The sequence below is a fragment of the Neopsephotus bourkii genome, unplaced genomic scaffold (assembly GCF_033783945.1).
Source record: "Neopsephotus bourkii isolate Nb327-2 ecotype Australia unplaced genomic scaffold, CSIRO-AGI_Nbou_v1 NB_580, whole genome shotgun sequence".
Classification (NCBI taxonomy): domain Eukaryota; kingdom Metazoa; phylum Chordata; class Aves; order Psittaciformes; family Psittacidae; genus Neopsephotus; species Neopsephotus bourkii.
Genome location: NW_026901081.1, coordinates 2,287,586 through 2,389,898, shown reverse-complemented (window position 1 = coordinate 2,389,898; position 102,313 = coordinate 2,287,586). Strand labels below are relative to the sequence as shown.

At 45.5% G+C, this 102,313-nt stretch overlaps 1 protein-coding gene across 1 annotated transcript; it reads right to left on the bottom strand.

Moving 5' to 3' along the window:
• Positions 1-15,918: 15,918 nt before the first annotated feature.
• On the bottom strand, positions 15,919-76,974 carry ACER3 (alkaline ceramidase 3). Its single transcript, XM_061351426.1, has 11 exons — positions 76,760-76,974; positions 51,643-51,753; positions 42,358-42,410; positions 40,709-40,761; positions 38,191-38,272; positions 36,650-36,685; positions 28,595-28,653; positions 26,024-26,125; positions 22,555-22,659; positions 20,086-20,131; positions 15,919-19,871 (listed from the first exon to the last, which is right to left on the bottom strand). The coding sequence occupies exons 1-11, from the start codon at positions 76,860-76,862 to the stop codon at positions 19,818-19,820; spliced, it is 804 nt and encodes a 267-aa protein (XP_061207410.1). The 5' UTR covers positions 76,863-76,974; the 3' UTR covers positions 15,919-19,817.
• Between the last annotated feature and the right edge of the window lie 25,339 nt (positions 76,975-102,313).

Sequence of the window (102,313 nt, the reverse complement as noted above, 5' to 3'; positions counted from 1 at the left end):
CAGCTCCTATGCCAGTGTTCAGGGTCCATCATGAATCAGGCCAAAAAGAGATGGCAAGTGAAGAACGATTAAAGAATGCAATGATGTAATTGTAAATGATGGGAATAAACTTTCCACGTTCGAAATGATGGGTGAGTGCACTCCATAGGCAGCAAAAAGCAGGGCTAAGGAATAGCTGTTCCCTGGCAGTGACAGAGGGGATGCTTCAGAGCATCTGCCTGCCACATCTGGGGTGATGCAGTGATAAGGTTAGAAAGGAGATTGAGCATTGGCCTGGCACAAGCTCCTGTACCCACCAAGGGGTCACCTGCAGCTGGATGTGGTCAGCAGCACTCATGGGGATGATTCAGCTCCTCTAGGGCCAGACTTTGGCTCTTAAAATCCAAACCCTTCTGTGCTTTTCCTTGCTATATTATGAGGATGCTCAGGGGCTGAAGCAGCTCCTGTATGGAGACAGGATGAGAACATTGGGGCTGTTGAGCCTGGAGAAGAGAAGCTGCGTGGAGACCTCAGAGCAGCTTCCAGTGTCTGAAGGGGGCCTATAGGGATGCTGGGGAGGGACTCTTCATTAGGGACTGCAGTGATAGGACAAGGGGTGATGGGTTAAAACTGAAACAGGGGAAGTTTAGATTGGATATAAGGAGGAAGTTCTTCCCTGTTAGGGTGCTGAGGCACTGGAATGGGTTGCCCAGGGAGGTTGTGAATGCTCCATCCCTGTCAGTGTTCAAGGCCAGGTTGGACAGAGCCTTGGGTGCCATGGTTTAGTGTGAGGTGTCCCTGCCCATGGCAGGGGGCTGGAACTGGATGATCTTAAGGTCCTTGCAAACCCAAACTATCCTATGATTCTGTGATTTTCCTGTTAATTTTATGATGCATTTATGATGCATTACCTCTGCAATATTCATGTTACAATTATTCTAATTACTTTACTAGTCGAAGGAACAGGAAAGCCAAAAATCTCTAGTTCCATGAATGCCTTCTTTGGCAGCAAAAGCCATTTTCTAATGTTTTCCTTCTCTTTGCTTGTTTTCTCTTCTCCCCCATAGATCCTGGGGCTGCTGAGATCAAAACCAGGGCAGTGCAAGGGTTTCATACACCCGTTTCTCTCCCTTCATCAAAAGTCACCTAGGAGAAGAACCCTCGGTTGAGATCTTAGGGCCAGGCCAAGGGGAATGGCTTGAACCTGCCCGAGGGGAGACTGAGCTGAGCTCTTAGGCAGAAGCTCTTCCCTGTGAGGGTGCTGAGGCGCTGGCACAGGGTGCCCAGAGAAGCTGTGGCTGCCCCATCCCTGGCAGTGCTCAAGGCCAGGTTGGACACAGGGGCTTGGAGCAAGCTGCTCCAGTGGAAGGGGTCCCTGCCCGTGGCAGGGGTTGCAGCTGCTTAAGGTCCCTCCCAACCCAACCCAGTCTATGATGATTGTATGACCCTGTATCTAGGACCCCACACCATTACTAATGGCCCCCACATCAGCAACCAGGCAGGGCAGGGATGGATGCTGCTGCTGCCGCTGCTCCCTGGGAGGGCATGGAGAGCACGGAGCATGGTTTGATTTGGGATGTGCTTCAATGAGGAGACACTCCATTAGCGTTAATTACTGAAGATCATCATCCATCATCCCTCCCACCAGTGCAGACACCTCCTGCCCTGCTCACTGCTGTGGGCTTGCTCTAACAGCACCGGAGGTAGATAGGTCCATTCCTGTTGTGCTTTCCACCTATTCGAGCCCAAAGCTGCTAACGGGGAGCATCTTGCTGCTGGGGAGCAGAGGGGATTTGTCACTAATGGGTGATTAAAAAGAGGATGAAGACCTAAAAAGAAGAGAAAACGGCATCACCCTTGAGATGAAATAGCAGGAGCCTGGCTTTTATTCTGTTAACAGGAAGCATTAGGGAAAAGCTGGGAAACATAAGGGAAAAGCATCTGTGATGAATGAAGGCAGCAAGCAGGTCTCCGTATTCCCAAAGGGATGTGGAGCCTGAGCCCGCTCTCATTGCAGGCCCGCATCTCCCTGATTGCCTTTGGTTGCATTTGGGATTCCAGGCTCAGCAGGGGAAGGAGGGTTATGTAAATGTGATTTAGAATGGTGCTGTGTTGCTGCTCCATGTGCAAATGAGGCCGCGGTGATGGGGGTGACACGAGGGCTGCAAGGAGGGGGGCAAGGAAGAAATAGGATTCCTTTAAAACTGGACTCTAAAAATAAGCAGGAATAAGCCAAAAAGCGAAGAGGAGGAAGACTGCAGCGGGTGATCCCTCACAATGGGATTTCCTATTTCCTTCTGGGATTTGAAAGCAGATGTGAGGCTTTTCCTCCCTTATGGGAGTAGTTGCTCATCAGGGGACCCCCAAGGTGAGGTTTGGTGCTGGGTTGGTGCAGGGTAAGGGTCTGCCTGACCAGGGGTGATGGGAGGTGAAGAACTGCCCACCCCTGCTCTATGAGGCCATGCCTCCCCCTCCGAGGGCATGTTTTGGGGGAGAAAAGGGAGAAAATGGGAGAGAAAAGTGAGACAATGACTGCAGATGGGCAACGGGTGCCCATATCCTCATCTTTGTACCATGGAGATGGAGGGAACAACCTCCAATGGCCCCACTGCAGCATCTGAGCACTGTTGATCCCATCAGGTCACAGTCTTCTGCTCCTCTTTGTAGATACCAAGACTCGAGGCAACGACGATCCCTGTGATCATCCATCCACGTTGGGATTAAACCTCATCTTCCTGAGTTCAAGTTGTTCGCCCCGGTTGCAGCCTCTGGAATAGCACTAATGTATTCTCCCCTTTCCCTCTCCACATGACTGCACCATAGTCTCCTCCTCACTTGATTCATTGAAGCAGGCCTTCAGATGCTCCAGTAATGGGAGTCATTTTGGTCCCTCTGCAGATCACTGTTTATCTATTGCCGTGCATTGAAAGTGCAAAGCCAGTTGGCAGGAGAGAGGCGAGGCCGGGGTCACAAGGATGCTGAGTTACTGGCTGTCAGAAATAGCTGGTGGAGACTGAAATAAAGCAATGCCATTGAAGGTCATAGTCACTGGTGGGAGGAGAAAGGCATTAATTGGGTGGATTATTCATGGGGTCATCATGACCAAAGGACCAGCAGTTGGCAATGGAAATGGGAACTATGGAAACTCCTGTCTTGGTGGAAGAGTTCTGGGATAAGGAGCCAAATTGTAGTTTGTGACCATGATGGGGAAGGGCTGAGGGACCTGGGGGGTTCAGTGTGGAGAAGAGAAGGCTCAGGGGGGACCTGATGGCTCCCTACAACTGCCTGAGAGGAGGATGGAGCCAGGAGGGGCTGGGCTCTGCTCCCAAGGAACAAGGGATGGGACAAGAGGAACCGGCCTCAAGCTGCACCAGGGCAGTTTTAGATGGAGCTGAGGAGCAATTCCTGCCCCAGAGGGTGCTCAGGCATTGGAACAGGCTGCCCAGGGCAGGGCTGCAGGCACCGTCCCTGCAAGTGGAGACGAGGCCTCAGTGCCATGGGGCAGTGGTGGGGAACAGTTGGACTGGATGAGCTGAAAGGGCTTTTCCAACCTGGTCGGTTCCATGATTCTATGATGGAGAAGTTGAAGCTATTGAAAGGCAGCGTTTGATGCTCATGGAAACCCCATGGAGCCCCAGGAGGTGCAGCCCAGGGAGCTCCCCGTTGTAAAGCCCATCTTGGGGCTGAACTCAGCAAAGCTCCTTACATGCAATAGCTGGGAGGTTCTTAGCAGGGGTGGAGGTCCCAGAGGGCACCTGAGATCCTCTGGGTGCTCAAGCAGACAGGTCCTTGCCTGAGCTTTTGCACCCCTCTTGGCAGCCAGCTCAGAAGCTGCACATCCCTTCTGTTAATGCTTGTATTTCAGTCCCCATTTGAGCTCCATCAGCATCTTCTCACAGCTATTACACCTTGTAATACCATCTTCCTCACAGCTTAAAGGCTCCCTAAGAGACTTCTCCTCCCTTTTCTTCCTCTGCTACCATGGACCAGCTAAGGGTAGGAAAATCAGTTAGGAAGCTGGGCAGGTATGAACCATAGAATAAATTAGGATGGGAAAGCCCTTTAAGCTCATCCAGTCCAACCATTCCCAGCACTGCCAAGGCCACCACTGCCCCATGGCACTGAGGCCTCATCTCCACTTGCAGGGCCAGTGCCTGCAGCCCTGCCCTGGGCAGCCTGTTCCAATGCCTGAGCACCCTCTGGGGCAGGAATTGGTCCTCAGCTCCATCTAACCCTGCCCTGGTGCAGCTTGAGGCCGGTTCCTCTTGTCCCATCCCTTGTTCCTTGGGAGCAGAGCCCAGCCCCTCCTGGCTCCATCCTCCTCTCAGGCAGTTGGAGGCAGCCATCAGGTCCCCCCTGAGCCTTCTCTCTCCATCTGAACCCCCCAGGTCCCTCAGCCCTTCCCCATAAGACTTACTCAGTCCCTTGGAGCCAACAGATCCACACCTTTTAGCTTATTCTGTGACCTCCCACAGGAGATCAGCATGATGATGGCAGCCAGGTCTTTAATGACGGCAGTGCCTGGCCAGAAGGGAGATCTTTCCATCCAAAGATCCATCTCATCATAGGCAGCCCCATTCCCCCCCTGTTTCTGCATATAATGCAAGGTGGAAACCATAAGCCCTGATTCAAACCTGCTCCACCCAGCATCCGGCTGGCAAACAGCTCCTGCTAGCTGATAACTGCTGGGAAATCCACGGCATTAAATCCTCCACTCTGAATGCCTGTATCAGCACTTCCTGCTGCACAGCCACAGAGCAGGCAGCTCTTTAAGGGGCTATGAAGCAAGATGAAAGTCAAACAGCAAGAAGCTGGCTTGAAGAGCAATGGGAACCTGACATAGGGGGTTATACCGGAGGAGGGAGTTGATGTAGCTGTGATTTGGGAGAGGTGTCCCACACTGATGCTAAGGCATTGGCCTTTTTCTGCAGCCAGCAAGGTAAATGGGCAGAGGGAAGGTTGTCCATCATTATATCTATAGAAGACAACTCAGGTACCACAAACCGAGCTCTGGGCTTACTCTAAGGGCTTTCCTACCCCACATCCATCCATCTCCTGCGTGAGCACTGCTTGTGAATAGGTGACTTCAGAGGAAGATGCTGATGGTGTTGCAAAGCCTGGCCTAGGGATGCGCTGCAAGGTTAAACTCAAAGGTGCCAGCCCAGCCCTGCAGCACTTGGTGTTATCTGCATGTAAGGAGATGAGGCTGGGGCAAGAGTGCTGGGTTTGCAGCCTGGCTGGGCAGAATGGGGAGATAGCAGCTAAAGGGCAGCTGGGAGGATGCAGCTGTGAGCGGTGTTCAGCCTGGAGAAGAGAAGGGGAGACCTGAGAGCAGCTCCAGTGCCTAAAGGGGCTGCAGGAAAGCTGGAGAGGGGCTTGGGACAAGGGCCTGTAGGGCCAGGCCAAGGGGAATGGCTTGAACCTGCCCGAGGGGAGACTGAGCTGAGCTCTTAGGCAGAAGCTCTTCCCTGTGAGGGTGCTGAGGCGCTGGCACAGGGTGCCCAGAGAAGCTGTGGCTGCCCCATCCCTGGCAGTGCTCAAGGCCAGGTTGGATCAAGCTGTTCTAATGGAAGGTGATGACAACTCCTGGGACCATGCTCCTTCAGCCCTTCCTCAGTTGAAACCTTTCCTGACGCCCAGTGCAGGACCAGGTGGGGATGGTTCAGCAATGACCTATGGGTGCTGCCCTCTGCCACAGCCCTGACACAGACCAAGGCACTGGCCATGAGCTCCCACCTTGGCAGTGTTTCTCATGGCACAAGCAGCACGGGAGCTCTTGGAAGTCAACCCCATCCCCTGGGCACAAACCCACCAGGTCTTTGGTCATGGTTTGGCCATCACCAAGCAGCTGGAGGGGACCAGGGCTCAGCTGCTTGGCAGGGATGCAGCTCCGTTTGGGAGCAGGCAGCATTGCAGGGGTTCAGTCAATGACCTTGGGTTTTCCATAGGGTTTTCCAAGGTGGTTTGGAGAACAAGCTGATGGCCAGCTCCCTGGAGCAAAGAGGAAGGGAAGGAGCAAATGGCACTGCTGTCCTCTCAGCTGCTCTGTATTTATGGCAGGTCAGAAGCTGCCCTAACAAATGCTGACTGCAGACAGTGCTGCCAAGACCTTTTAAGGCATATTCCTGCTGATTCTGTTCTTCACCCCAGAGAGACAATAAAGATACACCCTTGGGTTGGTTTTGTTCCCTTTCTGTCACCATCTCTGCCTTCTGCTCCCAGCAGAGAGACATCTGAAGGTCCCATTTCCAGCAGCTCCCAAATGCATAGAGAGAGCTGCACAAAGCAGAGCTGCACATCAAGGCTCTTGCATACAGCTCCTGCTGATAAGCACCTTGTGATGTTAGGGCAAATGCTGATCTGGTGTAGCTGAGACTGAGCCTTGCTTGATAACAGCTTCCTTCTTCTTCAAGTCACGCTCACTGTGGAAACTGGTGGCTTCTTTCTGAAGGACTCGGGCAGGATTTGCTTTTCCTGAGCAGATCTTTGAACCCCAGCCTGGTTTGGGTTGGAAGGGACCTGAAAGCTCATCCAGCTCCAACCCCTGCCACAGGCAGGGACCCCTTCCACTGGAGCAGCTTGCTCCAAGCCCCTGTGTCCAACCTGGCCTTGAACACTGCCAGGGATGGGGCAGCCACAGCTTCTCTGGGCACCCTGTGCCAGCGCCTCAGCACCCTCACAGGGAAGAGCTTCTTCCTAAGAGCTCAGCTCAGTCTCCCCTCGGGCAGGTTCAAGCCATTCCCCTTGGCCTGGCCCTACAGGCCCTTGTCCCAAGTCCGTTTGGATGCAGCGTACCCTGTGATGCTCTGGAATACAGTGCTATGCTTCCTGGGAAGGCTTCTCTACCAACCCCAGTACTATGATACGCCCAAGGCCCACCTAAGCTTAAGCAAACCCTGCTGAGTAAGCTGTGTGTTTGAAAACCTCATTTCCTTGGCTCTCCACACAGCATAACTGCATCCATCAGTGAAGTGAATGAATCACGGTACCACTCTGAGCAGACCCTGCTGCTGCCAAGAAGCTGTAGCCTCATTAAATCCATATCAGCTCTCCCTTTGCTCACCCTGGGGTGCGTGCACAAGCTCAGAGTTCAGGCTTTGTTGTGTGTTTTAGGTTCTTTCTTGTCCTAAAGGAGTCAGCGTTGTGCAGTCCATGGGAAGAGCAATGGGGCAGGACCCAGGAGCCCTTTGATCCTGCAATAAAGGGAAATGTTAATCCATCTTTGGGGGTAAAATATATCCAGCTTAGAGTTAATGCTTTCTGGTTTGGATGCAGGAGGGAGAGCAGTTAACTCCAGTTCTGACTCTTGGGTTGCAATGAGGCCTGATCCCAGTAACAAAGCGCTGCCAGCCTTGGCTGGGATGGGGAGAGGAGATCGAGGGAAAGGAGAGGTATTGCAAGGCATGGCAGGGCTGATTCCCTGCTTGGCTCTGTTCCCTCTGAATCAGCAATTAATACCCCAGGCTGGCAATAGGAGACAGCAGCCAGGTAGGTGATGATATGGACTTCCTTATGATCCAAGGTGCTCTTAGTTCCTTAATAACTCGAGTAATCTCGCTCATTGCCAGTTGTGAAGAAGGGGCTGTGTGAATTAGTGAGCAAGTGCATTGGGGGAAGCGTTTGGTAAGGAAAAGCCAAGACAAAACGATGAGCTTTGCCTTAAATTCTCAGCAGAGCCTCTTCTGTCATAGATGCCCCATAGATGCCAGGTTGGACACAGGGGCTTGGAGCAAACTGCTCTAGTGGAAGGGGTCCCTGCCCGTGGCAGGGGTTGGAGCTGGGTGAGCTTTAAGGTCCCTTCCAACCCAAACCAGTCTGGGATTCAGTGAGTGTTTGCAGCCTAAATCCAGCCTTGGGACTTGCCATGGTGCTCAGGTGGTCTGGGCTGTGGACGGAGGTATTTGCTGCTGTGTGGGGCCAGTGGGATGTGCTTGGGATGCTTGATCTGGGTGCTGCACCCTTTGGGAGACTTCGGTCTTGCTCCATGGGTTCCCAGCAGGATGGCACTGTCTGATACGGGTTTTAAAGGGGGAAAAGGGAGAAAAAACATACTCAGCAGTGGTCATATAGCACAAAAAGACCATGTGTGAGGCTGGGAACTCACACTGCCCAAGGATATAAATCCATGCCCAAACATCCAGATTGTTTCCTCTCTGCACATGGTATTTTAATAAGTCTAATTATATAAACAGGCAATGCAATGCCTTTTTGTTGCTGTATGTCTTTGCCAAACAGAGGGCACTGATGCCAAAAAAAGAGAGGAAAAAAGGATTTCCAAATTGAAAGATGGGGAAGTGTTTATCATCCAGTTCAATGGTGTTAAAATAATGCAGTTCAGTGACATCAATAGTTCAGGGGGAAAGAGAAGGATGCAAATCCCCTTCCCACACAGCTTCTTACAAGGAGAAAACCCAAAGAGGGGACAAGGCTTGTATCTAATCAAGGGAAAACATCTCATCTCAGTCTCCCCTCGGGCAGGTTCAAGCCATTCCCCTTGGCCTGTCCCTACAGGCCCTTGTCCCAAGCCCCTCTCCAGCTTTCCTGCAGCCCCTTTAGGCACTGGAGCTGCTCTAAGGTCTCCCCTTCAGGAGCCTTCTCTTCTCCAGGCTGCCCCAGCCCAGCTCTCAGCCTGGCTCCAGAGCAGAGCTGCTCCAGCCCTCGCAGCAGCTCCATGGCCTCCTCTGGCCTCACTCCAACAGCTCCACGTCCCTCTTGTGCTGCTGCCCCAGAGCTGGATCAGGGCTGCAGGGGGGGTCTCCCCATAGCACAGTAGAGGGGCAGGATCCCCTCCCTGAGCTGCTGCTCTTTAGACATTGAGCTCCCCTAAAGCCTGATCAATGCCGAGATCTCAGCGTGTGCTCAGGCTGGGGCTGTTGCTGTGATGGTTGTGCAACCCTGACATGGGGCTGCTGGTCCAGGAAGGGATCTGCTGGGGTGTAACATGGATCACGGTATGGGGAAAACGTCTTTTACTTCATCCTGAACACAAGCACCATGTGATGGGAGCATACTGACAGACCAACCTAGTATCAAATGTCCTGGGTGTTACTGAAGAGCCACAACTGCTCTGGAGGGGCTTGCATGAGCGCATCGGCTGCAAAGCAGATGGATAGTGAACTGTCAAATTTAGGGGGATGTGGCAGAGAGATCTTCAGCAGAAACAAGCCCATATTGTGTCCAATTGCTGCTAGCAGCAAGGAAACACAGCTGGAGTTTGTTTGCCTTTCAGATAACCCGTATAAAATGTCCCTTCTGCAACAGGTCTGCTCTGATGCTGTTGTTTGCAGGTTCATTGCTGGTTTCCATCTTGTCACTTAATCTTGTTCTTCTTCCAGCTGAGGCGGGATGTTGAAAACAAGAAGATTAAAGGAAAAACACCAAAGAAGTAGAAGGGGAAAAAAGGGAAAAACCAGGAAGTCTTTTGGAAGACTTCAAAGGAGCAAAATCCTGTTAAGCAGTGACTCACTGGCCAGGTTTGCCTGGGTACAGAGTGGATTTGGCTGTCCTCTTCATCACTTCTCTTACCTGAGAAGTTGGACTTGTCCCCAGGCTCCTACAACGCTGCAGTATTTCAACAGCTTTACTCCGTTCTGCTGTTCAGCAGTGAGTCAACACAGCCGCTATGAGGAAAAAAGCAGTGCTAAGGTTAAGCATCCATGTAAATCACTGCAGCTCTATCAATATCAGGGGGTTGACATCAGTTTACATCAGCAGAGTAACTCAATTAATTCAGTCTCTGTGGGGTCATGTTAGCTGCTGTTCATCAGCATCCACCTACCTGAGCTCAGTGATGAGAAACCAGAGTCAGAGGCCTCCATGTCTCAAGGTGTCACTGGGTGCTGTGCTGTGGGTGCAAGGTCCACAGGAGCCACACACATCAAGCTCTGGTTACTCCCTTTCTATGTGCTTATCAGTGCCATTAATTACTGCTAATTTCATTAAGGCAGGGAATGCCTCTTGCATGCTAATGACCAAGTCAGTCTCAGTGAAGGAGACTCATGAGGTTGAATGTTTTTCAGGAGCTATTTGGGTTGCTGGAGCAGCTGGAAAGTGTCATGCACTGAGCCCCTTGGGTTTTGGATGTGAGCAAGGTGAGGTACCAGCCTGGGGCTGTCTCACCTTGGTGAGGACTTTAGGAGCCAGAATGCTGAATTAACCACATTGACTGCAAAATAGGTCTGAAAAGTAAATCCATGCAGTTTCTGCTCATAGGGTGGGATGTTTTATCCATCACACATCGTGCTCCAAATATCATTAGTTCCATGCTGGTATAAGGTGAATGAGGACATCACCCCGGGTCTGTTCATGCTCAGGGCACAGGGTTCCTCCTTGAGGTCCAGGTCTCACCACATTATCCCCTCTTGGCTGAGGCTGAATCCAGACATTTGTCCTTGTCCTGCTTCTGATGATGCTCCCTCAATGCCAGCACAGCCGTGGTGGAGTTGTCTGTCTGTCCTGTCCCCATTGAGGACCCATAAGAGGAACTCTGCTGAACCCCAGTCTGGTGCTGGACCTACACCTCAGTGCAACCCAAGCTTATCTTGTCTAAGGTGTTGGAGAAGGAGCTGTTGGGGAGGCAGATGGCCCTCAAGATGTTCTCTGAGGACACAGAGCTGCTTGAGCACAGATCCCACCTCCAGCCAGTTCGACTCTTGTTTTCCATAAGGCCAAGAGACAACAGCAGCATGTTCAACAGAAGCATGTTGAGTGCTTGGTCCCTCTGGGTACAGAGCTGCTTGAGCACAGATCCCACCTCCAGCCAGTTCGACTCTTGTTTTCCATAAGGCCAAGAGACAACAGCAGCATGTTCAACAGAAGCATGTTGAGTGCTTGGTCCCTCTGGGTAAGAGCCAAGCCAAGATCACTTGGGCTTCTTGAAGTACATCTCCTTACTCAATGCAACCTCCAAAAGCAGCAGTAGTCAGGGCAGTTTCAGAGGTACTGTGAGCCTACCTGAGGCTCTAGGCACCTTCTCTGCTTGCTAACAGGAGATGAAGGCCATTCAAGGCTAGGTTGGATGATGCTTGGAGCAAGCTGCTCTAGTGGAAAGCGGCCCTGCCCATGGGAGGGGATTGGAACTGGATGAGCTTTAATGTTCCTTCCAACCCAAACCATTGCGTGATTCACAGCCATAAAGGAGTCACACACTGACCCACAGAGACAGATCCATCACAGCTCCATTGCCTCCATTATCCCCTCCATATCCATGCATGCAGCACCAGAAGTCCAGGCTGGATCACTAATTCCTCTGCCACAGTGGCAGCAACTGCTTCTATTGTGGGTGCAACACTGAGCACACAGAGGTCCCCGGTTAGAGCCACTGGGATTGAAGCGTTGCAGATGTACAAGCTTCAATGTTGGCCTTTGACCAGGCTGAATAAAGCAAAATGAAGGGGGGGGACACACTATGGAGGGGAATGGGAAATTAGGAGAGCTGTGAGCAAATCTGCAGTCTTGCAAAGGAATTGTCAGGCTCCAAATTGAATTTTCTGGTTGGCAGGAGGTGTTTGACACAGCCACAATGTTTTCATCCCCAGGGAAATTCCCAAGTATTACTCAGATCCAGGTTAGCCGCAGGCTCCAAATGGAAAGCTGGATTTCACCCAGCCCAGCGTTCAGGGAATGCTGCTCTGTGGAGTCTGGACGTGCCTCTGTGTGCAGCATCACCAAGCAAGAACCGAGGGGAGGTTGCACTGGTTCTCCCAGTGCATTTGGGTTGTAACAACCCCATGCAACGCTCCAGGCTTGGGGAAGTGGCTGGAAACTGCTCATGGAAAAGGACCTGGGCAGCCTTGAGCAGCTTGTGCCCAGGCAGCCAGGAGGCCCCCAGCATCCTGGCCTGGATCAGCACCAGTGCGGCAGCAGGGCCAGGACAGGGATTGTGCCCCTGCACTGGGCACTGGTGAGGCCGCACCTCGGATCCTGTGCTCAGCTCTGGGCCCCTCACTGCAAGAGAGACATTGAGGGGCTGGAGCGGGGCCAGAGAAGGGAATGGAGCTGGTGCAGGGCCTGGAGCCCAAGTGTGATGGGGAAGGGCTGAGGGACCTGGGGGGTTCAGATGGAGAAGGCTCAGGGGGGACCTGATGGCTGCCTCCAACTGCCTGACAGGAGGATGGAGCCAGGAGGGGCTGGGCTCTGCTCCCAAGGAACAAGGGATGGGACAAGAGGAACCAGCCTCAAGCTGCACCAGGGCAGGTTTAGATGGAGCTGAGGACCAATTCCTGCCCCAGAGGGTGCTCAGGCATTGGAACAGGCTGCCCAGGGCAGGGCTGCAGGCACCGGCCCTGCAAGGGTTCACACCCCGTGGAGACGAGGCCTCAGTGCCATGGGGCAGTGGTGGCCTTGGCAGTGCTGGGAATGGTTGGACTGGATGAGCTTAAAGGGCTTTTCCAACCTGCTTGATTCCATGATTCTATCCCATTCACACCACTGGCTATAGCAGGTTTATGCCCTGTGGTCACTGAATATTTAGCTCAAGGCTGTCCCTGCAGAGACACAGATGGAGAAAATGGGGTCTCTGAGGAGCTGGGATTGCGGCCAGAAGTGGGGGAAATACCTGGGGGTCACCAGAGGAGCCTGGCTGCTGGGATGTGATGGAGCTTGCTGAGTCAGTGCCTTCTGGTCCATGGTTTCTGCCCGGAGAGGCTCTGCCCTGCAGCGATTATCCTCCTCTCGCTGAAAGAAACAGGAAAAGGATGAGGCAAAGGATGTGCAATCTGCATGCTCCAAGGTGATGGCACGTTCTGATTGCTGCCTTTTCCTCTCACATCCACGTCACGCACCTGAATTCCCTTTAACACTGGGTTTTACGTTTGGAGATGAGAAGATCCTGCACTATTCGCACCCCCAAGCAAGGTCCAGGGCTCAAAGGGCTCCAGCACAAGGCACCAAAGATGAGGGGAGTCCAGAGGCTTCAGAAGGAACATAATCACATCCTTCTCCATTTAAAACCTGTGTTTGCTGGCTGTAGGCAATATGACCAAGTTTTGTGCTGCTACCACACAGGCTCACACTGTTGTAGCTGCATACAAGCAGCTTCCCCATCAATGCAGGTCATACAAATCCTGCTGTTCTATAGACATACAACCACCCATCCACTGAAGAGCATCACACACTGGCCAGCCCTGGGCAACCCCAAAGCCAAGAAACACCTGGGAACAGCTGTATTTAAATCAAAACTCTTTAATAAAGACACAAATGAGTGCTCGACTGCAGCAGGAATAACAAAGGAAAGACTGGAACTATTCCAAAGCTACTGTGCTTTGCAAAACAAGATATGCTGATACACATAAGGCTAATGTTAGTCACCAGCTGGTTTGGTACGAAAAGCCAGTTTAGTATATGAAAATGGTCAATACACATTGCTCAACAGAGCTGTTTTCAGTCAACGGCTGTTCATCTGTCACAGTGTCCTCATCCATCTGCAACGACATACTGAACTTGAGGAAAACCCCACGTTAGCATAGTGTCAATGTTAGGAAGTTTGGTCATGTTAACACGGGGTGTTTCATGTCTGTTACAGGTGGACAGATGCTATTTGCTAAGACAGTAAACATCATCAGTGCACTCAGCTGAGTTCAACAGTCAACATCAAACAATGTCAACTTAGAAGAGAAAACTCAGATCCTGTTCAGTCTAAGGAGAAACTCGCTGCTTATGCTGCCTGAAACTCTCTCTTCCAAAATCCAGGGATATACCACAGTGACTGACCAAGGCTTCAATTTAGACAACATGTTGGTACATGATGTTCTATGAGCCCAAAGAAGTGGTAAATGCCCCATCCCTTGCAGTGTTCAAGGCCAGGTTGGACAGAGCCTTGGGTGCCATGGTTTAGTGTGAGGTGTCCCTGCCTATGGCAGGGGGTTGGAACTGGATGATCTTAAGGTCCTTTCCAACCCTAACCATTCTAGGATTCTATGCGTGAAAGCCCATTTCTATTCCACATTAGTTTTGGGGAAACAGAGCGTTCCATAGCGTTAGGGAAAGAAGGATGTATGAGTCTGTGCTTGCAGCTATTCCTGTGGACAGATGATCAAGAGACCTTTTACCTTTGCATTTTAATGTCTCAACAATCTGCTCTAACCATCAGGCAGATACAACTGGTGTGAAGCATGCACAAAAAACACTTGCAGGCACTGGTTTAGGGTCTCGCATTAGCTGCATTCTGAGCTTGGTTCCTCTTAAATCTGCAGTTCCTTGCCTCATCAAATCTAAACACGTTCAACAAGTAAAAAGGGAGAGTTCTGAAGTAAAGGGAGAGGTTGAGGCATCAACCCTGCCCTCAGAATGGTACATACGAATCCCCATGTGCCCAGTCCTGTTTGGAGTTCCAGTCATGGGGCTCTGCACACAGTGCTTGCTGCGCTCTCACACTGCCCATCATTGAACTGAATAAACAGCTGTGGGGCTAAATCCCTCAGCCAGCTTTCAAACCTGAAAGGAAGCAACAGCATCAGGGATGTGGGGTAGTGAGGCTCAAGGCTGAGCCAAGCAGAGGCAGCCACATATGGCTCTGGAAAGTGACTAACAGGAGTACTGTGACTTCAATGGGAGAACTTTAACCAAACCCAAACTGACCCCCACCTATCTAGGACCTTGTCTTAGGGACCCCAACAGAAAACACAGCCTCATTGCTCAAAAAGAGACCTGTAACAGAGAGATGAGGCACGTGGCAGCTATGAGCGAGCAGCTGAACAAAGAAACCCAAACCCAGTCGTAACAGTTAGGCAGTATATTCTCTGTAGTTATGTTATGGACACTCAAAACTGACAGAGGACATTCCAGATGGATAAGAAATGCATTCATGCATGAAACAATCCAGGTCACCTTCCATCCTCATAAAACAGCAGCTAAGTAACCTGCAATGAACCGAATGTAATAGAGAGCACATCACTTCTAGGGTGAAGAGTGCATGGAAAGTTAAATGTATAAAAACCAAATCATTCAGGCTTGTTACACAAGCATCTAAAGCGCAGGAACCAAGAGGGTGGTTGACTTAATACAAGGGATTCTGTGCTTAATCTCTTTGCTATTCTCTTCCCATGTAAGATTTCTTAATCTCCTGGCTTTTCGCTTGTCCTGGGAAATAAGGACTCCATCACTTATTCCTCTCCCTACTAAATCACACAGTTCGACAGCACTTGGCAGTTAAAGCCTCCCACCACCTGCTTACAAAGTGCAGATGTGGTTTCTTTAAAGCAAACCTTTTACCTCACTATACTAACTTAAATTATGGGGTGCACATTCCATATGCAAACTGGTGTGTTCTGGATTAGGAGGTGTGCTGAAGAACACAGCAGTGCTGCTTCGTTACAGCTCATCTTCCACTAGAGAAGTGGTGGATTGAATTGATGTAGTGCCTGCTATCAAATGCCAAAAACACAGCCACAAACAGGTTTAAAAGAAGCAGTAATACTGGAATACCTGAAGGCAGATGTAACAAGGTAGCTGTGACTGTGAGGAGCACTAGTGGTATGAGAAGGGCTAAGGGAGACCTTCTAACAGTCTTCCAATACCTAAAGGGGCTGCAGGAAAGCTGGAGAGGGGCTTGGGACAAGGGCCTGTAGGGACAGGCCAAGGGGAATGGCTTGAACCTGCCCGAGGGGAGACTGAGCTGAGCTCTTAGGCAGAAGCTCTTCCCTGTGAGGGTGCTGAGGCGCTGGCACAGGGTGCCCAGAGAAGCTGTGGCTGCCCCATCCCTGGCAGTGTTCAAGGCCAGGTTGGACACAGGGGCTTGGAGCAAGCTGCTCCAGTGGAAGGGGTCCCTGCCCGTGGCAGGGGATGGAACTGGATGAGCTTTAAGGTCCCTTCCAACCCAAACCAGGCTGGGATATCTGGGAGGATTTCCTGTTGCTGAGAGTCTCACAGGGAAGAGCTGGCTGAAGAACTCATCCAGTTGTTTAAAACCAGATGTTGAAAGCAAATGTACAACAGCCAAAAGAATCGGCTACATTTTAAATCATACAATTTTGCTTCAGCAAAACAAGACAGGCCCAGGAATAAGCACAGTACAATATCAGATTAAGAGAATTATAACTAATAAACCAGTATTTTCCATCTCATCCCTCCCAAATTCATGTAAACCAAGTGATACTGTTTGCATCTTAACTTTAAATGTAACTGAACTGCCCAGAAGGTTTCACTTCACACATCTGAATTAAAGTCCTCCTACTCATGTGTCTTTCTAAAGCTGCCAGACTTCTCCACATAGATGAACCACAGACTGAGCACAACCTGAGAGTGGCAGACACTGAACAAGCTGATTATGGAGAGTGAACAGTCAGCCACAGATCAGTATAATACTGTTGCATGGTCTAAGTGAGGCTGCTCTAACGTCAGCACATTCGGGCAGATAGAATTAAGGGCACAGGTATAGTACAACACAAGACAGAGGTAGATTGGCAAGTGATCGACTGCATGTCCCAATTCTCACTCTGGGGTGCTCTTCTGGACCCTAGTGGGTAGCACATCTTCCCTGTGCTAGAGGGAAAAGCATTACAGTGAAGTCCAGAGATGAAAATGAAGTCCAGAGATAACTAATACTGCAAGCCAACAACGCTGCATCCAAACACAGATGAGATTCCTCCTGATGGCACATTTCTGTTTACCATGTCTTATCTTCTGTTATGGATAATGCATGTCTTGAGCTGTATCCAGAAAAACCTAGATTCCCAGCATAGGGTATGGTGTTGATCTGTACTGGGAGAGTATTTTTGAGGTTCTCCTCTTATTTCCATGGAAGAATGATTCAACTCATGGTCTGCAGAACTGCTTGCTGCTGACCTGTGCCACACTGATGGTCGTAAAGAGGCAGATGTCCTGCTTCTTCATAGATGTTAAAGAATAAAAGAATTCATTGTTATCAAGTCTGTCCAACACATCCCATAGGACTGATATTAAACAACACACGCTACTTCTCTAATTCCCCTTTAAGTAGCTGTTGTCTGAATCCTACTTGAAAAATGGGATTAAAGATATAAGATGTAGTGCAAGAAAAGTTTGGGATGTGCTGCTCTAAGGTTTGTAGGGAAAGAAATCAACATGTCATACAAGTGATATAAATATAAAGCAATTTAACAGACATTTAACACATTACAGGAATAAGGATGTCTTTCCAGGCACAAGAAAAGGCAGTCTAAATCTCAGGGACACCCAGTTAAAACTAGCTTGGCATCTTCAGTATCACTCCCAAGATCAGTAAGGCAGTCAAACCAAAGCACCCATCACTTTAGGTTATTTATAGGATAAAGGATAACACATAGAAATTACATTCTTCAGGGTCTAACATAACCTGTAACAAAGGCTGCTGGAAGGGTGGTAGAGGTGTGCATGGTTTTGGTTGTTCAGAATGAAGAAAGAAGCCAATCTGCATAATAATTCCTTTTAAAGATAAAAACATCAGTGACAATACTTGAATGAAAAGCTAACAGCAGCATGAAATTCAAACAAGAGCTTTTCCACCTTTGTTTCTTAAACCCTGACAATTCAACTCAACAGGATCTGGGAAAAAATATACTTCCTAGTTGCAAATGTGTACGAAAATCAATAAGCCTTTTTAATATAAACCATTATAGAGATGCTTTATCAATAATAAAGTGGCTTTTCAGCATGATCTGGTTCCTCATTTACAAGGAAACCAACCAGAGCCCCCACATCCTCCAGTAACAAAACTAAGGCCACTAAAATAAAGGGTTTGTTCATATTCTTAAGGATAATCCCATCCTTAGTAGATGTCACAAGTGACTGTTGATGTGTCTTGTTGCAATGTCCCTGTTATGGGACTCTTCCCCTAACTTAGGAAAACATGTAAACTAAATAGAGACTAAATAAGACAATCAGATGCAGTGTGCAGAAGCATGCTTGAGAGCCTGGAGAGGAATAGGCAGGCACTTCTTTTTAAGCTACATTTTTAGAACAGTTCTCAAATCTCTTTACAAAATATATAAATAAAGACACTTGATCCAAGGCAGCATTTTCCGACCTCTTTCTGTCTGAAGATCACACACAGATGCTGACCTTGGCTATGGAACTGGAACCTACAGACAACAAATCTGTTCTAACGTTATCCTTCAGGAGTCTTTGTAGTGTTTTCTAGGTTGAAATGTGCTGCTCTCAGCACGTGCTTGAAGCTCACTGAAGTCACTCAAGGTTATGTTATCTTTTTCTAGACCCGAGTTTGGGTCTGTTTGATCCCAAGAGCCCAGGGTCAGTCATGTAAGAAAAGCAGTGATTTATTTTGAGATCCACATCAGTGGCAGCGCTACTGATGGGCACAGAAGATGCAGCTGAGCTGCAAACAGGAGACAAAGACATTAAAGGAGGAGACTTTAATGGAGGAGACCATTTCAATCAGCACTGATTGTACAACAGCCATGACTTTTGTGACCTGGGAGACGGCTGTAGCTATAATCCCATGCTTTGCTGCTTTGGGCATGTTTAAAATCAATACCAAGTGGGGTTTCTGATGAGTCTGAGGATTTCCCTTTTATTCCTTCATGGCAAGAAGGATAAATCCCTCAGAGCATCAAAAGCAGACAGCAACAGCATAGCATTGCAGCTAACAGGCTCAGAGATAGACTCTGGGATAGTCGTCCCGAGATCTGAAGTCAAACCCACAGCTTCCAATATGAGGTATAATATTTTGAAGAAGTGTGTTAGTTCAATGTTTTCTTATGCTTTCTTACTAATTTTCATCATCTGGGTAGATAAAATGGCACAAACCAGAGAGTTTGTCCCCTCCATTAATTCCCCAAAGCTTGGTCTCCAAAAGGTGGTCAACTTTCCACAGGGAAACCATGTGATGGACAGATGAAGAGGAAGCAAAGTGCTGCCAATTTAAGACATCCACCTTGTTCTTTACTCTTTCTTCAATATGGCTGGGTAAGAAGATGCTTCTGAAAAGTCAGACCAGTATTTAAGACTTGTCAAATAGGGGGAAGAGATGAATTCAAAGCACACATTGAAGGTGTTTGTCAATCTGGGGTATGAATGGGACGTGAGGAGTAAAAAGTAATGGTAGAAAAGGCATGGAAGTAATACTTATAAAACATAACAAAAGTGTTTCTTGTGTTAATACAGTCACCCTGCAGTCTCCTGGTGGATCACTGGTCAAACAAATGAGGAACTTAGTTTCCACACACAAACAAGAACCTTTATAATGCTTCACCATCATAAGCGTCTTCTGCTGGTCACTTTGGAACATCTTCCATGATGTATTCAGTTGGACTAAAGGGAAAATGGAAGCTTGGTACAAAAGGAACTAAATGGCACAGTTATCCCAACCACTTTGCTTCAAATATAAATGGCAAAGGAGGCTGTGGAAAAGCAGGATAGAATAAAGCCCTAAATCAATCATTACATACTTCATTAGTTGTATAAAAGTGCAAGATTAAAGTAGTTCAGGTTAAGCATTCAGTTCACTATAGGCCACACAACTGCTCAGCTTGGCCATCAATGGCCTGCCTTTGTCATTCAGTTACTAGTATTAGTTTCAACCACAGAAAGAACAACTGAATGAAAAACATCTGCAATTCCACTTCAAAAATGGTTAGTTTTCTGTGACCAGCACGAAATATTAGCTCAGTATCATCAGCTATACAATATATACATAAAAATATTTGTGTCTTAATCTTTGTTTTAACAACTCAGAATAAAGCTGTACTAAACATTATTTCCCTAGTGTGCCAACTCTGCTCTGTGCTGGCCTGGGAACACAGAGAAGTCCTTTTGTAGCAATGGTGCTTGAATTGATCCATAAGTTTGACACTTCAGCCACAGGAACTGTTGAATCTCTTTATTCAGCCAGGCTAGGTGATGGCAGGTGACTGCTTGGGTCTCAGTCAAAGCTTCTTGGGTGGTTCCACAAGAAGAATGGGCCAGATTCCGAAGACAAACTGTTAAAGAGAAAAAGAGGAAGAAGGGGAAAGATTTCCTGGAATATTATGTCTCTTGTAACAAAAAACCAAACACTATTAACCATCATTTCAACTGCATTACTTAGGTTGTAAGTAGACATCAAACAATCAGTGAGTCTCAGCAAAAGTTCAAAAGCATAAGGTATCCAAATGGTGGAGTGGCATTAATGGACACAAAACAGTGCTTGCTTACCTTCACCTTTGGCCTGTGTTTCAGGAAAAGTGTCCTTGTGTATAAACTGAGGAAAAGGAGAAAAGTGTGCTTAAAATTTCATGTATAAGACAGTAGATAGAATAATAATAATGTACTAATCCCAGTCTTATTTTCCAGCTAGAAAAGTATTGCTTCTGTGATCGCAAGCCTACCCACTCTGCCTAGATATACACAAAATAGGAGCCACTGACTACAGTAATTCCCTCTGTGCTAGACTATGGTTAGCAAACTAATCTACCCTGTGGCCTATGTGGGGGAGAGAAGCCCAACGAAGTAAATTCTCCCTCCACTAGGGAACACACTAAACAGGGACTAGAGACTGTCATTTTGGAAGGATGAAATTAAATCAGTGTAGCACAAAATATAGCAGATATTAAGGAGGGGGAAGCAGCACAGCTCGATTCTGTGTCTCAGTTCTGTTCTCATACCTCCTGTCCCCTCAGGAGATCATTCCCTACACATGACCTCACTTTTTAAAGTGGTCATTGGTGATGACCAGTTGGTCACTCACCCTGAAGAAGAAAAGGCTCCAGAGAGACCTTAGAGCAGCTCCAGTCCCTAAAGGGGCTGCAGGAAAGCTGGAGAGGGGCTTGGGACAAGGGCCTGTAGGGCCAGGCCAAGGGGAATGGCTTGAACCTGCCCGAGGGGAGACTGAGCTGAGCTCTTAGGCAGAAGCTCTTCCCTGTGAGGGTGCTGAGGCACTGGCACAGGGTGCCCAGAGAAGCTGCGGCTGCCCCATCCCTGGCAGTGCTCAAGGCCAGGTTGGACACAGGGGCTTGCAGTGGAAGGGGCCCCTGCTCATGGCAGGGGTTGGAGCTGGAGGAGCTTTGAGGTCCCTTCCAGCCCAAACCACTGTGATTCTATGATACTTCAGAAAACTTAATTACATATCAGTTTTTCTACCTCTAACATAGTATTCCCCTTTTTTATCAGAGGTTAAAATAGGTACTAAAGAGAAAATGCACGGAAAATAAGCACCACTCCCACAGCTGCTCTGACAGCTTTTTTTGTATATACATATGTATATATGCACACATGTACACATGCATCTATAAATATGTACATGTATATATATTTATACATCTGTTTGTGTGTGTGTATATATAAAATATGTCAAAGTACGTGGAGAACATCTGCTCCATTTGGCTGCCAGGCTGTCTGTTGCCACAAACAGCTTGAGATAAGCTTTTGAAGAAAATTCATTACAGAAAGCAAGCTGATGCAGAGTTTGGATAGCATGGGCGATGTTTTCCCACCATGCTGCACAGAGAAGGTAATATTGTTTGCATCCTCTGGCCCTTGGGGAGCATGCAGGAGCCTGATTTCTCTGTCCTACCCCAATGAAAGACATGCTCTCCCTGCAGTGGTTTCCTAAGTATTTTCTCAGCCACACAGTGGCATCACAGCAGGGACACCTTCCACTAGAGCAGGTGGCTCCAAGCCCCTGTGTCCAACATGGCCAGGAATGGGGCAGCCTCACAGGGAAGAGCTTCTGCCTAAGAGCTCATCTCAGTCTCCCCTCGGGCAGGTTCAAGCCATTCCCCTTGGCCTGTCCCTACAGGCCCTTGTCCCAAGCCCCTCTCCAGCTTTCCTGCAGCCCCTTTAGGCACTGGAGCTGCTCTAAGGTCTCCCCTTCAGGAGCCTTCTCTTCTCCAGGCTGACCCAGCCCAGCTCTCTCAGCCTGGCTCCAGAGCAGAGCTACTCCAGCCCTCATACATAGATAAAATATATCCATTACAATGTGCAGGCATATGAAATGTACCTGTTCTGAAGTACATAGAATATATCTGTTAAACAAATACTCTCTTAGTTATGGGTAAGCGATAGAACTAAGCTATTTCATGATATGATGAGCAAACTACAGAAATCCTTCAGATTCTACCTTAAATTCTACTTTTGCTCCTGGTTCCACTAGATGGTGGTAGAGAGCAAAAAGACAAAGGTCTGGCTGCAGACTTGCTTACACTCTTTTAAAGCCTCCTCCTAAAACTAATACCTTGCTCTTCTGGGAATGGCTCTGCTCCAACCAGTTCAACTGTCACCCTCCTGTTCTATAGCATGATGTCTGGGTAGGTTTCAGAAGCAACAATGCCTATCAAAAAGATTAGTTATGCCTCTATAATTAAACATGTTGAAGTACTTCAGGATTGCAGCTCAAGAACAGACAGGTATTAATAGCTTATGTTTTGAAACGAATATACTGTCAAATAGTTTCCCAGTTTAACTGCTATGGGGTTCCCATTCCTGACTTACATATTCCTGAGGAGCCATGACTATTTAAAGATTACACTGTGAAGAGTTTTTAGAGCAGTTGTAAAGAGGAAAGAGAAACTCCCACCAAGTCTATTAAGTAATTTCCCTGCTCTTCTGGATGATATATTTGGAAGTAAATCTCAATGTGGGAAAACTCCTACTTGATGAACACCCAGCTTAGGAAATACTTCTTACCTTAGCAGGATATGAAGGTAAGAGCCCAGGCCTGTGAGAATATGCCACCATGCATGAAACTGTGTCACAGCTCCCACCACAGGAGGCATCTTCTCTCGTAGTGCTCTGAAAGAAAGAAACACCATGCAACAGAGGGTTATCTCCCAAGATAAGCAACCTCAAATCACAGTGCTTGATTCTTAAATCACATAATACGTGTCTCACAAGTGAGGCTTTCAGGGGGTGAGAAACAGCAGCTATATCTTATTCTTTCAACACAGAAAGATACTAGTAAACTGGTTTCCTTACACATTTAGAGAAAGCACATGCTTCTTCATACAATGAGCGATCAGTTACTTCTGGACCTAAATATGAGGGAACCTATTTATGGCACCCCACAGTCCCAAATGAGTTCTACCATTCTCCTCCCCAAAACCCTATGAACTACTGTCCATAGGATGAAATTCTGTGTTCAAGTCTGAGAGAGGAAATGGGATCCATAAGACATCGCATCTGGCAATCACATCATCTATATTCTCTAGCGCCATGGAAGCTTAGCTTGCCTTTCTGCTGCCTCCATGGAAGCTCAGCTTGCCTTTCTGCTGCTTCCACCAAGACAAAGCCAACAAGGAAGGAGACTTCAGTACAATCAGTAGGTTGCAATGAGTGCCTAGACCCTTCTCCTGGAGGCAAGGCAAGTACCTGCACAAGGTGTGCACAGGTTGAGGATCTCTTACATCAGGTTGCTAAGTTGCAGGAAACAATTAAAAGGCTGCACAGTATAAGAAGAGCTGAGATGGAGATGGTGGTTTCAGATCCATGCTCCTGCAGCAGACACTGCAGACTGAGGCACCTTGGACCCTGGTGACCCACAAAAGCAGGACTCTGAGTCTCCACCCTTCACCATCACAACAAAACCAAGATATGAAGCTTTAATACCTGTAGACACCCATGAGCAAGGTCTGCAAACAGGAACTGTGCCAGGAGCACACAGTGGGTACCACAGGAAGAAACCAGTGCTTGTAGTGGGCAACTCTCTGTTAAGGGACACTGAGATGCCCATCTGCTGGCCTGACTTGGAGTCATGGGTGATATTCTGCCTCTCAGGAGCTATGGTTCAAGATGCTGCAGAGAGGGTGTCACAACTTATCAAGAGCACAGACTACTATCCACTGCTGCTCTTTCATGTGGGCATGAATGACAGTGCAAGCTGGCACATGAGCAGAATCACAGAATCAACTAGGTTGGAAAAGTCCTTTAATGAAGTCCAATCATTACCACCACTAAACCATGTCACTGAGGGCCTCACCTATACAGTTCCTGAACACTTCCAGGGATTCCTTGGGCAGATTCCTTGTTAAACCATGTTACTTTAACCTTGTTAAACCATGTCACTGAAGGCCCCACCTACACAGTTCCTGACCACTTCCAGGGATTCCTTGGGCAGATTCCTTGTTAAACCATGTTACTTTAACCTTGTTAAACCATGTCACTGAGGGCCTCACCTACACAGTTCCTGAAAACTTCCAGGGATTCCTTGGGCAGATACCAAGGAAGAAAACCCTGCACCTTCTGCAATACGTATTTACTGCTTGATGTTGTAGTGTTCAATCCCCCTGCCTAAATGCTAATCCCTGGCTACTGCTTAGTTTGCAGAGCTGCTCAGTCACAAACACAAACATGGAGCTTGGGTTCAGTCAGGCTGGGAATGAAACAATGAACACACAGATTGTGACTCCAGCACAACCTTCAAGCCTTTGGATAGCAGGAGAACTCAAAGCTCAATTCGTAAGTGCATGGACCTAATGAGGGAAGCTGAGTGCTACAGATGTCTTCCTGTTGGTTTGGGTTGTTTTTCTTCAGTAAGCTCTAGAATTGGTGAAATATGGATAAACAAACTGAACATTAACTGATAAGCAGTTTTGAACATTAAAAGCAAAAAGAGCAGGTAGGTGGATGAGTCACAAGTTAGATCTTTAGAGAACAAAGAATCACAAGGAACTGAAGTATATTTTCTCCAAAGGCTTGAGTTATAATAGCACCTGCAGAAATCCAAGGCTCTGCAGACATCTGATTAAAGCCAGTACACAAGCATATGTATTCCTTTCCCAGCACAAAACAAGTATTACAGGAAACATACTAACTTTTGTTCTCCCCTTTAGAAAATGAGGATGGAAACAAGTGCTTTAGCAGCTGCTGTAATCTTTGAGTCTAGGAACAAGTTCAAAAGCCCCATGGACGTGCGGGCTTGGTGAACTGGGGGTTATGAGCTCAGCAGTGATGTGATGCAGCTGCAAAAGTGAACCCTGATGCCAATATCTGCAAAGTCAGTGTGTACTCATCCACTTGCGTTGGCAAGTAACTTTTCTATCCCATTGGGATCAAGCGTTTCTAGGGATGATGGATTCAAACTGAAACAGGGGAAGCTCAGGTTAGATATAAGGAAGAAGTTCTTTACTGTGAGGGTGCAGAGGCACTGGCACAGGGTGCCCAGGGTAGCTGTGGCTGCCCCATCCCTGGCAGTGTTCAAGGCCAGGTTGGACAGAGCCTTGGGTGCCATGGTTTAGTGTGAAGTGTCCCTGCCCATGGCAGGGGGTTGGAACTGGATGATCTTAAGGTCCTTTCCAACCCAAACCATTCTGTGATTCTATGATTCAGGGATTCTACAACAGAGGCTTGGAGCAAGCTGCTCTAGTGGAAGGTGTCCCTTCCCATGGCAGGAGGTTGGAACTGGATGAGCTTTAAGGCTCCTTCCAACCAAACCATTGTATGAGTCTATGAGGCATCATGTTTTATATTCAGCACACCCATAACCTTTAGAAGAAGAGTTTCAAGGAAGCTTTGTTGGAGCTTTCAATTGGCCTAGCTTACTACAGGGACTACAAAGCCAGAATGGACAGATGGAGAACACTAGATCACTTTACCACACACTATGACCTGACCCTGGCAAAGCAACCTACTAGGACAGTTCTGTCCACTGTGGATTCACCAGCATAAAATCGTATCAGATAGTCAAGGATGGATTTTCTGGATGCTGGCATCAACCCTTCCTAGAATCACAGAATGGTGATTCAGCAAGCCACAGATCCTCAAAATTACTTCAGTGACATTACTTTCTCTCTATTTAAAGTGAAGTTAGAGGTAAGGCACTGGAACAGGCTACCAGAGGAAATGGTAATGCTCCATCCCTGGCAGTATTTAAGGTGAGACTAGACACAGCCTTGGGTGAGGCGTCCCTACCCATGGCAGGGGGTTGGAACTGGATGGTCTTCAGGTCCTTTCCAAGCCAAACCATTCCTTAATTCTATGAATTAAGAAGTTGATAAACCCACTGCTGAGTCATAAGCAAACTGGATTAAAACCCTTGTGAATGTTTTGTAGGCAGTGCACAATACCTACCTTGAGATGGACTTAATATACACCACAGAAGAAAGAAAAGTTTATGGTAGAAGACTACTAAGAGTTATGCAGACAAAGTGAAAGGACTCACCTCAATTTATCACAGAAAATGTTGTCCACATTCCAGAGAAAAAATCCCATTAAAAATACAGTTAAAGATGTATAGCCTAGACCTCTAAGCCATGGGTATACCCTAGAGAAAGAGAAATGATATAAAGTTTAGTCCCAGATGCTTTAAAGGCAACATGACATACATAACTCCTATTACATACAAATAAGCTGGTTTGCTTCCCAAAAGGAAAAATATCAGCTTCAAATCTCATCTATTAAAGTATTATATTTAACCACCTCCCCTCTTCTCCTGACTTCCCATTCTCCAAGACTGGTCTTTTATATGTTGTACTTCTGTATTTCTAACTATTCCACTAAATCCTGCCATCTCCTAATGCAGCAAATGGGAAAACTGAAGTTGGAAAAACGCATTAATTCTTCAGTCCCATTTATAATCTTTCAGTTAAAAACCAGCCATGTTACAAATCAGTCCTCTCCCCAGAGAAGAGGCTCTTTTCCAATCCATGATATCCCTCTACAAGGGGACTTGGTTAAATAAGGTCTTTCAAAGTGACTGTAGTCCTTTGTGATTGTAGACCACCACAGAATCATAGAATAGTTAGGGTTGGAAAGGACCTTAAGATCATCCAGGTCCAACTCCAACTAACCAAATGAATGGGTTTAGAAAACAGTAATTTCATGTTGTATTTTATTGCTGAGTGTTATTTGGGATGGAAAAATATCAGTTTCATTGGGGGGGGAATACTCTTTAGGATACACTAAACACACTGAAGAACCATATGGAAGAAAGTACATCATTAATAAATGTACCCTCACTATCTGCATTCAGGTTGGAGCATGGAATTGTAACTTCCTACATGGATGTTGGTAGCATTCCCAATAACAAGTCCAAAATCAAACCCAATTCCCACCCTAAAGTCTGCAATGAACTGTGATACTGTTCAAGTTAACTTTAAGCATAATGAATGCACAGTTTAGATGCTGGATTAAAACACACATTCCCCAGCTCTCTTTTCTCTGCTGTGTTACACACAGCACACATTTCAGAGCTGTGAGCAGAGGCATCCAACATGTGCAAAAGACGACAGGTAGAGCTTCTTTCACAGGGCAAACTATAATCACATACAAGCTGTGCTTGTTCACAACAACTGCACTGCCAATATAAACCAGCAAAACTGTTTAGTCTAATAGATGCATGGAGAGCATGCAGTACATGGCAGAGACCACACTGTAATACTCCCAGCTCAGTGCTCTAGAGACAGAAGCAAGCCCAGGACATAAAAGAGCATCAAATGGTGTGTTGTACATGCTGGTAATTAGGTAATTACAGCTAGAATTGTTCAGGGAATAAATGGTGGTGTTTTGTGAAGGGATGAGAGGGAGACTGGCATCACTTACTAATGGGGAACATGCTTTGTGAACAGAGAACGATGTTTGCCAAGTTGTAATCTTAGGAAGGAAGCAGCCTCAAGAACAAGATGAGAAGCATAAGGGAAACAGGGCAAGAACAGCAATAAATGATGGGGATAGGAGGATGCAACAGCCTGGAAGGAATAATGTACTGCTCCTTGAGATTTCATCAGTGACTGCTGTGATAGGACAAGGAATGGGTTCCAACTTAAAAACGGGAGATTTAGGTTAAATATAACAAACACATTCTTTACTGTGAGGGTGGTGAGGCACTGAACAAGCTGCTCAGAGAAGCCGTGGCTGCCCCATCCCTGGCAGTGTTCAAGGCCAGGTTGGACACAGGGGCTTGGAGCAAGCTGCTCTAGTGGAAGGTGTCCCTGCCCGTGGCAGGGGTTGGAGCTGGATGAGCTTTAAGGTCCCTTCCAACATAAACCATTCGGGGATTCTGATTTTCACTCTAAGCTCAGAGCAACTTCAAGCCCCATACTAAGGCATATGACTGGCAGGAAGCTAATGGATATTAAGGAAATAAGAAACATAATAAGCTGAAATCGTGGTTAATACGTAAGTTGAAACAGGCTGGGACAAGTGCTAGCACTACCAATGGAAAGACACGAGTATGTTTTAGCAATGCAGAGGAACTAAATCCAGAAGTGCATGTGGGGATGACTTTTACAAGAAAGAAAGGTGACCTTCACCTTGGCACAGCTTCTCAAGCGGAAGTAACTTAATATTAACCATAGAATCATATAATACTTCAGGATGGAAGGGACCTTAAAGCTCCTCCAGCTCCAACCCCTGCCATGGGCAGGGACCCCTTCCACTGGAGCAGCTTGCTCCAAGCCCCTGTGTCCAACCTGGCCTTGAGCACTGCCAGGGATGGGGCAGCCACAGCTTCTCTGGGCACCCTGTGCCAGCGCCTCAGCACCCTCACAGGGAAGAGCTTCTGCCTAAGAGCTCAGCTCAGTCTCCCCTCGGGCAGGTTCAAGCCATTCCCCTTGGCCTGTCCCTACAGGCCCCTATAAAAACGCAAGATGATCCACCCCCTTACAACCAAGCAGACCATGGGCATTATGTACCTACTTAAAGAAATTTTGCCACTGCTGATTTCTCAAGCCCACCAAAAGAAAGATGTAAATACTCAGTTATATCTTATACCACTAACGAAACATTTACTTACCATAACACTATATAAACAGATCGTAGAACTATAATGGAAACTAGCGTTCCATACATGATCTGGAAATAAAAACAGAGATAAAACTCAGTGCTTGGATTCAAGAGACTTTATAAAACAACACAGGAATACAACACTTTTGATGCCCCTGTTGATTTTTATGTCTTAGTCTCAGGAAAACAGTATCACCTCTACCTACAGCTCCAGAAAGTCTTCCATGAAAGTGTCACATAAAAGTAGGATTGCAAACCATGTCCTTTATGCAATTATAGGAAAAGTCAGCTGTGTAAAACTGCTGTTTCTTGCATTAGAAAGCAAGCACTAGATGGCACTCGGTTAGCACCTGAAAGCAAACTGGTAGCTCACTCCCATCACCTCTTCTGTATCAGTGTGGTTGCGTAAGCATCAGCTAGACTCGTGTCTGAAAGCTGTACTTCCTTCGCTGGTATTTGATTAATGTATTTTCCTGCAAGCAAACACCTGAACAGACTATGCAGCGTGCCCACACTGAGCTCCAGCACAAAGGAAACTTTCCAGGAAGCCTTTAGAACTATTATGGAATGTTGGGATTCAATCTAAATAGCGGGAAGGCTGCATGCTCTGAAAAGATCCATGAGCAAGATCCGGCTTGCTGCAGGCTTGATGAATATGAATGTAATCACCTCATTTATACAAAAAGTCAAAGTTACCATTTATTTTCTGCCTCGTGATCTTTAGATCACTCTCCCTGTTGTTATTCACAAGCTTAAGATCCCCACAGCACCACCTACAAGACGTACAGACTATAGAAAAGATGTCCATCATGCTCGAAAAGTGATGCAGAAGCCACTGCAGCAGGGAGAGTTTTCAGACACTGGTGACATTAAATTACACTCCAGGCCTTTTACCCTGGACACCGTTTTCCCCCTGCCAAATCCAGCTTGTTCCAAGCAGTTGTGCCCTGCTCTTCGCCTCTCTCCAGTAGCCCACAAGCTGCTCGCTGTTCTTCACTTCCTTGTTCCCTGACTTTCCTGTCTCGCTTTGCTTTTCGTTAACTCCTATCAAATGCTGCCTTGTTTTATATGAAACAGAAAAATACTATTTGCTGCCTGTTTTTAAAAGCAACTAAACCTCAGAGTGGTGTTTGCAAACCAGTGTCCTTACCTTGTTGTATTGACCTCTTGTACTTTCTCTTCCCTTAGACTACACTGTCTTCAGCCCAATGACTACCTTACTCTGCTGTAACCAGGGCATTCAGCTATTGCTATCCTGCAATCACATGCATGTGTCCACTCATCCAATATAAAACAGATAGCTGTAATAACACAAAGTGAAACCTACTTTTCAAAAGCCCATAAAGGCAAATTCTCAACTTCCTTTTAGCTTCAAGGATGAGGTTCATAGCACACACTGTATTATCAGTGCATATATCCAGAACAAGACAGACAACAGAGCCCTCGTATTTGACAACAGGTAAAAATAAGCCCCAATACTGACTATGAAAAAGTCACTCAGCACATCTGCACTGACAGTGAAATCAAATCATTTCTGTAACTAAACTACTGCTGCTGTGTGTTCTGCTCTGTAGAGCTAAACAAAGCTCAACTATTTGAAAGGCAAACTGGTTCTGGCTTATACTTTAAATAAAACTGGTGGCTAATGCCAGTCCCCTTGCTGGGGTGCAGCACATAAATCAGGACAAACCCAAACAAAACCTGCTATGCACAGCCTGAGTACCAAGTGCTCATCAGTCTCAAGTAGACAGGGCACTGCTCAGGTGTGCTAGGGTGTCATTCTTCATCATTACGCCTCAAAAGACCCTACCATATAACAAATACAGACTAAACTTAACAGTTCAATGCCATTTACTTCCTCAGGCTCATTTGAAGCAGCCTGTTTCATTTTCCTAATCAAAACCAGTCATTTATTCTAAGAGAGGGGTCACACAGAGGAAGAAACTCAACAGAAAGGCTTCTCCGGAACTCAAATCACAGTTTGATGCCCTTTCCTTGCTCATCTCCTCCTTCTTCCAGTTTCCATGGCTAAAATGCTCTCCTGCAGCAAAAAGAGAGGAAAAACCTACCCATGAAGAGAAATTTCTCTCCTACTCATCAGGGGTCTGACCACCCTCAGGCTTTTATCCAATTTACTCTCAGTTTCTTTGTAAAAGGAGTGAGTGTCAAACTATGCCTAGAGAAACAGGACTTAAAGGCCTGAAACACAGGCTAAAAATGCTGTATTTCTGCAGTTATCAGAGCAATAGCTAAGAAAAGCTTTCTTTGTGATGCCTGTGGCTTGGTATCTCCTAGTGAGCTGCTTAATGGCCTGCAGAAGAAGACAGTCTTCATGGAGGGAGGAAGGGAACAACGCAAAGAAGAACCTTGGAGTGACTGAATTAAAATATGCCCACAGCTGACACTGCCATTTCTTGCCTTTTCCGCTCCCCCACACAAACAGGTTGTTAACAGTAAAACACAGTCGTGTTTAAAAGCCTGTGGAAGACTGGAACAACAAAGTGTTCCGCTCCGCAGGCTCCAACCCTCCTCTTCATGCTGAAGGCAATGAGCACCGAGGTGCTGTTGCTGCGATAAGCAGAGGCTGCACCTGTAAACCAAGAGCTACACAGCTTAGTTTAGACTTTAGGGAACAGTGCTTCTTTTTTACTCCTTTATCACCCGTGGATTCACTATTTTCATCATGCCAAAAGTCTGTAAGGTATTCTCCATCCACCCCATTTAAGTATAAAATGAGGATTCTACCTTATTCAAGTTGACTCTGATTTTTCAATTGCTTTACCTCCCTTTCTTCTTCTTCTTTAACTAACACATCACTTAAGTGACAGATGAAAACCCAGAGAAGTTTTGTGCTATTTTGTCTCACAGTGCCTTTAACCTGTAAGCCAGAAGAACACCCTTACGCTACAACTGAAACAAAAGGAAACAGCAGAATCTCATCATCTTTTGTTACCACTAGACAGTTCCCTTTTTGCTGTTTAAGATGCAAATACGGCTGCTTGTGTTTCAGCTTTGAAGCCTGTATCTTTGCAATGGGGAAAAAACATTAATACACAGTGGATTTACCTGATAAAAGGGCCAAATATGAAGAGCATCTTGGTAATTCACAAATGGGAAAGAAGCATTTCAGGACTCAGTGTCTGACAGCGTTTTTGATGTGGAGGCAGTTAAACAAATCACATAGATTCCCTTCTTGTACCAGCTGGAGGCAAGGCTGGTACTCCATACTGGAGTGCGCATATAAAACCAGTTCTTCATCTGCCCTTCTGGTACAGAAAGCTGCAATAAGCTGTTATTTCCACTACTTTGCTTCCTCTGTTCCTGGCCTTTTGCCCATCTTTGGTTAATAAAGTCCATTTATCAGCCTCGAATATTAGTGTACACACTGGGAACCGCACTGAGAGGTTTTGGGTTCTTGGCAAGCACTGCTTATCTATTAATATACCAACCAGCTATCAAAATACAGTCAGCCTAAGGACTTGGAGGTGGAAACTCTATTTGCAAGTTACAACAAAGAAAACAGACCTCTACATGTTCTTAGACTTCTGAGGGAAGGAATGACAATTCCCATGATGACACTGAAACACTCAGCATAGCTGCAGCTGTTTAGTACCACACATTGCTTTGACAGCTCCTGAATGAGCTAATTCAGATCCACTTTAGTTGGTCCTGCTTAGATGCACGTAACATGATGGCAAAGCAACACACTGCATCATACAGAGCAGCTCACCAGAGCTTCTGGGACAGCCTGCAGGGATAAACTGAGCTTCCCTTCACTGCCTTGCAGAGCTGATCCTTTGGAGAGTCTGAACATCCTTCCACATTCCCTATGGTATTGTGCAGATAGAAGCACTAGCCACAATGAAAGCTGTACTGGAAGACACCCCCAAACAAGCTGTGTAACAGAGTATCACTCAAACTGGTCTTATACATGGTCTTCAGCAGGACAATGCCTAAGCACAAAAACCTCTGTGGTGAAGACATGCCCTGAAAAGGTCACTTTTAACAGACTGCTTGGCAACCTGCACATGTAGTAAGAATGAACATGCCCCACTAAAAGGCAAAACACATTACACCACAAGCCTACAACTCACTGTTGTGTTAGCAGCAGGAGGGACTCTGGAGAGCTGTAGGACACTGAGTCCACACAGATTCCCCAAAATGGGGAGTCCTGTGAATTTGAACAAGTTGTGCCTTGACACATTCTTCGTGCAGTTTCAGGCTCCTGTACCTATTTTGACATACACATTGTGCTGTGATTTGACTTCCTTCTTTGCATTTGGACGTTTAAAACACCTAAGGAGAACAACTCTATTAATTTTTGTACTGAGGCAAATGAAATACCTTTTGCTCCCCTCAAGTCACATAAAATTGCTAAATCCAATACTTGCATTTTACTTTCTAGCAGAAAATTCACCGGTCATATTATTATGCTGTGATCAGCAAACCCAGAGACTGCCTTCCTCCCTCCTTTGGGGATCTGTGTGCAGTTTAGAACAAGAATAGCTGGTGTTTGCTCATCAGTGCACACTCTTCCATTTCGTCATCCTGGTCCTCAGGGTCTTCCAGTTATTTCTTCATCTCCTCCTCCGTACTCAGTGATGCCTTTGAGCTTGGTATCATCACAAATATCATCAGTACATGATTTGGTTTTTCCTGGTATGGGTTGTTAAATACAAACAGTCCCACTAGTGATCCCAAGACAGTCAGACTGAGCCTGCCTTTCATCATCTCCTTTAGCCATCTTCCACCAGTCACTCCCTTCCCCTATTTGCAGTTCTCATCCTGATCTACTTCTCCAGCTCACTGAAGTTTCTCATGGGACACCAGTTCTAGAATGGCTACACAAAAGACATCTTTTAAATCACATCTAATGTAAAAGAAACGACTATTTAATCTCATGCTCTATTTACCTTTTAATTATCTCTTGGTTCAAAAAACTGCTTCAAACTCTTGCAGCAGATGACTGTGCAAATAAAACAGGCTTTTAGATCTGTTGCACTACTCACATAGCCAAATGAATGAGGTTTTTGATCGCTGCAAGTACAGAACCAGCATATGGCATGCAGCCATTAAACAGATCAGGATGGAAACCGATGCTTTGCAGGTGACAGCTTTCTAGGCCATATCATATTAGAAAGAAGGCTACTTGTAAGACTTGAGTCTAAAAGTTTAACTGCCAGGGTAATTTCTTCTTCTTCCAGGGCAATCTGATATATAAGTGTTCACAAACTGTGTAGATGAGGCCCTCAGTGACATGGTTCAGTGGTGGCCTTGGCAGTGCTGCGGTAAAAGTCGAACTTGATCTTAAAGGTCTTTTCCAACCCAGCTAATTCTATGATCTGTGTGTCTATGGATCACTCCACACCAGCAGCCATTCTTCCCCCACCCCTTTCCTTGTGTCAGCACAAATACACATGCAGTAAACAGGGATGAGCAACTACTCTGATTTACAACTAACTCTGAGGAGAGTTTGAACCTGCTGAGTTCCCAAATCAAATTCCCCTCAGAAAGTAAATCTGTGTGCCAGATGGGAAGGAGGGAAGGGAGAGGCGTAGCTGCTTTCTTTGACAATGATGCTGGCTTAAGTACAGCTAGAGCACTGGGATGTAGGGTTGTTTAGCACCATGGAAATTAGGTAATAGCAGTGCTCTAGCCTAGAGATTTTGACATAAACAAGACAATACATGCTTGTAAAGGCCACTGCTATCTTTCATTTAACTGATGAGGCGGTAAAAAATACCACATCAGTTGTCAGGCAGAGAAATGGTGTTTTTTTCCCCTTCTAATGATGTGTAGCCTCCAAGAGACCAAATTACGCATCTCACCCCTCCTATGGTTAAAGCATTAAGGCCCTTAAAGATCTGCAGTACGTGGATGGAGGCAAAGAAGCTGGTGTGTGTTGCCACTGTGCCATGAATAACAAACCAAACTCCCCTTCATGCCTGCTGGCAGTAAGCAATTTATGAGCCTAAATTGGGAAGGAAAGTAGAAAGTAATTCACTGAGAAATAAGGCTTGGAACCTGGCTGTTAAATATAACAGAATCCTTTTCCATTCTTATTGCTCTCCTTTCTGGGGGAAAAAACCACCCCACACTGAAACAACTAATATAAAGCTGTCCATGTAGTTACTCCCCTTTCTGTGAGGCTGACAAATGGTGATGATCATAGACAAGTACCTAAAGGAATCAACCTCTGCTTTCCAATATAGTTAGGGACCAAGACTGTGATTTAAACTATAACTGCACAAGCGTATTTAACTTTACTTCAAGTCCATGAGATACAACCAGCAGGGAAATACTTAGTGAAATTACATTGATTCTCTTTTTTAATGCACTCTAAAATAAAGGATAAGTATGAAGAAAAGAACCTTGCTTAGCTGTGCAGAGAAATGTTTCCTCTGGATTTATGATGTATTTGGCAAAGAGTGTGAAAAAAACCCATGAGTGCAGTACTTGAACATTTGGAATGGGGCCACAACTGCATGTTCTCCATAAAAATCAATTTGGAAAGAGTTCTTGTAAAAAGTCCAGCACTTTTATGGGTCTAAATCTTTTCTACATTGATTCTTCATGTATAAATTATAACAGGGAATTCATACGTTAAAATGAAGAGAAACCAGATGCAAAAAATTAAAGGTCTGGAGCAGTGGTTTAAAGCTTCCCCTATTCTCCTTCTTTCCCCACAAGTCACAAGGCCAGATTGGACAGCACTTGGAGCAACCTGGTCTAGTGGAAGGCATATCTGGCCCATGGCAGGGGGCTGGAACTGGATGATCTTAAGGTCCCTTCCAACCCTAACTATTCTATGATCATCCCTGAATCTATGATGTGGGACAATAGCCATGGCAAGGCATCAATGCAGTGAAGCTGTGATGTATTTATTGCCATAAACACAGACTGAGTAGATAACTGATGAAAGAAATAAAAGTCCAGTATCAGCAATAAATTCTGCCACTGTAGTTAACAAAATTAAGTCAATTCATTCAAAACCAGTTAGAACCAGCTTAGTAAAAGCATCAGCGATTGTTGCTTTCACCCCAGCCTGTATCTTCCTGTTGGAAATATAAGTATAGGGAAAGAACAGAAAGGATTTAATGAACATTAGCAAAAAACCCTGTGAGTTTCTCTTTTTATCTATAGGTACAGTAACAATTCATGTCTCTAGGAGAGATTTTTTTGGAACAGCTTGGAATTTATTATCAGAGGATTCATTTTATTCCTCCGTGCTTCACTAATCCACCAACAGGAGCCACCTATCAGTTTTACAGCTGCTGATGCAGCAGGTACACTTTGACAAGCGATGGCACTACTGATTTCAGACATTAAGGCTTTAAAGCTCTGTCCTGCAAAGAGCTCAGGGCTTTTGCTTGGTAGTTTTTCAGCTGTTATCCCTAATCAAAATGTCATAAATGAGGGAAAACCGCTCATGGCATGCATAAGTGAGCATGATTTCTAACCTCCTGTGAAGAGGCAAGTCATACAAGTCCTATCTCCACAAGCAGTGGATGCATATTAATACTCTTGGGCTGCTAAAAAAGGAACTGGCACCAAATATGCCATTAAGCAAGACAGACCATACCAACCAGTCTGCTCCATAACCCTAGAAGACATTCTGTGTTTAAATTCAGCTTGAATTTACACAGTATGAAATGGAGTAGTTAAAAAAGACCCCAAACTACTATGTCAAAATGGAGAGAACATGGGGCTGTGACCCAAACCATGTTAGGAAGTCAGGTCACAGTTTCCCAGCAGCTGCTAATGGAAAGCAGTGGATAAGGATTCATCAACCCCCGCTCTTACACCATTGCCCATAGTGAGGGTCACCTCATTGCACTTGCCACTGACAAAACCCACATGGAATATTAGGTCAAATGCTAAATCACAACAGGCATTAAACCATTCCAGTTTTACAGGTCACCAAGTGAAGGGATGGCAATATGACAGGAAGCAGTAAAAGGCAAACTGTGTTTGCCTTCCATCTTCAGGTACAAACTCATGTAAAACACCCCAATAAAACACAGTTTAAAACCCAGGTTAGGTCCTCCAGCAGAGCAAGATTTACCTGATGGAATACAGGCTCTTTCAAATTCAAGTAAACCTGGAAAGATTAAAAAGAGAAGTCATTTACAACAGAGAACAGCATAACATTAATCTAAATACTGCCAAGACTTGTTCTGTTAGAATCAAGACACAAGTGCCTATACATGCACCATAAAAGTTGCTTAGACACAGTTTCCTCTGGCAAAACCTGAGGGTTTAATTGTGGAATGATTTTAAATTAAAGAGCACAAACAGAGACATTAACATCTAGAATCAACTCATTTAATAAGAGTTGCAACACACAGAAAAACAATTAAGATGCAGGAATTACCAGTCTCAGTATGCACTGCAAGAAGCAAACGTACTCTAATTTGAATTGCTGTTATTCATGAGTTTTGACAATGCTTTAGCATTTCATCAATTCATTTTACACAATAGCTTTTCCTACTGTTAATGCAGTACATTTCATTCCTGCTTTGGAAGAGAGAAGGACACTGGACCTTCAAAGTAACATGACATAAGTGTAAAACATCTTAGGAGGTAGAGTATTTTGATGGCAGAAATGACCTATTACAATACTTCTTATTTAAAAATTGGCTATCAATACAAATAACAAAGGAAATTCCATCTGTGGTTGACAGGCATCAATAAACTCATTTCAGTCATAAAGGGAACACACAACACTGGGAAGGGGAATCAAGTCACAACAGTTTGAATTATTCTGATTTAACAGCTCTGTTCCTTTCCTATTCTGGCTGCTGTTTTAAACCACCACTCAATAGCCTGGACTGTGCATCACCTTTTGGAGTCTGTTGAACAGGATTATTCTCATTTCTGTAAATGAATTGAAGACAGGGAAGATGAGGAATGCAGCTTGTCCAAGGTATCATAAGGCAGCAGTGACTGCTTTTCTTACATTCTTATTCTAGCAACTGGATTATTACTTTCCCTTTTCATTTATTCTATACAGGGTTTAGATAGGTTTCAGGTTTCTCTCTCTGCTCTGGAGCCAGGCTGAGAGAGCTGGGCTGGGGCAGCCTGGAGAAGAGAAGGCTCCTGAAGGGGAGTCCTTAGAGCAGCTCCAGTGCCTAAAGGGGCTGCAGGAAAGCTGGAGAGGGGCTTAGGACAAGGGGCTATAGGGACAGGCCAAGGGGAATGGCTTGAACCTGCCCGAGGGGAGACTGAGCTGAGCTCTTAGGCAGAAGCTCTTCCCTGTGAGGGTGCTGAGGCGCTGGCACAGGGTGCCCAGAGAAGCTGTGGCTGCCCCATCCCTGGCAGTGCTCAAGGCCAGGTTGGACACAGGGGCTTGGAGCAAGCTGCTCCAGTGGAAGGTGTCCCTGCCCATGGCAGGGGTTGGAGCTGGAGGAGCTTTAAGGTCCCTTCCAACCCAAACCAGTCTGGGATTCTCCAGTTCTCTGACCAGCACAATTTTCCCAACCAAAGGATGATTCATCCTTCTTTACCAGAAGTGAGAAGAGATCCAGTGCTGCCTCTATAACATTCCTTTAGTGGCAGGAAAACTGTCAAACTACAGGTGGAAATGCCATATTAGAAAATACTTACTATACTGACTACGAAGCTGTATGTTATTAACAAGAAAAGCAGTGGATAATTGACTGTGTTCTTGTACTTGAAACATTCATACCTGGAAGAGAATATAAAGAAGAGTGATAACATTCATCTCTTATCATATAAAGGATGCATTTTTCAAGGTATGCTCACAAAGTTTGTGAGCAAATTGATCCAAATGAGTCTTAGGCGCCTAAAGAAACTGTATCTCCTCCAATAAAGATGTGTCATTTTAAGATAAAAATCTATAATTTTACCAATAAATGTGTTTTTTAAACAAATCTAATGCAAAAGCCCCAGCAAGCTCATGCGTATAGAGTCAGTGGGAAGAGTTTGGGAATCAGAAGCACTTTCAGAAGGCGCTTAAGGGGTGATAATGGATGGCAAATTAGAAATGAGTTTCAAATGCAATACAGCTGCCAAAACCCATTACATCTGTGAGCTAAAGGCAGTGTGGGAAAGGGGCTGCCTTACAAAACACTGAACTCCAGAGATCTGTTAAAATGCGGATTGTTTATGGCTTTACACAGTCACAGTGCAGTAAATTTGTCAGATTGGTAGAAGTGGAAGGTAGAAGCAGCTAATTGCTGCCAGCATGTAAAACAACCCATTGAAATTAGCTTCACAGTCTTTACAGTGTGGTTCAGTCACAGTTGTGATGGAATCACACACACAGATTGCACGTCCATCAGAAAAACACAACAAAAATGACCTGCGAGAAGCACAGGAGCATTAGGGCTAGGGGCAGGTGTCTGTGTCACTCCAAGCTATATCTACCCAGTTTGTTTCTTTATAAACTTCTATATTTTAGACACCGCCATGGATGAATAAAAGGAAACAAAGAACTAGGAACACCTGGGGGGGGGAAAGAAATGTAAGAGCACAAAGTGCTACACTGCAGAATGGCTTTGCAAAGTAATGAGACAGCTTGAGAGTCAGGAGAACCTTACAGCAGTCTTCCAATGTCTAAAGGGGCTACAGGGAAGCTGGAGAGGGGCCTGGGACAAGGGCCTGTAGGGACAGGCCAAGGGGAATGGCTTGAACCTGACAGAGGGGAGACTGAGCTGAGCTCTTAGGCAGAAGCTCTTCCCTGTGAGGGTGCTGAGGCGCTGGCACAGGGTGCCCAGAGAAGCTGTGGCTGCCCCATCCCTGGCAGTGCTCAAGGCCAGGTTGGACACAGGGGCTTGGAGCAAGCTGCTCCAGTGGAAGGGGTCCCTGCCCATGGAAGGGGTTGGAACTGGATGAGCTTTAAGGTCCCTTCCAACCCATCTGAGTCTGGATTCTATGCACAAGCGAATGTCCTGTGCAGAACTACCCCTTCACCTACACCTTCAAAGAAAACAAGGATGATTATTGAGGGCCTCCTCAACTAAACATTAGCCTATTCTCACAACATTTTAATTACACCCAGACATACTCACACAGAATGTTATTAGAGCCATGAATGCAGTAACAGACTTCAGTGCTTTTGAAGATAACAGAGTAACCATTGCACAAAATAAACATGATTTTCTTATTCTAACAGATCTTTATAGCCACTTCTCATCCTTTTCCCCAGTCACATTCAAACCAGACAAAATAAATGCAAAGGCAATTTCAAGGCAACAGGGAGCTACAGTGGAAGTTATTTCCACTAAGAGAGGCATTACAATTCTGGTCCAGACTTTGCACAAACCATACTAATGCATCAATCACAAACTGATGGGGAGCTCCAGAGATGTGGGTTTAATCCTACAGCATCCCATCACCACCAGAAGCTCCCAGAGATGGCCCAGTTTTCAATGGCTGAATATTTGCTATGTTCAAAAGCAAAAAAAGACAATTTTTTTCCTGTCTTTTTGTCTGCAACAACTTGATTTATGGTTTGGATTTTCTGAGTGACAGAAGAAATGATGTTAAATCCAGGCCTTGCAGCAACAGGCAGGAAAAAGCCAACTTACGGTATCTTTGCAGTTGCCAAACGCTACAGTGCTCCCAAAATGAAACGGGAGAAAACGTCTTGGCATGGCATTAAGCTGTCATGCATGTTCCAAGACACTCTGCTCAAAATATGCACTCAGCTCCTCATAAAACTCTTTCTTCTTTAATTTTCCACATGAGTGGAGAGCAGGTTTAACCAGAAATCTGAGATTCGCATTTGGAGTCAGACTACAGCACAGAAATATAGCCCAAATCCATTCATTTTGGAGGTGTTACTGAAGTTGATTTATTAGGGCTGCTGCTCACATACCAAGTAAGGCTGAGCTCTGGTTGTATACTACAGAAAGTCTTTAAGAAGAAGTATTTCTTTTTCCTATTAAACAAATACTGGTGAACGATCACTAAATGAGCAAGAACTAGGACTAAAGCCAGCCCAGTGCTCTAATGGCCAAATCATAACGCTGCAAAACAGGGATCTCACTGAAAGCAGTAGAAGCTTCAGTGTCAGCCTCACCAGACACCAGATTGGGCCTCACAGATACTAAATGGTTACTAGTTTATAAATATTCAGAAAGAAATAACAAGTACTTACAGGCAGTAGACAAACACACAACAACTGTATATCATTGGCAGCTCATCCAACAGCTATAAAAAGCAGAGACATCAAAACATGAAAAGTACTTTTAACTCACAGTAAATTCATTAAGGAGAGAGAAGTCTTAAGAAAACAGGAGTTTTTAAGTCATTTGGAGAGGGACTATTCATCAGGGACTGTAGTGATAGGACAAGGGGTGATGGGTTCAAATTGAAACAGGGGAAGTTCAGGTTAGATATGAGGAAGAAGTTCTTTACTGTGCGGGTGGAGAGGCACTGGAATGGGTTGCCCAGGGAAGCTGTGGCTGCCCCATCCCTGGCAGTGTTCAGGTTGGACAGAGCCTTGGGTGCCATGGTTTAGTGTGAGGGGTCCCTGCCCATGGCACGGGGTTGGAACTGGATGATCTTAAGGTCCTTTGCAACCCAAACCATTCTATAATTCTATATCCACCTTCCGTCAGGGTCCTATCCACCTGTCCTTCAGATCCGATCCAACCAAAAGCTCCTGCATTAATAAGCTTATTACCCTAAATCTTTAGTATATGATGTCTCATAAAAAGCCCACCCTTCAAAGGATCATACCATTTGTACTCTTCATACCTCCTAAAACACTGGTAAGAGTTAGTTTTGGGAAGTCAGCCTAGATAAACCTGCTCAATACAAGCAGCAGCATCTTCTTGCTTCTGTGCAAACTTCACAGAGAAACTGAAATGAGTTTTTCCCATAAGATAAAATAGAACTTTAGGCCCTTAGGGAAGTATGTTGTGATGTGCTTGCATGTTTACTTCCTGATTTTGGAACTTCCTTACATTGTGTTAATTCAGAGACAGGGGTTTCAGAGTTTAGGTGGGCTCTTAGGCAGAAGCTCTTCCCTGTGAGGGTGCTGAGGCATTGGCACAGGGTGCCCAGAGAAGCTGTGGCTGCCCCATCCCTGGCAGTGCTCAAGGCCAGGCTGGACACAGGGGCTTGGAGCAAGCTGCTCTAGTGGAAGGGGTCCCTGCCTATGACAGGGGGTTGGGACTGGATGAGCTTTATGGTCCCTTCAAACCCAAACCATTCTAGGATTTCCATTTACTATGGGGGGAGCACAGACTGTCAGCACACACTTCTGAACGTAGGCTTCTTAGTTTCAAACTCTGATTCAAAGATCAGTTTTCTTTATCTTCTCAAACCTAAAACAGGACCAGCCTCCTCGTGTCCCTATAGAATGGCTTGTACTTGAGAATAAGAAAGCGAGGAAGACTCAGCTGTTGCTACTCAGAAGATACTGACTTCACTATTAATGTTACAGGTACATCTAGATTAGTAGAACACATAGAAAACATTAAGATGAAAAAAAGGGATACAATAAATAGTAATAACTCTAATCTTATTAACCCTCAGTTGTGTGAAAAGATAGTGTAACTTCCCAAAGGAGGAAATGTCTTCTACCAATGCAAGTAATTGCTTATAGCTCCTATTTTAGGGTTTATATTTCGTATACCTATTGATGGAAAACAAGACCTGTGCTACTCCCGTTGAGAGCAGGAGTCATATACAATGATACTTAAGGTACATTAACTCTTGCTATATGAATTTCAGACAATAATATGACTTTATAGGTAGATACGTACATAAAGTGATTCTCAGCTATTTATGAATACTCACCTGCATTTCATACTTCAGGGTCATGTGGAAGCACCAAGATCCCAATCCCACAGCTGAAAACAAATCAAAGCTATGGTTAACATAAAAGTCTATATGGAAATCTTTGCAGTACATTAATTTCAATGCATAAACTTTACTGGGGAAAAAAAACCACATTAGAACATCAGCATCCCATTTCAGGGACAACCTGCAGTCTTCTCCAGCCTTCTACTCTACATTTTAGTAACCAGTGATGTCCTTGAATTTATGGGGTTCTCAATACTGGCCCCTATGAATCTCAGTAAGGACAGAAACAGAGGGAACCCAGTATGAATGGGACATCACTATTCCATTTCTCTTTCAAGTACATTAAGATTTATCTTTCTTGATCCTTCTATAAGGCAAAGCATCACTCGACTGCTAATACTGCTGAAAGCCTGGGATATTTCTGCTTATTGTCCAGATGGAAAAGGTACATTTTACAAGGAGCTTGTCATCAGCTCTAGAAGCAGAAATTAGTTGCTGCTGGAACTCAGAACTAGAAGGTCAGGGTACACAGACAAAGCCCACGCAGCAGGGATTCATCGCATGAAATGAGATCACCATTCCCAAGCTGCCTGCTTGGAAGCTCACCCTTCTGTGTAATGATTTTCATTGACTTGAAATAGTTGATTTTTAAACTCTGGATCTGCTTCAGGAGTTAATTTACGAGATATACACTTTGCCTATACACAGCTTTTTCAGTCAGACAAGGACAATGTTTCTTGGAAGTTATTCCACTGTTCAGAGCGAAGCTGGTCGAGCGGTTAATGTATCATTCATCACTTGGAAGTGTTATCAGTGAAACACTCTCATTAAGCACCAGCTCATTTTTATTTTGCAAGAACAAGTCCATTAATATGATGTCTTGTCTCCCTTCAAGAAATTATGTTTTACCTCAGACTGCTTTCAGAGAAAGCCAAGTCATTTGCACTCCAGCCTCGATTACTGGGTAGTGCTGCTGTGCTGCAAGACCTGAACTTTGTCTACATAAGGCAGTGAGATCTCACTGATGCTTTAATAGACTTACTGAACACTTCCCTGGAAACTGGAGGCCAGGGTGGATGGGACTTGGAGCAACCTGCTCTAGTGGAAGGTGTCCCTGCCCGTGGCAGGGGTTGGAACTGGATGAGCTAGAGCTTATCCAACCCAAACCAGTCTGGGATTCTATAACTCACTCTCACAGCTCTGTGATCTATAAAAGATTCCCAAGACAGTTTAGACATCTTTGGAGATGGTTCTTTGGATGCAGTCAGACTGGAATTGTGATTATTACATGTAGTCAATGAAATGAAATACCTAAGCATGTAACCTCACTGATGCAGTGACACGTGTATTGCCAAATACATTAATGTCTTTAATTCTCTGGGAAAAATAAGTGTGGCTGTCCATCAGAACATAAACCACCAGAGTGGAATGTGCTCCTGCCCATGCCAGAGGATTGGAACTGAATCAGCTTTAAGGTCTCTTCCCACACAAACCATTTCATGACTAATGATTATTCATCAGATGACACTCTCCCTCTCAGACACCACCTCCTCAAACACTACTGTGGTAACTATGCACAACAGCATCTCTTTGAAGAAATGGTTTAAATGAAGACTAAGGAATTAAACATGATTCTTTACGTATCTCACTTATACCTGCTTACTGGAAAGGCACAACTTACAAACGTTTTACAGCTAGACACTGAATGAGCTAAGAGCCACATTTCTCATTGGCAGAGGTTATATCTTAACACAGAACTGTGCAAAAAGCTTTGTGAACCTGTTCCAAAGGAAGGAAGAAAAGAAAGTGCATTAAGAGATGAAGTGCAGCAGCTGAAGCATATGACATATTCTGCTTCACTAACACCACTATATAACTGGTAAACTTCAGCAGAAGGGAGCTGATACCTAATACTGCACTCACTGGGCCGAGAGCTGTGCTCATCAGAGTTGCTGTCTCATGGCTTAACGCACCATGGTTCAGTGCTGAGAACATTGCAATGCAGAAAGAAGAAACACCCATCGCATGCCAAGGATCACAAGGAAATCTTTATTTCCTCTGCTATACCCACAGCACGCTACCCTTTTGTCACGTATTTTAACTTGTGAATTTAGAAAGAGTTTGACATGTATTTGTCTCTTGTAAACAATAGTTTAATGCTTGAGCTGAAATGTCTTCACATGTAACTTCTACCTCCAGTTCTATAGGAATGCAGTTACCTTTAGATATACTTCTCATCACATAATTTCAGGATCAAGGCATTTCTAAGGAATACTAGAGAAGCTGTAGCTGCCCCATCCTTGGAAGTGTTCAAGGCCAGGTTGGAGGGGGCTTGGAGAAACCTACTCTAGTGGAAGGTGTCCCTGCCTGTGGGAAGGGGTTGGAACCGGATGAGCTTTAAGGTCCCTTCAACCCAAACCAGTCTGGGTTTTTATGATTCTATTAATATTTACTTCACAAAACCCATCACTGCAATGAGATGTTTTACCAGCTTTGTACTTCCCAAAATACTAGTGACCACCACCACTGCAATTACACCAAGTTTAAATAGGACCGACTTTCCCATATAGCCATCAACAACCCAGCAATAGATTTGCTCCTTCTCTTTCAAGCAGGTCTTAAAGTTTACATTTTAGGTGTTTCCTTTTGCAAAGGAGTTTCAGTCACTGAAAGCTGTGAATCAGTTGGGAAGCTTTAACACCACCTGAAGCAATACCATTTCCTTTCTAACTACTGTAACTCACTTTTCATAGGCACTGCAAGTCACTCAGCATCTTAACATCAACCAACCTCTCAAGTTAAGGGGGATACATATATGTTATGTATTAAGCACAGAATACACATTAATTCACAGTATTATGAGATCAGAATAGCACTTTAAAAGTCAGGAAATGCAAAGTCAGGTTAGCTGCTGTGTGCAGACTAACATGGCTCTTTTTGCCCTGAAGCAAATACAATGTGTAGTTACTATCAATTGATGTGATAGTGATGACATAAAAGCAATGCATCTGTAAACTGTACTTCATACATAGCTATATGGCTGTGCAACACCATCAAAGACTGGAAGGCAATATCCATGCTAGGAATAATCTGACATTATACATGAGATCCAGCTCCGTATATGAACCATAGAAACTCTCTGGATTTGAACCTCAGAAGGACACAAATATCCCCTATGGTTTTTTCAATAGTTTTAGGAATAAGTATCACATAAGCAGAGACAGTTCATTTCAGGTGAACTTTGATCCATCAGATTCAAGATCCTTATCATAGGCCTAAAGCCTTCATAGAAAAAATACTATTTATGAGGATTTCAGAGATGTGGTTTGAATTTAAACTGTAGAGGTACTGTATGAAAACATTCCAAAGGAAGGATGCTCCAGATACTAACACCTTTTTTTTAGGCATCTATACATGAACTGGCGTTATAAAGAGTAAGTCAAATACAAGGGGATATTTCAGGATGAGCCAAATGATTCTCTAGGCTTTACTGACTGCAATGGCAGACAGACCCCTCTGTAGAGACATGCATTTAGGTGTATGAGTCCAGAGCTGAATCCCATCTACGGCTTATTACAGCGACAGACCTAGAGATCACCACCACCACACTGCATCACAGACAGTCAAAGAACAAAGCAAGACGAAAAAGCAGAATTAAATGAACAGTTCTTACAGAATGATGATGGTTTGTAATGGTTTCCCTCCACAGCATAAGAGATGGGAAGGACCTGATTACAAGGAAAGTGGAGCATTCCATAGGGCTGTTCCCAGACACTGTAACTCAACCCTCTGCACTTGTGACTTGCCAGAGCAGTTGGTGGTGTGAATCTGGCCTCTGCCAACTTCCCTGAGCAGCTCCCAGGCACGTCACAGCAGCCAGAAGCCTCCAGGGCCTGTGCCCAGCAGAGGATTTGTATGCAGCCACCTCGCTTTGGAGGCTAAGATGAACAGACACAGGCTGCTCCACGCTGCCTGGCTCCAGCACTCAGGAGTGCACCCAAGCACATCTGATTTACTAACATGGACGTGGCCTAAGCACCTCTACAGCTATTAGGTAAGAATAAGGGCATTAACTCTGACTGAAGGGCTTCTAATAACTATTTTCACAGATAAGGGGGGTTTCAGTAGACATGGAGGAAGTTGTTTATGGCTGTGTCTAATGTAGAGAACGTTTTGCATCCTTTTTTTCCCCTCCCTGCTGGCACAGCTTGAACAACTGAGCCCTATTAAACAGGCCAAAGAAATACAAACCAACACAATCCTTCCAGATTTAAGTAAGTAAAGTGACCAAGTAAAGTGTCCAAGTAAAGCATCTAATAAACTACTTCAGTGACTGCTTTTCCTTGCCTTCTTAGGTTCAAAGAAGTTACACTCCTTCTCTTTTATATATATAGACACACACACTGACATGTATATATATATATACACATATATAAGTAGCTTTTTTTTTAAATCAAGACTCTTTTATAACACCAACTATTTGATTTTCATGGCTTCCCAGGACACAAGAAAATGACATGGTAGAACCTGATACAATACCACAGCATCATAGGGTCTGAAGAGTAAGTCGTATGAGGAATAGCTGAGGGACCTGGGGGGCTCAGGCTGGAGAAGGCTCAGGGGGGACCTGATGGCTCCCTACAAGTGCCTGAGAGGAGGATGGAGCCAGGAGGGGCTGGGCTCTGCTCCCAAGGAACAAGGGATGGGACAAGAGGAACCGGCCTCAAGCTGCACCAGGGCAGGTTTAGATGGAGCTGAGGACCAATTCCTGCCCCAGAGGGTGCTCAGGCATTGGAACAGGCTGCCCAGGGCAGGGCTGCAGGCACTGGCCCTGCAAGGGTTCACACCCCGTGGGGACGAGGCCTCAGTGCCATGGGGCAGTGGTGGGGAACAGTTGGACTGGATGAGCTTAAAGGGCTTTTCCAACCTGGGTGATTCTGTTCTATGATGGAGAAAATCCAACCCCAACTGCTTATTCTGCAAGGTAGTGACAGCCTGATGGCTTGTTCCACTTACTTCATGAGATGCAACAAGCCAACTTAAGATTCTTCTTCATTGCTTACCGGTTAAATAGTAACCTAGCCAGTTCCTACTGAGTTCATTGACAGCGCTCCCTTTGAGCTGGAAAGCAGCAGAAATCAGGGCTGAGAACAGTGGGCTGTATCTGAAAAGGATTTGCTGAAAAGTGCAACTCACCACCAGTATGAACAAGAAATTCATTTGTACAGTTATTCAGAAATCCCCTTCTTGTCCTGCCAACTTTGGCAACTTTAGCATACATGTGAAAGGAAGAGAGCTTCCCAAATGTAAAATACATGTGGTTCCAAGAGGAAATACAACTCAACAAGAGAAATAGAGGGGGTTTAAAGTGAAGCAGTGAACACAGTGTGGTAAAATACAAAGGAATCATAGAATCATGGAATCGCCTGGGTTGGAAAGGACCTTAAGGTAATCCAGCTCCCACCCCTGCCATGGGCAGGGACCCCTTCCACTGGAGCAGCTTGCTCCAAGCCCTGTGTCCAACCTGGCCTTGAACACTGCCAGCGATGGGGCATTTACCACTTCTCTGGGCACCCTGTGCCAGCGCCTCAGCACCCTCACAGGGAAGAGCTTCTTCCTTATATCCAACCTGAACTTCCCCTGTTTCAGTTTGAACCCATCACCCCTTGTCTTATCACTACAGTTCCTGGTAAAGAGTCCCTCCCCAGCACCCTTGTAGCCCCCTTCACACACTGGAAGCTGCTCTGAGGTCTCCACGCAGCTTCTCTTCTCCAGGCTGAACAGCCCCAACTTTCTTAGAATTTATCTCAGTGTTAAATTCACTGCTCCTTTCCAGATTAAATCTACCCTTGTTTGTTACAAATTAAGTCAGCAGAGTGAAATCTGTTAATAAATCAAATTACTGTAAGGGAAAGAATTCTCTCTGGTACTTTCTTACAAAAAGGAATTTCTCTACACTTACTCCATCTCCACTTCAGCATGCCCCTCATTCAGTCACATGCACAGAAAGCATGCCAATGTTCCTGGCACATTTCAACTCTTTTTCAAGTTCTCTTTATCTCCTTATTTGCTGCTTTTGCTCTGTAGTAGAACAAATGTAAAATGGTTTGTGATTCCAAACCATCCTGCTCCTGGTTTTCACTGAGCTACTATAAAGCTTTCTGTATTCCTTTACATCTTTCAACTGCTATGAAACATTAGGAATAGTGAAGTAGAGAAAACCAGAAGAGAAATGTTCTTGGAAGCAACCTTTAATGGCAAGTTCCAACCTATGAGATGAAAATCAAATCATGCAAGCATTTATCACTTCAGACAGGAGTCAAAGGCATCCCAGGGCCAGATAGCAGAGCTCAGCTGGAACTCAGGACTGCCCTCCAGTACTGCTGTCAAATGCACAGGCTGAGCTCCCCTTCATGGACACAGAGCAGTATAAAACTGAATGAAGTACATGGTATTTATTGTGATCACTCAGACCTTTGGGGTTGTCTTTAACACATCAAACAGCATATGAGAAATGTCCACTCAAGCCAGTCTTGCTGTGACAGCCTGACACTCTGGTCAGAGAGCAGCACACTTTGTCCATCACAGTGTGTCACTGACAGAGGTAGCAACAAGCTACAGGGAGGACTGAGACTCAAACACAGAGTTTTACATATTTGCATTTGACCTCAGAGCAGCCTTCCAGTATCAGAAGGGGCCTACAAGGATGCTGGAAAGGGACATTTCATCAGGGGCTGTAGTGACAGGACATGGGGTTCTGACTGAAACAGGGGAAGTTCAGGTTGGATATATGGAAGCTCTTCCCTGTGAGGGTGGTGAGGTGCTGGCACAGCTTGCCCAAAGAAGTGGTAAATGCTCCATCCCTGGCAGTGTTCAAGGCCTGGTTGGACAGAGCCTTCAACAACATGGTCTAGTGTGAGGTGTCCCTGCCCATGGCGGGGGGTTGGAACTAGATGATCTTAAGGTCCTTTCCAGCCCAAACCATCCATGATTCTCTGATTTATTTGCATTAATTTAGAAAGAATAGCAAAATGGGATACTTTGATTCAAGAAGAAGCAAAAAGTCAACTTCAGCAAATGCTGACACACTGGTTTTTCCCCTGTCTTTTTAGAAGTAAACCTCAGCCTTCAAGAATTTCTGCTGCCAAACTGTGTTATCCTAAGACAAAAATGAATAATTACTCAAACTCATAAAAAAGCCTACAAATGGCTATTTGGAAAGTGTTCAAACACATCCAAAGCTGTACATTGCTGCTGCTTCTCTTTCACACATCAGCAAAGCTGACGCTAAGAAACCATGAAGTTGTACCTAGTGTAAGTTACAGTTTAACTGGCGTCAAGAATACATTTAGCATATGGATATGTGGTTTTCAACAGTGTTTGTCTAAATACATAAGTGTGCCATTCTTAAAAGCAGCATGTCTACTGTAGTGATAGCATGTCTACTGTAGTGATAGGACAAGAGGTAACGGGTTCAAACTGAAACAGGGGAAGCTTAGATGGGATATAAGGAAGAAGTTCTTTACTGTGAGGGTGCTGAGGCACTGGAATGGGTTGTCCAGGGAAGCTGTGAATGCTCCATTCCTAGCAATGTTCAAAGCCAGGTTGGACAGAGCCTTGGGTGCCATGGTTTAGTGCGAGGTGTCCCTGCTCATGGCAGGCAGTTGGAACTGGATGATCTTAAGGTCCTTTCCAACCCTAACTATTCTATGATTTACTATAAATCACCGAAGACTGGGAAGGATTTATCTCTCCACAGAGATAACAGGTCTAGCAAACACAGAAACCCTGGGAAACAGGGGAATTCTGTAAAACCTGCTTTGAGACTCAGCTGCCAAATTTGAATCACCTTCAAACATCTTTCCTCATAAGGAAAATAACTTCGGGTTACATAAGGCCAGGTAAGACATGGCTTGGAGCAAGCTGCTCTGGAGGAAGGTGTCCCTGCCCATGGCAGGGGTTGGAACTGGATGAGCTTTAAGGCCCCTTCCAACACAAACTAGTCTGGGATTCTATGTACAAGGGAATGTCCTGTGCATCCCCTCTATGTACAAGGGGATGTCCTGTGTGTCCCATCACCTAGCTTCAGGGAAAACAAAATGATTATTAAAGGCCTCCTCAACTAAACTCATTCTTTGCAGCATTTTAATTACTATCAGCCATACTTACAAGAGAGTCTTGTTAGAGCTATAAATGCAGTAACAGACTTCAGTGCTTTTAAAGATAACAGAGTAACTATTAATGTTTTAAAGAAAGTTGGTTCTTCTCTGGATTTTGCTACTTGAAAGAACAGACTGCCCTTCAGTTCACCTCTGCACTAATGTCACATTGTTCTTCCACCCTTGCAAAACTTCCCAGACACAATGGCAGTTTACTAGGAGATACATGCCAAAGAGGAACTGAAAACAAATGCAAACTCATTAAAGAAATCCCTTCCATTTCCCTCAGGATCTCAGCCATTTCTTGTATTACTGTTCCAAACAAATGTCACTAAGATATTAATATAGTGTGAAACTGTTTGGAAGTAGGACACTCAGGACATCATCTGTAAATGATCAGAAAAGGAAGCAGGAAGCTAAGATGCACTGAAAAGGACTTAAGGCCAGAGGAGGATCACTTCAAAATCTCATATAATTATTAAGTGAATTCTATCTTCATGCTATGGTATTTTTTCATGTTCATTACAGGTGGACAGATGCTATTTGCTAAGACAGTAAACATCATCAGTGCATTAAGCTGAGTTCAACAGTCAACATCAGTCAATGTCAGTTTAGAAGATCAAAAGAAAACTCAGTTCCTGTTCACTCTAAGGAGGAACTTGCTGCTTATGCTGCCTGAAAATTCCAAAATCCAGGGAGCAACAATATACACCACCAAAATTATGCCACAGTGACTGACCAAGGCTTTAATTTAGACAACATTTTGGTACATGATGTTCTACAAGCCCAAAGAAGTGGTGAATGCTCCATCCCTGGCAGTGTTCAAAGCCAGGTTGGACAGAGCCTTGGGTGCTATGGTTTAGTGTGAGGTGTCCCTGCCCATGGCAGGGGGTTGGAACTGGATGATCTTAAGGTCCTTTCCTACCCAAACCATTCTGTGATTCTATATTTTCCTAACAAATAGCAATTTTCAGTAAACATTAACAAATATAACAGGAGATTTACATTAAACACACATAGTATTTGGATTTAACTACTTGGTTAAGTCCTATTTGGATACTATTCATTGCACATCAGAGCTCTCTTTCTAATGAAACAGCAAATGAAGCTTTACACATACCTGTAAGACACAAATATGCAGCTAAATAGCGTTTTTCAAGGCCATCTTTATGGGTCTGAATCGCACCATAGAGTGGAGGTACAATGAAAATCAGGTTACTCACTGTGTTCCCTGTTAAGACAGAAACCAAAAGCAGAGATTTAGAATTGGGTACTATGTACTTTAAATAAATAAAGCTGCATTCACTCATTAAAGAAAGGTTCAACAGTTTTCACCCAGCGAGCTGCACCTTTTCAGATTGTTGTTTTTGGCTTTCACACATAATACAAAGTTTAATCTTGGTACAACACATGTAACTACTTCAAGGCTAAAAACCCTCTAATTCGTCTTTATTCACATCTATGGACAGTAATAAAAACCTCATTTAACTAAAAAATGGTGGTTACTTTCTTGGCAACAGGCAGAAAAATGGGGTTAAACCGACTGCACAGCTCCTGAATTAAACCCCAATCCCTTAAGGAGATAAAAGCCCCAAATAGTTCAAGCCTGGTATTTAAAAGAGTTGCTTGTTTGGTTTTTTTTTTTCCTTTTCTTAAACCTATTCTTGGAATTCCCTCCTCCACACTCCCTTCAGATACTTTAAGGTCACCAAGTGACTCATTCCCAAATGAAACCGGTTCAAGCTTTACTGTTCATGTGCTGGTCACTGTGCACACACAGAACCATCACAGACCACAGCCTGCAGAGGTGGGTCTGTGCAAACCTCATGGAGTTCAACAAGGCCAAGGGCAAGGTCCTGCTGCTGGGTCAGGGCAATCCCAGCACAAACACAGGCTGGGGGAGACCGGATGGAGCAGCCTGAGGAGAAGGACTTGGGGTGCTGGGTGAGGAGAAGCTCCCCATGACCCGGCTTCAGTGAGCGCTTGAGCCCAGAACCCCCCCGTGTGCTGGGCTGCACCCCCAGAGTGTGAGCAGCAGCTCAGGGAGGGGATCCTGCCCCTCTGCTGGGCTCTGGGGAGACCCCCCCTGCAGCCCTGCTCCAGCTCTGGGGCAGCAGCACAAGAGGGACGTGGAGCTGTTGGAGCAAGGCCAGAGGAGGCCATGGAGCTGCTGCGAGGGCTGGAGCAGCTCTGCTCTGGAGCCAGGCTGAGAGAGCTGGGCTGGGTCAGCCTGGAGAAGAGAAGGCTCCTGAAGGGGAGACCTTAGAGCAGCTCCAGTGCCTAAAGGGGCTGCAGGAAAGCTGGAGAGGGGCTTGGGACAAGGGCCTGTAGGGCCAGGCCAAGGGGAATGGCTTGAACCTGCCCGAGGGGAGACTGAGCTGAGCTCTTAGGCAGAAGCTCTTCCCTGTGAGGGTGCTGAGGCGCTGGCACAGGGTGCCCAGAGAAGCTGTGGCTGCCCCATCCCTGGCAGCGCTCAAGGCCAGGTTGGACAGAGGGACTTGGAGCAAGCTGCTCCAGTGGAAGGGGTCCCTGGCCGTGGCAGGGGTTGGAGCTGGATGAGCTTTAAGGCCCCTTCCAACCTAAACCAGTCTGGGATTATACAATGGTGGTTTCTTGAAGACCACTCTCCCAGTCTGATTTAGATGTTTTTTCACTGTTCTGTCCATGCCAACGTACAACGAAATACTGAGAAGTTTAAGTGAAGCGTAAGGAAATGGTACATTTCTCAGCAGAAGAGATGCAGATTCAGCTTTTTTTTGCCTAACCACAAATCATAATTTTGAGAACGAATGGGAATAAAATGACATGCAATTTAGGAAAAAGATCAAATCTATTAAAAAAACACAGACTACTGCTTACATAAATTACACTGCACACTTTCACACGCCATTGGTTAGATATCTGTAACATTGAAACTCCAGTTTCCAAATCCCTTAATGAGAAGTACAATGGATGAGGCTATACAGAGGCAGAAAAAACTTCAGAAAGTGCTGAATAACAGAGTTTCACTTCTTAAAACAAAGCACAAGAGTGTGCAGGCCGTGTCTGAATCAATACTCTTAATACGAGCACCTACACAGAGTGATACAAGGGGTAAGAGGTTCAAACTTAAACAGGGGAAGTTTAGATTGGATATAAGGCAGAAGCTCTTTACTGTGAGGGTGGTGAGGCACTGGAATGGGTTGCCCAGGGAGGTTGTGAATGCTCCATCCCTGGTGGTGTTCAAGGCCAGGCTGGACAGAGCCTTGGGTGCCATGGTTTAGTGTGAGGTGTCCCTGCCCATGGCAGGGGGTTGGAACTGGATGATCTTGAGGTCCTTTCCAACCCAAACCATTCTGTGATTCTGTATTTCAGGAGCCCTGCTGCAGAAGATCCATCCCAAAGAGAAATGAAACTACCAAACTAGGACCATAAAACCCCAAAGAATTACAGCACATCTGGGAACAAAAATCCATACTTAGAGGTTTGCAGGACATTCAGTTCCAAACGGAAATAAGGCTCTTTGAAGCAGAGATGTAGCTATGTAATAAGGCTGCTCTTCTAAATCCTCACTAAGTAGATTCAAATCTCAGTTTGAGACAGTTCTCAACCAGATAAAAATCACAACTGATTCTTATCACACCTTCCTCATTGATTTAACATCATCTCCTGCAAGCCATGAATTTCACCAAGTTATAACAAGCAAAAAGGCATGCCAGAGACTTCACTCTTCTTGTCAGCTCTGTACTATGTTCCTTCTTGTAAAAGAAGCCCAGCTGAAATCAAAACAGCTCTCCAAAGAAAAACAAGTTTATACCAAAGAAAAGGCCTTTTTCATGTTTAAATTCTTAGGGTTTAATTCTAAAGGATAAATCATCAAATAATCATAGAATTGTTTGTGTTGGAAGGGGCCTTAAAGCTCATCCAGCTCCAACCCCTGCCACGGGCAGGGACCCCTTCCACTGGAGCAGCTTGCTCCAAGCCCCTGTGTCCAACCTGGCCTTGATCACTGCCAGGGATGGGGCAGTCACAGCTTCTCTGGGCACCCTGTGCCAGCGCCTCAGCACCCTCACAGGGAAGAGCTTCTGCCTAAGATGTAATCATTAACTTTTTACCACATTCCCACAGTGTTGCAATGGGCAGTGATTCACTTTCAGTGGAGATCAAGTTTGGAAGATATCCGCTGTTGTGTACTACACTGACCATCACCACATCCTCCCATAAGCCATGCGAAGATGTCATCAGCCTCGAAAAGTAGAGCAAAGGCTACGTCTGGATAGTGAGTCTTCTGCTTTCTAAAGGAGCTCTCAAAGAGAAGCTTTTAGACATGATATAAATATCACTTTTCAAGGTCACTTTGTTATGAAAGTGTCAAAAACCTGGCAAAAATCCAATGTGAAGATGCTGAACAAAAGGGATACCATCATGTTTACCCGCAACTGGGAAGGGACGTGACTTGAGAAGAGACCTGCAGTAGGAAAACAACTTTCAGAGGGATGTAAGACTGCAGAAAGGGGTTCTTCTGGAGGAAGGGGAAGGTTTCCACACTTCCTGTAAAGCCATAATCATGTTAAATTACTGGTAATTTATGAGTGTTTAATCTAGGCCCATCTTGCTGCGAGAGGAAATACCACAGGCCTAATCTAGCTGTACATTCCTGCCACTCCTTCTGTTCACTTTTTGGCCTGTATTATACAGAACATTTGTAGCGGGGATTAGGCAAAACTCTTTGCAAAACAAACAGAGAGTTAAGCAAAGGTTTGCAGAAGAGAAATGGGGGTAGAAGGGCAATGAAGTCCTCCAGCACACTGCTGGCTAAATGACTTCCCTCCAGAACCAAAACACTTTCAAAGGAAACGTCCCTCTAAGGGTGCATTTCACAGAAGTCCAGCTAGTCTTTAACAGGATTATCTTCCCATATAATAGCTTATAAATTCATTTAAAAGGATTTTTAACTCGTTCCAGCAATGGGATATGCACAGAGATTAGCAAACAATAGCAAGAAAGAACAAAAGGGTGACAGAACCACAGGTCTGTAACTCGAAAGTTAATCAACAAGCAAGGAAGTGAAACAAGTATGGAAGGAAATAGATATGGAAGTTGAAACTGGGGGAAAAGTTCAACTCTGACAAAACCTCCCCTTTTACACCAGGTTTTTACAAAAGAAAGGAAAAATAAAGCAGCAGTTCTCTTTTGGAAAACCAGAGATTGGAGAGTTTGCCGCTAAGGGATGAGGCAAGAAGGTATGTTAAGTAACTGAAGCAGAAATTGGTTATGGCTCAAGATATATGGTATATCCAAAATCAGATGAATGCACATGGATGGATCAGGGTTTAACTCTGTACAGCATTCTTCTACTTCAGTACTGGATTCCTTAAACGCTGGTCCAGGGAGTGATCTAGTTTTTCTTTAGCAACCAAAGGCTTGTGGCTTCAGCACATCTGTCAACATAAAGGATGACTGGTTTATCAGAAGAAGAAATGAATGGACTTGAGGACTGCAATGACAGGAACAGGATTAAATATGATGGCCAGTGTCAATATGAACCCTTATTCCAAATGTAGGAGTAATCTATTTAAAGAGACAGAAAAGTGAATTAAGATTGTGTGCTGACTCACCAGAAGACATCATTGTAGGCATCAAACCTCCTAAATTTATTTCCAGTAGAGGAAAGGAAAATAGTAATGTCTTCTTGCCAGGCAATAGCAGACTATACTAGATAGTAACTAAACTATCTAGTTGCTGATAGAAGAGAAGAGAAAGCACATCAGGTGCAGAGAAGCATCACTTACATGAGAGGGATGAATGGGAGCTTACAACATCAGTAGGGACATAAACTGGTTAGCTCACCTAGCCTAGCAAAACAGCAGCTGGATGGACAAAGAGACAAGGACAAAAGAGAACTAAAGGATAACACTGGCCAAAGAATACATAGATATAAACTAACCCTAAGTAACTGTGGGCTGGAATTGAGAGTAAAGCTTCCCACTGAAGAGGAGATGTTTATCACTGCTTCCCAACACAAGCGGGCAGCACAATGAACTCATCCGCTTCCAGGATGAAGCTCAGTAAACTTAAAAGCCAGACTACATGATGTGGTGGCTTGTCACAGCAGTAAACCAGACTATGGCCACAAAGGTTATACATGGTACTGGGTAAAGTGCTAAATCAGTGTCAATTTATCTAATCATGATAAATGCAGAGTGTGTGACTGACCTTATCAAAGTTCCTAAGTCTTTCAAGAGTGTTTTACTGCAAATCATTGATCCAAGATTCTGTTTTATTGATTGACAGCATGCCAGACAGTACCAGAACTAAATCAAATTTATGCAAAACATCATTTCTACAAGCCTCTGTCTACAGCTGTGTGAAGGTTAGACCACATCTGCACCTTGCTCTACAAATACAGCAGCAAAATCTGACAAGTCTTTTTGACAATTGATGTAGATTCAGTCATCTTCCTAAAAGTCAGGGTCATCATTCCAGTGTCCTCAACATAACAACAACATGGAGCTCTTGGAGCAAGTCCAGAGGAGGCCACAGGGATGATCAAGGACTGAAGCACCTCCTGTATGAAGACAGGCTGAGAAAGTTGGGGCTGTTGAGCCTGGAGAAGAGAAGCTGCGTGGAGACCTCAGAGCAGCTTCCAGTGTCTGAAGGGGGCCTATAGGGATGCTGGGGAGGGGCTCTTCATTAGGGACTGTAGTGACAGGACAAGGGGTGATGGGTTCAAACTGACACAGGGGAAGTTTAGTCAGATATAAGGAAAAAACACTTCCTCGTGAGGGTGCTGAGGCACAGGAATGGGTTGCCCAGGGAAGTTGTGAATGCTCCATCCCTGGCAGTGTTCAAGGCCAGGTTGGACACAGGGGCTGGGAGCAAGCTGCTCCAGTGGAAGGGGTCCCTGCCTGTGGCAGGGGGCTGGAACTGGGTGATCTTAAGGTCCTTTCAACCCAAGCCACTCTGGGATTCTATGATTAGGCCCTGAAAAAAAAAATAAAATGCATATCATCATAAATACAAAGATCTGTACAAAAACTGATCACCTCAAAGACAGAAAACAAACTTAGAGAGGAAACAGCATTTACAGGCAAACACAGGCACAATATAGTGCTTAATGGTATACATACAGATTGCTACAGATGGAGAACGCACCAATTTGAAGGACCTTACTTTCATCAAGTTTCTATTTCCCCACATATGTAGTTAATTCTACTTTAGAAAGTCATTTCTGTAATAAATGTGGATAGGAAGTCAAAAGGATAAAACCAGAGAAGCTGTAAACAGGTCCAGCTGTAATAGAACATGGTCATAAGGATATAATACACAGGATGTGAAAACACCAGGAAGACAATATGGGAGTTAGAATATAGGTGATGTTTTCAGAGAGGAAAGAAAAGTGCTTTTATAAAAGGAAGCAAGAATTACCAGCTACAGCTTTTCACAAGGTGATTCACACAATGTTAAGAGATCCCTTATCTAAGGTTTGTACACAGAATGACTGAGAGATTCACCAACAGCAAGGATCTTTTTAAGTGTTAAAATGCTCTTCCTCCCTCAGTCAAATGAATACAGAACTTTCACTCTGCTAGGGTTTCTACAAGACTCAAACCCAGTAGAGATACATGTTACATTTCTGCAGTTAAGAAGTGGACTATACATTAAAAGTTCATCTGAAATCAGGACTAACAAACACGATATTTATTACAGCTTTCAGCCTCCCCACAGGGACAACTGCACCTCACTGTGATACAGGAGAAAGGAAAGTAGCAAGTATTTCCTAAAACAGATACGCAAGGACTAAAATACCCCTTTAAGTAAAGCAAACAAACAAGATTTTGAGGCAGAAAACCTCGGTTTCATTGTCTGGGCATCGTGGTGCTCGGCACAGTCAGTTTTAGTGCACTTTCTGGCTCATGGAGCTTTTCCTTGTTCCATCACTGCATGAAGAAAATCAAAATAATGATATAACAAAGCCTCTCAGATGGCATCCTGCTGAACTTGAATCATATCTGAAAGCCAGGATAAGGAATTCTCCCTCACGCGTTTTGTTTCTGGAATCATCTCGAGCAGCTCTGGTGTGAACTACAGATCATTACACCTGGAGCACTGTGCGCAATTCTGGTGTCCTCAACATAAAAAGGACATGGAAGTGTTCGAACAAGTCCAGAGGAGGCCATGAGTATGATCAGAGGCTGGAGCAGCTCCTGTATGAAGACAGGCTGAGAAAGCTGGGGCTGTTCAGCCTGGGGAAGAGAAGCTGCGTGGAGACCTCAGAGCAGCTTCCAGTGTCTGAAGGGGGGCTATAGGGATGCTGGGGAGGGACTCTTCATTAGGGACTGTAGTGATATGGTAATGGGTTAAAACTTAAAACAGGGGAAGTTTAGATTGGATATAAGGAGAAAATTCTTTCCTGTGAGGGTGCTGAGGCACTGGAATGGGTTGCCCAGGGAGGTTGTGAATGCTCCATCCCTGGCAGTGTTCAAGGCCAGGCTGGACGAGGCTTTGGGTGCCATGGTTTAGTGTGAGGTGTCCCTGCCCATGGCAGGAGGTCGGAACTGGATGATCTTAAGGTCCTTTCCAACCCTAACTATTCTATGATTCTAGGATTACTGGAGGGTTTACCATTAAAGCAATGGGTGAAGCAACACAATTCATACACATCTGAGTTTATAGCCATCTACCATTAGGTACTTCCCCCTTTTAAAGAAAGATTCTTCTCTTGGAAGTATCTCCAGAGATATGAAACCAAAGATGAAAAACACACAGAGAATAATAGCTTAAAAACTGGAGAATCTAGAGTATTTCCTTATAAGAACCATAGAATAGTCAGGGTTGGAAAGTACCTCAAGATCACCCAGTTCCAACCCCGTGCAATGGGCAGGGATACCTCACACTCGACCATGGCACCCAAGGCTCTGTCCAACCTGGCCTTGAACACTGCCAGGGATGGAGCATTCAAAACTTCTTTGGGCACCCTGTGCCAGTGCCTCAGCACCCTCACAGGGAAGAATGAGACTCTCATTCAAATTAAAGTGGCCGTTCTCAATACAAGAACTTCCTAACTCACTTATCACAGTGTTTCAAGTGTCAGCAGCGGAATTAATGTGAATCAAATCCAACAAGTTCCCAATCAGTGTATGCTATATATTTTCAGTAATAACTAAGCCAGAGCCTAGAGCAGGTTTGTAGCATTGATGTTTCAAATACAGGCACATCATGATAGTTCAGAGGACCCAGTTTCACAGAATGAGCTGGTTTGGCCACTGAATTCTATCTTGTGCTGTTTTTGCTTAAGGCTTATCACCAGGAGGGCAGCAGAGCAATTAGATTTTCCCTTCCACCAGCCATTTTTAATATCTTCTACTTCAAAGCATACAATAACTGCACTTCAGAGTGTCAGGAAATGAAAACCACGTCTCCATTTCATATTTCAGAAGGACCTCAAGGGGAGAAAACAGAGTCATCCCAGTGGGAATTCTGCCAATGTGTAATTACTAAACTCCCTACTTGCTAATGTGCACGAAGGATCAATATAAACTTCCTGTTACTCAGCGAAATGCAAGACTCTTGCTCCAGGCTGGAGCAATGGACCAACGCTGACTTCAAAACCAAACACAAACCCATAAAAAATGGGCTCGGGGGGAGTGTTTAAAATGCTTATTTTTAAGCTACAAAAGCAGTTTCTTACCTCCTGCAATTCCCTTTTCCAAACTCTAAGCAAGCCTTGATTTTGTTTATCTGGACATTAACTGAAGTTGCACCATCAGCAATTCAGCTGCAGCGTGTATCAGCCACCACATTTCTAATGGGAAAAATACTGAAGGAAACAAACAGTGAAGGCAATTACTGATCTGTAAAACCTATGTGAAAGCTTCCTGAAGAACACTGAGAATGGGTGCAATAAGTAACACTTCAAATTAATGGGTTATTAGAAGGGACTCTGAGATCCCTCTGGGTATTTAAAGTCAAAAATCTAAAGTGCAAGTTCACTTAGAGCACAGGAATCATTTAAAGGTATTAAGTCATTTAGAAGGTAGATAAAAGGTAGATTTTCAGGTTGGATAGAAGGAAGAAGTTCTTCCCTGTGAGGGTGCTGAGGCGCTGGCACAGGGTGCCCAGAGAAGCTGTGGCTGCCCCATCCCTGGCAGTGTTCAAGGCCAGGTTGGACACAGGGGCTTGGAGCAAGATGCTCTAGTGGAAGGGGTCCCTGCCTGTTGGCAGGGGTTGCAAGTGGATGAGCTTTAAGGTCCTTTCCAACCCAATCCAGTCTATGATTCTATGATAAAACACCACAGAAAAATGTGACAGTGAGTACATTACAAAGGAATGCTGCATTAATGCTCTGTACAGCTGCTGGGATACTATTAAGGGAAGAGCTATAAGGGATAAATGAGATGGAAGATTCAGATACAGCAACCAGGAACACTACAAAGGAAAAGAAAGATCTTGAAAAACAAGAGCAGTTACCTAATTCTTGGCTAGGCAGCAGCTAGAAGAAAGCACCATGGAATCCAACAGATTTACACAGGGGGAGGACTGAGAAAGCTGTATGTATTACCAAAGAGCACCATTCTGATCAGCTCTAACACACTGAAACAAGGAAAAGGGAAGTTAAGGCGGAATATCTAGAAATCAAGTTTATTTGGCAGCAGCAACATCCCCCAGTAGATGCCCTGAATCCTTGGAAGAGTTTCAAACACGCTGTAAGACACAGGAAGAAAACAATCCACCATGGGCAAGAAAGGAAGCAAAGGAGGCCAGAACACAGCCTCCTCCTCTGCGCTAGCACCAACACAGATGCATACCACCAGTGTGAGCACACTGCGTTCCAGCCCCAGCCGCACCAGAGAGCTGCTTCCAGTAAGTCAAAGTGCTGGGACAAGGCCAAGAAAACTAAAGGCAGCATCACTGCTGCAGAGCTGGTGGCCAACCGGAAGGATTTTGAGTTTAAAGGCAGCGTGCAGAGGAGTGCTTCTACATATTCTAAGCTGCTTCCCACTTGGTGGGACTCTCATTTCATGAGACTCTACCTGCAGCACTGTGTGCAGTTCTGGTGTCCTCAGCATAAGAAGGACATGGAGCTGTTGGAGCAAGGCCAGAGGAGGCCACAAGGATGCTCAGGGGCTGGAGCACCTCCTGTATGGAGACAGGCTGAGAACACTGGGGCTGTTCAGCCTGGAGAAGAGAAGCTGCGTGGAGACCTCAGAGCAGCTTCCAGTGTCTGAAGGGGGCTACAAGGGTGCTGGAGAGGGACCTTCATGAGGGACTGGAGTGATAGGACAAGGGGTGATGGGCTAAAACTGAAACAGGGAGTGATGGGTTGGAGATAAGGAAAAGACTCTTCCCTGTGAGGGTGCTGAGGCGCTGGCACAGGGTGCCCAGAGGAGCTGTGGCTGCCCCATCCCTGGCAGTGTTCAAGGCCAGGTTGGACACAGGGGCTTGGAACAAGCTGCTCTATGGAAGGTGTCCCTGCCCGTGGCAGGGGTTGGAACTGGAAGATCTTAAGGTCATTTCAACCTGAACCAGTCTGTGATTCTATGATTCTACATATGCCAAGATCCTTCTGAAGAGGGAAACCACTTCAGTGATTTACTAGACTGGGGAGGGGTAATGAGGAAGTTTTAGGAACAAACAGATAATAATAATAATAATAATTAACAAAACAATTTGAGTTTTATTCCCAGTGCTCATTTATAAGCGGTTCCAATGCGCTGTGTCAAGTGATACGTTCTGGCCTTACACAGTCTATATACCAGCTGCAGAATGTATTCATTCCCCTGACATCCATCATACGAGTTCAGTTAACATTTTTGGAGCTAATACTTCCTTTGATCACAGTATTTTCTGTTACATTTTTGTTCTCCAAAACAGTCAGAAAGTGATTAAGAAGAAAAGCTCTCGCCACTCCTGACTGACAAAACACACACAAGAAAGCTCACGTTAAACCTGTGAAGTGTGGGTGTATTTTCTAATGCCCAAATCTCTTTGGTATGCACCTCTTACAAAAGCACTTATTGAACTGCTTCTGAATTGCCCCAGGTTATGATTAAGAGATCTTTTTCTTTACCATGAACTCTTCTGCAAAGTGCTTTGCTACTGTGGAGTAAAGACACTCAAATATAAGAACGTAAGAGGAGACTGCACTAACACTGACTTTGCTTCTTATGTATATTACACGAAAAATGAGCGAAAACTAATACTACACAAATCCAAACTTTAAAGCTCCACGTGTTTCTTCATAATAAACTGATTTCCTGCAACCCTACAACTCCAACAGTTGTGTTCACGATGCAGATTTAAACTAAGATGGCAAAACATTCATTGCTGGGCTAAGAAGTTTTTGCTCTTAGAATCATAGAACAGTCAGAGTTGGAAAGGACCTTAAGATCATCCAGTTCCAACCCCCTGCCATGGGGAGGGACACCTCACACTAAAGCAGGTTAATCCAAGCACAATCCAGCCTTGCCTTGAACACTGTCAGGGATGAAGCATTCACCCCTTTTTTGGGCAACCTGTTCCAGTGCCTCGCCAACCTCACAGTAAAGAACTTCTTCCTTATATCTAACCAGAACTTCCCCTGTTTCAGCTTGAATCCATCACCCCTTGTCCTATCACTACAGTCCCTGATGGAGAGAATCTACAATGTGTTGGTTACCTATTTAATCTCCATTACTGCAGTGTCTGAACAGTCTTCTGTGTATTTATCCTTGCAAGAAGAAGGTGACTGAGTCACAAATAAACCTGCATAAAACTGAAGCCAGGACATTCAAACACTGAAGTGCTCCTCTAGTGACTAGTCCATCCTTACCTGCCCCAAGAAACATGAATGAGTTTAGGACAACATCTCTCATAAATGAAGCTTCAGAGTAGAAAATACACCAGAGGAAGAACTGGGTCTCTCCAGAAATGGTTTTGTTACCTATTCTTGTGCTTAGTGTAATGGAGTCTTCCTGCTCCTCCTGGAATTCTTAAAGGCTATCACAAATGAAGACAAACTGTCTAAAGACCCAGAACTTGGCTTGATGGGGGTCTTTCAAGGATGTTGGATTCTTTCTGAAGCCTGTCATGAGTAAGTCCAAGATCTGCATGAGATGCTGCTCCTCAGAAAAGGGTTCATAGGGCAGATTACAAAATGCAGAGAGCCAACTATGAAGTTTAATAGATAGTTATGACAGCAACTGCAAGGAAAATACTCTGAGGTGAAGGGCCAGATCAAAGATAGCACCAACAGCTAAATCAAAAGCCGTGTTCTTCACTTTTGAAGCCAGTTTTACTATGTCTATCACACCTATGTCTGTCACAAGTGCAGGGCATTATGTAGCATAGGTAAGTGGGCTTTGGGTTTTGAAAGGATCACTGCATGAAAAACAACAGTATTTAAGGATGGAGTAAAGGTTGGACTCGATAATCTTAGAGGTCTTTTCCAACCCAGATGATTGTATGATTCTATGTAACAAGAGTGCTAGAATCTATTCTTGGCCATATCTTGAGATTGCAGAAGGCAGCCTGGATAAACAAGATAGTATACAACTGCTTTACAGGACATTTAATTCCCAATCCAATATATCCACAATTAACTGAACTACAAGGAATAAACTTGCATTACCATTAGCTCAGATGCCATCCTGTCATATTTTAATGGTGATTTCCTAGAGTGTGGGAAGCCACATGGAAAAGCAAGCCTAGTTTCCCTGATAAACATGCACCTAAGAAGATAGCAAGCAGTACAATTACTTTGAAGTACACCTGGAAGGGTTTTGCAAGTAAATTTCAAGTAAAAACAGTTGAGATAGGCAACTCATTTGAAATACCTATCTCGAAAGCTCACTAAAAGCAAGTGCTTACAGCTGGAAAATGCAATCAAAGTCTAAAGAGATTAGGCTGAGATGATGTAAAGTTAGAATATTACATGCAATAAGCTTGTTGTTGAGGGGCAGGTTTGCTTCTATTAGAACTTTTACTGGAAAACAAACTAAAAGCTATTTTAAATGTTATTTTAAGGCAGGTGGATGATGTCAGACTGGAAGGAAAAAACTGAGATGGAGAACTTTACCCTTCAACCACTAAGCAGTGACCAATATAAGGTCATATATAGAGAAGAGATTCAGAGCAGCCCTGCGGAGAAGAACTTGGAGGTGCTGGTCGATGAGAAAATGAACATGAGCCGGCTTCAGTGTGCGCTTGCAGCCCAGAAAGCAACCAAATCCTGGGCTGCATCAAAAGAAGCGTGACCAGAAGGCGGAATGAGGTGACCCTGTCCCTCTGCTCTGCTCTGCTCTTGTGAGACCTCACTTGGAGCATTGTGTGCAGTTCTGGTGTCCTCAACATAAAAAGGACATGGAGCTGTTGGAACAAGTCCAGAGGAGGCCACGAGGATGAGCAGGAACTGGAGCACCTCCTGTATGGAGCCAGGCTGAGAAAGTTGGGGCTGTTCAGCCTGGAGAAGAGAAGCTGCGCACAGACCTCAGGGCAGCTTCCAGTGTCTGAAGGGGGCCTATAGGGATGCTGGGAGGGACTCTTCATCAGGGACTGCAGTGATAGGACAAGGGGTAATGGGTTAAAACTGAAACAGGGGAAGTTTAGATTGGATATAAGGAGGAAATTCTCTCCTGTTAGGGTGGAGAGGCACTGGAATGGGTTGTCCACGGAGGTTGTGAATGCTCCATCCCTGGCAGTGTTCAAGGCCAGGCTGGACGATGCCTTAGGTGATATGGTTTAGAGCGAGGTATCCCTGCCCATGGCAGGGGGGGTGGAACTTGATGATCTTAAGGTCCTTTCTAACCCTAACTATTCTATGATTCTATAATGTTATAGTGATCATACATTTCTTTTCCATCATACTTAACTCCCTCCAGCCTTTCTTCTTCTGTGCTGGTGTCAGCATCCTGCCTTTCTGTGCAGTGTGCACCAACTCCTCTAAGCCTAAGGACCTGTCCAAGAGCAGAAGCTGACAGTACTGACCTAGTGGAGTACACCCAGCCCAGCATCAGGGAGCCCTCACCACAAAGAGGGATACAAACTTGAGGCACAGCAATCTGTGGGTATCATCTCAGAGGATCTGGTAGAACTCTTCCAGACACTGTGCAGTGCCATATGAGAGCTAAGCATACAGGGAGCACAGTATGCTCACTGGAGGGTGGATAGCAGAGAATAAAGCCTGTCAGTGCTCCTTTCCAGGCACCTGCATCTTTAGTTTAGAGTAGCCTTTCTTCAAAATCCAATTCCTCTTGCTCCTTATCAGTGTGGATTTGCCCTGGGTGTCCAGAGCAATTCAAGTATCTCTGCCCATTCTTTTGCATTTTGCCTTACTTGAATGGTAGGAAATTAAAGGTGAGATGTAGCGTGACAAATGTAATGCACATGGGGGTAATGAAACTAGATAGCAAGCACAGCCTGATTCAGATACACAGCAACCAAACACTGCCTCAGACACTGACTAGTGACATTCCCCCTCTTAGCAGCAGTACTAACAGAAAAGCCCATCTTGTAACTACCTTTTTTTGACAGGACTGCCTTAAATGAAGAATCCTGGAACATGAGATAAGAGAAAGGCACCTGACCTCAAAAATCCTCTTCTTCACTCCTAAATACCCAACTCCATCTCTTTCCTGTAAGCACCTCTTTCCTCTAAAGCCTTCATAGAGTCCAGTTAATATGCCAACCTTCAGCAACAACTGTCAGCAGTACCCAATTAATTAATTCACCAATCACTCAAAGGTTGTCACTCCTGGTCTGCAACTTCCACCTCCAACTCTATGCTTTAGTCACTGTCCAACTGTAATTTCAAGACAGCTTTCTTGCTCTTGCTTGAAACATGAGAAGAAAAGAATTGGCAGTTGCCTGTTTGCCCATAAACCTTGGCAAAAGCTATTTACATAGAGGGGAAATGAAGCTGCTTCTCCACAATGGAAGTAAGATCCAAGTCCAAATCTTCAGTATCTCACAATCTAAACCAAATTCAGGAAGAGATGTACAAGCCATAGGTGGTTCAGGCTTTAAGACAGGCTGAGAAAGTTGGAGCCATTCACCCTGGAGAAGAGAAGCTGTGTGGAGACCTCAGAGCGGCTTCCAGTGCCTGAAGGAGGGTACAAGGATGCTGGAGAGGAACTCTTCATCAGGGACTGTAGCGATAGGACAAGGGGCGATGGGTTTAAACTGAAACAGGGGAAGTTCAGGTTGGATAGAAGGAAGAAGTTCTTTATTGTGAGGGTGGTGAGGCACTGGAATGGGTTGCCCAGGGAGGTTGTGAATGCTCCATCCCTGGCAGTGTTCAAAGCCAGGTTGGACAGAGCCTTGGGTGCCATGGTTTAGTGTGAGGTACCCCTGCCCATGGCAGGGGGTTGGAACTGGATGATCTTAAGGTCCTTTCCAACCCTACGTGTTCCATTGATTCTATGATTTTTGCTATAAATATAACTTAATATAGTACCTACACAATGGCAATTCATAATGTTGGTGACAAGTTTCAGGCAGAAGTAAGTTTTGCCATATAATGGTATGAAACATTCAAAAAACACATACACAAAATCAACCAAGTTCCCAGCACAAATGATGGCCTAAGACTGGCAGAGCGAAAACTTTCAGAGGACAGGTTTGAGAAAGGTGATAAAGTTCAATAAATGCAGGGGGAAAAGAAGTTAATACAAAAGCCATGTGGAAATCAGCATGGAAGAGTTTAAAGGCAGGAAAAAGAACTGAAGAGCTTGGAATGGAATGTGCTTAAGAAAAGGAAATAGCTTCAAAGTATTTCTCTGCAGGCTAGAACAGAGAAAGAAAAATTAAAGGGGATGGATTCAAGAGTTTTATGATTTGAGTACTGAGCTGATGTTAGCCATTGTGCTGAAGACCATATTCAGATGGGCCCCACAGGAAGATAAAACTTGGGCCCTGAAACATTTAACAGCCATCAAACCCCAAAGCTCCAAGTGAAAAGGAACTGTGATATCACAGATCACAAAGCCATAGCAGCTTGTGCAAGTGAACAAAAACAACATCTGCTGTATGATTTCACTACCAGGGTGCACTTCCCTGCTGCCTTCTGAGGCATTTACACAATTCAATGGAGCCGATTCTTATTATAGATGTGCTCACCAGTATGATAAGCATACAGACTGGCAACGCTCATCTGGTATTTACTCTGCTACTTGTAAAGCAAAATATTACCTGAAGCAACTCTCAGTTTATGTATTTTAGATTAAATATCTATTTAATCATAGAAGGGTTTGTGTTGGAAGGGACCTTAAAGCACATCCAGCTCCAACTCCCTCCCACGGGCACGGACACCTTCCACTAGAGCAGCTTGCTCCAAGCCCCTGTGTCCAACCTGGCCTTGAGCACTGCCAGGGATGGGGCAGCCACAGCTTCTCTGGGCACCCTGTGCCAGCGCCTCAGCACCCTCACAGGGAAGAGCTTCTGCCTAAGAGCTCAGCTCAGTCTCCCCTCGGGCAGGTTCAAGCCATTCCCCTTGGCCTATCCCTACAGGCCCTTGTCCCAAGCCCCTCTCCAGCTTTCCTGCAGCCCCTTTAGGCACTGGAGCTGCTCTCAGGTCTCCCCTTCAGGAGCCTTCTCTTCTCCAGGCTGACACAGCCCAGCTCTCTCAGCCTGGCTCCAGAGCAGAGCTGCTCCAGCCCTCGCAGCATCTCCGTGGCCTCCTCTGGACCCGCTCCAACAGCTCCACGTCCTTCTTACGCTGCATGTGTTGCAAGATGAACCAACCATGCACTAATGAGCTGCTGGGACTGGAGACAACTCCCAGAGCTCCTTTGAACATTTTTGCAGTGATTATTAAACCCTTCTTTTGTTTAAAGCACGTCTTCCCAAGTGATCTGTGAAAGGCTCCAGCAAATACGGAATTACATGATTTATGTAGTTTCAGGCACACAAAAAGACACAGCAATCCCCAGATTAAAGAGATGTTTGTCTTTCAATTATGACAACAGTTGCTTTTATCTCTCTGTAAAGGCTTATTTAAAGGCATTTAAAAGTCAGCAGTGTTCCTTCACCCTTGTTCTAGAGTTCAAGGATTCCGGGTGAGAGAAACGAGACACAAATAGAGAACTCACAACTAGTTTATTAATACAGGAAAAGACAGAGATATTAACAGATACAGTAAATGATACTTCTGATGTTTGCTTATCTTATCAACCCCAAGGACCCTGTGATGACAATCAGGAAACCAGCTCCAAGGATCACCATCGCAGTGCCAGGTGGCCTGCTCAACCTTAGCGGAGGCAATGTTGACCCTGGGTGGTAAGGTTCTGCCTCCCTGCATCGCATAAGGCTCAGGCTTCTACACTAACAAAAACCCACACTCCTTCCAGTGCAGGGGGCCAGAAGTGGACAGGAATATCTAGAAAGGTCTCCAAGGGTCGAGACTTTTCCAGGGAGTTCTAAAGCACAACTTTCCGGGTAGGAACCAAAGCAGGACTCTGGGGAGGAGCCAAAGCGGACAAACAGTACTCTTCTATCTTTGTGTGTTTGACCACGGACCATTATCCACTGTCCCTGACACAACCCTCATTAATTTAACACTAATCTCCCTATTCCCCTCTGCAAATATATCTTCTGCACATTTCTATCATGCAGCTCATAAACCTGTCTGCCTTAAGTCTGTACACAAGCAAAATGCAGTTGTACGAATGCTACTGCTCTGTTACCATTTGGAGTGGCAGATATCCAACTGCCAGCTGCACAAGTGCTGAATATGAAGCACCAATTGCAGAGTTATCACATTGTTAAACCGCATTTAAGGATTTTATTGTCGCTTAGAAACTAAACAAGTATTAGTAAACATGCATGTGGTCCATTGCCACAGCGCCCATCAAGTTTTAAGCAGATGCATAACAGGATGGATAAATGAGAACTGTTGATTGGACAAATCATAGAATCATAGAATCAACTGGGTTGGAAAAGCCCTTTAAGGCCATCCAGTCCAACCATTGCTCAGCACTGCCAAGGCCACCACTGCCCCATGGCACTGAGGCCTCGCTTCCACTTGCAGGGCCGGTGCCTGCAGCCCTGCCCTGGGCAGCCTGTTCCAATGCCTGAGCACCCTCTGGGGCAGGAATTGCTCCTCAGCTCCATCTAAACCTGCCCTGGTGCAGCTTGAGGCCATTTCCTCTTGTCCCATCCCTTGTTCCTTGGGAGCAGAGCCCAGCCCCTCCTGGCTCCATCCTCCTGTCAGGCAGTTGTAGGGAGCCATCAGGTCCCCCCTGAGCCTTCTCCAGACTGACCCCCCAGGTCCCTCAGCCCTTCCCCATCACACTTGGGCTCCAAGCCCTGCACCAGCTCTGCTGCCCTTCTGTGGCCCCGCTCCAGCCCCTCAATGTCTCTCTTGTAGTGCGGGGCCCAGAGGTGAACACAGGATTCAAGGTGTGGCCTCACCAGTGCCCAGTGCAGGGGGACCATCACTATCCTGGTCCTGCTGTCTATGCTATTGCTGATACAGCCCAGGATGCCACAGACTTTCCAAAAGCCTTTGACCCTGTCTTTCAATGTGATCTAAGCTGTGATGAGATGAAAGTTAAAGCTGGATTAGAAAGTGGCAAAGAGACTAAAAGAAAAGGAAGAACTGAAAAAGAAAAAAAAATAATTGTGGCAAAATGCATCAAAACACTGCCACAAGATTATCTTCAGACTTAAGTATATACATTTACAGCCTGGAAGGGAAATAATGCGACAATATGTGCCACTGACTCAAAATCACATAGAATCATTAAATAAGAAGGCCTGACAGCAGAGACCATCCATCTGGCTTTGGAGTTTACTTCCTCTGTATTATACTTTGAAGGATGGAATCCTTCTTTTAACTTCTTTTGTCTGCAGAACAAAAAGCAAGCTTGAAGTGCACATCTTAAGAAGCATCCCATAGCTGAGCACTGCTCTGAACACCCCACTCCACTTTACAGCCATCAGCAATTGGATGAATGTTCCCTTTACCTTTTCACCCCTATTGTCCCCTAATTTGAGGGGGCTCCTTCAAGGAATCAGGTAAATTAGAAAAGGTAACCTAGGATGTGGCTTCCTGAAGTCAGTTCATTTAAGTTACGTGTTCAAACCCCTTTCAGTCTTCAAGTGAGGTTGTGACATCGTCTTCTCTTAAGTCACACTTCAGAACTCATCTGTGTCATGATGTGACTTTAATTCAGGCACAGCCACGCAGTTGGGCTGATCACACCCAATTAATCCTGATGCTTCTTCCTTCACCTGCCACTTTATTATTGAAAGGACAGAGCTTTTGAAGGCAGAGTTGGCTTCATTTAACTCACACTCACAGCACCCAGCCCAAGTCTCTGGCTGCTTTCCAAAGCCTCTGGCAAAAGAGGCAAAATACATCAGGATGCCCAGGAGGAAGAGGTGACAGTACATATGTAGCAGTTAAAATTCAGTATTAACGACTTTATTTTGTCTTTAAGTACGTTTTACAAGTCGTTAAATTCTAAAGTAATGATCCCCGTGCAAAACAGAGACCTGTGCATCCTTGACAGCTGTCTTTCTTGAGCCAAGTTTGAAAACAAAACCAAGTACTTTCATGTCAGTATTGACAATGTAGAGAATTTTTGGATGGCAGTCTATGGATTAATGAGATATCTCACAACAGGTAACCTCATCTCAGTCTCTTAGCTCTTCAGTACAAACAGGAAGGATTAGTGAAGAGCAGCAGAAGTGCACAGAAACATGTGCAGTTTCTCATGATCTGTTGGTATTTTTCCCTAAACAAGGGTCCCATAAGGAGAGCACAGTTACAAATACTAGTTTACCAGAGCTCTACTGAAAACAAAAAGCAATGGATTTAAGGAAGCTTTTGGAGCTTAATTAATTTAAGGAAGCTTAATGAAGCTGTTGGAGAAAGTCCAGAGGAGGCCAGGAAGATGATCAGGGGCTGAAGCACCTCCCATAGGAAGAGCAGCTGGGAAAGTTGGGGCTGCTCAGCCTTGAGAAGAGAAGCTGCGTGGAGACCTCACAGCAGCTTCAGTGTCTGAAGGGGGCTACAAGGATGCTGAAGAGGGACTCTTCATCAGGGACTGCAGTGATAGGACAAGGGGTAATGGGTTAAAACTGAAACAGGAGAAGTTCAGGTTAGATATAAGGAGGAAGCTCTTCCCTGTGAAGCTGGTGAGGTGCTGGCACAAGGAGCCTGCAGAAGCTGTAGTTGCCCCTTCCCTGGCAATGTTTAAGGCCAGGTTTGATAGAGCCTAGGCTCTAGAGAGACATGTTCTAGTATGAGGCACCCCTGCCCATGGCAGGGGGGTTGGAAGTGGATGATCTTAAGGTCCTTCCCAACTCAAACCATTCTACAATTTTATGATAAGAAAAATAAACCAATCTTTTCTTAAATGAAGGCAGCAGAATGTACTGAGACAGTATCAGAAGCCAAGACAAAAACTATTTCACCAATTCCTTGAGAAGCCTGAATCTATATCCATATGCCAACGTAAGGATATAATAACTCTAAAGCAGTCACGTTGTAGATGATTCATATTACTCATGGACAATGATAGCTCAAGGCAATATTTCACACACCTAGAAGCATCACTGAAGTCTGATCCAAACTGAAACACAGCACTTGGTTGATAACAACAGATGCACCCTTGCTCAGAATAAGCCCTCAGGTACCACACAGGGCTCCTTTCAATTTAAAATATTTAATTTAATATTACTCTCTCTGTTTTCAACAAAGGGAATCTATGAGGATTAGTTATATTCACTCCTCATATTCTACAAGACAAACCCTTCTTACAGGAATGACAGGGATTACAAGAAGGGTAAGGCACTTGTCACATCAAAACAGACCCCCAAAACGGAACACTCTGTGGGCTAAACTGCCCTAAAACATCAGTCCTGCTAAAATAGGAGTAAACTGTAACATTTAAGCACTTAGTGTTAAAGAACAGCACTTACATTTGACCTTGTTCTGCCTGCTTGGGTGGGAGGATGCTGGTTTTATCTATTACTTTTAGTAGTAGTAGTAGTAGTAGTATGTATAGTGTGAGGCTTCCCTGCCCATGGCAGGGGGGTTGGAACTCGACGACCCTAAGATCTTTTCCAGCCCAAACCATTCTATGATTCTACGATTATTATTTAGCCCGAGTTGTACAAAAGCTTGAGCAATTCAGCATACAAGCTTTTGGAGCTGGAAAAGATTAGTTAAACCCAAAAAACATCCCTACTACTTGACCTCTAGCACTCAGAAGTCAATTCAGAGCTCCTGTGAAACCCTGAAGAAAGGAATTACTACACTGCACAATAGATTTAATCAGTGAGGGATGGAAGAGTTGTTTTAGGGCTTAACACAGTGTCCAAAAAATGTGTAGATGAGGCCCTCAGTGACATGGTTTAGTGGTGGTCTTGGCAGTGCTGGGGTAATGGTTGGACTTGATGATCTTAAAGGTCCTTTCCAGCCTAGTTGATTCTATGATAGTAAAATAATTCTCTTGAACTGTTTTTTTCCATTTCAATTGGTTTAATATTGTACAGCAGGATGTGGAGCAGTTAGTCATCCACCTCCACAAGGGAGGCAGACCAGTGAGGTGCAGCCTCAGAAAGGCAACAAAAGGCATTTTTCACTATTAAAACAAATGAATTTGAATACAGGTCATTGTGCTCAGAGCACATAAAGAGAATGCAAATATGAAGCGCCACAAAAAACCACCTTCACATCTCTGAATGTCTACAATTGATCAGCTGCCATCATTTACACCAGCTGTTTAAGGACGGAATGGCAAAGAACTGCATGTAGGCTTCTGGAACACAATGTAGCAATTTGTACTAAAATTAGCATATTACAAACAAATTCCTAAATGGCACAACAGACTTAATTTGCACAACAAGCTTTCAATTTTTCTCTTCAGCCCCAAACCTAAAGAACACATAGTATTCGATTTGGACCTGCCAGTATCCTTCAAGTGCTGGGCCTCCAATATTTGCTTATCAATTATTTCTAGCAAACATTCAATGCAAAAGTTTTAAAAACTATATTATCATAGACTCACAGAATGGTTTGGGTTGGAAAGGACCTTAAGATCATCCAGTTCCAACCCCTGACACGGGCAGGGACACCTCACACTAGATCAGGTTGCCAAGGCTCTGCCCAACCTGGCCTTAAACACTGCCAGGGATGGGGCATTTAGCACTTCTTTGGGCAAGCTGTGCCAGGGCCTCACCACCCTCACCATCAGCTTAACTAAGTGGTATAAGGATGGTGAGAAGACAGAAACCAATTTTCACTCTTCCACGAGGTAACATTTAAAGTAACACAGGCTGTGCATGAGTTTTAAAAGCAGCATCATCAAAAATGACCACAACGAGACAAGAATTATTAAACTTAATATGCAGCCCAGAAAGCCAACCATATCCTGGCTTGCATCAAAAGCAGTGTGACCAGCAGGTTGAAGGAGGTGATCTTGCCCCGCTACTCTGCTATTGTGAGACCTCACTTGGAGCATTGTGTGCAGTTCTGGTGTCCTCAACATAAAAAGGACATGGAACTGTTCAGAGGAGGCCACGAGGATGATCAGGGGCTGGAGCACCAGTATCTGAAGGAGGCCTATAAGGATGCTAGGGAAGGACTGTTCATTAGGGACTGAAGTGATAGGACAAGGGGAAATGGGTTAAAACTGAAAGGGGAAGTTTAGCTTGGATATAAGGAAGAAGTTCTTTACTGTAAGGGCAGTCAGGTACTGAAATGGGTTGCCCAGGGAAGTTGTGAATACTCCATCCCTGGCAGTGTTCAAGGCCAGGTTGGACACAGAGCCTTGGGTGCCATGGTTTAGTGTGAGGTGTCCCAGCCCATGGCAGGGGGGTTGGAACTGGATGGTCTTAAGGTCCTTTCCAACCCTAACTATTCTGTGATTTTATTTACCCTATATAAATACATATATATGTATTTATGTACTTTCTGGTTTGTTTGCCATCTGAAGTTGAATTTTCAATGGATTCAGGAGGCCATAAAGACACAGCAACTGACAGAAGCCCACTGGGCCACACACACCCTGACTATACTCTCAGCTCTTCTGCTAGAGGAACTAGATTGCAGGGTAACATCTCTCTCATCTTCTAAAGTCATTATTAGCTAAAGATGAAGTATTTTAGAGGAAGTTAGGAAAGTTGTTTTATGAAACTCCTTGGTTGCTTTATGAAAGGTACATTGCCAACCAACTTCTCCTGCCTAAGACTGAAATGCAGTGGGTTCATATTATAAGTAAATTTCCTCTGACCCTAAAAGCACAATTACAGAATTTACGCTAAAGAAAATCCTGATTATCTTTACTGAAGTTATCTACTGTTAAGATAACCCTCCAATAAAGTGGCCTTATTTACTGTTTTGCTTTTAAACCTGGGCCATTTAAATGCTTTCATTTACAGCACAACCCTCATACACGTTTATTTCAGTGCAACACCCCAACAAACACCAAAACCTCAAGGAGGGACCAAAACTCCTATAATCAGCCCCTTTTTCTTCAGAGCACGCACATCTTTCCACCTCCCACCCTTAATCTCATCTTCCTTCTGCATAATCTAGCAGCAGATGAGAAGTATCAGTTTGCAGAGGCAACAATGTAGGGATTATTTCCAAAATCTGCATGCTAGCCAAATTTGTCTTCACATGGGTGAAGCAACAGCGAGCGCTTCCTCTTCCCTGGGAGGCTTAGCTCACCCCTTACATTTTACCCCGAGGAAGACACAAAAATACCTACTCTGCAAAAGCCTCATTCTATTTAAAAACTACTAAGTTTGTCCTGTTTTTAAGTGTTTTTGTTCCCTTCTCAGCCATAAATCTCCCCACCAACATCCTTTTTCCTTGGAGTTTCTATGCCGCCTATGCTACTGTCATTCAGATCCTGTCCTCCTTCCCATTCCCACACTTGGAAACCTCTTTCACAGCTATTCCTTTCAGTCCTTCACCCATGTCAGTGTTTGTAACCGGCAGCCTGGCATGGACGCCCAGAACCTTCCACCTCCTGCATGCCAAGCTCTTCCAAAGCGCTGCTGAAGCATCCCAGCTATGCAAAAGGACTTCTTGGATTGCCCACTCCAAGCACTTCAGGGTAGGTTAGCACTTGCACTCCAGTACTGTTTTCCTAGGGTCTTAACACTTCAAAAGCAGCTGCTTATCTTATACATGTGAAAGCTTTTAAGAGGACAGGGCATCCGTCAGGTGGTAGCACGTAACTACAACTACACCCTTTAAAGTCACTGCCCAGGGTACAAAAACACTCAAGTTTTCAGCAAAACAACTGTGATAGAGGGCTTGATCCTTCACCAGCTACTGCAGTATACCCCCTTCTCATGCACTCAATGACCCTGTAGTAAATGACCAGGTTGGATGTGGTTCTGGGCAATCTGATCCAGTTGAGAATGACCCTGTTCATTGCAGGGGGATTGGGTCAGATGAACTCTGAAGGTGGCTTCCAACCCAGGCTATTCTATGATTCTTCCTGCCCTAAAACACACTGGATAGATCTGACTGCCTCTCTAACAGAGTTTAGAGGTTCAAACAACAGCCTGCTCCCTTACCAGCACTCTGAGCAATCCTAAAAGCCCATAACCTGCAACAGGGCAACTCTTCAAGCTACTCCAACTCCCACCACCTGCAGCAGAGCAACCTGATGATGGTTACGACCCACCAAAGGCCAGCTGGGCAAAGGTGCCTCTCCTGGATGAAGATGCCTGTTCCATACAAAGATACCTTCTCCCTCTTTGCTCTCCTTGAACAGCTTCACGTGGGCTGACTGCCCATGGCTGGGCAGATGCTCCCATCACACAGGGACCAGAGCTGCAGACCCACAGCGCAAACAACCCAAGCACAACTGGGTTCACCCATCCATATTAGTGCCACACAACCACCCCTGCCGCAGCACTTAGCCCCCCCAGACCCACTTCATCCCACATCAGCATGCCTCCCCATACCCCTGAACACCCTCCTCCTGCCCCACCACCACTTCAGACACAGGGCATAGGCATGGAGGGACCCAAACAACACACGGGGAGAGAGAAGACCAAACCACCCCCTCTTTAAGACACGGATTTGAGGAGGAAGGAGACAGGAAAACACCCATTTCCACCCACCGGCGCTGGCTAAAGGACAGGGGCCCCGTTACCCCGCTATTTGCCCCACTGAGGGAATAGGGCCCATGGGGCAAGGGGGGAGGATTCCCTGCCGTGGGGCCTAGTCGGTGGGGTGAAGGCACGGAGGGCTGGGGGGGTTGGTGTGACTGAAGCAGCGGCGGGACGCGGCTCCCGGGGGGGCCACTCACAGAACTCGGCGATGTAGGTGGAGACGGCGTAGTTCTCCTCGCACCACTCCAAGGTGGAGGTCGGCGTGCCCCAATAACCCTCCCGGTCAGCGGCCGGAGCCATCGCTGCGTCCGCTTCAGGCCGGAGCGGAGCGCAAGGGGAAGGAGGGAGAAGAGCGCCGGGCCCGGAGCGCGGCGGCGGCGGCGGCGGCGGCGGGCGGGATCCGCGCTGGGCCCGCCTCGGTAGGGGAGGAGCGGCCGCGGCGGGGAGCGCGGCCTGAGGGGTTGCTATGGCGACGGGCTGCGGCCTGCAGGCCTGAGGAGGAGGAAAACATGGAAAGGAGGAAAATACGGAGATGAAAAAGGCGGATTTAAGGAAAATCTGACTGGAAAGAGCGGCTTTATGGCCCCGGGAGAGCGGAGGCGGGATGGGTACCATCAGGGCCGCTCTATCCTCATCCCCTTCTCGGTTAAAACCCTCTCCCCCCGGTCACTTTGGTGGCACCGACGTGTTTTCTCCCCTTGTAGACCGCAGGGAGGGTTTTGTGACCGTGTTTTAAGTGAAGAGGCAAGTGTTTCTCGTAGGCTGGGAGGAGGAAGAAGGCTTTTTATAGTGCTGCCTACTACATGGGGGTTTTCTCTCCTCTGATGCCTTATTTAGTTACCTCAGTGCTTACTACGTGTACTATACTTACACCCGTAATATGCAAAGTGCTTTTCAAGCGGGGTTGGTATCCAGAGTCCAAAAAGGGAAAGACTTGAAACACATGGGTAAAGGAATAAAAGGCACAACCTAATAATATGGTGTTGGTTTTCTGGTTGAGAATAAGGTCTAAAGGCTTGATGAGGAGCTTCGGGCAGACCTTGAGGGCTGTACACAGGGGTTATACCCTACTGGTCATCAGGATTTATTATACCTGCATATAAACTTCTTTTGAGTCTTATTTCTCCTCACTACTGCTTCTGTAAGCTAAGAAGCAATCTAAACACAGCCCTTTCCCCGTGTACATGCTGATTTTTCATCATGCATACGTTAAGCATGAAGAATAGCCTGCCTTCTGCTGTTCAGCTTGTCTGTCATTGATTCCAGCGTCAGGTGGAGATGTAGTTAACAATTTGATATAAAGCCTTCAAAGGAAAATTGATTTTAGTCAATGATAAAATATTTCAATTGTCAAAACACCATCAAAATCGCTCTTTATGGCTTTTATTTTCTTCAGAGCTTGGAGTCGGGGATACCAAGGATATACCCCAACTGAAGAAGAGATACTGGCAGCCTATGAAGGGGTTGGAGCTGCTTCAGAAGCGACTGGCACTGAAGCACAGCTCCTCCTGGCACCCTGGTTGCCTGTGCTAGGCTGGATGCTCAAAGGCAGGATCTCCTCTACACACAGGTTCTGGTGTCCTCAACATAAAAAGGACATGGAGCTGTTGGAACAAGTCCAGAGGAGGCCACGAGGATGAGCAGGGGCTGGAGCAGCTCCTGTACGGAGACAGGCTGAGAAAGTTGGGGCTGCTGAGCCTGGAGAAGAGAAGCTGCGTGGAGACCTCAGAGCAGCTTCCAGTGTCTGAAGGGGGCTACAAGGATGCTGGGGAGGTACTCTTCATCCAGAAGGGGTATGGTGGTGTAGGCTCATGATCACAGCCTAATGGACACCAGAGGAGCAATCGCCTCTTAAGACTTAGTGATGGGCTTTCCCCTATAGTCCATAACAGTGCTGGGAGCAAGATCTGGCCTCTCCTGGGCCCATCCCAGAGGAAGCAGATGGAGAACCTCTGCCTCCCCAATCAGAGCAGCCTCTTCCCGGCAGCCTGCAGCTCTGCCTGCTGGGTGGAAGATTCAATTGTTCCTTCAGGCTTGAGAGCTTCCAGTGTCTGAAGGAGGCCTATAAGGATGCTGGGGAGGGACTCTTCATTAGGGACTGTAGTGATAGGACAAGGGGTGATGGGTTCAAACTGAAACAGGGGAAGTTTAGATTGGATATAAGGAAGATGTTCTTTACTGTAAGGGTGGTGAGGCACTGGAATGGGTTGCCCAGGGAGGTTGTGAATGCTCCATCCCTGGCAGTGTTTAAGGCCAGGTTGGACAGAGCCTTGGATGACATAGTTTAGTGTGAGGTGTCCCTGCCCATGGCAGGGGGTTGGAACTTGATGATCTTAAGGTCTTTTCCAACCCTAACTATTCTATGATTCTATGATGATGCAACGGATGCTACATGGAGTAAGTGATCTGCACTAATTACACAACGAGCTCGAAAAGGAAATCCCAGTCATCCAGGAATTCTAGAATTCATCATGGGCTGGCCAGAGGGCAAAGATTTTGGAATGTTATCAGAGGAGATTATCTTCTGAAGATTTAGATATGAAAGACTGAGGACAAGAGTGCTGAACTGGTTCAGAAGCACAGAATTGGTTGTTAGTGAGAACTATTCTAGTCTCCTTGATGAATGTCAGCTTTCTGGACACTTGATGGTTCAGTTTATGTAGTAAAGAAGTTTAGGCTCTCATCTATCTGGTTCCCATTTTAAGCTTTAAAGTTCTTAACAGAACAATAAAAAGCTTCAAATTAATGTTGTTCAGAACCTAAAGAAATAAGTCTTAAATATCCCATTTGCACACCAGGAGTACATAATGGGAACAATATGAAAAACGAAGCAATTTGTGTAACATGCAATTACAGATGGCTTTAAATAAATCATTACAATTATTCATGCTTCTTTCTTTTCTTGTCACATGCATGCTGGACATGAGAAGATTTGTCACCATCATAGGAAAGGAAATCAGACATGAAACAGACTTGAAAACCAGACAAGATAAATTAATGACAGATTGTATGGGGTAGATAACAACAAGATGGGTTATTTTCCATTCTTTTTTTCCTACATAGAAAGCCAAGCAAAAATGTCTAGCTAGCCCTTAATTTGCATCACTGGGAATCTGTATTTATTTGACATCTTCTGTAGTATTCTCCATCACAACATGCATTTGCTTCTGACTTACTCTGTGGTTTGGTTCTCTGCTTCTGAACTCAAGCAAACATCTCAGTCATTGCACACAGAAGGGTGGTATTGAAGAGTCACAAACTGTTATAAGATGTCCTTTATCCCCCCTGAAGCTGTTTTGTAAAGGTAAATTCATCTTACACAAAACCAACTTTGACCCTTTCAGCTGTTAATAATATGTATATTCATACCTGAACGATTCTGTGATATTGAAAACAATACTTTCCCTCCGTAACCTTGAGCTACACTCTGTGGTGAACATTACTGCCCTGGCTGTAAGGTGACAGCCTGAAGTTATTTGCATTTAAATGTGGTCTGTCTTACTAAACCATAAAGCCTATGTCCAGATATTGGATTTTCTTTTTCTGCTCTGTATGGCTTATGGAGGGAATGTCTTGTTTCTGAAATAACAAGAAGAAAAACAAGCCCAGAGCTCCTGAAATGGGTATTTTCAGTATTACTAAAACTGTACTTGACATGCCAGTGGAGTCATTTCCTGTGCCTGAACGTTGCCTGTGGCAAAGGATCCTCTTTCCGTGCAGTTTTATGTTGCTCTGAAACCTCATAGCTTAACTGATGAGTTAGGTTAGTTGAGTCATGTCAGTTTACACCACTAGAGGGGTATGTCCAGTACATTTAGTGTCTGGATCCAGTAGGTTTTTTTCACTTGGGAATGGGAAAGGGCTGCCGTGTTCAGCTGTTTCTCTTGTGATCTGTCAAATTCAGGGAGTGACACCTGAATAAGAGCACTTTTCTCTCACTCTGCTCTATGTAAACACTTTTATCATGGCTTGTGCTGCTGCTGGTTTAAATTCCGCGTAAAATGAGACCTAACAAACAGATTGATTAGAACTCATTATGGCTATGTATGATGGAGAAAACTGTAAATATTCATAGAATCATAGAATTACAAAATGCTTCGGAGTAGGAGGGACCTTAAAGCTCATTCAGTTCCAACTCCCTGCCATGACAGGGCCACCTTCCAGGTTAACTTTGGCAGGTTCAAGCCATTCCCCCTTGCCCTGTCCCTACAGGCCCATGTCCAAAGCCCCATCTCCAGGTTTCCTGTAACCCCTTTAGGCACTGGAGCTGCTCTAAGATCTCCCCTTAAGGAGCATTCTCCTCTCCAGGCTGACCCAGTCCAGCTCTCTCAGCCTGGCTCCAGAGCAGAGCTGCTCCAGCCCTCTCATCAGTGTGTGGATATGAAGGGAAAGATAAAATTGTCACAAAATCTTGGTGTTTTCACTACTTCGTTCTAATAATAAAATTAAGGTGTCAGTTGCAAAAATAAAGGTAGATTTTGTGCTACAAATTGACTGTTCAAATTTTACATTAATTATGAACCTGTGCCTATTCTAGGATCTTATTTTATAGGTTTAGAATGTATAACAACATCCTAGGCATGGAATTCTGAGCCACGGCTCTCAGCTGGAAAGCCTCACATCCGATGATAACGTTGTTTTCCAATCACTGCAGCTCAGAATGTCATTATTGGCAGTGTTCTGAACTGTCTAGTCCGTACTAGTTACAGAAAAAGGTCATTAACACCTCTAGATCCTGCAAGCCTGATCCTGCATAGCATGTAATTTATCCCATTGATTTATATGCAGATAGCATGAGTAAGATGCTAAGAGCAGGATTATGAGAAGCTGAATCAGACTGTTGTAAAGTGCCTTGAAATTTAAGGGCTCTTTATGAGCACTGTTGTTGGGATGATGGTAATTACACCTAAGGTAATATCACATAAACTTATTGGCATCGGGATGAGTGAAAAGGAGTTGTTTCCTAGTGAAGAAGGACCTGATCCTATAAACTTCAGGCTGTAGCAGGATTGATTCCCTGTTCATAGCTAGGGAAAACAGAACTGTAGGCACTGGAGTTAGATGTAGTCATGAGCTGGTAAAGCGTCATCAAAGGGACTCAAGCCTAAGGTCGTATAAATATTCATCAACTCTCAAGTGTAGTATGACTGTTCCTAGTCATATTTTCAAGGTTATTATAATCATTTTGGCAAATGGTTCTGGTAGTAAATGACAACAGCACAGATTCTGTGGCTGCTGTGGGCATCCAGCTTTGATGGGCTCAGGTATGAGTGCAACAACATGAATAGTCCTATAAAGGCTTGATGAAAACAGGGCTGCTGAGCACAGGTATTTAGAAAAGTAGCTGTGACCTACCGAGGATGGGACATTCCTTCATGTAGAGGATAATCAGTCCTGTGTCCAGCTCTACAACACAAGAGGGACATGGAGCTGTTGGAGCAGGTCCAGTGGAGGCCACGGAGATGCTGCGGGGGCTGGAGCAGCTCTGCTCTGGAGCCAGGCTGAGAGAGCTGGGCTGGGGCAGCCTGGAGAAGAGAAGGCTCCTGAAGGGGAGACCTTAGAGCAGCTCCAGTGCCTAAAGGGGCTGCAGGAAAGCTGGAGAGGGGCTTGGGACAAGGGCCTGTAGGGCCAGGCCAAGGGGAATGGCTTGAACCTGCCTGAGGGGAGACTGAGCTGAGCTCTTAGGCAGAAGCTCTTCCCTGTGAGGGTGCTGAGGCGCTGGCACAGGGTGCCCAGAGAAGCTGTGGCTGCCCCATCCCTGGCAGTGTCCAAGGCCACAGGTTAGACACAGGGGCTTGGAGCAAGCTGCTCCAGTGGAAGGGGTCCCTGCCTGTGGCAGGGGTTGGAGCTGGGTGAGCTTTAAAGTCCCTTCCAATCCAAACCAGTGAATTCTGTGATTCAGCCCTATAACTAATCCTCAAAGCAAATTTTAGGGAGGCATTTTTCTTTTCCATCCTTTTCCTAGCACAACCCTATCTGATCAGGTCTATGGAACTGTATCCCAAAACCTTTCAAATCGGAAGCTGAGGCAGGTGATACTATCTGCAGCAGGTCCCATTTTACCCAAATCAGGATGTTTGCATTCGCAGTGCTTACTACCCTGGAAGCAGACAGCATGCGTAGGTGTCTCCAAGCACCTGCAGCATTCAACCCTTTGTCTTAGCATAAGTATATATAAATATATATAAATAAATATATAGCATAATAAGTATTTAATAAATATATAATAACAATAATAAATAAATATATATAAATAAATATGTAGCATAAATAAAACTGATGTCAGTTTGCACTAATTTGCTGGGCTGAAATTAATACAGGAGGAGATAAACCATTCCCAAGGGAGCAGCAGCTACACTGAATGTAGTGAATGTAGAGCTCGGCTTAATAACTTTTCCAGTCATCTGTGCTTAATTCACCCTTAGATGTGAATCAGAGCCTTTATCAGCTGCAAAATGTGGATGGTGAATGGACACCAGCACAAGATGAAGCATCAAATGGATATCTGTCATGGGAGGGAGCCTTTCCAAAAGCACAAATGGCATGTGCCTTGATCTCATTGACTTTCAAAGGAATCTGGGAATCAGTCTGCCTCTGTGCTTTGGAATTCTTCTCATGCTTTGGAAAAGCAAAAGCCCTAGCAATTCATTGTTTACACTTGGAAACAGCTTTCTCTGTAGGAAAAATAGAGCAAGCTGTCGTCTTCTGCCTGCTGGTTTATATACACAGAGCTCAATATGAAGAGACTTGCATGAGCTCTGTAACAATACTTAGGTGTGTTGATCTCAGTTTGGGTCCTGCCTTAAAGGTTCAGTTCACTTCCTTAAATGCTGGCATTGTGTGTCATTGGACGTTCTTCCAGAGCAGCACCTGAAGGCCAGGCAGGATGCCCTGGGGTCACTGGATCTTCCCTAGACCCGTGTCACACTCTATATGACTCTCGGATGCTTCGTGTCCGAGAGCACAACTGAATTGAGTTTTGGTGTCTGGCTTTTTTGGCTGGACGAAGTTAAGTGAGGTTATAGAATCAACTGGATTGGAAAAGCCCTTTAAGCTCATCCAACCCAACCATTGCCCAGCACTGCCAAGACCACCACTGCCCCATGGCATTGAGGCCTCATTTCCACGTGGTGTGAACACTTGCAGGGCCGGTGCCTGCAGCCGTGCCCTGGGCAGCCTGTTCCAATGCCTGAGCACCCTCTGGGGCAGGAATTGGTCCTCAGCTCCATCTAAACCTGCCCTGGTGCAGCTTGAGGCCGGTTCCTCTTGTCCCATCCCTTGTTCCTTGGGAGCAGAGCCCAGCCCCTCCTGGCTCCATCCTCCTGTCAGGCAGTTGGAGGCAGCCATCAGGTCCCCCCTGAGCCTTCTCTTCTCCAGCCTGACCCCCCCAGGTCCCTCAGCCCTTCCCCATCACACTTGGGCTCCAGGCTCTGCACCAGCTCCATTGCCTTTCTGTGGCCCTGCTCCAGCCCCTCAATGTCTCTCATGTAGTGAGGGGCCCAGAACCAAACCCAGTACCTCACAGTGAATCCCAGATGGTCGTAAATCCGAAATCCTTACTCCCTTTTGAAAAGCACTCCAAAATATTGTCAAGAACAAGAAGCTGGCTGGAAGACAGCTTAATCGGAAGTCTCTGGTGGATAAGGGCTAAGGCTTTTTTATCCCAAAACCCCAGTGGGGATGGATTTAGAGGAACTAGCTATAGCCACTGTCTCACCCTTTTCTTATAACTTTCAGTTTAGGGAAGAAAGTGATGGCAAACCATTTGTTCACTGTATCTTGTGTAATGAATCAATCCATGTTTGAACATGGGAGTTGATCTATCCCATCTCGCGCTCTATAAGACCCTTGCCCATCCAATTGTGCACCACTTGGCACTCGGTCTTATGGACAGGACAAACAATTTCCTTCTATTGCTGCTCTTGGAAACCTCTGCAACAGGGGAAAACCGCTAGGAGCAAAGCCTCAGCTTTAAGAAAATAGAGATATATTAAAATGTCAAATGTTGAAAGAAGTTTGAATGCTTGAAATACCTTTCATTGCACTGCACCTACTGTGGGGAAGGCAGCTGCTCTTCCTTCATCTCTGGGAATAAGGAATAGGGCATATTTACCCCAAGCGTATGCAAATCTTCCTACCTTGCCTGGAAATGAAGCACATTCTGCTCATGTAAAGAAGCCATTGTTCTATTTGTCTCGTTTACTGCAGGAAGGAAGAGGAGAAGGAAGAGGTCATTATTTACTAGGCAAAAAAACTGTTGCTTTTCTGGCTGTCAGTTAATTACTGATGAGCTTCCCAGCTTCCACCTCAGCCAAACTCTTCCCTCTAAAAACTCATTAATAAGGGAGATGGCTCAGACACTTCAAACTGACTTTAGTAGCATGGCTTGGATATTTCAGACCGATGAAGTAAAAGGAGGATAAAAGGAGGCACAAGGAAATACAATAATACATTTCCACTTGCAGCTTTCTTCTGGGGTGATTTGTGTCCCATCATCATTCCTGTTCCCATGGTGAATGTGCGATGATCAGCCTCAGTAGGAGACCTTCTGCAGAAAGCTATTGCTTCAGCCACCTTGGTGAGGCCATCACACTTCATGTGTCTGTATGAAGTAGAGATGACTTCTGAGCATGGTAGTGTCCAGGTATTTAACACACCAGACTTCACAGCTATGTCATACCAAAACAGTACATGAGAGCGGGTCCATCATGACACACTTCTTCACTTTTCTGATGAGCTGTGTCCAGAAGTATGACATAAATATTTAATCACCATGTGAATTACCTAATCACAATCTATGAAGCTACATCATGCGCATGAATCATGTTCTGTTTTCTGTCTGTGTTAAAGCTTTATGGCTGCAGTGGTAAGTCAATGTGGGACAACACTGAACTACTGTCTCAGGCAACTTCGCTTGTAGTGAGTGCTAGCTGTGGACAGCCTGAATCACTCAGTGGTTTTCTCACTTCAGATGCCACAATAGGAGTGACCTAGGCAACGCTAATATATGGTTTAAACTTGACCCAATATGCTTAGCACAAACCCTGGAGGACCCTCTGTGAATGCTGTGTGATTTCTGGGATCATACCTTTGTAGCTTCCTAGTAGAACCTGCAGTGTGACTGCCTTGGGAAAGGGATACAGTACTCCTTTGTAGGCTAGACTGCAAAACCAAGTCTAAGTTTGTCACCTGTAAAATAAGACAAAGACCCATAGAAATAAGGACTGCTGGTCTCAGGGCTGGCTTTTTTTTAGGACCATTGCTGGGCAAGGATGGGGGACTACACTGCTCTAGGGCTGAATTGTCTGCATCACTTGTGCTGCCCAAGCCACACGTTTCATTCACCAACAGATTTACATAGATTAAGGAACTGCTGATGCTTGGATGAAAGGGAAATAAGATTCAGGAAGATTTCAGTGTATTGGCTGCTGTCTTTTTCCAATCTTCCCAAAGGAAGCTGCAATGCACAGAGGCTGTTGTTGTGCATCAGCCCATTTGAATTAAGGCTGAGAGTGTTTCTAGATGAATTAATTTCTCCCAAAACACCATCAGAGCAAAGATGCTATCTACTTGTCAATATTCCTCATGTAGCAGAGCCAACAGTTTAACACCTTCCTTCTTGGATTCCCCTTTTAAAAGGGAGCATTTTTACCCACTGCTTCCATTGCCAACAATTGCACTATTCACATGACCGTCTCTGATTTTGAAGCCAGAGCTCTCTGAGGGTTTCAGAGGCCAGACTGCTAATCTCTTGACAAGCAAGTGTATGTCTTGACAGCGTGATTGGTGTTGGCCCATTGCCCTCAATGGCTTGGCCTTCTGTCAGCTGGCAGTGATTTTCTGACGGCTGGAGCCCCACTCACATGCCCCCTGACAGCAGCAGAATAATATTCTCATGCCTACAATAATGGCAAACGCTTTTAGAAAGCTCATGAATAAAATTCCCTTCTCTATCTCTTTTTCTAACTCTGCCAGGCTTTTCTGTTGTGCAGTTTCTCCTTGTTCTTTCCTTTTCTTAACCCCTCCCTCCACACTTATTTCTCCCACTCTATTCTTATTCCATGGGTTATCTGTCTGGCAGAGCCAGACACTTCTGATTTCCTCCCTGCTCGATGCTCAATGCTCTTTGAGCAATATACCCCAGATACTGTTGGCAGGAGGCTGAGTCCAGTGTGAAACTCCCATGCAAATCCCCCCTTGTTTTGCTCCTACCAGCTTCTAACAATGCTGGTTCCATCTTCCATCACCCTCGCTTGCCAGCAATTGATACTTATTCCCCAAACATGCCTTTGGCTCTTGTGTTTTCTCAGGGAAGTTTAGGCTTGGTTCCACAAGCCTGACATACGTCCTCATTCAAAGTGTGGGGAGGAACGTCGGGTACAGGGAGGCAAGGGAAAGGGGGAGGCATGTGTAAAAGCTGATTGTTATTTCTGCTTTAGCTCATGGAAAGTATGGTTTGCGAGCAGGAGGGGGTGGCTGGAGCTTACATCCCAGTACGCATCATAGCAGGAGTTGAGGAAGCGGAGTGTGGGGAGTTTCTTAATGGAACTTACTTATCATCCCAGAGAAACCGGTCGTAGGAGGGAGGGGATTGCTGCCAGCATGTGGGAAACCTCCTGTTTCAGCAATCCGGGCTGAAAAATGGATGTCTAATTCCTCAGGGCTTCTGGTAAGGGAGGAAAATAGATTATCTTGCTGTCTGCAATACCCCCTTCATAATGTGTCACCAAGTGAACAGTCCAACTTCTTCTTCAGAGGAGAGACACTGCCACACAAACCAAATGGATGCCATTGTGTGTAACAACACCCCACTATGGCCAATCTCCCTATTCCATGATACCTGTTCTATGCCTGCATTCATTTAGTGGTGGTGAATGGTGCTCGATGAGTACAGCTCCAAGGCTGAAGCAGTTCCTGAGCTGTTCTTGCTCTCTGAAAGAGGATTTAGACTCATAAGCCTTGCAGTGTGGGCACTTTGCTGGCTCTAAGCCCGCCTGCAGCAACAGTTCTAAACTTCAGTGCTGTGTTTAGGAATAGATGAGCTGAGAAAACCATTCCCTTGCCAGCTCCTGTGTCCTCCTCTGGGTAACATGAACAAGAGATGTCACCTGCAAGACTATACCCAGCATGGGCTCTAAGCCTTCCTTTCATAGCTGTGCCACAGGCCATGCATGTAACTGTGAAGAACATGGGCATCAGCCTGGCCCTGAAAATGGGCTTAAACCCAACAGTCCAATGCATGTGAAGACAAAGACTTTTGGTATTCCTAAATCTTGTTGTGAAGGAGATGCACAGTTGGAGCATAGAACTCCTTTTGGTCACACAGATACATCAGAAATAGCTGGTTTAATGTGTTAGCAGATTAACTTGAGTATGATACCCACTGTAAGGGAGGGAGCATGAGACATCTACATTGACTGAGCTGTTCTGGGCCCTTTCTGATCCCAGACTCTGGGATCCAAGGTTCTGATCCCAGATTCTCATCAGATCCAATTACTAAGCATCTTTCTGATGTTCCTACCAAGTTGTGAGGGAGGAAACAAAACAGCTCAATGCCTCATCTGAGTCTAGCTCAGCCTTGGGAACACTTCCATGCACAGCAGGACCTGTTTTCCTGGGGTTCCTAAGGAAAACCAGCGAGCTGCTGTAGCCCAAGCTCTTCCCCAAAGGCAAAACCATGCTTTTAAGAAGTGTCTGGAGGGACTGCAGGAGAACAGCTTCTTTAGGAGGCAGGAAATCACTGGAGCTGCCTGTTCAACCAGGTGGGCAAGCTAAAACAAGCGGCTCCCTGGAGCCCCTATCGCTGTTCTCATCATTAGGGCTATGCTTCTGTGCTGTGGGGGAGTCTCTGATTAGGAGAACTACCCTGCAGTTTCCTCCCAGGGCTGCATTAAGCTGATGCCAAGAAGGAATCTTCACTTTATTGTATAGAGACTTTATTGTGCACAGAGACTTTCAGGTGGGATGTATTGCAAAATGCTTGGCGTTAACTTGAGGGTGTTTTAAATGGTCTGAAATGGTCTCTGAAGAACTTACTGGTGGTTCAGGAATACAGGCTGGCTCGTTATAATGGGCCACAGGAATGATCAAGGGCCACAAAAATAATGAGAGGGACGTAATAATGAGAGGGGTAACGGGTTAGAACTGAAACAGGGGAAGTTTAGATTGGATATAAGGAAGAAGTTCTTTACTGTGAGGGTGCTGAGTCAGTGGAATGGGTTGCCCAGGGAAGCTGTGAATGCTCCATCCCTGGCAGTGTTCAAGGCCAGGTTGGACAGAGCCTTGGGTGCCATGGTTTAGTGTGAGGTGTCCCTGCCCATGGCAGGGGGATTGGAACTGGATGATCTTAAGGTCCTTTCCAACCCAAACCATTCTGTGATTCTATGATCAGGAGACAGACTGAGAGAGGTGGGTTTATTCAGTCTGGAGAAGGGAAGGCTCCAGAGAGATCTTATTGTGGCCTTTCAGTACTTAAAAGGGGGCCTATAAGTAAGATGGAGGGAGACTTTTTAGCAGGGCCTGTTGCAATAGGATAAGGGGTGATGGGTTAAAACTAAAAGAAGGGAGATTCAGGCTGGATGTGAGGAAGAAATGCTTTACAATGAGGGTGGTAAAACACTGGCACAGGTTGCCCAGAGAGGTGGTGGATGCCCCATCCCTGGAGACATTCAAGGCCAGGCTGGATATGATTCTGGGCACCCTGATCCAGTTGAAGATGTCCCTGCTCATTGCAGGGGATTGGAACTGGATGGGCTTTGAAGGCCCCTTCCAACCCAAACCGTTCTATGATTCTAAGATGGGGCACAAGCTGGCACTGGAGATTCATGCCTATAAACAACTCACCCATGGGTGAGAAATGCAGACCTGGACCTGGACAAAACTTGTTTTAGCAAAGAAAGCAAAGCAAAGAAATAGTGTCAAAGATACTAGTAAAACCTGATGCAATCTGGATCTGTAGACACATGGAGAAAGAGAAGGGTATAGAAGCGTATTAATAGACATATGAAAATGACCCAAAATTGATTTTAGAGTGAGGCAGGGTAAACTAACATAAAGAGCATATTCTTCCCAGTGAAGTGCACTAGAGGCTGATGACTAATGGTGTTACCCTCTCAAGCAGTCCAAAGTTAATGATTTTAAGACCTAATGGTCTCAAATGCAATGGAAGAGTGAGCTTAACACCAGAAAAAGAAACAGAAACTAAACTGATGTGATTTTAATTGCATTATTATTATTACTGAAACTTTTTTTATATATAGAATTAGTCTGTATGGAATTATTCTTTCTTTTTCTCTAATAATTAGGTTGAGACTAATAATGATTCCTGAATTAGAGAGCTAAGTTTTCAATTACACTAACAATAAATTCTTGGCTTTACCTACGTACGTGATGTGCTTCCTCTTTGCCCTTATGCAACATTCAGATTATAACACTTCACAGGTCGAATTTTGGATGAAATACAAATATCTACAGAGTAGGTGTTTCCATTCAAGCTGCTTCCTGCAGGTGTCCATTACTGTCCGTGAGGACTATAATTTAACCTTAAAGTAGAAGTCTAAACGGGGTCACATTAATCCTGCTGTGAGACTGTCTCCTTTTGTTCCTGTTGATTATACACAGCACCCAGGCTGGCTGGCTTGGACAGAATTGGTTCAAGACTTCAGATGACTTGAAATGATGTGGATCCAGCCAGATGTGCTCACTGTTCTGTCTGCACATGATTTGTCTGCAGACCTGAGATGTCCTGGAGTCAGGTGATCCTGGGAACCTTTCCTAGAAAGATCCATTGATCATTAGAATCATAGAATAGTTTGGGTTGGAAAGGACCTTAAGATCATCCAGTTCCAACCCGCTGCCATGGGCAGGGGCACCTCACACTTGACCATGTCACCCAAGCCCTGTCCAACCTGGCCTTGAACACTGCCAGGGATGGAGCATTCACCACTTCTCTGCGCACCCTGTTCCAGTGCCTCAGCACCCTCACAGTAAAGAACTTCTTCCTTATATCCAACCTGAACTCCCCCTGTTTCAGTGTGAACCCATCACCCCTTGTCCTATCACTGCAGTCCCTGATGAAGAATCCCTCTCCAGCATCCTTGTAGCCCCCTTCACATATTGGAAGGCAAATAATGTGGGTCCAGCCCACATACGCTCACTGTTCTGTCTTCACACGATCCCTGTCCCTGAGACAGGTGATCCTGGAAACCCTTCCTAGAAAGATCCATTAATCATGTAGTGTTGCTGCAGGGGTAGATGGGTCATGCAGAAGGAGCGGATCAAATAGCTAAATGGGGTCAGGTCCCATTTGGGAAGCTAGGGTTTCCTCAAGGTTACCTCAAGCCAATGCCAGAGCATGGTCTTTTATTCAAATAGGGATATTTGGATGCAAATGTAGGCTGCAGCTGACACCCTGAGCAGCGCAGGCATAGCTATGCTGGTGAACAACAGCAACAGCTACTCTTGCATTCATCCTCCTGGTATCAGGCTGAATTTGTTAGCATGGCTTTTCAGTTCGTTATCTAATCTGAGGCACCTAAAAGGTCATACTCAGAAAACACTATTCCTTTACAAAGCCATTGAGACACTGATGTGGAGAACTGCCACAACAACAAACGACTTTCTTTGTGCTAATGGATGCAATTCCAGGGAGGACATACATACAAGTGTGTCTTGGCTGGAGCTCGGGCTTTGAAGATCATTTCCTGCACGTCTGAAGCATCTCTCACTGAACGTATCAGTCCTGCACTACCTGTTTATTGGGTGTATTTGCTTTACTCCCTTTGCTGGCTGGTAAGATATGGTGCCCTGACCTGATTCAGACCTTGCAGCCCTTCTCCAGGGCCCCTGGTGGATCCTGATTTAACACAGACTCATAGGATCATTTTGGTTGGAAAAGACCATTAAGATCATTGAGTCCAACTGCTAACTCAGCACTGCCAAGTCCACCACTAAACCATGCCCCTAAGTGCCACATCTACATGTCTGTTCAATACCTCCAGGCATTGGTTACTGCACCACTTCCCTGGGCAGCCTGTCCAAATGCATGATAACTCCTTCAGTGAAGAGATCTTTCCTGATACCCATTCTAAACCTTCTCTGGCACAACTTGAGGCTGTTTCCTCTTGTCCTGTCACTTGTTACCTGGGAAAATGGGTTCCTATTACAAAGGGCTTATCTTTCATGATAGGACTGCAAGTGCCTCATCAGAAAAGTACCACATTGAAGAAGGCCGTGCAGCATGCATACATGTAGCAGAGAGAGTTCAGCTCAGAGACCAGGCTTTGAACTCTGGTGTCTTCTGCATCTCGAGATATCTTCCACATCCCAAAACACCTTCCACGTCCCTCATTTCTGCATGAGGCTTCAGTTTCCATCGTGCGCTCCTCCTGCCGTTCATCATCCCTTCCTGCTTTAGGGCTAGCATCAAGCAGGAGCTCTCAGGATAGCTTACATCTTCCATATGCATTATCCTATGGGTGGAGAATGGATCCCAGTGCACTGCAACTGATAGCAAGTCTAGTCACTGAAAACAACCCTGCTTAGCATCTTTTACCAATGCAGTTCAGGACAGGAGGAAACCAAAGGCCTTTCCTTCAAGACTTTGTTTGCATGAAAGGGCAACTGTTCACTGAAACAGGAAAACCTACATCTTTTCCTTTGCTTTTTCCATCTGAAATTGGAATTTGCAGTGGAGAGCAGTGATTCACAGTGCAGCCTGTGTGAATCAATTGTCCCACACATCATATTTTAATTAAACAGACAACTGGAGTGAATTAGGGCAGGGACAGATGCAGAGGGAAATTTGGATTGCAGATGATCATGGGGTGATGCAGTGAATGCTGACAGTCAGGAGCAATCAAGTCTGTCACCAGCTCAGCCGTAAAACCTTCTATTCCGTCTTGGGCACATGTGTACCCTTGAATCTTTACATGTCCCTCCCCTACACAATGTGTAGGTCTTCGGGACAGGCTCTGCCTATAACTTTACATGGTGCCTTCCCTTAGGAACTGAATTATGACTTGAAATCACTGCAACGATAGAAAGAGATATTGCAAAAGTGCTGTAGCACTGCAACTGTTAGGAATACTGTGTACAGGTAGATAGAAGACAGTTACCTAAAAGGTCTCCCATAGGACAGTGAGGATAAAACACACAATTCCAAGGGCTGGGAGTCACCCCCCTTCAGCTCTGCCCCGTCACCTTCCCACAGTGTAGGATGCACAGAGAGGAAGATGAACAGTGAAAGGCTCAATAGATGATGATCTGGTGACTCATATTTGATGAATGCCTCCCCACCAGCTTTACTACCGCAGTAATTTAGCTGCTTCAGCCTGTGTTGTGTGTAAAGCAGAGAGGCTACGGTCCCATCATCAGCTTTGTGGCAGCAGCAACACTTCCAGTGCCGAATGTTGCGCTTTGTTAATCCAAGCGTATCAAAACCCAACTGCCTTTTACTCTATGGAGCAGGTAAAACTCAATCTACCCCTTATCTGTCCTCTGACTGTCCTCCCAGGCACTTCTGCTCTGCTATTGTGTGCAGAAAGTTTACCTCCTTTCAGCAGAACATTGCCTATTTAATGTGAGAAATGCTCCTGCATTGTGGCCCCATCTAAATTATAGGTGTGAGAAAAGGACTGATGAAGGTTATTACAGGACGGGTGGCTTGTGAAAGAGGAGCACTCTTCTCCATGGAGAAGGATATCCTTTCTATCTCCACAGGCCTAAGCTTCTACTGAGAACCAACTTTTATCGCTACACACCAATTGTAACGTGTTTGTAGACCTCTCTCATAGAATCAGTCAGGTTGGAAAAGACCTTTAAGATCATCAAGTCCAGAGGTTCATCTTTTCCCCTTTCCAGCAAGGATTTTTACCAGACCTATATTTCCTACCAACAGCCTGCTGGTTCCCAGGATGGGGTGGAAGCAGTCTGCCCTCCTCCCAGTGATGCCCAGTAACAAAGACACTGTGTTGAAACGATCCAAACCCCTTGCTGGGATATTGGGCTCACCCAAACCAGCCTGGGCTGGCTCTCCCTGCCGTGTGACAGGAGCCATCATCCCCTTCTCCATCCCTTGCTCTCTCTGGAGTAGATGATGCCCATCCCACCTCAGCGCTTGTTCCAATTGCAGCGCAAGGAGTGGGTTTTGCCTGTTTTCCCTTGCTCTCTTCCCCCGTGGAGGCTCAAAGGAGACCATGGAGTTTCTCCAGCAGCCTTTCTCCACTCTCAGAATGCCACCCCAGCAGTCCTGGCCATGGTAAAGGCTATCTCCGAGCCCACCCCATCTCCTCGTGGTGGAAGGTGCCAGCAGATGGTGCTCTAAGACCCCAGATTTCGCCCTTCTGCCCCACATCCCAGGGCAGAGGCACCTCAGCACAAGCACCCTCTTTGCTCAGGCCTTTCCCACCCTGCTCTCTTCACCTTCAAGCTTCTCTAAGGCCAAATACTCAACCCGAAGTTCCAAAGTTGTGTGTGTTATAACCTCTCCTGTCTCCATCCATTTATCCTTCTGTACCAATAGCACGTTTCCAAACTCAGATGAAAACTGTATTAACTTCTTTCATCAGAGTTGATGTGTTCTGGAGAAGCTCAACTAATTCTTCCCTCTAACTTGCTCCTAAATAACCTGTAGCCCTCATTGGCGTATCCTTGTACCGCATGGACTTGAGCACAGCTCTTTGATGACTGTTCCAGCACAGAGATGTCCCTGGCATTCCTCAGGGATGGATAAAGCCATTTTCTAATAGAAAAGGACAAATTTCAAGGCCAAAAAATAAAGCAGTTCAGCTGATGGCAATATAGCCTGAACCCCAGCAGAGAAAGGGGAGAGTGAGTTATAGCTGCGCTCTTTATGGGAGAAGTAAGGGCAGTGTTTACAAAGCAAGAAGAGGAGAGTAAGAAAGTGCTTTTAAGCTGTCAGCTATTTATATTCCTTGCTTGTTTAATTATGGACTAAATATAACAGTGGTGGAGACCAGAGAGTGCAAGCATTTGATGCTTTGGCACAAAAGCCGTGTAGAAACCTTGTGCTGTTTGCTTTATGGCAGTGATTTATGGGGAAGCAAGAGCAAGAGGTGAAGGTTTGTCTGCGTTACCTGGGGCATGGTCCTAGCAGGGCCAGGGCAGTGATTGTGCCCCTGCCCTGGGTACTGATGGGGCTGCATCTTGAATCCTGTGTTCAGCTTTGGGCCCATCACTGCAAGAGAGACATTGAGGGGCTGAAGCAGGGCCAGAGAAGGGAATGGAGCTGGTGTAGGGCCTGGAGCCCAAGTATGATGGGGAAGGGCTGAGGGATCTGGGGGGTTCAGTCTGGAGAAGAAAAGGCTCAGGGGGGACCTGATGGCTGCCTCCAAGTGCCTGACAGGAGGATGGAGCCAGGAGGGGCTGGGCTCTGCTCCCAAGGAACAAGGGATGGGACAAGAGGAACCGGCCTCAAGCTGCACCAGGGCAGGTTTAGATGGAGCTGAGGACCAATTCCTGCCCCAGAGGGTGCTCAGGCATTGGAACAGGCTGCCCAGGGCAGGGCTGCAAGCACTGGCCCTGCAAGGGTTCACACCCTGTGGAGACGAGGCCTCAGGGGCAGTGGTGGTCTTGGCAGTGCTGGGAATGGTTGGACTGGATGAGCTTGGGTATTCGAGCTGGGAGTTTTGTGCCCTTGCAGCTTCTGAGTCCTTCTGTTCAATAGCTGCTATGAATGCACTGATTATTGTGTTGTGGGTCCCCCAAGCTCCCATTTCAGCAGCAACTCTTCCCTGCTGGAAACCAAGCTGCTGATGCTCACCCAAGAAAAGCCAACACCAAGCTGTTCACTCCAAAGCTCACAACTGCTTTTCATGGCTGATTCTACAGAAATCACTTTTCCCCAGCAAAATGCAGCTGCCTCTGAGCTAAACCACAGCAGGGGGTTAATGCTGTGCAATTGCTTAGCAAGAAGAGCCATGTGTCCTGCTGAGACTGTGAGGGGGAATCTGGGTGAGCAGGATATCATTACCAGAGCTGGGGTTTGGATATGTGACCAGAGCTAACAGCCTTTCCCTCCAGAAGGATTTTAGGTGACCACGAGCCTCATTCCTGAGACCCATCCTAAAGATGGCATCCATCTATGACTGAGATGGCATCCATCTGCGATGGATGTAGCATCCATTATAGAAGGAAGAGGATGCTGGTAACGCTGCTTAGGAAGCTCTGTGGTCCTCCTGCACCTTTCCTTTTGGGAATAAGCATGGGGAAGAAACAAGCAATTTGATAAAAAATGGAGAGAAATACACCAGTAATGAGATAGCTGTCAATGCTCCCTGTGGATAAGCTCGCACCAGCAGAATTATTTATAGACAGGAGTGTCTGATAACTTATTTGCTTTGACACTGTGGCCATGGCAAGGTAATGGATAGCTCTACAGGATGGGTTTTCAAAAGCACTCAATTAGGAGAAATGAGGTGCAAAATTACATGTGCAAGGAGGTGGAAACGTGGATGTTTGAGATGAGAGGGGCCTTGCTGGCCTGCCTGCAACACCCGGTTCACAATGGGGAAGAAAGAGGCCTCTTTTTAAGCACCCCAATGTTCTTTTTAATGGATATTTTTGAACATGTGCTCTGTGGGTCCTGAAAGCCAGATGGTTGGGTTATTTGCTGCTCTGAATGCCTCTGTGTGTATAAATCTCTGTCTACACAGGGAAATGGGCTTCCTTTTCTCCAGAGGAAGAAAGAAAGAATTCCATTTAAAGTGGAGTTCCCATTTGGATTCATTCCTCAGGATAAAAGAAAAAGGAGCTTCTTCCAAAAGTTCCTATCCACCTGAGGAGGTCATCAGAGGCTGACCCAAAACTGCTCACTTAGAAGTGCAGCCTGCAAACTCTCTTTGTTTTTATTCCTCCTTGCCATTGGCTACAACCCAAACATGCAAAGCATCACTTGCCTTAGAATCAGCGGTCTTCTCCTTGGGTAAGGAAACATTTGGCTCAGGGATGGATAGGAAGACCTTATTTTAGTGCTAAATATCTTTTTGGTAGAATCACAGAATGGTTTGGGTTGGAAAGGACCTTAAGATCATCCAGTTCCAATCCTGCTTTGTCAGACTGGACTGTCACTTACTGACTGCTTTGGAGGGATCCAGGCTTTCAGATCACACTCAGTGTCCTTCCAGGTCTGGTTCTCCTGATTACAGATGGGTCCTGAAAAGAGGGTGCAGCCCACTGCTTATTTCAGCTCTTCCCAGGGCTTGTGATGGTTTTTAACCAGATTGTCTTTTTTGCTGAATTAATGTCAGGAGAAATTGGGCAGGAAAACCTATACCCAGTAATCCACTTGCAGTAGAGACATTTCCTTTGCTGTGCTGTATCAGAAGGTGACATTATGACATAGAATAAAGGGACAGCCACCCATTAAGGGTCATAAAGGTGCCCTGGTTGTTATTAAGACTGAATTGCAGTGATTTGAGTGGCAAAGGGCTCCAAATGCAATCAGTTGGCTCTTTGGGTCACTGTGAGCATGGTCTGCAGGTTGCATCCCTCCTTTCTTCTTTCCTGCTTCACCCTCTGCTTTCTTGACACCATCGGCATCTACTTCCATGATGTATATACACAATACAAGAGTATTATTATTTGTATTTGCAGTGGTCATTACAACACTGGGGGTTAATCAGCAGGGCAAAATCCAGACAGCAAATGCCAGCAGACCCAACCACAGGCGTTTGATCATGCTTTGAAGCCTCAGAATTAGGGGTCAGTTTTGATCTAACAGCAGGGAGGAGAGGTCTGTCTAGTAGTATCACAGTATCACAGTATCACAGTATGTTAGAGATTGGAAGGGACCTCAAAAGATCATCTAGTCCAATCCCCCTGCCGGAGCAGGAACACCTAGATAAGGTTACACAGGAACGTGTCCAGGCGGGTTTTGAATGTCTCCAGAGAAGGAGACTCCACAACCTCCCTGGGCAGCCTGTTCCAGTGTTCCGTCACCCTCACTGAGAAGAAGTTTCTTCTCAGGTTTAAGTGGAACCTCTTGTGCTCCAATTTGTACCCATTGCCCCTTGTCCTTTCATTGTTTGCCACTGAGAAGAGCCTGGCTCCATCCTCGTGACACTCCCCCTTTATATATTTATATACACTAATAAGGTCACCCCTCAGTCTCCTCTTCTCCAAACTATAGAGACCCAGCTCCCTCAGTCTTTCCTCATAAGGGAGATGCTCCACTCCCTTAATCATCTTAGTTGCCCTAAGTGTTAACACCCTTCTGGGGAGCATTTCTGAGCCCTTGGACACACAGGGCAAGCAGCAGCCCTGCAGTTGGAGCACTGTCTGTGTTCTGTTAGTTGGTCTCCTTCTCCTGACCCTACCCATCATCCTTGTACTGCTATCCTCTGCTACTTGCTCTATGCAAGCCGCGTCCATCATGGGGCGAGATTAACTTCATTTTCCTTCACCTGTCTAAATGCAAACAGCTCCATTTGATTGAGTCACCCTCAGTGCCCATTTTTAGTCAGAGAAGAGAAATGGCCACTGCTAAAGCAATTCCCCAACCCATCTGAAGTGCCTGCCTTAGGATAAGTCAGATGATGAATCGTGCCTCTAAAATCAAATGAGACACCTCCTCGCTGATTTGGGTTGCCTATGCCAGTTGTAAAGGGCTGAGATACAGTCCCACTAAAACTTCACTGAGTCTCGTGTGCCTAATGAGCAAAAGTATTTCCTCACAGGCATTTAAGAATGGAGATAAAGATCAGTTTAACGCAACCAGATGGATTAAGCAGTGCTTTGGTTTCCTTTGAAGGTCACACTCCTGTGTGGTGCATCGGGAAAGCAGTTTAATCCTCTGGTCTGCAGATGCTTTCGAGTCCCTGAGATCTTCCCAAAGAGCTGGTGGAAAGTAGGAAAACCAGGCTTAGCCACATCAGCTGTTGTGCAATAGTCTGTAGCTCCATGGAGAAGTTTGTCCAGTCCAGGTGGAAAACCACTATCGGGTGACATGACCTCTTCTGGGCTGTCCTGCAATCTGTGTTAAAGGCAGTTGATGATGAGAAATCCTGTCCTCCACCACGATTCAGACTCAGGAGCGTTGGTTCTTATTGTCATTGCGGTTGTATACCCAGCTTATGAATCATAGAATCATAGAATAGTTAGGGTTGGAAAGGACCTTAAGATCATCAAGTTCCAACCCCCGTGCCATGGGCAGGGACACCTCGCTCTAAACCATATCACCCAAGGCCTTGTCCAACCTGGCCTTGAACACTGCCAGGGATGGAGCATTCACAACCTCCCTGGACAACCCATTCCAGTGCCTCACCACCCTAACAGGAAAGAATTTCCTCCATATATTTAATCTAAACTTCCCCTGTTTCAGTTTTAACCCATTAACCCTTGTCCTATCACTACAGTCCCTAATGAAGAGTCCCTCCCCAGCATCCCTATATGCCCCCTTCAGATACTGATTCATCCCTGGCAGTGTTTGAGGCCAGGTTGGACACAGGGGCTTGGAGCAAGCTGCTCCAGTGGAAGGGGTCCCTGCCCGTGGCAGGGGTTGGAGCTGGAGGAGCTTTAAGATCCCTTCAAACACAAGCCATGCTGGGATTTGATGATTTGTCCATCTGGAAGAAGCATGTGTGGGGTGGTGGTGCTGCTTCCTGATGCTGAATGTTGCCATGGACCATGTGCTATCCCTGTGCCACAGGCCAAGACTCATAGAGCGATCAGAGACTCCTGGTGTAGGGGAAACTGACATCTGAGGCCAGTGGTAATAAAAGGACAGCCAAAACCTCCCTGGAAACAATTCCCAATGTCAATCCCCAGGTTTTCCTTTCCCTTAATTTGCAGCTTTTGCCCCAGGCTCCAACCTTTGGGCTCCTACACAGGAGCTGGGTGGCCCCACCATGTTGGTCCATGTACATGCCTGTGGTCCTGCCTCCTCTCCACACCACTGCTCCCATAAAACAAGCTGTGCTCAGCTATTATGGATGCGGAACGTGTTGGTGTGAGGGAGCCCCATTCATCAAGGGGCTCTGGTCTCCACTCATTATGTGCTGGCTACAATGAATCAACGTTAATGAGGCAATTTTGGGACACTTCCACTTTGTATGCACAGTAATTATTTCCCACCCTTGCAAAACCAGTCCCTAATTAAGCTGATGGATTTCAGCAAGGTCTTGCGAGACCAAACCTCTTCCTCTTTTGTAGGGGTAGCGTGGCCTGTGAAATCCATTGCAACTGAGCTCTGCGAGGCACAGCACAGCTTTCAGATGCCTCCCTTTGCTGGATTTTAATAGGCTGAACAAGTGGAAACCTTTGGTGAAATCAAAGATAAAGAAAGAGGCGACACATCTATTTCTCATGGGTTAAAAACCACCTCAACAACCACCCAACCTAATTCTTTTAAATGCCCTAGGACAAAACGTGATACCAGATATGCAGAACAAGACAAAGCTCATTAATTCCCTCAAGTCAGGAGTGTCTGCTCATGGAAATGCAGGCAGGAAACTGCTCTCTTTTGATGGTGTGAATTAAACAAGGGGTGATGTTTCCATGTATTGCCCCTTGCTCTGTAAACATCCCTGCTGCAAAAGGACCGCCTGAATGCAGCATCTCCACGCCATTGCGCCACACTGGAGCCCTATTTCTCCTCAGTGAGAGCTGTTGAACCAAATGGAGGTCAAGAGCCTATTGCTATCAGCCTTAAAGACAGCAACGCTCTTCAAGGACCCTAGAAGAGCCTATGCTTTAAAGCTAAATGGTGTTGCTGTCAAGTTGTAATTGCTGTCCTTGGAGCGAGCGGTTACAACAGCTTTGGAAATGGTTGGTGCTTGTTGCATGAGCAGATTACAACAAATCATCTGAGCCACAGCAATTGCCTGAGTGTAAACTTGTTGTTGGGCAAAAGCACCGTTATGGGTCTGAGTTTAGCAGAGGATGAGCCTGAGCTAGATCACCTCTGGTTATCTGCAGGCTGGAAAGATGATGCATGCGGGCAGATGATGAGTAGCACCACAAGACAGAGTAAGTGACCTTGTGCTCGTGTCTTCAAGCACTAGGAACATGACAGCTGTGGCTGCTTGTTTATCTGGGGGTTGAAAGTAAGCAAGAAGAGTGCAAGTCCTTGTGTAGAGGCTTTTAGACCAATAACCGCTTTATGGGGCGCCCTGATGGAAGACAGATACAAGCCCACATGCAGCAGTTGGGGGTGACCCCCTCCACACCACACAGGAGCTCATCCCTTTATGCCCTGGAGCCTCTTTCTGTTCCTAGGGAAACAGAATCCATGCAACCATTGAAAAGACAGATGAACTCGAAGCTGGAATGCGTAGGGCTCAATCAATGGCATCAATAATGATAATGAACAATTCTGGTTCACCCCAAGGGCAGAGTTGTGGCAGGCTGAGACATTAAACATCAGGACAGAACTAGGATGGAGGATAAGTGCAGCGACTGTGAAATTCTCACACTTGCAAACCAATACCTATTGCATACCATTGCTGAGCTCATTTGCCTTGTACCTTTCCTTCTCTACATCTCCCCACCTTACACACCACCTCTCCTTTTTCCCCTCTTTGTTTGATGTGCAACCACTAAAGAAGATACAAACCAGAAAGAAAGACAACTGAGACCTTAAGAGGCATCCTGGCAAGACTGGGCTTAGCGCAGAAGTACATCAGTTTGGATATGGAGCATTGATTTCTTTTTATCACCTTCCTTATTAATACCACAGGATTTGCTCTTAAGAAGAAATAAATCAGAATGAGCCTAGAGGAACTGTGAGAGATAAGGGGAAGGATGTTTGCTCAAGTTATTCCTCATCGTGAAATGCTTTTAAGCTCCAGATCGTAGGTAGGAGGTGAGTTCCCCATCTTCCTTTTCAGTAATTAAAAGAAGAAAAGGGAACCTGGCAGTTTAACAGACATTCTTTATACATTGAATTAATATCTTTCTATCTCACAGAGATAATACGTTGAGCTGGAGGGCTCAGATCAGAACATGAACATCTTTGTTGTAATTCCAACTCGAAGGAACATCTTTTTGCTGTAATGAAACCTACCAGTATTAGGTGGCCTTGATTTTCCATTGCACTGTTGTGGCTTGGTGCCTGAGTATCATCATATGGCTGGATCTTCAGGTGGGGTAAGCTGGTTGGTTTACCAGTAAGGTAAAAGCTGAAGCTATTGATTTAACTCTATTGCTCTGATTAGACAAAGAATCTAGCCCATTGTTTTCAGTAAAGATACCTGGAGGTGATGCAGCAGATCATCAGCGTTAGAATCAAATTGCCCAGTGCTGGGGACACAGGACAAAGTGAGACAATTGGTGCAATAAACAATGTAGAGGTACTGGGAAGAAAAAGTAACCCAAGGAAAAAGAAGCAAATTCCTCAAATATGGAAATTTGGGGACACAAATCAGTGTGTTTGCTAGAAAAGGTGGTGTTGAAGAGAATACTTACACTAAAAGGACTCCTTCCTGAGACCAGTTCCTAGTGGGGAGCCTGAAGGAGACAAACCAACCCCTTCCCTCCCTCTCTCCCACATTCTTTACCTATTTTCATATCAAAGACTCAACTTGGGTATCTTCCATCTGAGCTATCACCATCACCAAGCAATGAGCTTCAAATCAGCCTCCTTGGAAGCTGGCTTCTCAGGAAACCTTCTTCAATAACAGGTTTTACATGTCTGGAAATCCCTTTCAGAAGGATCAAAGTAGCCACTAATTGCTGTGCTCTGCCTCCCAAACCTCTGGATTTGAATGGATGCATAGGATCCTCTCAGACTGGTT

Coding starts and splice junctions, on each gene's coding strand:
- ACER3 (XM_061351426.1), bottom strand. CDS start 76,862: ATGGCTCCGGCCGCTGACCGGGAGGGTTATTGGGGCACGCCGACCTCC. Junction 42,411..51,642: donor TGCATATTTGTGTCTTACAG/GTATGTGTAAAG, acceptor ATTTGTTTTCAG/CTGTGGGATTGGGATCTTGG. Junction 22,660..26,023: donor ATTTTCTGTGATAAATTGAG/GTGAGTCCTTTC, acceptor TCTTTCTTTCAG/AGCACTACGAGAGAAGATGC.